Source organism: Leuresthes tenuis, unplaced genomic scaffold, assembly GCF_036924035.1.
Source record: "Leuresthes tenuis unplaced genomic scaffold, fLeuTen1.0.hap1 SCAF_48, whole genome shotgun sequence".
NCBI lineage: Eukaryota > Metazoa > Chordata > Actinopteri > Atheriniformes > Atherinopsidae > Leuresthes > Leuresthes tenuis.
The window spans coordinates 445,661-589,839 of record NW_027325402.1 but is presented as its reverse complement, the minus strand read 5'-3'; the positions used below and the strand labels follow the sequence as shown (position 1 = coordinate 589,839).

Genomic DNA, 144,179 nt, shown 5'->3' with positions numbered 1-144,179 from the left:
ATTTCTGACATGCAATCATGAGGCTTTCCATCTGTGGGGTAGGTAGCAGTGTGGATGGATTAAGTGTAGCACATCTCTCGACAACAAGGTGTGGCTGTGAAAGAAGAACTGTTATGTAGGAGAGATGTCTGGTAAAGATATTTTGTTAAGTAACCATATCACAGCCACTGCATGAGGTACCTTAAGTGTTAATGGGTGAAATAACACCATTATTGTTGATGCCTGCACTGCCAATGGCTTCTGGCCATTGATTCAAAAGTACGATCTCGTCCCTTTTTCCCCCTTTCAGTGGACACTGGCCCCTAATTACCGCAATTCAGCAGGGGGTCTTTCATTAGGAGTACTGGACTCCCCCGTGCACGGTTTCAGCTCCGACCCTGGACAGCGGAAAAAACGTTGAGATCTGGTTTGAGGACCCAATTGTTGAGAAAAGTCTCTCAATGAGACTCAGAGTTGCTGGAGTCAGTTAATGCAAAGGTTTAATCTTGCAGCAAGTTCAAGAATGTGTGTGTGTATGGGTGTATGTGTGCGAACGTGTGTGAGTTTGTGAGAGTTTAAAGAACCTGTTATCCACAGGCAGGTCTTAACTAGTATGGCACGGGTCCAGCCTGTCTCATCTTTTTTGGAAGGTCCAGCGCTCGGCCGTAACCCTTCTGTCTGTTTGGACTCTCACATACATTCGGTTAATCATAGAAAAACGAGAACAAAACTTTTTAGCCCCTTAAATTCATAAAACAGACATGGTGCAGTTATTTCCATTCTAGAAAATAAGAGTAATCACCACCATTTCTATAAATTCTGGATATTCTAACAATCTGAATCTTTTTTAAATGTTCGATGAAGCCCTTTGCTGTTCTGTTTAGAGACTCAGCTGATCATAAACCAAGTTTTGCTCTTGAACCAAGCTTCTAAACTCTTCACCTTTTTCATTTCTCAGTTAGTATTCACTTTAAAACTGATTAAAAGAAAAATTAAATGAATGCCTATCAACAAATGTGGGATCTAAACTCTAGTGCTTCCTCTAAAATAATTTCCTTTCTCAATTCAGAAATGTGTGTGTTTAAGTCACAACTCCCGTGACACCAAAACGGCTTTCTTTTCTCTCTTTTCTCTACACTCTGCACTGTGAGCACACACACCAAATCAGAAAGGCTTTTTTCTCTCTTTTCTACATTATGGACTGTGGGGACACAAAACCGCTCTCTCTCTTTTTTTTTTTGATTGTGTGCCAGGGCGTTGTCTCACGTATTAGATTATGCTTAAGATACGAATGGGTTTATCAGTCACATCAGAATCCATACATACTGATCCTCCCGTAATAAAATGGTCGGATCTTATCAAACACACTTTGTTTCTTGTGACAAGTCAGCGAAACAGCGTATACACGTCAAGACACTGAATCAAGTTTGCCACAAGAACTCATAAGTTTGGCAGTATTGCTCTGCCGTCAGCAATCATACACCCATTTTATTTTCATGAGACATGTGCAGGCACCTGTTCATCTACTGTTCTATCACTATGAATTAGTTTATCTATTATCAATAAGGATACTTCTACAACTACTATCAAAGATGTCCGGACTTCTTATGTTGTCAGTTGCTATATATGAATAAGTGGGTTGCTACTGAAAAGCATTAAGCATGTCACACAGCCCAAACATATAACATTTCAGGACACACCACACAGTTAACAACCACAGTGAAGCGTGTCAAAGCCCAAACATGTAACATTCAACAGGACACTTACACAACATATTCAAATCAAACAGTCAGACAACATACAAGAACATATACCCCAGCCGGCATTGCTCCCTGCCTATTTTCCTACAACTCACTATGTGTGCGCACACCTTTATTCACAAACTCTTCAACTTATACTCTTTTACCGAAGCTGCTACAGCTCGATTGGCCAAATACCCTTAGATCCTATTTCGGTGAATTTGACATCTGCCTTGCATTTAACAGATTAGCGGTTTAGCAGTTTTAATTTAGTTTGAGTGAAGGAATTCATTTTATAGCAAAATCCAAAATCGTGAAGAAGAGAGAAGAAAGTAAGCTTATTCTCGGATTCCTGAAACTTTAGATTTGCTCTTTCTTTTACTGCAAAGTACAACGTTGAGCAGCACTAATGAGTTGTTTCTATTTTTGGCAGGCTTTACCTTTGTGGATGAAGCCCTTTCTGTCTGTGCAAAAGAAATCTTGTTACTGTGCAGAGTGACTTCTCTGAGTAGAGTCGCCTTACTTGTTGCGACTGTGCCGATGTTCGAAGCTGGAGTGCAAAGTTGTTGCTTGAATGGTGCTCGCTGGAGCATGCGGTAGTGTAAAGTTATACCATTTAAAAGGGCTGAAGAGAGCTCAGTGCAGCGGGTGGGCGGAGGTGCAAAGTGACACTATGGCCATAAAAAGAACACTGCTACAAGTGCCCATTGTGCCAGGAAGGGCCCTCGGACGTGAACCAGTGGACAGTTATCGCTTCTCGGCCTTTTGGCTAAGATCAAGTGTAGTATCTGTTCTTATCAGTTTAATGTCTGATGTGTCCTCTATGCGAGGACTACATATTAAATGGATTTTTATCAATAGGAGTTGAAAAAGGAGCTTGCTCCGTTCACTCCAAGCATCGACCCGGTACTCCAGTACCGCTGGGAACGGTGCGCTCTCCTCTGCTCTTGTGTAAAAGCAAACAGTGGTGCAGGATGGAAGTTTCAGGGAGCCCAAGATGAAACTTTCTTTTAATCTGCTGAGAAAAGAGAGTGAATGCGAAGCAGACTTTAACACGGCTCTGGGAGCGAGCCGAGTGCGGGCTAACCGGGAGAATTGCTTGAAAGAAACGCGACACCGAATGAGCGGTCAGAACAAAGCCTCAATACGGTGTTCCCATGTTGTTTGTGGCTGCCTTGTCTTTTGCACAGAGTAAAAGACAAGGCAGCCATCGAATAGGGCCCGATTGTTCCTACTTGGTCAGCCGAGGAGCAAGGGGGGGGGGGGGGGGGGCAAGCGTCTCAACCAAGCAAAGCTCACCATGGGGAAGGTGGCTATGCCAACTAGCCTGATGCCCTGCTCCCGCAGTGATGGATAATCGTACTCTGGTTTCTCTTCATAATGTACAAGTCTTTAGCCTTTTACTAAAGACTTCCGTGGAGAGCAGCACTAATGAATTGTTTCTATTTTTGGCAGGCTTTACCTTTGCGGGTGAAGCCCTTTCTGTCTGTGCAAAAGAAATCTTGTTACTGTGCAGAGTGACTTCTCTGAGTAGAGTCGCCTTACTTGTTGCGACTGTGCCGATGTTCAAAGCTGGAGTGCAAAGTTGTTGCTTGAATGGTGCTCGCTGGAGCGTGCGGTAGTGTAAAGTTATACCATTTAAAAGGGTTGAAGAGTGCTCAGTGCAGCGGGTGGGTGGAGGTGCAAAGTGACACTATGGCCATAAAAAGAACACCGCTACAAGTGCGCATTGTGCCAGGAAGGGCCCTCGGACGTGAACCAGTGGACAGATATCACTTCTCGGCCTTTTGGCTAAGATCAAGTGTAGTATCTGTTTTTATCAGTTTAATATGTGATATGTCTATGCAAGGACTACATATTAAATGGATTTTTATCAATAGGATTTGAAAAAGGAGCTTGCTCCGTTCACTCCAAGCATCGACCCGGTACTGCAGTGCCGCAGGGAACGGTGCGCTCTCCTCTGCTCTTGTGAAAAAGCAAACAGCGGTGCAGGATGGAAGTTTCTTTTAGTCTGCTGAGAAAAGAGAGTGAATGCGAAGTAGACTTTAACACGGCTCTGGGAGCGAGCCGAGTGCGGGCTAACCAGGAGAAATGCTTGAAAGAAACGCGACACCGAATGAGCGGTCAGAACAAAGCCTCAATACGGTGTTCCTGTGGTGTTTTTATAAAATGCGGTGAAAATAAAGTGTGAATGCCCCATAGAAAACTAAAAGGTGGAGCGGAAGGAAGTGTTCGGCTGCAAGAAGGTGTGAATGTCCGACTATATTTGGTGAAAAGCAGGTGAAGCAAGGTCTGAATGCCCAACCTTACATCATCAAAAGCGAGATCAGAGGTTTTTGGCTGCAAGAAGGCCATAGTTTGCCAAAAGCGGGTAAGGTGCGAATGACCGACTAAATATCAACAAAAGTGGGGGCGGAGGTCTTCGGATGCAAGTGGGTGTGAATATCCCACCATACAAGTATGGTGGAGAGGAAGCTGTGAATGGCCGACCATAGTTTGCAAAAAGCGGGTGAGAAAAAGTGCGAATGTCCAACCATACATGATCGAAACAGGGTGTTTGGCTGCGACAAGGTGTGAATGTCCACCCATAATTAATGAAAAGCGGGCAACAAGTAGGTTCGAATGCCATACCATACATCATCAAAAGCAGGAGTGGATGTGTTCGGCTACAAGAAGGTTTGAATGTCCGAGCATAGTTTGTAAAAAGCGGGTAAGAAAAGGTTCGAATGCCCGAACATACACCATCAAAAGAGGGAGCGGAGGTGTTCCGCTGTAAAACGGTGTGAATGTCCGACCATAGTTGGTAAAAAGTGGGTATGAAAAGGTGCGAATGCCCAAATTCGGCTGCAAAAAACTGTGTTCGGCTGCAAAAAGGTGTGAATGTTCGACTAAAGTTTGTAAAAAGCGGGTAGGACAAGGTGCGAATGCCTGACAATGTATGATCAAAAGCGGAAGCGGAGGTGTTCAGCTGCAAGAAGGTCTAAATGTCCATAATTAATTGCTAGAAAACATGAAAGAAAATTTTCGAAAATCAATCCGCACATGATCATAAGTGGGAGAGGAGGTGTTCAGCTGCAAGAAGGTGTGAATATCCTACCATAATTGCTGAAAAATGTGTTAGAAACGGTAAGAATCCCGGACCATACCTCATCAAAAGCTAGAGAGGTGGTGTTCGGCTACAAGTAGGTGTGAATGTCTGACTAAAGTTCAAATATATTAACAAAAGCGGGAGGAGAGGTCTTCGGATGAGTGGTTGAGAATTTCCAACCATAATCTATAAAATGCGGTGAAAAAAAAGGTGTGATAGAAACCTAAAAGGTGGAGCGGAAGTGTTCGGCTGCAAGAAGGTGTGAATGTCCATCTATAGTTGGTGAAAAGCAGGAAAAGCAAGGTCTGAATGCCCAATCTTACATCATCAAAAGCGAGATCAGAGGTGTTTGGCGGCAAGAAAACGGGTAAGGTGTGAATGACCAACTAAATATCAACAAAAGTGGGGGCGGAGATCTTCGGATGCAAGTGGGTGTGAATATCCCACCATACAAGTATGGTGGAGAGGAAGCTGTGAATGGCCGACCATAGTTTGCAAAAAGCGGGTGAGAAAAGGTGCGAATGTCCAACCATACATGATCAAAACAGGGAGCGGAGGTGTTTGGCTGTGACAAGGTGTGAATGTCCACCCATAATTAATGAAAAGCGGGCAACAAGTAGGTTCGAATGCCCAACCATACATCAACAAAAGCAGGAGTGGATGTGTTTGGCTACAAGAAGGTTTGAATGTCCGAGCATAGTTTGTAAAAAGCGGGTAAGAAAAGGTGCGAATGCCCGACAAAGTATGATCAAAAGAGGGAGTGGAGGTTTTCGGCTACAAGAAGGTTTGAATGTTCGACCATAGTTTGTAAAAAGCGGGTAAGAAAAGGTGCGAATGCCCGACCATACACCATCAAAAGAGGGAGCGGAGGTGTTACACTTGAAAGACGGTGTGAATGTCCGACCATAGTTGGTAAAAAGTGGGTAAGAAAAGGTTCGAATGCCGGAATAAATACCATCAAAAGCGGAAGCGGAGGTGTTCGGCTGCAAGAAGGTGTGAACGTCCGACCAAAGTTTGTAAAAAGCAGTTAAGAAAAGGTTCGAATATCCAACCAAACATAATCAAAAGTGGGAGCAGAGCTGTTCGACTGCAAGTAGGTGTGAATATCCACCCATAATTCCTGAAAAATGGGTAAGAAAAGGTGCGCATGCCCAACCATACATCATCAAAAGAAGAAGTGGATGTGTTCTGCTACAAGAAGGTTTGAATGTCCAACCATAGTTTGTAAAAAGCGGGTAAGAAAAAGTTCGAATGCCCGAACATACACCATCAAAAGAGGGAGCGGAGGTGTTCCGCTGTAAGATGCTGCGAATGTCCGACCATAGTTGGTAAAAAGCGGGTAAGAAAAGGTTAAAAAACCGGACTGTACACAATCAATAGCGGGAGCGGAGTTGTTCGGCTACAAGAAGGTGTGAAAGTCCGACCATGGTTTGTAAAAAGCGGGTAAGACAAGGTGCGAATGCCCGACAATGTATGATCAAAAGAGGGAGCGGAGTTGTTCGGCTGCAAGGTCTGAATTTCCAACCATAATTTGTAAACACCGTTGAAGAAAAGGCTCGAAAGCCCGACTATACACCATCAAAAGCGGGAGCGGAGGTGTTCAGCTGCAAGAAGGTCTGAATGTCCACCAATAATTACTGAAAAATGGGTAAGAAAAGGTGTGAATGCCCAACTATACATCATCACAAGCAGAAGTGGATGTGTTCGGCCACAAGAAGGTTTAAATGTCCGACCATAGTTTGTAAAAGGCGGGTAAGAAAAGGTTCGAATGCCCGAACATACACCATCAAAAGAGGGAGCGGAGGTGTTACACTTGAAAGACGGTGTGAATGTCCGACCATAGTTGGTAAAAAGTGGGTAAGAAAAGGTTCGAATGCCGGAATATATACCATCAAAAGCGGAAGCGGAGGTGTTCGGCTGCAAGAAGGTGTGAACGTCCGACCAAAGTTTGTAAAAAGCAGTTAAGAAAAGGTTCGAATATCCAACCAAACATAATCAAAAGTGGGAGCAGAGCTGTTCGACTGCAAGTAGGTGTGAATATCCACCCATAATTCCTGAAAAATGGGTAAGAAAAGGTGCGCATGCCCAACCATACATCATCAAAAGAAGAAGTGGATGTGTTCTGCTACAAGAAGGTTTGAATGTCCAACCATAGTTTGTAAAAAGCGGGTAAGAAAAAGTTCGAATGCCCGAACATACACCATCAAAAGAGGGAGCGGAGGTGTTCCGCTGTAAGATGCTGCGAATGTCCGACCATAGTTGGTAAAAAGCGGGTAAGAAAAGGTTAAAAAACCGGACTGTACACAATCAATAGCGGGAGCGGAGTTGTTCGGCTACAAGAAGGTGTGAAAGTCCGACCATGGTTTGTAAAAAGCGGGTAAGACAAGGTGCGAATGCCCGACAATGTATGATCAAAAGAGGGAGCGGAGTTGTTCGGCTGCAAGGTCTGAATTTCCAACCATAATTTGTAAACACCGTTGAAGAAAAGGCTCGAAAGCCCGACTATACACCATCAAAAGCGGGAGCGGAGGTGTTCAGCTGCAAGAAGGTCTGAATGTCCATCAATAATTACTGAAAAATGGGTAAGAAAAGGTGTGAATGCCCAACTATACATCATCACAAGCAGAAGTGGATGTGTTCGGCCACAAGAAGGTTTAAATGTCCGACCATAGTTTGTAAAAGGCGGGTAAGAAAAGGTTCGAATGCCCGAACATACACAATCAAAAGAGGGAGCGGAGGTGTTTCACTGCAAGAAGGTGTGAATGTCCGAGCATAGTTTGTAAAAAGTGGGTAAGAAAAGGTTCGAATGCCAGAACATACACCATCAAAAGAGGGAGCGGAGGTGTTCCGCTGTAAGAAGGTGTGAATGTCCGACCATAGTTGGTAAAAAGCGGGTAAGAAAAGGCTAAAATACCCAACTCTACACAATCAATAGCGGGAGCGGAGTTGTTCGGCTAAAAGAAGGTATGAAAGTCCGACCATGGTTTGTAAAAAGCGGGTAAGAAAAGGTTCGAATGCCAAAATATACACCATCAAAAGCGGAAGCCGAGGTGTTCGGCTGCAAGTAGGTGTGAATGTCAGATCATAATTTGTAAAAAGCTGATGAGAAAGGTGTGAATGACCGACAATAATTGCTGAAAAATGTGTTAGAAAAGGTAAGAATGCCGGACCATTCATCATCAAAAGCCGGAGAAGAGGTGTTCGGCTGCAAGAAGCTGTGAATGTCCAGCCATAATAACTCAAAAACGGGTAAGAAAAGGTAGTATTGCCAGACCATAAATGATCAAAACAGGGAGCGGAGGTGTTCCGCTGTAAGAAGGTGTGAATGTCCCACCATAATTGGTAAAAAGCGGGTAAGAAAAGGTTAAAATACCCGACTGTACACAATCAATAGCGGGAGCGGAGTTGTTTGGCTACTAAAAGGTGTGAAAGTCCGACCATGGTTTGTAAAAAGCGGGTAAGAAAAGGTGCGAATGCCCTACAATGTATGATCAAAAGAGGGAACGGAGGTTTTCGGCTGCAAGAAGGTCTAAATGTCCAACCATAATTTGTAAAAACCGGGGAAGAAAAGGCTCGGAAGCCCGACTATACACCATCAAAAGCGGGAGCGGAGGTGTTCAGCTGCAAGAAGGTCTGAATGTCCATCAATAATTGCTAGAAAACATGAAAAAAAATGTTCGAATATCCAACCGCACATGATCATAAGTGGGAGCAGAGGGGTTCAGCTGCAAGAAGGTGTGAATGTCCACCCATAATTCCTCAAAAATGGGTAAAAAAAAAGGTGCGAATGCCCAACCATACATCATCAAAAGCAGGACTGGATGTGTTCGGCTACAAGAAGGTTTGAATGTCCGAGCATAGTTTGTAAAAAGCGGGTAAGAAAAGGTTCGAATGCCCGAACATACACCATCAAAAGAGGGAGCGGAGGTGTTCCGCCATAAGAAGGTGTGAATGTCCGACCGTAGTTGGTAAAAAGCGGGTAAGAAAAGGTTAAAATACCCGACTGTACACAATCAATAGCGGGAAGGGATGTGTTCGGCTACAAGAAAGTGTGAAAGTCCAACCATGTTTTGTAAAAAGTGGTTAAGAAAAGGTGCGAATGCCCGACAATGTATGATCAAAAGAGGGAGCGGAGGTTTTCGGCTGCAAGAAGGTCTGAATGTCCAACCATAATTTGTAAAAACCGGGGAAGAAAAGGCTCGAAAGCCCGACTATACACCATCAAAAGCGGGAGGAGAGGTGTTCAGCTGCAAGAAGGTCTCAATGTCCATCAATAATTGCTAGAAAACATGAAAGAAAATTTTTCGAATATCAAACCGCACATGATCATATGCGGGAGAGGAGGTGTTCAGCTGTAAGATGGTGTGAATGTCCACCCATAATTCCTGAAAAATGGGTAAAAAAAGGTGCGAATGCCCAACCATACAACATCAAAAGCAGGTGTGAATGTCATCATAATTTGCAAAAACCTGATGAGAAATGGTGAGAATGCCCGACTATACACCATCAAATGCGGGAGCGGAGGTGTTCGGCTGTGAGTAGGTGTGAATGTCCGACCATACTTGCTGAAATATATGACAAAGCAGTTTTCACTTGGTTTGAGTGAAGGAATTCATTTTATATCAAAATCCGAAATTGTGTAGAACTCGTGGAAATAAGTTTATTCTCGGATTCCTAAAGGTTTAGTGTTGTTCTTTGGTATACTGCAAAGTAATACTTTCTATTTTGTTGAAACCCATTCAGACATGGATAAATATGAAGGACAAAGCAGTTTTACCTTGGTTTGAGTGAAGGAATTCATTTTATATCAAAATCCGAAATTGTGTAGAACTGGTGATAAGAAGCTTATTCTCGGATTCCTAAAGGTTTAGTGTTGTTCTTTGGTATACTGTAAAGTAATACTTTCTTTTTTGTTGAAACCTATTCAGACATGGATAAATATTAAGGACAAAGCAGTTTTAACTTGGTTTGAGTGAAGGAATTAATTTTATATCAAAATCTGAAATTGTGTAGAACTGGTGATAAGAAGCTTATTCTCGGATTCCTAAAGGTTTAGTGTTGTTCTTTGGTATACTGCAAAGTAATACTTTCTTTTTTGTTGAAACCGATTCAGACATGGATAAATATGAAGGACAAAGCAGTTTTAACTTGGTTTGAGTGAAGGAATTCATTTTATATCAAAATCCGAAATTGTGTAGAACTGGCGATAAGAAGCTTATTCTCGGATTCCTAAAGGTTTAGTGTTGTTCTTTGGTATACTACAAAGTAATACTTTCTTTTTTGTTGAAACTTATTCAGACATGGATAAATATTAAGGACAAAGCAGTTTTAACTTGGTTTGAGTGAAGGAATTCATTTTATATCAAAATCCGAAATTGTGTAGAACTGGTGATAAGAAGCTTATTCTCGGATTCCTAAAGGTTTAGTGTTGTTCTTTGGTATACTGCAAATTAATACTTTCTTTTTTGTTGAAACCTATTCAGACATGGATAAATATGAAGGACAAAGCAGTTTTAACTTGGTTTGAGTGAAGGAATTCATTTTATATCAAAATCCGAAATTGTGTAGAACTGGTGATAAGAAGCTTATTCTCGGATTCCTGAAAAGGTTTAGAGTTGTTCTTTCCTATCCTGCAAAGTACAACGTTCTTTTTTGTTTAAAGCTATTATGACATGGATAAATATGAAGGACAAAGCAGTTTTAACTTAATCGGTTTCAACAAAATAGAAAGTATTACTTTGCAGTATACCAAAGAACAACACTAAACCTTTTCAGGAATCCGAGAATAAGCTTCTTATCACCAGTTCTACACAATTTCGGATTTTGATATAAAATGAATTCCTTCACTCAAACCAAGTTAAAACTGCTTTGTCCTTCATATTTATCCATGTCTGAATCGGTTTCAAGCCTTTTCTTCCCCGGTTTTTACAAATTATGGTTGGACATTCAGACCTTCTTTTAGCCGAAAACCTCCGCTCCCTCTTTTGATCATACATTGTCGGGCATTCGCACCTTTTCTTACCCGCTTTTTACAAAACATGGTCGGACTTTCACACCTTCTTGTAGCCGAACACATTCGCTCCCGCTATTGATTGTGTGCAGTCGGGTATTTTAACCTTTTCTTACCCACTTTTTACCAACTACGGTCGGACATTCACACCTTCTTATGGCGGAACACCTCCGCTCCCTCTTTTGATGGTGTATGTTTGGGCATTCGAACCTTTTCTTACCCGCTTTTTACAAACTATGGTCGGACATTCAAACCTTCTTGTAGCCGAACACATCCAGTTCTGCTTTTGAGGATGTATGGTTGGACTTTCACACCTTTTACTAGCCAAACAACTCCGCTCCCGCTATTGATTGTGTACAGTCGGGTATTTTAACCTTTTCTTACCCGCTTTTTACCAATTATGGTCGGACATTCACACCTTCTTACAGCGGAACACCTCCGCTCGCTGTTTTGATCATTTATGGTCTGGCAATACTACCTTTTCTTAAACGTTTTTGAGTAATTGTGGCTGGACATTCACAGCTTCTTGCATCCGAACACCTTTTCTCTGCTTTTGATGATGAATAGTCCGGCATTCTTACCTTTTCTAACACATTTTTCAGTAATTATTGTCGGTCATTCACACCTTTCTCATCAGCTTTTTGCAAATTATGATCTGACATTCACACCTACTTGCAGCCGAACACCTCGGCTTCCGTTTTTGATGGTGTATATTTTGGCATTCGAACCTTTTCTTACCCACTTTTTACAAACTATGCTCGGACATTCACACCTTCTTGCAGCGAAACCCCTCCGCTCCCTCTTTTGATTGTGTATGTTTGGGCATTCGAACCTTTTCTTACCCGCTTTTTACAAACTATGGTCGGACATTCAAACCTTCTTGTGGCCGAACACATCCACTTCTGCTTTTGATGATGTATAGTTGGGCATTCACATCTTTTCTTACCCATTTTTCAGTAATTATTGGTGGACATTCAGACCTTCTTGCTGCTGAACCCCTCTGCTCCCGCTTTTGATGGTGTATAGTCGGGCTTTCGAGGCTTTTCTTCAACGGTGTTTACAAATTATGGTTGGAAATTCAGACCTTGCAGCCGAACACCTCCGCTCCCTCTTTTGATCATACATTGTCGGGCATTCGCACCTTGTCTTACCCGCGTTTTACAAACCATGGTCGGACTTTCACACCTTCTTGTAGCCGAACAACTCCGCTCCCGCTATTGATTGTGTACAGTCGGGTATTTTAACCTTTTCTTACCCGCTTTTTACCAATTATGGTCGGACTTTCACACCGTCTTACAGCGGAACACCTCCGCTCCCTCTTTTGATGGTGTATGTTCGGGCATTCGAACTTTTTCTTACCCACTTTTTACAAACTATGGTCGGACATTCAAACCTTCTTGTAGCAGAACACATCCACTTCTTCTTTTGATGATGTATGGTTGGGCATTCGCACCTTTTCTTACCCATTTTTCAGGAATTATGGGTGGACATTCACACCTATTTGCAGTCGAACAGCTCTGCTCCCACTTTTGATTATGTTTGGTTGGATATTCGAACCTTTTCTTAACTGCTTTTTACAAACTTTTGTCGGACGTTCACACCTTCTTGCAGCCGAACACCTCCGTTTCCGCTTTTGATGGTATATATTCGGGCATTCGAACCTTTTCTTACCCGCTTTTTACCAACTATGGTCGGACATTCGCACCATCTTACAGCGGAACACCTCCGCTCCCTCTTTTGATGGTGTATTTTCGGGCATTCGCACCTTTTCTTACCCGCTTTTTACAAACTATGGTTGGACATTCAAACCTTCTTGTAGCCGAAAACCTCCACTCCCTCTTTTGATCATACATTGTCGGGCATTCGCACCTTTTCTTACCCGCTTTCTACAAACTATGCTCGGACATTCAAACCTTCTTGTAGCCAAACACATCCACTCCTGCTTTTGTTGATGTATGGTTGGGCATTCGAACCTACTTGTTGCCCGCTTTTCATTAATTATGGGTGGACATTCAGACCTACTTGCAGCCGAACACCTCGGCTTCCGCTTTTGATGGTGTATATTTTTGCATTCGAACCTTTTCTTACCCGCTTTTTACAAACCATGGTCGGACATTCACACCTTCTTTTAGCCGAACAACTCCGCTACCGCTATTGATTGTGTAGAGTCGGGTATTTTAACCTTTTCTTACCCGCTTTTTACCAACAATGGTTGGACATTCACACCTTCTTACAGGGGAACACTTCCGCTCCCTCTTTTGATGGTGTATGTTCGGGCATTCGAACCTTTTCTTACCCACTTTTTACAAACTATGCTCGGACATTCACACCTTCTTGCAGCGAAACACCTCCGCTCCCTCTTTTGATTGTGTATGTTCGGGCATTCAAACCTTTTCTTACCCGCCTTTTACAAACTATGGTCGGACATTCAAACCTTCTTGTGGCCGAACACATCCACTTCTGCTTTTGATGATGTATAGTTGGGCATTCACACCTTTTCTTACCCATTTTTCAGTAATTATTGGTGGACATTCAGACCTTCTTGCAGCTGAACACCTCTGCTCCCGCTTTTGATGGTGTATAGTCGGGCTTTCGAGGCTTTTCTTCAACGGTGTTTACAAATTATGGTTGGAAATTCAGACCTTGCAGCCGAACACCTCCGCTCCCTCTTTTGATCATACATTGTCGGACATTCGCACCTTGTCTTACCCGCGTTTTACAAACCATGGTCGGACATTCACAGCTTCCTCTCCACCATACTTGTATGGTGGGATATTCACACCCACTTGCATCCGAAGACCTCCGCCCCCACTTTTGTTGATATTTAGTCGGTCATTCACACCTTACCCGTTTTCTTGCAGCCAAACACCTCTGATCTCGCTTTTGATGATGTAAGATTGGGCATTCAGACCATGCTTTTCCTGCTTTTCACCAACTACAGACGGACATTCACACCTTCTTGCAGCCGAACACTTCCGCTCCACCTTTTAGGTTTCTATCACACCTTTTTTTTCACCGCATTTTATAGATTATGGTTGGAAATTCTCAACCACTAATCCGAAGACCTCTCCTCCCGCTTTTGTTAATATATTTGAACTTTAGTCAGACATTCACACCTACTTGCAGCCGAACACCACCTCTCTAGCTTTTGATGATGTATGGTCCGGCATTCCTACCGTTTCTAACACATTTTTCAGCAATTATGGTAGGACATTCACACCTTCTTGCAGCTGAACACCTCCTCTCCCACTTATGATCATATGCAGATTGATTTTCGAAAATTTTGTTTCATGTTTTCTAGCAATTAATGATGGACATTTAGACCTTCTTGCAGCTGAATACCTCCGCTCCCGCTTTTGATCATACATGGTCAGGCATTCGAACCTTGTCTTACAAACTTTAGTCAAACATTCACACCTTTTTGCAGCCCAACAGTTTTTTTCAGCCGATTTTGGGCATTCGAACCTTTTCTTACCCACTTTTTACCAACTATGGTCGGACATTCAAACCTTCTTGTAGCCGAACACATCCAGTCCTGCTTTTGATGATGTATGTTCAGGCATTCGAACCTTTTCTTACCCGCTTTTTACAAACTATGCTCGGACATTCAAATCTTCTTGTAGCCAAACACATCCACTCCTGCTTTTGATGATGTATGGTTGGGCATTCGAACCTACTTGTTGCCCGCTTTTCATTAATTATGGGTGGACATTCACACCTTGTCGCAGCCAAACACCTCCGCTCCCTGTTTTCATCATGTATGGTTGGACATTCGCACCTTTTCTCACCCGCTTTTTGCAAACTATGGTCGGCCATTCACAGCTTCCTCTCCACCATACTTCTATGGTGGGATATTCACACCCACTTGCATCCGAAGACCTCCGCCCCCACTTTTGTTGATATTTAGTCGGTCATTCGCACCTTACCCACTTTTGGCAAACTATGGCCTTCTTGCAGCCAAAAACCTCTGATCTCGCTTTTGATGATGTAAGGTTGGGCATTCAGACCTTGCTTCACCTGCTTTTCACCAAATATAGTCGGACATTCACACCTTCTTGCAGCCGAACACTTCCGCTCCACCTTTTAGTTTTCTATGGGGCATTCACACCTTTTTTTTCACCGCATTTTATAAAAACACCACAGGAACACCGTATTGAGGCTTTGTTCTGACCGCTCATTCGGTGTCGCGTTTCTTTCAAGCAATTCTCCTGGTTAGCCCGCACTCGGCTCGCTCCCAGAACCGTGTTAAAGTCTACTTCGCATTCACTCTCTTTTCTCAGCAGACTAAAAGAAAGTTTCATCTTGGGCTCCCTGAAACTTCCATCCTGCACCGCTGTTTGCTTTTTCACAAGAGCAGAGGAGAGCGCACCGTTCCCAGGGGCACTACAGTACCGGGTCGATGCTTGGAGTGAACGGAGCAAGCTCCTTTTTCAACTCCTATTGATACAAATCCATTTAATATGTAGTCCTCGCATAGAGGACACATCAGACATTAAACTAATAAGAACAGATACTACACTTGATCTTAGCCAAAAGGCCGAGAAGCGTTAACTGTCCACTGGTTCACGCCCGAGGGCCCTTCCTGGCACAATGCGCACTTGTAGCGGTGTTCTTTTTATGGCCATAGTGTCACTTTGCACCTCGGCCCACCCGCTGCACTGAGCACTCTTCAGCCCTTTTAAATGGTATAACTTTACACTACCGCACGCTCCAGCGAGCACCATTCAAGCAACAACTTTGCACTCCAGCTTCGAACATTGGCACAGTCGCAACAAGTAAGGCGACTCTACTCAGAGAAGTCACTCTGCACAGTAACAAGATTTCTTTTGCACAGACAGAAAGGGCTTCATCCGCAAAGATAAAGCCTGCCAAAAATAGAAACAACTCATTAGTGCTGCTCAACGTTGTACTTTGCAGTAAAACAAAGAGCAAATCTAAAGATTCAGGAATCCGAGAATAAGCTTACTTCCATGAGTTCTTCACGATTTCGGATTTTGCTATAAAATGAATTCCTTCACTCAAACTAAATTAAAACTGCTAAACCGCTAATCTGTTATATGTAAGGCAGATGTCAAATTCACCGAAATAGGATCTAAGGGTATTTGGCCAATCGAGCTGTAGCAGCTTCGGTAAAAGAGTATAAGTTGAAGAGTTTGTGAATAAAGGTGTGCGCACACATAGTGAGTTGTAGGAAAATAGGCAGGGAGCAATGCCGGCTGGGGTATAGGTTCTTGTATGTTGTCTGACTGTTTGATTTGAATGTGTTGTGTAAGTGTCCTGTTGAATGTTACATGTTTGGGCTTTGACACGCTTCACTGTGGTTGTTAACTGTGTGGTGTGTCCTGAAATGTTATATGTTTGGGCTGTGTGACATGCTTAATGCTTTTCAGTAGCAACCCACTTATTCATATATAGCAACTGACAACATAAGAAGTCCGGACATACTTTGATAGTAGTTGTAGAAGTATCCTTATTGATAATAGATAAACTAATTCATAGTGATAGAACAGTAGATGAACAGGTGCCTGCACATGTCTCATGAAAATAAAATGGGTGTATGATTGCTGACGGCAGAGCAATACTGCCAAACTTATGAGTTCTTGTGGCAAACTTGATTCAGTGTCTTGACGTGTATACGCTGTTTCGCTGACTTGTCACAAGAAACAAAGTGTGTTTGATAAGATCCGACCATTTTATTACGGGAGGATCAGTATGTATGGATTCTGATGTGACTGATAAACTCATTCGTATCTTAAGCATAATCTAATACGTGAGACAACGCCCTGGCACACAATCAAAAAAAAAAAAAGAGAGAGCGGTTTTGTGTCCCCACAGTCCATAATGTAGAAAAGAGAGAAAAAAGCCTTTCTGATTTGTTGTGTGTGCTCACAGTGCAGAGTGTAGAGAAAAGAGAGAAAAGAAAGCCGTTTTGGTGTCACGGGTGTTGTGACTTACACACACACATTTCTGAATTGAGAAAGGAAATTATTTTAGAGGAAGCACTAGAGTTTAGATCCCACATTTGTTGATAGGCATTCATTTAATTTTTCTTTTAATCAGTTTTAAAGTGAATACTAACTGAGAAATGAAAAAGGTGAAGAGTTTAGAAGCTTGGTTCAAGAGCAAAACTTGGTTTATGATCAGCTGAGTCTCTAAACAGAACAGCAAAGGGCTTCATCGAACATTTAAAAAAGATTCAGATTGTTAGAATATCCAGAATTTATAGGAATGGTGGTGATTACTCTTATTTTCTAGAATGGAAATAACTGCACCATGTCTGTTTTATGAATTTAAGGGGCTAAAAAGTTTTGTTCTCGTTTTTCTATGATTAACCGAATGTATGTGAGAGTCCAAACAGACAGAAGGGTTACGGCCGAGCGCTGGACCTTCCAAAAAAGATGAGACAGGCTGGACCCGTGCCATACTAGTTAAGGCCTGCCTGTGGATTACAGGTTATTTAAACTCTCACACACACAAACTCACACACGTTCGCACACATACACCCATACACACACACATTCTTGAACTTGCTGCAAGATTAAACATTTGCATTAACTGACTCCAGCAACTCTGAGTCTCATTGAGAGACTTTTCTCAACAATTGGGTCCTCAAACCAGATCTCAACGTTTTTTCCGCTGTCCAGGGTCGGAGCTGAAACCGTGCACGGGGGAGTCCAGTACTCCTAATGAAAGACCCCCTGCTGAATTGCGGTAATTAGGGGCCAGTGTCCACTGAAAGGGGAAAAAGGGACGAGATCGTACTTTTGAATCAATGGCCAGAAGCCATTGGCAGTGCAGGCATCAACAATAATGGTGTTATTTCACCCATTAACACTTAAGGTACCTCATGCAGTGGCTGTGATATGGTTACTTAACAAAATATCTTTACCAGACATCTCTCCTACATAACAGTTCTTCTTTCACAGCCACACCTTGTTGTCGAGAGATGTGCTACACTTAATCCATCCACACTGCTACCTACCCCACAGATGGAAAGCCTCATGATTGCATGTCAGAAATAACCATCAGTGTTTTACCCAGGCCAGACTTAACTGATATACGTTATGAAAATGCAGAAATAACTATATTTATTCAACAGGTCAAGCAAAAAAACCCTGATGGCACAAATGCTACAGGATTTGCAGTAGTAACAGAAACTGAAGTTTTCTTAAAACAACCACTACCAAAAAATTACTCGAATTGGTAGCTTTAACTGAAGCTTGTAAATTAAATAACAAAAAGGTTGTTAACGTTTACACTGACAGTCAGTATGCCTTCTCAACTGTACATGTGTTAACACAGCATTGGAAAAACAGGTATGTAGACATCCACAGCTAAATGTATAAACTACAAATATTTTAGCATTATTAGATGTTATTCAATTGCCATCTACAATAGACTCGTATGAATGACCGGAAGGAAAACCATACTGCCAAAGAATTTGTTTAAATATGCTGCAGTATTGAGCCACGGACCATGTCATGTCTCAACAGGAGGGATTGAAGCAATAATGAACAAGGTTTTTACAGCATATGGTTTTACTAATTATTGAATTTTTTTTTTTAGAATAAATAAATGAATAAAGTTTTGTCTAGCAGGTCAAATATGTGCAAAATACATTCCACAGGGCAATCTAAGACCAAAACGAAGATAATTCCCTAAGCCAGTGTATCTTTTTCAACATATTTGTTTGGATTTCATTATTTCATTATTGTGTAGATTTCATTGAACTAAATAAATGTTAAGTGAAACGATTCTGCTCAGTGACAACAGAGGTTTTTACCAAATGGTCTGAAATATTTCCATGTGCACAAGCAGATGCACTCTCTGTAGCAAAATCACGCGTAAAATAACTAATTTCTAGATTTGAAATTCCTGAAAAGATCTTCAGTGATAATTTGACACACTTTGTAAACAATGTCATCTCACTGATGGCAAAGAACTTAAAATAGACCTTAGAAACCACTGTGATATAGAAGGTTTCGCTAACACATTGGAATTGTTTTACTATTTACATATGCATGTGCAGTGAAGAATTGCTTGCTGCTGATAAATGCAAAGAAGAACAGCTTACACATAGATGCTCACATATAGGCTGCTGAATGCAATGAAGACCTGCTTATCCAGTAAAGTTCAATGTCAATGTGTAATATTCAATTAGGATTTGCAAAACAGTGAAGTTAAACAATGAATGGGTCCATAGTCGGTATGAGAAGACTACAGGAATATTTACCTGGGTGTACGTTCAAACAGAGTTGAGAAAATTGCGATAAATTATTGTTTGTTTGTTTGTTAGTATGTATATGAATGTTATGTGTATAAACTGTGTTGAGTTATAGTTACTCAGTAGTGTCTCAGTGAAACAACCGACGGGGGAAGCCTTGCGGTGACAACAAAAGCAGTGTTTTACTGATCAGTCAAGTTGCTCCAGTGTACTCCATACAAACTGGTTGGCTACTGAAGGGATAGAAAATGGGGAATACTTGTTTTAAAGCAAACAAGGAATTAGATGGGAAAAATACATGTTTTAACGGGACCCAGACAATATTATATAGATGTCGCCACTGAAGTAAAGAACATTTACATGGGATGGTGTGAGGGTCCTCGTTTGGCTGACGTTCGCCGATATGCTCGCCATGCTCAGAACCAAGTTGAGACGCGTAAGACAACCAAAAGGGACAAGTGTGAAAAGGAGCTGCATTTGGCAACCATGACCATGTATTACGCAGTTGGTGTAAACAGAGGACGAGGCCGAAGACGTGGACGTGTGGGAGAGGAGGTCGAAATGGGCCACGCCAGAGCTATGATCCGAATATTTGTTTTTACTGTGGCCAGACTGGACACTGGAAGAAGGACTGTCCACAGCTAAAAAGTGATGAAATTGGGCAAAAGGCTGACTGAGGGTGGGAGGCAGGTTCTGGACGTCACGCGGCAGCGGAGCCTCCACTAATGGGTGATAACACAAACACACTCACACATTTTTCCTGCTCTGTGTAGTGAAGCAACGCTTGCCGACTGTGATTCACGTAGTAAAGTTTTGCATGCTATTTCCGTCCTAGAGCAAAGATATTTCTCTCAGAATATAGGAACTTATGTTCATCAGTAGTGACGTCAGGGGAGTTTGATTGTCCTCCAAAGTTAAGTGGAAACCACGTTTACTGTATGTCTGCATCAGGCCAGGTTGTGAAGGAGAAAATGACAATGCCCATTGCGTGTTGTCACTCCCGATGAGCTCTCCTTCAAACACTAATTTTTGTTATCAGAGTTGTGTCCCATTAACCTGATGGGCTGTGATCTCATGTGTAAATTAGGCATTATTTTAACTTCTACACCAGAGGGTGTTAAGGTTATGTTACAGCCTGACAAAGTTTTCACAGCAGTGCAGTTTGATTCATCGGCACTTACATATGCTTATGAGTGGAAACTTCCCAGCTCTCCTTTTTCACAACAACTAGTGGAAGAAGCAAAAGCGTTAGTTTCACCCCTTTCTGATTTCATGCAACCTGCTGATTTGCACTGCACATCACACATTTCTTTGGGGCCTGACAATGACTATGAGAAGAAGTGAAAAAATATGTGCGCCTACTTTATTGGCTGTGTCGCTCACTCCAGAGCACTTCGATTTTTTTAATGTTTGTGGTACTCGCCCTCACATTTCCTTGGCCAAACGTGCACACTGGCAGTGACAAGGTGTGGGAGAGTTTGTTGCTACATGTCAGAAAGAAATGGAGTGGACTGTTTCACCTGCTGATCCAAATTTGATGTTTTCTGAACGATTGTCAGCATACAAAAAAATATTTTTGAGTACAATGCATTGTCAAAGAACTGTGGACTTAATTCCTACCACAGAATCACATTTTGAAGCATGTTTTTTATCTGAAACAGATTTGTCTTCGATACCCATGTTGGCTGAAGTGCCCAATGATCTTTGGGCTAAGAGCAAATATGATGTGGGGTTGATAAAAGGCTGTGAACCAGTAATTGTCACCCCTAAATCAGACTTTTGTCGATGTAAAAAACAATACCCTTTTAAGCCTGAAGCAATTAAAGGGATTAAACCTGTTTTTCAATCTTTTCAGAAAACAAGCGTTATTGTTCCTTTTGAAAATTCACCTGTGCTTACTCCATTGTTTCCTGTTAAAAAGATTAAAGATGCTGGCCAGCCAGATGAATGGCGTTTTGTACAGGACCTCCAAGCGGTGAATGCTGCAGTTCAGCCACATGCTCCTACTGTGCCCAACCCACACACTATTTTGTCTCAAATTACATCAGATGCACAGTTTTTCTCAGTGGTTGACTTGTCGCCAGTGCACCCTGATAGTCCATTTTGGTTTGCTTTTTAGTTTGAAGGGAGATCTTGGACTTTTACCCGGTTATGCCAGGGGTACTGTGAAAGTCCCACTATTTACAATGCTGCCCTCAAAGCTAGTCTGGATTAACTTCAATCAACCACAGGCTCTGCTCTTTTGCAGTATGTGGATGACATCCTTTTATGTAGTCCATCTAAACAACAGTGTGAAAAAGACCAAATTACTCAAATAACTTTCTTGCTTTCAATATTTTTCCTCTAGTGACGCTGACTTAGAGAGGGATGAAGATAATCATGTTTAATTGTTCATGTTTTGATTGTTTATCATTGGACCCTTTATTACTATGATGCCTGCATTTTAAACTCACGTTGTGTGCAAATGCAGGCTGATGTTTTACAGATAAAGTTATTATTTTCCTTGTTTCTTTTGGGTTGATTAATATAATGGTATTATTATAATCAAAAGGGAGGAATGTAATGGAAAATAATTCTTATATGCTTTGTATTGAGTGTTACTGTGTATAACCTGCAAATGACCGAGCTGCAAGGTACCACCCTGCCCTGTTTTCTTAAATTCCTCTTTACAATGGTGGGCTTGTTATAATGAGATAGGTGCACTTTAGGGGGGACAGGGTTAGGCTGGTATTTACGAGTGTGTCTGGGTAACCTCAACTGATGGTTGGGGAGGAAAGTTAGAAGAACAATCAATTATACCCAAAAACAGATGACGTGATGAGCGGGCAATATAACTGTGTGTTTTTGCTTCAGTGGTCAGAGCAACTCTGTATTCTGTACTGTGTTGTTCTCTCTTGCAAGATATTATTATTAAAGCCTCTTATCTCCTCACAAGAAAATAACTGACTCCCCAAATGCAAGTGTCAGGACAAATGATCAAACTTCTCCAAGCTTCAGTCTGCAGAGAAGTACAAGACAGGGTTGCTCACTTTCTCCCTCACTTTTTGCTATTTTCATCAAACCTTTAGCAGCTGCTATCAGACAAGATAGAAATATTAAAGACATCCAACCCCAAAATATTGAGCATAAAATAAGTCTTTATGCTGATGATGTATTACTTTTCCTTCAGAACTCACAAACGTCTCTCACTCACACGATCACACTCATAAATAAATTCTCAGCACTTTTTGACTACTCTATCAATTGGTCTAAGACCACAGTTCTGCCCATTAACTGTAGGGTCCAGAATATACCTGCGATCACTTTACAGTCAGGAAATATTAGATATTTAGGCATAAACATTTCCTCCAGGCTCTCAGAGCTAACAAAGCTAATTTATGTGCAATTATTAAAGACAGTAGAGGACAATCTCTCTCGTTGGAAGTCCTTACCTATATCACTTATGGGGAGTGTTACAACCATTAAAATGATGATACTACCAAAAGTTAACTGTTTTGTTCTCAATGATCCCCATAAAACCAACCTTCTACTTGGTTTAAGTCACTAGATTCATGCATCTCCAAATTTCTGTGGAAAAACAAACCACCACGTATTAGTTTAAAAACCCTACAGAAGACCAAGGACAGTGGTGGATTAGATTTACCTAATTTTCAGCACTATTCCTTAGCCAATAGGTTACGGTATATATCAAAATGGTTTAAACCTAGCCCAATAGATGAACATGGATAAATATAGAACAAGCATTGTGTGATAATCTGGAAATCTCTGACCTGCCACTTATTAGTCAAAACGTAAAAAATCACAAATGTTTCAAAAGCATTAACATCAGCACCTCTCTGACAGCCTGGTGGGAATTTCTTAAAATAACAAAGTCTTCACTTGTCCCGTGTAAGCTTACACCCATCTGGAACAATCCTGACATCCTGCAAAACCAAAAAATGCTAAACTTTACTCTATGGAAGATCAAAGGAATCAAACATCTGGAACATATAATCCAAAATGGACATTTTATTTCATTTGATGAGCTCATATCACAACATGAGATAGGCAGCAATAAATTCCTAGAATATCAACAACTTAAGTCTATAATAACAAAGAAATATATCCTCCACCAACCAGACTTACAACTCCCGATTAGGGTAGCAGAATTTCTAAGCATCTGCACCCCAAAACTACTATCAAAAATATATAAATTATTGTCTAAGATAGATGACACAATGTCTCTACCGTCCTCAAAATGGGAGGCAGATTTATCCATCAGTTCTAGTCATAGCTTCTGGCCACAAATATGTTTGAACACCTTCAGAATGACTCAAAATCCTAATTTACAGCTCATACAATACAAAATTCTTCATAGAACACACTATACAGGACAAAGGATGTTCAGGATGGGTCTAACACACTCAAACATCTGCTCACATTGCACAGATAACACACCTGATGATTATGCACATGCTTTGTGGTTTTGTGCGCCTGTCCAGAAGTTCTGGCTTGAAGTCTGTGCGGACCTGTCAACATGGCTAAAGTGTAGCATTCCTGCATGCCCCACACTGTGCATACTGGGTGACTTAGACAACATCAACGTGGAATTTAGCTTAGCACACATGATCCTCACAGTGTTATGTATAGCAAAGAAAACTATTCTCATGAACTGGAAAGCAAAGAACAATCTGTGTATTAACCAGTTTAGAAATCGCTCTGGGCGGTTGGGTGTGTGCTGGGGGGGGCTGTGTGGCTTCGGGCGTCTGGTGGTCTCTCGGGTCGTGGGGACCGGGTTGGTCATTGCTGGGGGGGACTGTGTGTCGGGCTTGGAGGGCAGTTTTGGGGGCTTGCGGTTGGGGCTGTCTTGCGGTGTGGGGCGGGGTCCCTTAGGGGCCTTGGGGTGGTGGCTGCTGGCTCTGTACCGGGTGACCGGGCCGCTCTGGCGTGGGTGGTGGAGCTGGGCCTGGACCTGGTGGCTTGCCGCTGCCTTGCGCCCGGGGCGGGGCCCTGCCTGTGCCTGGGGGGTCTGGGTTGCCCTGGACATGCCACAGTATGCGTGGGTTGGTGCAGGTCCTGGTGCCGGCCTTGTTGCTCTGGGAACTCCAAGGTGTCCGCAGGTGGTTGTTTTTTTTAGGGTGTTGGGGCGTGCGGTGAGGAGGAGGGGGTCTGTATGGGGGTGTGCTTTTCCCCAGTTGGGGGGGGGGGCTGGGGGGGCCTGGGTGATGGTGGGTCTCAGGCCCGGGCTGCTGCGACTGGTGTAACCGGGTGATTTGTTTGTTTGTTTGTTTGATTTTTGTTGTTGTTTGTTTGTTTTTGTAGAGGTCCTCCGGGGTGGGGTTGGGTTGAGTGGGGTGGGGCGGGATGGGTTCCTTCTGGGGGTACAGTAGCTCCCGGAATATGGTGACTGCAGGCCCCGAGCCTGGTGGACATCAGGCCCTCCGGCCCTGTGTTGGGTCCCAGGTAGCGGGGATGCCTATTGCAGCCAGTCTCTGGCTGCCCTCTCTGAGGTGGGAGGGACAAGGAGGATGAATTAATTATTCTGCTAGTATATATATTGTAAACATAAACAATAAACATTTATAAAACTTCCCTTGGCAAAGCAAATCTGTTTGGCATAAAGGTATTCAGACTACAATTCTAGTGCAGCAAGTTCAAGAATGTGTGTGTGTATGGGTGTATGTGTGCGAACGTGTGTGAGTTTGTGTGTGTGAGAGTTTAAAGAACCTGTTATCCACAGGCAGGTCTTAACTAGTATGGCACGGGTCCAGCCTGTCTCATCTTTTTTGGAAGGTTCAGCGCTCGGCCGTAACCCTTCTGTCTGTTTGGACTCTCACATACATTCGGTTAATCATAGAAAAACGAGAACAAAACTTTTTAGCCCCTTAAATTCATAAAACAGACATGGTGCAGTTATTTCCATTCTAGAAAATAAGAGTAATCACCACCATTCCTATAAATTCTGGATATTCTAACAATCTGAATCTTTTTTAAATGTTCGATGAAGCCCTTTGCTGTTCTGTTTAGAGACTCAGCTGATCATAAACCAAGTTTTGCTCTTGAACCAAGCTTCTAAACTCTTCACCTTTTTCATTTCTCAGTTAGTATTCACTTTAAAACTGATTAAAAGAAAAATTAAATGAATGCCTATCAACAAATGTGGGATCTAAACTCTAGTGCTTCCTCTAAAATAATTTCCTTTCTCAATTCAGAAATGTGTGTGTGTAAGTCACAACACCCGTGACACCAAAACGGCTTTCTTTTCTCTCTTTTCTCTACACTCTGCACTGTGAGCACACACAACAAATCAGAAAGGCTTTTTTCTCCCTTTTCTACATTATGGACTGTGGGGACACAAAACCGCTCTCTCTTTTTTTTTTTGGATTGTGTGCCAGGGCGTTGTCTCACGTATTAGATTATGCTTAAGATACGAATGGGTTTATCAGTCACATCAGAATCCATACATACTGATCCTCCCGTAATAAAATGGTCGGATCTTATCAAACACACTTTGTTTCTTGTGACAAGTCAGCCAAACAGCGTATACACGTCAAGACACTGAATCAAGTTTGCCACAAGAACTCATAAGTTTGGCAGTATTGCTCTGCCGTCAGCAATCATACACCCATTTTATTTTCATGAGACATGTGCAGGCACCTGTTCATCTACTGTTCTATCACTATGAATTAGTTTATCTATTATCAATAAGGATACTTCTACAACTACTATCAAAGTATGTCCGGACTTCTTATGTTGTCAGTTGCTATATATGAATAAGTGGGTTGCTACTGAAAAGCATTAAGCATGTCACACAGCCCAAACATATAACATTTCAGGACACACCACACAGTTAATAACCACAGTGAAGCATGTCAAAGCCCAAACATGTAACATTCAACAGGACACTTACACAACACATTCAAATCAAACAGTCAGACAACATACAAGAACCTATACCCCAGCCGGCATTGCTCCCTGCCTATTTTCCTACAACTCACTATGTGTGCGCACACCTTTATTCACAAACTCTTCAACTTATACTCTTTTACCGAAGCTGCTACAGCTCGATTGGCCAAATACCCTTAGATCCTATTTCGGTGAATTTGACATCTGCCTTGCATGTAACAGATTAGCGGTTTAGCAGTTTAAATTTAGTTTGAGTGAAGGAATTCATTTTATAGCAAAATCCAAAATCGTGAAGAACTCATGGAAGTAAGCTTATTCTCGGATTCTTGAAACTTTAGATTTGCTCTTTCTTTTACTGCAAAGTACAACGTTGAGCAGCACTAATGAGTTGTTTCTATTTTTGGCAGGCTTTACCTTTGCGGATGAAGCCCTTTCTGTCTGTGCAAAAGAAATCTTGTTACTGTGCAGAGTGACTTCTCTGAGTAGAGTCGCCTTACTTGTTGCGACTGTGCCGATGTTCGAAGCTGGAGTGCAAAGTTGTTGCTTGAATGGTGCTCGCTGAAGCGTGCGGTAGTGTAAAGTTATACCATTTAAAAGGGCTGAAGAGTGCTCAGTGCAGCGGGTGGGCGGAGGTGCAAAGTGACACTATGGCCATAAAAAGAACACCGCTACAAGTGCGCATTGTGCCAGGAAGGGCCCTCGAACGTGAACCAGTGGACAGTTATCGCTTCTCGGCCTTTTGGCTAAGATCAAGTGTAGTATCTGTACTTATCAGTTTAATGTCTGATGTGTCCTCTATGCAAGGACTACATATTAAATGGATTTGTATCAATAGGAGTTGAAAAAGGAGCTTGCTCCGTTCACTCCAAGCATCGACCCGGTACTGCAGTGCCGCTGGGAACGGTGCGCTCTCCTCTGCTCTTGTGAAAAAGCAAACAGCGGTGCAGGATGGAAGTTTCTTTTAATCTGCTGAGAAAAGAGAGTGAATGCGAAGCAGACTTTAACACGGCTCTGGGAGCGAGCCGTGTGCGGGCTAACCGGGAGAATTGCTTGAAAGAAATGCGACACCGAATGAGCGGTCAGAACAAAGCCTCAATACGGTGTTCCTGTGGTGTTTTTATAAAAAAAAAGGTGTGAATGCCCCATAGAAAACTAAAAGGTGGAGCGGAAGTGTTCGGCTGCAAGAAGGTGTGAATGTCCGACTATATTTGGTGAAAAGCAGGTGAAGCAAGGTCTGAATGCCCAACCTTACATCATCAAAAGCGAGATCAGAGGTTTTTGGCTGCAAGAAGGCCATAGTTTGCCAAAAGCGGGTAAGGTGCGAATGACCGACTAAATATCAACAAAAGTGGGGGCGGAGGTCTTCGGATGCAAGTGGGTGTGAATATCCCACCATACAAGTATGGTGGAGAGGAAGCTGTGAATGGCCGACCATAGTTTGCAAAAAGCGGGTGAGAAAAGGTGCGAATGTCCAACCATACATGATCAAAACAGGGAGCGGAGGTGTTTGGCTGCGACAAGGTGTGAATGTCCACCCATAATTAATGAAAAGCGGGCAACAAGTAGGTTCGAATGCCCAACCATACATCATCAAAAGCAGGAGTGGATGTGTTCGGCTACAAGAAGGTTTGAATGTCCGAGCATAGTTTGTAATAAGCGGGTAAGAAAAGGTTCGAATGCCCGAACATACACCATCAAAAGAGGGAGCGGAGGTGTTCCGCTGTAAGACGGTGTGAATGTCCGACCATATTTGGTAAAAAGTGGGTATGAAAAGGTTCGAATGCCCAAATTCGGCTGCAAAAAACTGTGTTCGGCTGCAAAAAGGTGTGAATGTTTGACTAAAGTTTGTAAAAAGCGGTTAAGACAAGGTGCGAATGCCTGACAATGTATGATCAAAAGCGGAAGAAGAGGTGTTCAGCTGCAAGAAGGTCTAAATGTCCATCATTAATTGCTAGAAAACATGAAAGAAAATTTTCGAAAATCAATCCGCACATGATCATAAGTGGGAGAGGAGGTGTTCAGCTGCAAGAAGGTGTGAATGTCCTACCATAATTGCTGAAAAATGTGTTAGAAACGGTAAGAATGCTGGACCATACATCATCAAAAGCTAGAGAGGTGGTGTTCGGTTGCAAGTAGGTGTGAGTGTCTGACTAAAGTTGAAATATATTAACAAAAGCGGGAGGAGAGGTCTTCGGATGAGTGGTTGAGAATTTTCAACTATAATCTATAAAATGCGGTGAAAAAAAAGGTGTGATAGAAACCTAAAAGGTGGAGCGGAAGTGTTCGGCTGCAAGAAGGTGTGAATGTCCGTCTATAGTTGGTGAAAAGCAGGAAAAGCAAGGTCTTATTGCCCAATCTTACATCATCAAAAGCGAGATCAGAGGTGTTTGGCTGCAAGAAAACGGGTAAGGTGTGAATGACCGACTAAATATCAACAAAAGTGGGGGCGGAAGTCTTCGGATGCAAGTGGGTGTGAGTATCCCACCATACAAGTATGGTGGAGAGGAAGCTGTGAATGGCCGACCATAGTTTGCAAAAAGCGGGTGAGAAAAGGTGCGAATGTCCAACCATACATGATCAAAACAGGGAGCGGAGGTGTTTGGCTGCGACAAGGTGTGAATGTCCACCCATAATTAATGAAAAGCGGGCAACAAGTAGGTTCGAATGCCCAACCATACATCATCAAAAGCAGGAGTGGATGTGTTCGGCTACAAGAAGGTTTGAATGTCCGAGCATAGTTTGTAAAAAGCGGGTAAGAAAAGGTTCGAATGCCCGAACATACACCATCAAAAGAGGGAGCGGAGGTGTTCCGCTGTAAGACGGTGTGAATGTCCGACCATATTTGGTAAAAAGTGGGTATGAAAAGGTTCGAATGCCCAAATTCGGCTGCAAAAAACTGTGTTCGGCTGCAAAAAGGTGTGAATGTTTGACTAAAGTTTGTAAAAAGCGGGTAAGACAAGGTGCGAATGCCTGACAATGTATGATCAAAAGCGGAAGAAGAGGTGTTCAGCTGCAAGAAGGTCTAAATGTCCATCATTAATTGCTAGAAAACATGAAAGAAAATTTTCGAAAATCAATCCGCACATGATCATAAGTGGGAGAGGAGGTGTTCAGCTGCAAGAAGGTGTGAATGTCCTACCATAATTGCTGAAAAATGTGTTAGAAACGGTAAGAATGCCGGACCATACATCATCAAAAGCTAGAGAGGTGGTGTTCGGTTGCAAGTAGGTGTGAGTGTCTGACTAAAGTTGAAATATATTAACAAAAGCGGGAGGAGAGGTCTTCGGATGAGTGGTTGAGAATTTTCAACTATAATCTATAAAATGCGGTGAAAAAAAAGGTGTGATAGAAACCTAAAAGGTGGAGCGGAAGTGTTCGGCTGCAAGAAGGTGTGAATGTCCGTCTATAGTTGGTGAAAAGCAGGAAAAGCAAGGTCTTATTGCCCAATCTTACATCATCAAAAGCGAGATCAGAGGTGTTTGGCTGCAAGAAAACGGGTAAGGTGTGAATGACCGACTAAATATCAACAAAAGTGGGGGCGGAGGTCTTCGGATGCAAGTGGGTGTGAATATCCCACCATACAAGTATGGTGGAGAGGAAGCTGTGAATGGCCGACCATAGTTTGCAAAAAGCGGGTGAGAAAAGGTGCGAATGTCCAACCATACATGATCAAAACAGGGAGCGGAGGTGTTTGGCTGCGACAAGGTGTGAATGTCCACCCATAATTAATGAAAAGCGGGCAACAAGTAGGTTCGAATGCCCAAACATACATCAACAAAAGCAGGAGTGGATGTGTTTGGCTACAAGAAGGTTTGAATGTCCGAGCATAGTTTGTAAAAAGCGGGTAAGAAAAGGTGCGAATGCCCGAACATACACCATCAAAAGAGGGAGCGGAGGTGTTTCGCTGTAAGATGGTGCGAATGTCCGACCATAGTTGGTAAAAAGCGGGTAAGAAAAGGTTCGAATGCCCGAACATACACCATCAAAAGAGGGAGCGGAGGTGTTCCGCTGTAAGACGGTGTGAATGTCCGACCATATTTGGTAAAAAGTGGGTATGAAAAGGTTCGAATGCCCAAATTCGGCTGCAAAAAACTGTGTTCGGCTGCAAAAAGGTGTGAATGTTTGACTAAAGTTTGTAAAAAGCGGGTAAGACAAGGTGCGAATGCCTGACAATGTATGATCAAAAGCGGAAGAAGAGGTGTTCAGCTGCAAGAAGGTCTAAATGTCCATCATTAATTGCTAGAAAACATGAAAGAAAATTTTCGAAAATCAATCCGCACATGATCATAGGTGGGAGAGGAGGTGTTCAGCTGCAAGAAGGTGTGAATGTCCTACCATAATTGCTGAAAAATGTGTTAGAAACGGTAAGAATGCCGGACCATACATCATCAAAAGCTAGAGAGGTGGTGTTCGGTTGCAAGTAGGTGTGAGTGTCTGACTAAAGTTGAAATATATTAACAAAAGCGGGAGGAGAGGTCTTCGGATGAGTGGTTGAGAATTTTCAACTATAATCTATAAAATGCGGTGAAAAAAAAGGTGTGATAGAAACCTAAAAGGTGGAGCGGAAGTGTTCGGCTGCAAGAAGGTGTGAATGTCCGTCTATAGTTGGTGAAAAGCAGGAAAAGCAAGGTCTTATTGCCCAATCTTACATCATCAAAAGCGAGATCAGAGGTGTTTGGCTGCAAGAAAACGGGTAAGGTGTGAATGACCGACTAAATATCAACAAAAGTGGGGGCGGAGGTCTTCGGATGCAAGTGGGTGTGAATATCCCACCATACAAGTATGGTGGAGAGGAAGCTGTGAATGGCCGACCATAGTTTGCAAAAAGCGGGTGAGAAAAGGTGCGAATGTCCAACCATACATGATCAAAACAGGGAGCGGAGGTGTTTGGCTGCGACAAGGTGTGAATGTCCACCCATAATTAATGAAAAGCGGGCAACAAGTAGGTTCGAATGCCCAAACATACATCAACAAAAGCAGGAGTGGATGTGTTTGGCTACAAGAAGGTTTGAATGTCCGAGCATAGTTTGTAAAAAGCGGGTAAGAAAAGGTGCGAATGCCCGAACATACACCATCAAAAGAGGGAGCGGAGGTGTTTCGCTGTAAGATGGTGCGAATGTCCGACCATAGTTGGTAAAAAGCGGGTAAGAAAAGGTTCGAATGCCCGAATATATACCATCAAAAGCGGAAGCGGAGGTGTTCGGCTGCAAGAAGGTGTGAACGTCCGACCACAGTTTGTAAAAAGCAGTTAAGAAAAGGTTCGAATATCCAACCAAACATAATCAAAAGTGGGAGGAGAGCTGTTCGACTGCAAGTAGGTGTGAATGTCCACCCATAATTCCTGAAAAATGGGTAAGAAAAGGTGCGAATATCCAACCATACATCATCAAAAGAAGAAATGGATGTGTTCTGCTACAAGAAGGTTTGAATGTCCGAACATAGTTTGTAAAAAGTGGGTAAGAAAAAGTTCGAATGCCCGAACATACACCATCAAAAGAGGGAGCGGAGGTGTTCCGCTGTAAGACGGTGTGAATGTCCGAGCATAATTGGTAAAAAGCGGGTAAGAAAAGGTTAAAATACCCGACTCTACACAATCAATAGCGGGAGCGGAGTTGTTCGGCTAAAAGAAGGTGTGAAAGTCCGACCATGGTTTGTAAAAAGCGGGTAAGAAAAGGTTCGAATGCCAAAATATACACCATCAAAAGCGGAATCCGAGGTGTTCGGCTGCAAGTAGGTGTGAATGTCAGATCATAATTTGCAAAAAGCTGATGAGAAAGGTGTGAATGACCGACAATAATTGCTGAAAAATGTGTTAGAAAAGGTAAGAATGCCGGACCATTCATCATCAAAAGCGGGAGAAGAGGTGTTCCGCTGTAAGATGGTGTGAATGTCCGACCATAGTTGGTAAAAAGCGGGTAAGAAAAGGTTCGAATGCCCGAATATATACCATCAAAAGCGGAAGCGGAGGTGTTCAGCTGCAAGAAGGTGTGAACGTCCGACCAAAGTTTGTAAAAAGCAGTTAAGAAAAGGTTCGAATATCCAACCAAACATAATCAAAAGTGGGAGCAGAGCTGTTCGACTGCAAGTAGGTTTGAATGTCCACCCATAATTCCTGAAAAATGGGTAAGAAAAGGTGCGAATGCCCAACCATACATCATCAAAAGAAGAAGTGGTGGTGTTCTGCTACAAGAAGGTTTGAATGTCCGACCATAGTTTGTAAAAAGTGGGTAAGAAAAAGTTTGAATGCCCGAACATACACCATCAAAAGAGGGAGCGGAGGTGTTCCGCTGTAAGACGGTGTGAATGTCCGACCATAATTGGTAAAAAGCGGGTAAGAAAAGGTTAAAATACCCGACTGTACACAATCAATAGCGGGAGCGGAGTTGTTCGGCTACAAGAAGGTGTGAAAGTCCGACCATGGTTTGTAAAACGCGGGTAAGACAAGGTGCGAATGCCCGACAATGTATGATCAAAAGAGGGAGCGGAGGTGTTCGGCTGCAAGGTCTGAATTTCCAACCATAATTTGTAAACACTGTTGAAGAAAAGCCTCGAAAGCCCGACTATACACCATCAAAAGCGGGAGCGGAGGTGTTCAGCTGCAAGAAGGTCTGAATGTCCATCAATAATTACTGAAAAATGGGTAAGAAAAGGTGTGAATGACCAACTATACATCATCAAAAGCAGAAGTGGATGTGTTCGGCCATAAGAAGGTTTGAATGTCCGACCATAGTTTGTAAAAGGCGGGTAAGAAAAGGTTCGAATGCCCGAACATACACAATCAAAAGAGGGAGTGGAGGTGTTTCGCTGCAAGAAGGTGTGAATGTCCGAGCATAGTTTGTAAAAAGTGGGTAAGAAAAAGTTCGAATGCCAGAACATACACCATCAAAAGAGGGAGCGGAGGTGTTCCGCTGTAAGAAGGTGTGAATGTCCGACCATAGTTTGTAAAAAGCGGGTAAGAAAAGGTTAAAATACCCGACTCTACACAATCAATAGCGAGAGCGGAGTTGTTCGGCTAAAAGAAGGTGTGAAAGTCCGACCATGGTTTGTAAAAAGCGGGTAAGAAAAGGTTCGAATGCCAAAATATACACCATCAAAAGCGGAAGCCGAGGTGTTCGGCTGCAAGTACGTGTGAATGTCAGATCATAATTTGCAAAAAGCTGATGAGAAAGGTGTGAATGACCGACAATAATTGCTGAAAAATGTGTTAGAAAAGGTAAGAATGCCGGACCATTCATCATCAAAAGCGGGAGAAGAGGTGTTCGGCTGCAAGAAGCTGTGAATGTCCAGCCATAATTACTGAAAAACGGGTAAGAAAAGGTAGTTTTGCCAGACCATAAATGATCAAAACAGGGAGCGGAGGTGTTCCGCTGAAAGAAGGTGTGAATGTCCGACCATAATTGGTAAAAAGCGGGTAAGAAAAGGTTAAAATACCCGACTGTACACAACCAATAGCGGTACCGGAGTTGTTTGGCTACTAAAAGGTGTGAAAGTCCGACCATGGTTTGTAAAAAGCGGGTAAGAAAAGGTGTGAATGCCGGACAATGTATGATCAAAAGAGGAAACAGAGGTTTTCGGCTGCAAGAAGGTCTAAATGTCCAACCGTAATTTGTAAAAACCGGGGAAGAAAAGGCTCGGAAGCCCGACTATACACCATCAAAAGCGGGTGCAGAGGGGTTCAGCTGCAAGAAGGTCTGAATGTCCATCAATAATTGCTAGAAAACATGAAAAAAATTTTTCGAATATCCAACCGCACATGATCATAAGTGGGAGAGGAGGTGTTCAGCTGCAACAAGGTGTGAATGTCCACCCATAATTCCTCAAAAATGGGTAAAAAAAAAAGGTGCGAATGCCCAACATACATCATCAAAAGCAGGACTGGATGTGTTCGGCTACAAGAAGGTTTGAATGTCCGAACATAGTTTGTAAAAAGCGGGTAAGAAAAGGTTCGAATGCCCGAACATACACCATCAAAAGAGGGAGCGGAGGTGTTCCGCCATAAGAAGGTGTGAATGTCCGACCATAGTTGGTAAAAAGCGGGTAAGAAAAGGTTAAAATACCCGACTGTACACAATCAATAGCGGGAGCGAATGTGTTCGGCTACAAGAAGGTGTGAAAGTCCGACCATGTTTTGTAAATAGCGGGTAAGAAAAGGTGCGAATGCCCGACAATGTATGATCAAAAGAGGGAGCGGAGGTTTTCGGCTAAAAGAAGTTCTGAATGTCCAACCATAATTTGTAAAAACCGGGGAAGAAAAGGCTCGAAAGCCCGACTATACACCATCAAAAGCGGGTGCAGAGGGGTTCAGCTGCAAGAAGGTCTGAATGTCCATCAATAATTGCTAGAAAACATGAAAGAAAATTTTCGAATATCAAACCGCACATGATCATAAGTGGGAACGGAGGTGTTCAGCTGCAAGAAGGTGTGAATGTCCACCAATAATTCCTCAAAAAATGGGTAAAAAAAATGGTGCGAATGCCCAACCATACATCATCAAAAGCAGGACTGGATGTGTTCGGCTACAAGAAGGTTTGAATGTCCGAGCATAGTTTGTAAAAAGCGGGTAAGAAAAGGTTCGAATGCCCAACCATACATCATCAAAAGCCGGTGTGAATGTCAGATCATAATTTGCAAAAACCTGATGAGAAATGGTGAGAATGCCTGACTATACACCATCAAATGCGGGAGCGGAGGTGTTCGGCTGTGAGTAGGTGTGAATGTCCAACCATACCTGCTGAAAAATATGACAAAGCAGTTTTCACTTGGTTCTAGTGAAGGAATTCATTTTATATCAAAATCCGAAATTGTGTAGAACTCGTGGAAATAAGTTTATTCTTTGATTCCTAAAGGTTTAATGTTATTCTTTGGTATACTGCAAAGTAATACTTTCTATTTTGTTGAAACCGATTCAGACATAGATGAATATGAAGGACAAAGCAGTTTTAACTTGGTTTGAGTGAAGGAATTCATTTTATATCAAAATCCGAAATTGTGTAGAACTCGTCAATCGACGCTTATTCTCGGATTCCTGAAAAGGTTTAGAGTTGTTCTTTCCTATCCTGCAAAGTACAACGTTCTTTTTTTGTTTAAAGCTATTTAGACATGGATAAATATGAAGGACAAAGCAGTTCCTTCTGTGGGTACAGTAGCTCCCGGAATATGGTGACTGCAGGCCCTGAGCCTGGTGGACATAAGGCCCTCCTGCCCTGTGTTGGGTCCCAGGTTGCGGGGATGCCTATTGCAGCCAGTCTCTGGCTGCCCTCTCCGGCGTGGGAGGGACCAGGCGGATGAATTAATTATTCTGCTAGTTTATATATTTTAAACATAAACAATAAACATTTATAAAACTTCCCTTGGCAAGGCAAATCTGTTTGGCATAAAAGGTATGCAGACTACAATTCTGCTGCCATAATGCACAACTCTGGATTTTGATATAAAATGAATTCCATCACTCAAACCAAGTTAAAACTGCTTTGTCCTTCATATTTATCCATGTCATAATAGCTTTAAAGAAAAAAAGAACGTTGTACTTTGCAGGATAGGAAATAACAACACTAAACCTTTAGGAATCCGAGAATAATCTTATTTTCACGAGTTCTACACAATTTCGGATTTTGATATAAAATGAATTCCTTCACTCAAACCAAGTTAAAACTGCTTTGTCCTTCATATTTATCCATGTCTAAATAGCTTTAAACAAAAAAAGAACGATGTGCTTTGCAGGATAGGAAAGAACAACTCTAAACCTTTTCAGGAATCCGAGAATATGCGTCGATTGACGAGTTCTACACAATTTCGGATTTTGATATAAAATGAATTCCTTCACTCAAACCAAGTTAAAACTGCTTTGTCCTTCATATTTATCCATGTCTGAATAGCTTTAAACAAAAAAGAACGTAGTACTTTGCAGGATAGGAAAGAACAACACTAATTTTTTTCATGAATCCGATAATAAGCTTCTTTTCACGAGTTCTACACAATTCCGGATTTTGATATAAAATGAATTCCTTCAATCAAACCAAGTTAAAACTGCTTTTGTCCTTAATATTTATCCATGTCTGAATAGGTTTCAACAAAAAAGAAAGTATTACTTTGCAGTATACCAAAGAACAACACTAAACCTTTAGTAATCCGAGAATAAGCTTCTTTTCACCAGTTCTACACAATTTAGGATTTTGATATAAAATGAATTCCTTCACTCAAACCAAGTTAAAACTGCTTTGTCCTTCATATTTATCCATGTCTGAATCGGTTTCAACAAAATAGAAAGTATTACTTTGCATTATACCAAAGAACAACACTAAACCTTTAGGAATCCGAGAATAAACTTATTTCCACGAGTTCTACACAATTTCGGATTTTGATATAAAATGAATTCCTTCACTCAAACCAAGTGAAAACTGCTTTGTCATATTTTTCAGCAAGTATGGTCGGACATTCACATCTACTCACAGCTGAACACCTCCGCTCCCGCATTTGATGGTGTATAGTCGGGCATTCTCACCATTTATCATCAGGTTTTTAAATTATGATCTGACATTCACACCTGCTTTTGATGTTGTATGGTTGGGCATTCGCACCTTTTTTTATCCATTTTTCAGGAATTATGGGTGGACATTCACACCTTCTTGTAGCTGAACACCTCCTCTCCCGCATATGATTGTGTGCGGTTTGATATTCAAAAAATTTTCTTTCATGTTTTCTAGAAATTATTGATGGACATTGAGACCTTCTTGCAGCTGAACACCTCTGCTCCCGCTTTTGATGGTGTATAGTCGGGCTTTCGAGCCTTTTCTTCCCCGGTTTTTACAAATTATGGTTGGACATTTAGACCTTCTTGCAGCCGAAAACCTCCGTTCCCTCTTTTGATCATACATTGTCCGGCATTCGCACCTTTTCTTACCCGCTTTTTACAAACCATGGTCGGACTTTCACACCTTTTAGTAGCCAAACAACTCCGCTCCCGCTATTGATTGTGTACAGTCGGGTATTTTAACGTTTTCTTACCCGCTTTTTACCAATTATGGTCGGACATTCACACCTTCTTACAGCGGAACACCTCCGCTCCCTGTTTTGATCATTTATGGTCTGGCAATACTACCTTTTCTTACCCATTTTTGAGTAATTATGGCTGGACATTCACAGCTTCTTGCAGCCGAACACCTCTTCTCCTGCTTTTGATGATGACTGGTCCGGCATTCTTACCTTTTCTAACACATTTTTCAGCAAGTATTGTCGGTCATTCACACCTTTCTCATCAGCTTTTTGCAAATTATGATCTGACATTCACACCTACTTGCAGCTGAACACCTCGGCTTCCGCTTTTGATGGTGTATATTTTGGCATTCGAACCTTTTCTTACCCGCTTTTTACAAACCATGGTCGGACTTTCACACCTTCTTTTAGCCGAACAACTCCGCTCCCGCTATTGATTGTGTAGAGTCGGGTATTTTAACCTTTTCTTACCCGCTTTTTACCAACTATGGTCGGACATTCACACCTTCTTGCAGCGAAACACCTCCGCTCCCTCTTTTGATTGTGTATGTTCGGTCATTCGAACCTTTTCTTACCCGCCTTTTACAAACTATGGTCGGACATTCAAACCTTCTTGTGGCCGAACACTTCCACTTCTGCTTTTGATGATGTATAGTTGGGCATTCACACCTTTTCTTACCCATTTTTCAGTAATTATTGGTGGACATTCAGACCTTCTTGCAGCTGAACACCTCCGCTCCCGCTTTTGATGGTGTATAGTCGGGCTTTCGAGGCATTTCTTCAACGGTGTTTACAAATTATGGTTGGAAATTCAGACCTTGCAGCCGAACAACTCCGCTCCCTCTTTTGATCATACATTGTCGGGTATTCGCACCTTGTCTTACCCGCGTTTTACAAACCATGGTCGGACTTTCACACCTTCTTGTAGCCGAACAACTCCGCTCCCGCTATTGATTGTGTACAGTCGGGTTTTTTAACCTTTTCTTACCCGCTTTTTACCAACTATGGTCGGACATTCGCAGCATCTTACAGCGGAACACCTCCGCTCCCTCTTTTGATGGTGTATGTTCGGGCATTCGAAGTTTTTCTTACCCACTTTTTACAAACTATGGTCGGACATTCAAACCTTCTTGTAGCAGAACACATCCACTTCTTCTTTTGATGATGTATGGTTGGGCATTCGCACCTTTTGTTACCCATTTTTCAGGAATTATTGGTGGACATTCACACCTACTTGCAGTCGAACAGCTCTGCTCCCACTTTTGATTATGTTTGGTTGGATATTCGAACCTTTTCTTAACTGCTTTTTACAAACTTTGGTCGGATGTTCACACCTTCTTGCAGCCGAACACCTCCGCTTCCTCTTTTGATGGTATATATTCGGGCATTCGCACCTTTTCTTACCCGCTTTTTACAAACTATGGTCGGACATTCAAACCTTGTAGCCGAAAACCTCCACTCCCTCTTTTGATCATACTTTGTCGGGCATTCGCACCTTTTCTTACCCGCTTTTTACAAACTATGCTCGGACATTCAAACCTTCTTGTAGCCAAACACATCCACTCCTGCTTTTGTTGATGTATGGTTGGGCATTCGAACCTACTTGTTGCCCGCTTTTCATTAATTATGGGTGGACATTCACACCTTGTCGCAGCCAAACACCTCCGCTCCCTGTTTTGATCATGTATGGTTGGACATTCGCACCTTTTCTCACCCTATTTTTGCAAACTATGGTCGGTCATTCACAGCTTCCTCTCCACCATACTTGTATGGTGGGATATTCACACCCACTTGCATCCGAAGATCTCCGCCCCCACTTTTGTTGATATTTAGTCGGTCATTCACACCTTACCCGTTTTCTTGCCGCCAAACACCTCTGATCTCACTTTTGATGATGTAAGATTGGGCATTCAGACCTTGCTTTTCCTGCTTTTCACCAACTATAGATGGACATTCACACCTTCTTGCAGCCGAACACTTCCGCTCCACCTTTTAGGTTTCTATCACACCTTTTTTTTCACCGCATTTTATAGATTATGGTCGGAAATTCTCAACCACTCATCCGAAGACCTCTCCTCCCGCTTTTGTTAATATATTTGAACTTTAGTCAGACATTCACACCTACTTGCAGCCGAACACCACCTCTCTAGCTTTTGATGATGTATGGTCCGGCATTCTTACCGTTTCTAACACATTTTTCAGCAATTATGGTAGGACATTCACACCTTCTTGCAGCTGAACACCTCCTCTCCCACTTATGATCATGTGCGGATTGATTTTCGAAAATTTTCTTTCATGTTTTCTAGCAATTAATGATGGACATTTAGACCTTCTTGCAGCTGAACACCTCCGCTCCCGCTTTTGATCATACATTGTCAGGCATTCGCACCTTGTCTTACCCGCTTTTTACAAACTTTAGTCAAACATTCACACCTTTTTGCAGCCGAACACAGTTTTTTGCAGCCGAATTTGGGCATTCAAACCTTTTCATACCCACTTTTTACCAAATATGGTCGGACATTCACACAGTCTTACAGCGGAACACCTCCGCTCCCTCTTTTGATGGTGTTTGTTCGGGCATTCGAACCTTTTCTTACCCGCTTTTTACAAACTATGCTCAGACATACAAACCTTCTTGTAGCCGAACACATCCACTCCTGCTTTTGATGATGTATGGTTGGGCATTCGAACCTACTTGTTGCCCGCTTTTCATTAATTATGGGTGGACATTCACACCTTGTCGCAGCCAAACACCTCCGCTCCCTGTTTTGATCATGTATGGTTGGACATTCGCACCTTTTCTCACCCGCTTTTTGCAAACTATGGTCGGCCATTCACAGCTTCCTCTCCACCATACTTGTATGGTGGGATATTCACACCCACTTGCATCCGAAGACCTCCGCCCTCACTTTTGTTGATATTTAGTCGGTCATTCGCACCTTACCCGCTTTTGGCAAACTATCGCCTTCTTGCAGCCAAAAACCTCTGATCTCGCTTTTGATGATGTAAGGTTGGGCATTCAGACCTTGCTTCACCTGCTTTTCACCAAATATAGTCGGACATTCACACCTTCTTGCAGCCGAACACTTCCGCTCCACCTTTTAGTTTTCTATGGGGCATTCACACCTTTTTTTTTATAAAAACACCACAGGAACACCGTATTGAGGCTTTGTTCTGACCGCTCATTCGGTTCGCGTTTCTTTCAAGCAATTCTCCTGGTTAGCCCGCACTCGGCTCGCTCCCAGAGCCGTGTTAAAGTCTACTTCGCATTCACTCTCTTTTCTCAGCAGACTAAAAGAAACTTCCATCCTGCTCCGCTGTTTGCTTTTTCACAAGAGCAGAGGAGAGCGCACCGTTCCCAGCGGCACTGCAGTACCGGGTCGATGCTTGGAGTGAACGGAGCAAGTTCCTTTTTCAAATCCTATTTATAAAAATCCATTTAATATGTAGTCCTTGCATAGACATATCACATATTAAACTGATAAAAACAGATACTACACTTGATCTTAGCCAAAAGGCCGAGAAGCGATATCTGTCCACTGGTTCACGTCCGAGGGCCCTTCCTGGCACAATGCGCACTTGTAGCGGTGTTCTTTTTATGGCCATAGTGTCACTTTGCACCTCCACCCACCCGCTGCACTGAGCACTCTTCAACCCTTTTAAATGGTATAACTTTACACTACCGCATGCTCCAGCGAGCACCATTCAAGCAACAACTTTGCACTCCAGCTTTGAACATCGGCACAGTCGCAACAAGTAAGACGACTCTACTCAGAGAAGTCACTCTGCACAGTAACAAGATTTCTTTTGCACAGACAGAAAGGGCTTCATCCACAAAGGTAAAGCCTGCCAAAAATAGAAACAACTCATTAGTGCTGCTCAACGTTGTACTTTGCAGTAAAAGAAAGAGCAAATCTAAAGTTTCAGGAATCCGAGAATAAGCTTACTTTCTTCTTTCTTCTTTACGATTTTGGATTTTGCTATAAAATGAATTCCTTCACTCAAACTAAATTAAAACTGCTAAACCGCTAATCTGTTAAATGCAAGGCAGATGTCAAATTCACCGAAATAGGATCTAAGGGTATTTGGCCAATCGAGCTGTAGCAGCTTCGGTAAAAGAGTATAAGTTGAAGAGTTTGTGAATAAAGGTGTGCGCACACATAGTGAGTTGTAGGAAAATAGGCAGGGAGCAATGCCGGCTGGGGTATATGTTCTTGTATGTTGTCTGACTGTTTGATTTGAATATGTTGTGTAAGTGTCCTGTTGAATGTTACATGTTTGGGCTTTGACACGCTTCACTGTGGTTGTTAACTGTGTGGTGTGTCCTGAAATGTTATATGTTTGGGCTGTGTGACATGCCTAATGCTTTTCAGTAGCAACCCACTTATTCATATATAGCAACTGACAACATAAGAAGTCCGGACATCTTTGATAGTAGTTGTAGAAGTATCCTTATTGATAATAGATAAACTAATTCATAGTGATAGAACAGTAGATGAACAGGTGCCTGCACATGTCTCATGAAAATAAAATGGGTGTATGATTGCTGACGGCAGAGCAATACTGCCAAACTTATGAGTTCTTGTGGCAAACTTGATTCAGTGTCTTGACGTGTATACGCTGTTTCGCTGACTTGTCACAAGAAACAAAGTGTGTTTGATAAGATCCGACCATTTTATTACGGGAGGATCAGTATGTATGGATTCTGATGTGACTGATAAACCCATTCGTATCTTAAGCATAATCTAATACGTGAGACAACGCCCTGGCACACAATCAAAAAAAAAAAAAGAGAGAGCGGTTTTGTGTCCCCACAGTCCATAATGTAGAAAAGAGAGAAAAAAGCCTTTCTGATTTGGTGTGTGTGCTCACAGTGCAGAGTGTAGAGAAAAGAGAGAAAAGAAAGCCGTTTTGGTGTCACGGGAGTTGTGACTTAAACACACACATTTCTGAATTGAGAAAGGAAATTATTTTAGAGGAAGCACTAGAGTTTAGATCCCACATTTGTTGATAGGCATTCATTTAATTTTTCTTTTAATCAGTTTTAAAGTGAATACTAACTGAGAAATGAAAAAGGTGAAGAGTTTAGAAGCTTGGTTCAAGAGCAAAACTTGGTTTATGATCAGCTGAGTCTCTAAACAGAACAGCAAAGGGCTTCATCGAACATTTAAAAAAGATTCAGATTGTTAGAATATCCAGAATTTATAGAAATGGTGGTGATTACTCTTATTTTCTAGAATGGAAATAACTGCACCATGTCTGTTTTATGAATTTAAGGGGCTAAAAAGTTTTGTTCTCGTTTTTCTATGATTAACTATGTGAGAGTCCAAACAGACAGAAGGGTTACGGCCGAGCGCTGGACCTTCCAAAAAAGATGAGACAGGCTGGACCCGTGCCATACTAGTTAAGACCTGCCTGTGGATAACAGGTTCTTTAAACTCTCACAAACTCACACACGTTCGCACACATACACCCATACACACACACATTCTTGAACTTGCTGCAAGATTAAACCTTTGCATTAACTGACTCCAGCAACTCTGAGTCTCATTGAGAGACTTTTCTCAACAATTGGGTCCTCAAACCAGATCTCAACGTTTTTTTCGCTGTCCAGGGTCGGAGCTGAAACCGTGCACGGGGGAGTCCAGTACTCCTAATGAAAGACCCCCTGCTGAATTGCGGTAATTAGGGGCCAGTGTCCACTGAAAGGGGGAAAAAGGGACGAGATCGTACTTTTGAATCAATGGCCAGAAGCCATTGGCAGTGCAGGCATCAACAATAATGGTGTTATTTCACCCATTAACACTTAAGGTACCTCATGCAGTGGCTGTGATATGGTTACTTAACAAAATATCTTTACCAGACATCTCTCCTACATAACAGTTCTTCTTTCACAGCCACACCTTGTTGTCGAGAGATGTGCTACACTTAATCCATCCACACTGCTACCTACCCCACAGATGGAAAGCCTCATGATTGCATGTCAGAAATAACCATCAGTGTTTTACCCAGGCCAGACTTAACTGATATACGTTATGAAAATGCAGAAATAACTATATTTATTCAACAGGTCAAGCAAAAAACCCTGATGGCACAAATGCTACAGGATTTACAGTAGTAACAAAAACTGAAGTTTTCTTAAATTAACCACTACCAAAAAATTACTCTGTTCAAGCGGTCGAATTGGTAGCTTTAACTGAAGCTTGTAAATTAAATAACAAAAAGGTTGTTAACGTTTACACTGACAGTCAGTATGCTAAGTGTGACCAAATTTCATCTGCAGAGGCAAAAGTTTGCAAAGCATGGAGATCTGTGAGGGAGTCTTCTGCCTGCAAAGAGAGGGAAGCGAAAACAGGAAAAGATTTAGCTGCTTGCTTAGCTGCAGCATCAGCTCTGGCATTGCCACAAGCAACAGGATCGTCTGAGTTAGTGTGAGCCGCACACTTACAGACCGAGATTGCTGTAGGCAAAAGGATCGCATCAAGAAGATCAGAAACCTGCTTGGAGTTCAGAATAGTTTTACCATCTGATTTAAGGAAATGCCTGTGTTTCCACAGCGCACCAAAGTCATGAACAACACCAAAAGCATATCTGGAATCTGTGTAAATAGTGACTTACCAGCTGCCAACTTACAAGCTTCAGTAAGTGCAATAAGCTCAGTAGTTTGAGCAGAGAAATGTTTAGGAAGAGAACCAGACAACAAAGTGTCATGTGAAGAACATACTGCAAACCAAACACAGTTAGTACCTGTGGCTGGATCACGCAAAGCTGATCCATCTACAAAAAGAATCATGTCAGAGTTTGGAAGAGGAGTCTCTAAAAGATCAGGTCGGGGTGTACAAACTTGTTCCAAAACAGCTTCACAGTCATGAGGCTCCCCATCCTCAGGAGTTGGAAGCAAAGTAGCAGGATTCAGAACAGTACAACGTTTAACAGTGACATTTGGCATATCACAGAGGTGTATCTGAGCCAACGAGCAGTTGAAAGATGTGAAGTTTTCTGCTCGAGAAGAATAATGGCAACAGCATGAGGAACCAAAACAGTCAAATTAGCGTAGCCCACAATATCTTGGGAGGCCAGGACAGCTTTCTCTGCAGCTGCAACAGCACGAAGACAACCAGGCAGGCCTGCAGCCACAGAGTCCAGTTTTGCTGAGAAATGAGCCACTGGCCTTTGCCTGCCCCATGTTCCTGCATAAGAACAGATGTCATACAACCATGCTTCTCATCAACTGCCTGTATGAAAGGTTTATGAGGATCTGGAATGCCAAGTGTTGGTGCTGTTTGAAGAGCCAGCTTAAGCTGACTAAAGGCTGATTCAGCCTCAGGAGTCCATGGAACACGATCAGCTGACTGGAGGCCTTTACCATGGATAAGAGCACCTAAGAGAGCTTCGAGAAAAGAGTAGTTAGGAATAAAGTTCCTGCAGTAAGATGTTATACCTAAGAATGACAAAAGCTGTTTTTTAGTAACCGGTTTAGGAATGATCTGAACTGCAGCAACACGTTTAGGAGAAAGTGAGCGCCCATCCTTAGAAATCACATGACCCAAAAAGGTGACTTCGTCCTGTACAAACTGTAAATTAGAAAGGCTGGCTTTATGGCCATAAGAAGGAAGATGTTTCAACAGATTCACTGTCTTTTTCACACTGTTGTTTAGATGGACTACATAAAAGGATGTCATCCACATACTGCAAAAGAGCAGAGCCTGTGGTTGATTGAAGTTAATCCAGACTAGCTTTGAGGGCAGCATTGTAAATAGTGGGACTTTCACAGTACCCCTGGCATAACCGGGTAAAAGTCCAAGATCTCCCTTCAAACTAAAAAGCAAACCAAAATGGGCTATCAGGGTGCACTGGCGACAAGTCAACCACTGAGAAAAACTGTGCATCTGATGTAATTTGAGACAAAATAGTGTGTGGGTTGGGCACAGTAGGAGCATGTGGCTGAACTGCAGCATTCACCGCTTGGAGGTCCTGTACAAAACGCCATTCATCTGGCTGGCCAGCATCTTTAATCTTTTTAACAGGAAACAATGGAGTAAGCACAGGTGAATTTTCAAAAGGAACAATAACGCCTGTTTTCTGAAAAGATTGAAAAACAGGTTTAATCCCTTTAATTGCTTCAGGCTTAAAAGGGTATTGTTTTTTACATGGACAAAAGTCTGATTTAGGGGTGACAATTACTGGTTCACAGCCTTTTATCAACCCCACATCATATTTGCTCTTAGCCCAAAGATCATTGGGCACTTCAGCCAACATGGGTATCGAAGACAAATCTGTTTCAGATAAAAAACATGCTTCAAAATGTGATTCTGTGGTAGGAATTAAGTCCACAGTTCTTTGACAATGCATTGTACTCAAAAATGTTTTTTTGTACGCTGACAATCGTTCAGAAAACATCAAATTTGGATCAGCAGGTGAAACGGTCCACTCCATTTCTCTCTGACATGTAGCAACAAACTCTCCCACACCTTGTCACTGCCAGTGTGTACGTTTGGCCAAGGAAATGTGAGGGCGAGTACCACAAACATTAAAAAAATCGAAGTGCTCTGGAGTGAGCGACACAGCCAATAAAGTAGGCGCACATATTTTTTCACTTCTTCTCATAGTCATTGTCAGGCCCCAAAGAAATGTGTGATGTGCAGTGCAAATCAGTAGGTTGCATGAAATCAGAAAGGGGTGAAACTAACGCTTTTGCTTCTTCCACTAGTTGTTGTGAAAAAGGAGAGCTGGGAAGTTTCCACTCATAAGCATATGTAAGTGCCGATGAATCAAACTGCACTGCTGTGAAAACTTTGTCAGACTGTAACATAACCTTAACACCCTCTGGTGTAGAAGTTAAAATAATGCCTAATTTACACATGAGATCACAGCCCATCAGGTTAATGGGACACAACTCTGATAACAAAAATGAGTGTTTAAAGGAGAGCTCATCGGGAGTGACAACACGCAATGGGCATTGTCATTTTCTCCTTCACAACCTGGCCTGATGCAGACATAGAGTAAACGTGGTTTCCACTTAACTTTGGAGGACAATCAAACTCCCCTGACGTCACTACTGATGAACATAATTTCCTATATTCTGAGAGAAATATCTTTGCTCTAGGACGGAAATAGCATGCAAAACTTTACTACGTGAATCACAGTCGGCAAGCGTTTCTTCACTACACAGAGCAGGAAAAATGTGTGAGTGTGTTTATGCTATCACCCATTAGTGGAGGCTCCGCTGCCGCGTGACGTCTAGAAATATTTAAACAAAAAAACAACGTTGTACTTTGCAGTAAAAGAAAGAGCAAATCTAAAGTTTCAGGAATCCAAGAATAAGCTTACTTTCATGAGTTCTGCACGATTTCGGATTTTGCTATAAAATGAATTGCTTTGCTCAAACCAAGTTAAAACTGCTTTGTCCTTCCATATTCATCAATGTCTAGATCGACTTCAACAAAGAAAAACATTGGACTTTGCAGTAGAAGAAGTTGAAATCCATCTACACATTGATAAATATGAAGGACAAAGCAGTTCCCACTTGCCCATAAGGAAATAAGCTTATTCTCGGATTCCTGATCCTTCAGTTTTGCTCTTTCTTCTACTGCAAAATACAATGTTGTTCTTTGTTGAAGTCGATCTAGACATTGATAAATATGAAGGAAAAAGCAGTTTTAACTTGGTTTGAGTGAATGAATTCATTTTATACATAAAATCCGAAATCGTGCAGAACTCATGAAAATAAGCTTATTCTCGGATTCCTAAAACTTTTGATTTGCTCTTTCTTTTATTGCAAAGTACAACGTTGTTTTTTTGTTTAAATCTATCGAGACATTGATATATATGAAGGTAAAAGCCGTTTTAACATAGTTTGAGTGAAGGAATTAATTTTATAGATAAAATCCCAAATCATGCAGAACTCCTCAAAAGGGAGGTATGGCTTAATCACAAGTGTGGCTCATTCTCATTCAGGGTAATATGAGGAAGTTTATGCTTGAAATATATGTAGAAATGGGTACATATGAAGGACAAAGCAGTGTTAACTTAGTTTGCGTGAAGAAATTCATTTTATACATAAAATCCGAAATCGTGCAGAACTCATGAAAATAAGCTTATTCTCGGATTCCTAAAACTTTTGATTTGCACTTTCTTTTACTGCAAAGTACAACGATGTTTTTTGTTGAAATCTATCTAGACATTGATAAATACCAGCCGAAACTCTGCTGCCGCTTTTGATAATTTATGGTTGGGCATTCTTACCTTTTCTTACCCGCTTTTTACAAATTATGATCTTACATTCACACCTACTTGCAGTCGAACAACTTCTCATCCACTTATGATCATGTGCGGTTGGGCTTTCGCACCTTTTCTTACCCATTTTTCAGTAATTATGGGTGGACATTCAGACCTTCTTGCAGCCGAAAACCTCCGCTCCTCTTTTGATCATACATTGTCGGGCATTGACACCTTGTCTTACCCGCTTTTTACAAACTTTAGTCGGACATTCAAACCTTCTTGCAGCTGAACCGCCTCCGCTCCCTGTTTTGATCATATATGGTCTGGTAATAGTACCTTTTCTTACCCGTTTGTGAGTAATTATGGCTGGACATTCACACCTTCTTGCAGCCGAACACAACCTCTCCCGCTTTTGATGATATATGGTCCGGCATTCTAGTCTTTTCTATCACATTTTTCAGCAATTATGATCTGATATTCACACCTACTTGCAGTCGAACAGCTCTGCTCCCGGTTTTGATTATGTTCGGTTGGATATTCAAACCTTTTCTTAACTGCTTTTTACAAACTTTGGTCGGACGTTCACACCTTCTTGCAGCCGAACACCCCCACTTCCGCTTTTGATGGTATATATTCGGGTATTCGAACCTTCTCTTACCCGCTTTTTACAAACCATGGTTGGACTTTCATACCTTCTTGTAGCTGAACAACTCCACTCCTGCTTTTGATGATTTATAGTTGGACATTCGCATCTTTTCCTATCCATTTTTCAGTAATTATGGGTGGATATTCACATCTTCTTGCAGCTGAACACCTCCTCTCCCGCTAATCATCATGTAAGGTTTGATATTCGAAAATTTTCTTTTATGTTTTAAAGCAATTATTAATGGATATTCAAACCTACTTGCAGCCGAACACCACCTCTCCCGCTTTTGATGATGTATGGACCGGCATTCTTACCTTTTCTAACACATTTTTCAGCAATTATGGTTGGAGAATCACACTTACTCACAGCCGAACAACTCCGCTACGGCATTTGATGGTGTATAGTCGGGCATTCTCACCCTTTCTCATCAGCTTTTTGCAAATTATGATCTGACATTCACACCTACTTGCAGTCGAACAGCTCTGCTCCCGCTTTTGATTATCTTTGGTTAGATATTCGAACCTTTTCTTAACTGCTTTTTTACAAACTTTGGTCGGACGTTCACACCTTCTTGCAGCCGAACACCTACGCTTCCGGTTTTGATAGTGTATATTCGGGCATACGAACCTTTTCTTACCCGCTTTTTACAAACCATGGTCGGACTTTCACACCTTCTCTTAGCTGAACAACTCCGCTCCCTCTTTTGATTGTGTACAGTCGGGTAATTTAACCTTTTCTTACCAGCTTTTTACCAACTATGATCGGACATTCACACCGTCTTACAGCGGAACACCTTCGCTCCCACTTTTGATGGTGTATGTTCAGGCATTCGAACCTTTTCTTACCCGCTTTTTACAAACCAGGGACGGACTTTCACACCTTTTAGTAGCCGAACAACTCCGCTCCCGCTATTTATTGTGTACAGTCGGGTATTTTAACCTTTTCTTACCCGCTTTTTACCAACTATGGTTGGACATTCACACCGTCTTACAGCGGAACACCTCTGCTCCCGCTTTTGATGGTGTATAGTCGGGCATTCGAACCTTTTCTTACCCGCTTTTTACAAACTATGGTGGGACATTCAAACCTTCTTGTATCCGAAAACCTCCGCTCTCTCTTTTGATCATACATTGTCGGACATTCGCACCTTTTCTTACCCGCTTTTTACAAACCAAGGTCGGACTTTCACACCTTCTTGTAGCCGAACACATCCGCTCCCGCTATTGATTGTGTACAGTCGGGTATTTTAACCTTTTCTTACCCGCTTTTTACCAAGTATGGTTGGACATTCACACCTTCGTACAGCGGAACACCTCCGCTCCCTCTTTTGATGGTGTATGTTCGGGTATTCAAACCTTTTCTTACCTGCTTTTTCTAAACTATGGTCGGCTATTCACAGCTTCCTCTCCACCATACTTGTATGGTTGGATATTCACACCCACTTGCATCCGAAGACCTCCGCCCCAAATTTTGTTGATATTTAGTCGGACATTCGCACCTTACCCGCTTTTGGCAAACTATGGCCTTCTTGCAGCCAAACACCTTGATCTCGCTTTTGATGATGTAAGGTTGGGCATTCAGACCTTGCTTCACCTGCTTTTCACCAAATATAGTCGGACATTCACACCTTCTTGCAGCCGAACACTTCCGCTCCACCTTTTAGTGTTCTATCACACCTTTTTTTCACCGCATTTTATACATTATGGTCAGAAATTTTCAACCACTCTCATCCGAAGACCTCTCCTCCCGCTTTCTTTAATATATTTGAACTTTAGTCGGACATTCAAACCTTCTTGCAGCTGAACCACCTCCGCTCCCTGTTTTGATCATATATGGTCTGGCAATACTACCTTTTCTTACCCGTTTGTGAGTAATTATGGCTGGACATTCACACCTACTTGCAGCCGAACACAACCTCTCTCGCTTTTGATGATGTATGGACCGGCATTTTTACCTTTTCTAACACATTTTTCAGCAATTATGGTCGGAGATTCACACCTACTCACAGCCGAACAACTCCGCTCCCGCATTTGATGATGTATAGTCGGGCATTCTCACCCTTTCTCATCAGCTTTTTGCAAATTATGATCTGACATTCACACCTACTTGCAGTCGAACAGCTCTGCTCCCGCTTTTTATTATGTATGGTTGGATATTCGAACCTTTTCTTAACTGCTTTTTACAAACTTTGGTTGTACGTTCACACCTTCTTGTAGCCGAACACATGCACTCCTGCTTTTGATGATGTATGGTTGGGCATTCGTACCTTTTTTTTACCCATTTTTCAGGTATTATGGGTGGACATTCACACCTTCTTGCAGCTGAACACCTCCTCTCCCACTTATGACCATGTGTGGTTTGATTTTCGAAAATTTTCTTTCATGTTTTCCAGCAATTATTGATGGACATTTAGACCTTCTTTCAGCTGAACACCACCTCTCCCGATTTTGATTATGTATGGACCGGCATTTTTACCTTTTCTAACACATTTTTCAGCAATTATGGTTGGAGATTCACACCTACTCACAGCCGAACAACTCCGCTACCGCATTTGATGGTGTATAGTCGGGCATTCTCACCCTTTCTCATCAGCTTTTTGCTAATTATGATCTGACATTCACACCTACTTTCAGTCGAACAGCTCTGCTCCCGCTTTTGATTATGTTTGTTTAGATATTCGAACCTTTTCTTAACTGCTTTTTACAAACTTTGGTTGGACGTTCACAATATCTTGCAGCCGAACACCTCCGCTTCCGCTTTTGATGGTGTATATTCGGGCATACGAACCTTTTCTTACCCGCTTTTTACAAACCAAGGTCGGACTTTCACACCTTCTCTTAGCTGAACAACTCCGCTCCCTCTTTTGATTGTGTACAGTCGGGTAATTTAACCTTTTCTTACCCGCTTTTTACCATCTATGGTCGGACATTCACACCGTCTTACAGCGGAACACCTCCGCTCCCTCTTTTGATGATGTATGGTTAGGCATTCGCACCTTTTCTTATCCATTTTTCAGTAATTATGGGTAGACATTCACACCTTCTTGCAGCTGAACACCTCCTCTCCCGCTTATGATCATGTGCAGTTTGATATTTGAAAATTTTCTTTCATGTTTTCTAGCAATTATTGATGGACATTCAGACCGTCTTGCAGCTGAACACCTCCGCTCCCACTTTTGATGGTGTATAGTCGGGCTTTCGAGCCTTTTCTTCCCCGGTTTTTACAAATTATGGTTGGACATTCAGACCTTCTTGCAGCCGAAAACTTCCACTCCCTCTTTTGATCATACATTGTCGGGCATTCGCACCTTTTCTTACCCGGTTTTTACAAACCATGGTCGGACTTTCACACCTTTTAGTAGCCGAACAACTCCGCTCCCGCTATTGATTGTGTACAGTCGGGTATTTTAACCTTTTCTTACCCGCTTTTTACCAACTATGGTTGGACATTCACACCTTCTTACAGCAGAACACCTCCGCTCCCTGTTTTGATTATGTATGGTTTGACATTCGCACCTTCTCTCACCCGCCTTTTACTATGGTCGGCCATTCACAGCTTCCTCTCCACCATACTTGTATGGTGGGATATTCACACCCACTTGCATCCGAAGACCTCCGCCCCCACTTTTGTTGATATTTAGTCGGTCATTCGCACCTTACCCGCTTTTGGCAAACTATGGCCTTCTTGCAGCCAAACACCTCTGATCTCGCTTTTGATGATGTAAGGTTGGGCATTCAGACCTTGCTTCACCTGCTTTTCACCAAATATAGTCGGACATTCACACCCACTTGCATCCGAAGACCTCCGCCCCAAATTTTGTTGATATTTAGTCGGACATTCGCACCTTACCCGCTTTTGGCAAACTATGGCCTTCTTGCAGCCAAACACCTCTGATCTCGCTTTTGATGATGTAAGGTTGGGCATTCAGACCTTGCTTCACCTGCTTTTCACCAAATATAGTCGGACATTCACACCTTCTTGCAGCCGAACACTTCCGCTCCACCTTTTAGTGTTCTATCACACCTTTTTTTCACCGCATTTTATACATTATGGTTGGAAATTTTCAACCACTCTCATCCGAAGACCTCTCCTCCCGCTTTTGTTAATATATTTGAACTTTAGTCAGACATTCAAACCTTCTTGCAGCTGAACCACCTCCGCTCCCTGTTTTGATCATATATGGTCTGGCAATACTACCTTTTCTTACCCGTTTGTGAGTAATTATGGCTGGACATTCACACCTACTTGCAGCCGAACACAACCTCTCTCGCTTTTGATGATGTATGGACCGGCATTCTTACCTTTTCTAACACATTTTTCAGCAATTATGGTCGGAGATTCACACCTACTCACAGCCGAACAACTCCGCTCCCGCATTTGATGGTGTATAGTCGGGCATTCTCACCCTTTCTCATCAGCTTTTTGCAAATTATGATCTGACATTCACACCTACTTGCAGTCGAACAGCTCTGCTCCCGCTTTTGATTATGTATGGTTGGATATTCGAACCTTTTCTTAACTGCTTTTTACAAACTTTGGTTGGACGTTCACACCTTCTTGTAGCCGAACACATGCACTCCTGCTTTTGATGATGTATGGTTGGGCATTCGCACCTTTTTTTTACCCATTTTTCAGGTATTATGGGTGGACATTCACACCTTCTTGCAGCTGAACACCTCCTCTCCCACTTATGATCATGTGTGGTTTGATTTTCGAAAATTTTCTTTCATGTTTTCTAGCAATTATTGATGGACATTTAGACCTTCTTGCAGCTGAACACCACCTCTCCAGATTTTGATGATGTATGGACCGGCATTTTTACCTTTTCTAACACATTTTTCAGCAATTATGGTTGGAGATTCACACCTACTTGCAGCCGAACAACTCCGCTACCGCATTTGATGGTGTATAGTCGGGCATTCTCACCCTTTCTCATCAGCTTTTTACAAATTATGATCTGACATTCACACCTACTTCCAGTCGAACAGCTCTGCTCCCGCTTTTGATTATGTTTGGTTAGATATTCGAACCTTTTCTTAACTGCTTTTTACAAACTTTGATCGGACGTTCACAATATCTTGTAGCCGAACACCTCCGCTTCCGCTTTTGATGGTGTATATTCGGGCATACGAACCTTTTCTTACCCGCTTTTTACAAACCAAGGTTGGACTTTCACACCTTCTCTTAGCTGAACAACTCCGCTCCCTCTTTTGATTGTGTACAGTCGGGTAATTTAACCTTTTCTTACCCGCTTTTTACCATCTATGGTCGGACATTCACACCGTCTTACAGCGGAACACCTCCGCTCCCTCTTTTGATGATGTATGGTTAGGCATTCGCACCTTCTCTCACCCGCCTTTTACTATGGTTGGCCATTCACAGCTTCCTCTCCACCATACTTGTATGGTGGGATATTCACACCCACCTGCATCCGAAGACCTCCGCCCCCACTTTTGTTTATATTTAGTCGGTCATTCGCACCTTACCCGCTTTTGGCAAACTATGGCCTTCTTGCAGCCAAACACCTCTGATCTCGCTTTTGATGATGTAAGGTTGGGCATTCAGACCTTGCTTCACCTGCTTTTCACCAAATATAGTCGGACATTCACACCCACTTGCATCCGAAGACCTCCGCCCCAAATTTTGTTGATATTTAGTCGGACATTCGCACCTTACCCGCTTTTGGCAAACTATGGCCTTCTTGCAGCCAAACACCTCTGATCTCGCTTTTGATGATGTAAGGTTTGGCATTCAGACCTTGCTTCACCTGCTTTTCACCAAATATAGTCGGACAGTCACACCTTCTTGCAGCCGAACACTTCCGCTCCACCTTTTAGTGTTCTATCACACCTTTTTTTCACCGCATTTTATACATTATGGTTGGAAATTTTCAACCACTCTCATCCGAAGACCTCTCCTCCCGCTTTTGTTAATATATTTGAACTTTAGTCGGACATTCAAACCTTCTTGCAGCTGAACCACCTCCGCTCCCTGTTTTGATCATATATGGTCTGGCAATACTACCTTTTCTTACCCGTTTGTGAGTAATTATGGCTGGACATTCACACCTACTTGCAGCCGAACACAACCTCTCTCGCTTTTGATGATGTATGGACCGGCATTCTTACCTTTTCTAACACATTTTCCAGCAATTATGGTCGGAGATTCACACCTACTCACAGCCGAACAACTCCGCTACCGCATTTGATGGTGTATAGTCGGGCATTCTCACCCTTTCTCATAAGCTTTTGGCAAATTATGATCTGACATTCACACCTACTTGCAGTCGAACAGCTCTGCTCCCGCTTTTGATTATGTATGGTTGGATATTCGAACCTTTTCTTAACTGCTTTTTACAAACTTTGGTTGGACGTTCACACCTTCTTGTAGCCGAACACATGCACTCCTGCTTTTGATGATGTATGGTTGGGCATTCGCACCTTTTTTTTACCCATTTTTCAGGTATTATGGGTGGACATTCACACCTTCTTGCAGCTGAACACCTCCTCTCCCACTTATGATCATGTGTGGTTTGATTTTCGAAAATTTTCTTTCATGTTTTCTAGCAATTATTGATGGACATTTAGACCTTCTTGCAGCTGAACACCACCTCTCCCGATTTTGATGATGTATGGACCGGCATTTTTACCTTTTCTAACACATTTTTCAGCAATTATGGTTGGAGATTCACACCTACTCACAGCCGAACAACTCCGCTACCGCATTTGATGGTGTATAGTCGGGCATTCTCACCCTTTCTCATCAGCTTTTTGCAAATTATGATCTGACATTCACACCTACTTCCAGTTGAACAGCTCTGCTCCCGCTTTTGATTATGTTTGGTTAGATATTCGAACCTTTTCTTAACTGCTTTTTACAAACTTTGGTCGGACGTTCACAATATCTTGCAGCCGAACACCTCTGCTTCCGCTTTTGATGGTGTATATTCGGGCATACGAACCTTTTCTTACCCGCTTTTTACAAACCAAGGTCGGACTTTCACACCTTCTCTTAGCTGAACAACTCCGCTCCCTCTTTTGATTGTGTACAGTCGGGTAATTTAACCTTTTCTTACCCGCTTTTTACCAACTATGGTTGGACATTCACACCTTCTTACAGCAGAACACCTCTGCTCCCTGTTTTGATTATGTATGGTTTGACATTCGCACCTTCTCTCACCCGCCTTTTACTATGGTCGGCCATTCACAGCTTCCTCTCCACCATACTTGTATGGTGGGATATTCACACCCACTTGCATCCGAAGACCTCCGCCCCCACTTTTGTTGATATTTAGTCGGTCATTCGCACCTTACCCGCTTTTGGCAAACTTTGGCCTTCTTGCAGCCAAACACCTCTGATCTCGCTTTTGATGATGTAAGGTTGGGCATTCAGACCTTGCTTCACCTGCTTTTCACCAAATATAGTCGGACATTCACACCCACTTGCATCCGAAGACCTCCGCCCCAAATTTTGTTGATATTTAGTCGGACATTCGCACCTTACCCGCTTTTGGCAAACTATGGCCTTCTTGCAGCCAAACACCTCTGATCTCGCTTTTGATGATGTAAGGTTGGGCATTCAGACCTTGCTTCACCTGCTTTTCACCAAATATAGTCGGACATTCACACCTTCTTGCAGCCGAACACTTCCGCTTTTAGTGTTCTATGAGGCATTCACATATTTTCTTTCACCGTATTTTATAGATTATGGTTGGAAATTCTCACCCACTCTCATCCGAAGACCTCTCCTCCCGCTTTTGTTAATATATAGTCGGGCATTCGAACCTTTTCTTACCCGCTTTTTACAAATTATGGTCGAACATTCACACCTACTTGCAGCTGAATACTTCCGCTCCACCTTTTAGGTATGTATGGTTGGCATTTGCACTTCTTTTTATACTGATTGCTGAAGATTAAGTTGTTCTTTCTCAAACTACAATTTTTTTTTAATCGTTGAAACTTGATTAGACATGAATAAATATGAAGGACAAAGCAGTCTTAACTTGGTTTGAGTTAATGAATTCGTTTTATAGGAGAATCCGAATTCGTGCATAACTCATAAAATAGAGCTTATTTTCGGATTCCTGAAGAATGAGTCTGGTTCTTTCTCATAATACAAAGTTTGTTGTTTATTGTTGAAACTTCATCAGAAGTGAAGAAATAAATGAATGCCTATCAACAAATGTGGGATCTAAACTCTACTGCTTCCTCTAAAATAATTTCCTTTCTCAATTTAGAAATGTGTGTGTGTAAGTCACAACACCCGTGACACCAAAACGGCTTTCTTTTCTCTACACTCTGCACTATGAGCACACACACCAAATCAGAAAGGCTTTTTTCTCTCTTTTCTACATTATGGACTGTGGGGACACAAAACCGCTCTCTCTTTTTTTTTTTTTGATTGTGTGCCAGGGCGTTGTCTCACGTATTAGATTATGCTTAAGATACGAATGGGTTTATCAGTCACATCAGAATCCATACATACTGATCCTCCCGTAATAAAATGGTCGGATCTTATCAAACACACTTTGTTTCTTGTGACAATCAAGTCAGCGAAACAGCGTATACACGTCAAGACACTGAATCAAGTTTGCCACAAGAACTCATAAGTTTGGCAGTATTGCTCTGCCGTCAGCAATCATACACCCATTTTATTTTCGTGAGACATGTGCAAGCACCTGTTCATCTACTGTTCTATCACTATGAATTAGTGATCTATTATCAATAAGGATACTTCTACAACTACTATCAAAGTATGTCCGGACTTCTTATGTTGTCAGTTGCTATATATGAATAAGTGGGTAGCTACTGACAAGCATTAAGCATGTCACACAGCCCAAACATATAACATTTCAGGACACACCACACAGTTAACAACCACAGTGAAGCGTGTCAAAGCCCAAACATGTAACATTCAACAGGACACTTACACAACACATTCAAATCAAACAGTCAGACAACATACAAGAACATATACCCCAGCCGGCATTGCTCCCTGCCTATTTTCGTACAGCACACTATGTGTGCGCACACCTTTATTCACAAACTCTTCAACTTATACTCTTTTACCGAAGCTGCTACAGCTCGATTGGCCGAATACCCTTTGATCCTATTTCGGTGAATTTGACATCTGCCTTACATATAACAGATTAGCGGTTTAGCAGTTTTAATTTAGTTTGAGTGAAGGAATTCATTTTATAGCAAAATCCGAAATCGTGAAGAACTCATGAAAGTAAGCTTATTCTCGGATTCCTGAAACTTTAGATTTGCTCTTTCTTTTACTGCAAAGTACAACGTTGTTTTTTTTGTTTAAATCTTTCTAGACATGGTAAATATTAAGGACAAAGCAGTTTTCACATAGTTTGAGTGAAGGAATTCATTTTATAGATAAAATCCCAAGAGTCTGCTGAGAAAAGAGAGTGAATGCGAAGTAGACTTTAACACGGCTATGGGAGCGAGCCGAGTGTGGGCTAACCAGGAGAATTGCTTGAAAGAAACGCGACCCCGAATGAGCGGTCAGAACAAAGCCTCAATACGGGATTCTCGTGGTGTTTTTGTTGCTGCCTTGTCTTTTGCACAGAGTAAAAGACAAGGCAGCCATCGAATAGGGCCCGATTGTTCCTACTTGGTCAGCCGAGGAGCAAGGGGGGGGAGCAAGCGTCTCAACCAAGCAAAGCTCACCATGGGGAAGGTGGCTATGCCAACAAGCCTGATGCCCTGCTCCCGCAGTGACGGATAATCGTACTCTGGTTTCTCTTCATAACGTACAAGTCTTTCGCCTTTTACTAAAGATTTCTGTGGAGAGCAGCACTAATGAGTTGTTTCTATTTTTGGCAGGCTTTACCTTTGCGGGTGAAGCCCTTTCTGTCTGTGCAAAAGAAATCTTCTTACTGTGCAGAGTGACTTCTCTGAGTAGAGTCGCCTTACTATTTGCGACTGTGCCGATGTTCGAAGCTGGAGTGCAAAGTTGTTGCTTGAATGGTGCTTGCTGGAGCGTGCGGGAGTGCAAAGTTATACCATTTAAAAGGGCTGAAGAGTGCTCAGTGCAGCGGGTGGGCGACACTCTGGCCACCTTGAAAACCGAGGTTACATCCACTACCAGGGTCAGCCCAAGTTCTGCCGCAAGTGTGGTGAGCATGGGCACCTGGTTGAGGCTTGTACCAAGGTGTTATGTGGGAAGAGCAGAGAAATTGGGCAAACTTTTGGAGAGTGTCCAAATGGCAGGAAATGTAATCTCTGTGGAGAATTAAATCACCTCTTCAGAGATTGCCCTAAATCTTTTGCCAACAAATTAAAGACGGTAAAGCCACAGTCAAGCCAACAAAGAGAAGGACCAAAGGTGACAGTTGGTGAACAAAGTGAAGAGGTTGACCCAATAAATTCAAACTTCCCGCCAAAAGCTTGGATTGGAAGTGAGGAGCAAAAAGGGGAGGGGCCTGTAGAGGCCTCACCACTCAGTGTTGAAGTCTGTGAGAATTCACAGGCAGAGGGTGGAGCTACGCTAAATGAGGAGGAAGAGCAGACTGGTGAGTCTAGTGAAGATACTCACCTCCCCGAAGGTCAACAGAAGGTCAATTTGTTGATAGGCATTCATTTATTTCTTCACTTCTGATGAAGTTTCAACAATAAACAACAAACTTTGTATTATGAGAAAGAACCAGAATCATTCTACAGGAATCCGAAAATAAGCTCTATTTTATGAGTTATGCACGAATTCGGATTCTCCTATAAAACGAATTCCTTAACTCAAACCAAGTTAAGACTGCTTTGTCCTTCATATTTATTCATGTCTAATCAAGTTTCAACGATAAACAACGTTGTACTTTGTAGAATGAGAAAGAACTTCTTCAGCAATAAGCATCTCTCGACATATGACGAAGTACAGATTTTGCTATAAAATTAATTCCTTCTATCAGCCTGACTTAAAACTGTTTGTCCTCCTTATTTATCCACTTCAAATCAAGTTTCAACAATTAAAAAAAATTTGTAGTTTGAGAAAGAACAACTTAATCTTCAGCAATCAGTATAAAAAGAGGTGCAAATGCCAACCATACATACCTAAAAGGTGGAGCGGAAGTATTCAGCTGCAAGTAGGTGTGAATGTTCGACCATAATTTGTAAAAAGCGGGTAAGAAAAGGTTCGAATGCCCGACTATATATTAACAAAAGCGGGAGGAGAGGTCTTCGGATGAGAGTGGGTGAGAATTATTCTATAAAATACGGTGAAAAAAAATATGTGAATGCCTCATAGAACACTAAAAGCGGAAGTGTTCGGCTGCAAGAAGGTGTGAATGTCCGACTATATTTGGTGAAAAGCAGGTGAAGCAAGGTCTGAATGCCCAACCTTACATCATCAAAAGCGAGATCAGAGGTGTTTGGCTGCAAGAAGGCCATAGTTTGCCAAAAGCAGGTAAGGTGCGAATGTCCGACTAAATATCAACAAAATTTGGGGCGGAGGTCTTCGGATGCAAGTGGGTGTGAATGTCCGACTATATTTGGTGAAAAGCAGGTGAAGCAAGGTCTGAATGCCCAACCTTACATCATCAAAAGCGAGATCAGAGGTGTTGGGCTGCAAGAAGGCCATAGTTTGCCAAAAGCGGGTAAGGTGCGAATGACCGACTAAATATCAACAAAAGTGGGGGCGGAGGTCTTCGGATGCAGGTGGGTGTGAATATCCCACCATACAAGTATGGTGGAGAGGAAGCTGTGAATGGCCGACCATAGTAAAAGGCGGGTGAGAGAAGGTGCGAAAGTCAAACCATACATAATCAAAACAGGGAGCGGAGGTGTTCTGCTGTAAGAAGGTGTGAATGTCCAACCATAGTTGGTAAAAAGCGGGTAAGAAAAGGTTAAAATACCCGACTGTACACAATCAATAGCGGGAGCGGAGTTGTTCGGCTACTAAAAGGTGTGAAAGTCCGACCATGGTTTGTAAAAGCGGGTAAGAAAAGGTGCGAATGCCCGACAATGTATGATCAAAAGAGGGAGTGGAGGTTTTCGGCTGCAAGAAGGTCTGAATGTCCAACCATAATTTGTAAAAACCGGGGAAGAAAAGGCTCGAAAGCCCGACTATACACCATCAAAAGTGGGAGCGGAGGTGTTCAGCTGCAAGACGGTCTGAATGTCCATCAATAATTGCTAGAAAACATGAAAGAAAATTTTCGAATATCAAACTGCACATGATCATAAGCGGGAGAGGAGGTGTTCAGCTGCAAGAAGGTGTGAATGTCTACCCATAATTACTGAAAAATGGGTAAGAAAAGGTGCGAATGCCTAACAATACATCATCAAAAGAGAGAGCGGAGGTGTTCCGCTGTAAGACGGTGTGAATGTCCGAACATAGATGGTAAAAAGCGGGTAAGAAAAGGTTAAATTACACGACTGTACACAATCAAAAGAGGGAGCGGAGTTGTTCAGCTAAGAGAAGGTGTGAAAGTCCGACCTTGGTTTGTAAAAAGCGGGTAAGAAAAGGTTCGTATGCCCGAATATACACCATCAAAAGCGGAAGCGGAGGTGTTCGGCTGCAAGATATTGTGAACGTCCGACCAAAGTTTGTAAAAAGCAGTTAAGAAAAGGTTCGAATATCTAACTAAACATAATCAAAAGCGGGAGCAGAGCTGTTCGACTTGAAGTAGGTGTGAATGTCAGATCATAATTTGCAAAAAGCTGATGAGAAAGGGTGAGAATGCCCGACTATACACCATCAAATGCGGTAGCGGAGTTGTTCGGCTGTGAGTAGGTGTGAATCTCCAACCATAATTGCTGAAAAATGTGTTAGAAAAGGTAAAAATGCCGGTCCATACATAATCAAAATCGGGAGAGGTGGTGTGCAGCTGCAAGAAGGTCTAAATTTCCATCAATAATTGCTAGAAAACATGAAAGAAAATTTTCGAAAATCAAACCACACATGATCATAAGTGGGAGAGGAGGTGTTCAGCTGCAAGAAGGTGTGAATGTCCACCCATAATACCTGAAAAATGGGTAAAAAAAAGGTGCGAATGCCCAACCATACATCATCAAAAGCAGGAGTGCATGTGTGCGGCTACAAGAAGGTGTGAATGTCCGACCAAAGTTTGTAAAAAGCAGTTAAGAAAAGGTTCGAATATCCAACCATACATAATCAAAAGCGGGAGCAGAGCTGTTCGACTGCAAGTAGGTGTGAATGTCAGATCATAATTTGCAAAAAGCTGATGAGAAAGGGTGAGAATGCCCGACTATACACCATCAAATGCGGAAGCGGAGTTGTTCGGCTGTTAGTAGGTGTGAATCTACAACCATAATTGCTGAAAAATGTGTTAGAAAAGGTAAAAATGCCGGTCCATACATAATCAAAATCGGGAGAGGTGGTGTTCAGCTGCAAGAAGGTCTAAATGTCCATCAATAATTGCTAGAAAACATGAAAGAAAATTTTCGAAATTCAAACCACACAAGATCATAAGTGGGAGAGGAGGTGTTCAGCTGCAAGAAGGTGTGAATGTCCACCCATAATACCTGAAAAATGGGTAAAAAAAAGGTGCGAATGCCCAACCATACATCATCAAAAGCAGGAGTGCATGTGTTCGGCTACAAGAAGGTGTGAACGTCCAACCAAAGTTTGTAAAAAGCAGTTAAGAAAAGGTTCGAATATCCAACCATACATAATCAAAAGCGGGAGCAGAGCTGTTCGACTGCAAGTAGGTGTGAATGTCAGATCATAATTTGCAAAAAGCTGATGAGAAAGGGTGAGAATGCCCGACTATACACCATCAAATGCGGGAGCGGAGTTGTTCGGCTGTGAGTAGGTGTGAATCTCCGACCATAATTGCTGGAAAATGTGTTAGAAAAGGTAAGAATGCCGGTCCATACATCATCAAAAGCGAGAGAGGTTGTGTTCGGCTGCAAGTAGGTGTGAATGTCCAGCCATAATTACTCACAAACGGGTAAGAAAAGGTAGTATTGCCAGACCATATATGATCAAAACAGGGAGCGGAGGTGGTTCAGCTGCAAGAAGGTTTGAATGTCCGACTAAAGTTCAAATATATTAACAAAAGCGGGAGGAGAGGTCTTCGGATGAGAGTGGTTGAAAATTTCCAACCATAATGTATAAAATGCGGTGAAAAAAAGGTGTGATAGAACACTAAAAGGTGGAGCGGAAGTGTTCGGCTGCAAGAAGGTGTGAATGTCCGACTATATTTGGTGAAAAGCAGGTGAAGCAAGGTCTGAATGCCCAACCTTACATCATCAAAAGCGAGATCAGAGGTGTTTGGCTGCAAGAAGGCCATAGTTTGCCAAAAGCGGGTAAGGTGCGAATGTCCGACTAAATATCAACAAAATTTGGGGCGGAGGTCTTCGGATGCAAGTGGGTGTGAATGTCCGACTATATTTGGTGAAAAGCAGGTGAAGCAAGGTCTGAATGCCCAACCTTACATCATCAAAAGCGAGATCAGAGGTGTTGGGCTGCAAGAAGGCCATAGTTTGCCAAAAGCGGGTAAGGTGCGAATGACCGACTAAATATCAACAAAAGTGGGGGCGGAGGTCTTCGGATGCAGGTGGGTGTGAATATCCCACCATACAAGTATGGTGGAGAGGAAATTGTGAATGGCCGACCATAGTAAAAGGCGGGTGAGAGAAGGTGCGAATGTCAAACCATACATAATCAAAACAGGGAGCGGAGGTGTTCTGCTGTAAGAAGGTGTGAATTTCCAACCATAGTTGGTAAAAAGCGGGTAAGAAAAGGTTAAAATACCCGACTGTACACAATCAATAGCGGGAGCGGAGTTGTTCGGCTACTAAAAGGTGTGAAAGTCCGACCATGGTTTGTAAAAAGCGGGTAAGAAAAGGTGCGAATGCCCGACAATGTATGATCAAAAGAGGGAGTGGAGGTTTTCGGCTGCAAGAAGGTCTGAATGTCCAACCATAATTTGTAAAAACCGGGGAAGAAAAGGCTCGAAAGCCCGACTATACACCATCAAAAGTGGGAGCGGAGGTGTTCAGCTGCAAGACGGTCTGAATGTCCATCAATAATTGCTAGAAAACATGAAAGAAAATTTTCGAATATCAAACTGCACATGATCATAAGCGGGAGAGGAGGTGTTCAGCTGCAAGAAGGTGTGAATGTCTACCCATAATTACTGAAAAATGGGTAAGAAAAGGTGCGAATGCCTAACCATACATCATCAAAAGAGGGAGCGGAGGTGTTCCGCTGTAAGACGGTGTGAATGTCCGAACATAGATGGTAAAAAGCGGGTAAGAAAAGGTTAAATTACACGACTGTACACAATCAAAAGAGGGAGAGGAGTTGTTCAGCTAAGAGAAGGTGTGAAAGTCCAACCTTGGTTTGTAAAAAGCGGGTAAGAAAAGGTTCGTATGCCCGAATATACACCATCAAAAGCGGAAGCGGAGGTGTTCGGCTGCAAGATATTGTGAACGTCCGACCAAAGTTTGTAAAAAGCAGTTAAGAAAAGGTTCGAATATCTAACTAAACATAATCAAAAGCGGGAGCAGAGCTGTTCGACTGCAAGTAGGCGTGAATGTCAGATCATAATTTGCAAAAAGCTGATGAGAAAGGGTGAGAATGCCTGACTATACACCATCAAATGCGGTAGCGGAGTTGTTCGGCTGTTAGTAGGTGTGAATCTCCAACCATAATTGCTGAAAAATGTGTTAGAAAAGGTAAAAATGCCGGTCCATACATAATCAAAATTGGGAGAGGTGGTGTTCAGCTGCAAGAAGGTCTAAATGTCCATCAATAATTGCTAGAAAACATGAAAGAAAATTTTCGAAAATCAAACCACACATGATCATAAGTGGGAGAAGAGGTGTTCAGCTGCAAGAAGGTGTGAATGTCCACCCATAATACCTGAAAAATGGGTAAAAAAAAAGGTGCGAATGCCCAACCATACATCATCAAAAGCAGGAGTGCATGTGTTCGGCTACAAGAAGGTGTGAACGTCCAACCAAAGTTTGTAAAAAGCAGTTAAGAAAAGGTTCGAATATCCAACCATACATAATCAAAAGCGGGAGCAGAGCTGTTCAACTGCAAGTAGGTGTGAATGTCAGATCATAATTTGCAAAAAGCTGATGAGAAAGGGTGAGAATGCCCGACTATACACCATCAAATGCGGGAGCGGAGTTGTTCGGCTGTGAGTAGGTGTGAATCTCCAACCATAATTGCTGAAAAATGTGTTAGAAAAGGTAAAAATGCCGGTCCATACATAATCAAAATCGGGAGAGGTGGTGTTCAGCTGCAAGAAGGTCTAAATGTCCATCAATAATTGCTAGAAAACATGAAAGAAACTTTTCGAAAATCAAACCGCACATGATCATAAGTGGGATAGGAGGTGTTCAGCTGCAAGGTGTGAATGTCCACCCAAAATTCCTGAAAAATGGGCAAAAAAAAGGTGTGAATGCCCAACCATACATCATCAAAAGCAGGAGTGGAAGTGTTCGGCTACAAGAAGGTGTGAACGTCCAACCAAAATATGTAAAAAGCAGTTAAGAAAAGGTTCGAATATCCAACCAAACATAATCAAAAGCGGGAGCAGAGCTTTTCGACTGCAAGTAGGTGTGAATGTCAGATCATAATTTGCAAAAAGCTGATGAGAAAGGGTGAGAATGCCCGACTATACATCATCAAATGCGGGAGCGGAGTTGTTCGGCTGTGAGTAGGTGTGAATCTCCGACCATAATTGCTGAAAAATGTGTTAGAAAAGGTAAAAATGCCGGTCCATACATCATCAAAAGCGAGAGAGGTTGTGTTCGGCTGCAAGTAGGTGTGAATGTCCAGCCATAATTACTCACAAACGGGTAAGAAAAGGTAGTATTGCCAGACCATATATGATCAAAACAGGGAGCGGAGGTGGTTCAGCTGCAAGAAGGTTTGAATGTCCGACTAAAGTTCAAATATATTAAAGAAAGCGGGAGGAGAGGTCTTCGGATGAGAGTGGTTGAAAATTTCCGACCATAATGTATAAAATGCGGTGAAAAAAAGGTGTGATAGAACACTAAAAGGTGGAGCGGAAGTGTTCGGCTGAAAGAAGGTGTGAATGTCCGACTATATTTGGTGAAAAGCAGGTGAAGCAAGGTCTGAATGCCCAACCTTACATCATCAAAAGCGAGACCAGAGGTGTTTCGCTGCAAGAAGGCCATAGTTTGCCAAAGGCGGGTAAGGTGCGAATGTCCGACTAAATATCAACAAAATTTGGGGCAGAGGTCTTCGGATGCAAGTGGGTGTGAATATCCAACCATACAAGTATGGTGGAGAGGAAGCTGTGAATAGCCGACCATAGTTTGGAAAAAGCGGGTAAGAAAAGGTTTGAATACCCGAACATACACCATCAAAAGAGGGAGCGGAGGTGTTCCGCTGTACGAAGGTGTGAATGTCCGACCATAGTTGGTAAAAAGCGGGTAAGAAAAGGTTCAAATACCCGACTGTACACAATCAATAGCGGGAGCGGATGTGTTCGGTTACAAGAAGGTGTGAAAGTCCGACCATGGTTTGTAAAAAGCGGGTAAGAAAAGGTGCGAATGTCCGACAATGTATGATCAAAAGAGAGAGCGGAGGTTTTCGGATACAAGAAGGTTTGAATGTCCCACCATAGTTTGTATAAAGCGGGTAAGAAAAGGTTCGAATGCCCGACTATACACCATCAAAAGTGGGAGCAGAGGTGTTCCGCTGTAAGACGGTGTGAATGTCCGACCATAGTTGGTAAAAAGCGGGTAAGAAAAGGTTAAAATACCCGACTGTACACAATCAATAGCGGGAGCGGAGTTGTTCGGCTACAAGAAGGTGTGAAAGTCCGATCATGGTTTGTAAAAACAGGGAAGAAAAGGCTCGAAAGCCCGACTATACACCATCAAAAAGAAGGTTTGAATGTCCATCAATAATTGCTTTAAAACAAGAAAGTAAATTTTCGAATATCAAACCGTATATGATCATAAGCGGGAGAGGAGGTGTTCCGCTGTAAGACGGTGTGAATGTCTGACCATAGTTGGTAAAAAGCGGGTAAGAAAAGGTAAAATACCCGACTGTACACAATCAATAGCGGGAGCGGAGTTGTTCGGCTACTAAAAGGTGTGAAAGTCCGACCCTGGTTTGTAAAAAGCGGGTAAGAAAAGGTTCGAATGCCCGAACATACACCATCAAAAGAGGGAGCGGAGGTGTTCCGCTGTAAGACGGTGTGAATGTCCGATCATAGTTGGTAAAAAGCGGGTAAGAAAAGGTTAAAATACCCGACTGTACACAATCAAAAGAGGGAGCGGAGTTGTTAAGCTAAGAGAAATTGTGAAAGTCCGACCATGGTTTGTAAAAAGCGGGTAAGAAAAGGTTCGTATGCCCGAATATACACTATCAAAACCGGAAGCGTAGGTGTTCGGCTGCAAGAAGGTGTGAACGTCCGACCAAAGTTTGTAAAAAAGCAGATAAGAAAAGGTTCGATTATCTAACCAAACATAATCAAAAGCGGGAGCAGAGCTGTTCAACTGCAAGTAGGTGTGAATGTTAGAGAATAATTTGCAAAAAGCTGATGAGAAAGGGTGAGAAATCCCGACTATACACCATCAAATGCGGTAGCGGAGTTGTTCGGCTGTGAGTAGGTGTGATTCTCCAACCATAATTGCTGAAAAATGTGTTAGAAAAGGTAAGAATGCCGGTCCATACATCATCAAAATCGGGAGAGGTGGTGTTCGGCTGCAAGAAGGTGTGAACGTCCGACCAAAGTTTGTAAAAAGCAGTTAAGAAAAGGTTTGAATATCCAACCGAACATAATCAAAAGCGGGAGCAGAGCTGTTCGACTGCAAGTAGGTGTGAATGTCAGATCATAATTGCTGAAAAATGTGATAGAAAAGACTAGAATGCCGGACAATACATCATCAAAAGCGGGAGAGGTGGTTTTTCGGCTGCAAGTAGATGTGAATGTCCAGCCATAATTACTTACAAACGGGGGAAGAAAAGGTAGTATTTCCAGACCACACATGATCAAAACAGGGAATGGAGGTGGTTCAGCTGCAAGGTGTGAATGTCTGACTAAAGTTTGTAAAAACCGTGTAAGACAAGGGGCGAATGCCCGACAATGTATGATCAAAAGAGGGAGCGGAGGTTTTCGGCTGCAAGGTCTGAATGTCCAACCATAATTTGTAAAAATCGGGGAAGAAAAGGCTCGAAAGCCCGACTATACACCATCAAAAGCGGGAGCAGAGGTGTTCAGGTGCAAGAAGGTCTGAACGTCCGACCAATAATTACTGAAAAATGGGTAAGAAAAGGTGCGAATGCCAAATCATACATCATCAAAAGCAGGAGCGGATGTGTTCGGCTACAAGAAGGTTTGAATGTCCAACCATAGTAAGTAATAGGTGGTTAAGAAAAGGCTCGAATGCCCGACTATACACCATCAAAAGCGGAAGCGGAGGTGTTCGGCTGCAAGACGGTGTGAACGTCCGACCAAAGTTTGTAAAAAGCATTAAGAAAATGTTCGAATATCCAACCAAACATAATCAAAAGCGGGAGCAGAGCTGTTCGACTGCAAGTAGGTGTGAATATCAGATCATAATTTGCAAAAAGCTGATGAGAAAGGGTGAGAATGCCCGACTATACACTATCAAATGTGGGAGCGGAGGTGTTCGTCTGTGAGTAGGTGTGAATGTCCGACCATAATTGCTGAAAAATGTGTTAGAAAAGGTAAGAATGCCGGACCATATATCATCAAAAGCGGGAGAGGTTGTGTTCGGCTGCAAGAAGGTGTGAATGTCCAGCCATAATTACTCACAAACGGGTAAGAAAAGGTACTATTGCCAGACCATATATGATCAAAACAGGGAGCGGAGGTGGTTCAGCTGCAAGAAGGTTTGAATGTCCGACTAAAATTTGTAAAAAGCGGGTAAGACAAGGTGTGAATTCCCGACAATGTATGATCAAAAGAGGAGCGGAGGTTTTCGGCTGCAAGAAGGTCTGAATGTCCACCCATAATTACTGAAAAATGGGTAAGAAAAGGTGCGAAAGCCCAACCGCACATGATCATAAGTGGATGAGAAGGTGTTCGACTGCAAGTAGGTGTGAATGTAAGATCATAATTTGTAAAAAGCGGGTAAGAAAAGGTAAGAATGCCCAACCATAAATTATCATAAGCGGCAGCAGAGTTTCGGCTGGTATTTATCAATGTCTAGATAGATTTCAACAAAAAACAACGTTGTACTTTGCAGTAAAAGAAAGTGCAAGTCAAAAGTTTTAGGAATCCGAGAATAAGCTTATTTTCATGAGTTCTGCACGATTTCGGATTTTATGTATAAAATGAATTTCTTCACGCAAACTAAGTTAACATGGCTTTGTCCTTCATATGTACCCATTTCTACATATATTTCAAGCATAAACTTCCTCATATTACCCTGAATGAGAAAGAGCCACACTTGTGATTAAGCCATACCTCCCTTTTGAGGAGTTCTGCATGATTTGGGATTTTATCTATAAAATTAATTCCTTCACTCAAACTATGTTAAAACGGCTTTTACCTTCATATTTATCAATGTCTCGATAGATTTAAACAAAAAACAACGTTGTACTTTGCAATAAAAGAAAGAGCAAATCAAAAGTTTTAGGAATCCGAGAATAAGCTTATTTTCATGAGTTCTGCACGATTTCGGATTTTATGTATAAAATGAATTCATTCACTCAAACCAAGTTAAAACTGCTTTTTCCTTCATATTTATCAATGTCTAGATCGACTTCAACAAAGAACAACATTGTATTTTGCAGTAGAAGAAAGAGCAAAACTGAAGGATCAGGAATCCGAGAATAAGCTTCTTTTCATACGTTCTGCATGATTTGGGATTTTATGTATAAAATGAATTTCTTCACTCAAACTAAGTTAACACTGCTTTGTCCTTCATATGTACCCATTTCTACATATATTTCAAGCATAAACTTCCTCATACTACCCTGAATGAGAAAGAACCACACTTGTGATTAAGCCATATGCCCCTTTTGAGGAGTTCTGCATGATTTGGGATTTTATCTATAAAATCAATTCTTTCACTCAAACTATGTTAAAACGGCTTTTACCTTCATATTTATCAATGTCTCGATAGATTTAAACAAAAAAACAACGTTGTACTTTGCAGTAAAAGAAAGAGCCAATCAAAAGTTTTAGGAATCCGAGAATAAGCTTATTTTCATGAGTTCTGCACGATTTCGGATTTTATGTATAAAATGAATTCATTCACTCAAACCAAGTTAAAACTGCTTTTTCCTTCATATTTATCAATGTCTAGATCGACTTCAACAAAGAACAACATTGTATTTTGCAGTAGAAGAAAGAGCAACACTGAAGGATCAGGAATCCGAGAATAAGCTTATTTTCTTATGGGCAAGTGGGAACTGCTTTGTCCTTCATAATTATCAATGTGTAGATGGATTTCAACTTCTTCTACTGCAAAGTCCAATGTTTTTCTTTGTTGAAGTCGATCTAGACATTGATGAATATGGAAGGACAAAGCAGTTTTAACTTGGTTTGAGCAAAGCAATTCATTTTATAGCAAAATCCGAAATCGTGCAGAACTCATGAAAGTAAGCTTATTCTCGGATTCCTGAAACTTTAGATTTGCTCTTTCTTTTACTGCAAAGTACAACGTTGTTTTTTTGTTTAAATATTTCTAGACATGGTAAATATGAAGGACAAATCAGTTTTAACATAGTTTGAGTGAAGTAATGCATTTTATAAGCAAAATCCCAAATCATGCAGAACTCACGAAATGCTTTTTCTCGCTTTTCACTGCTTTTTACAAACTTTGGTCGGACGTTCACACCTTCTTGCATCCGAACACCTCCGCTTCCGCTTTTGATGATGTATATTCGGGCATTCGAACCTTTTTTTACCCGCTTTTTACAAACCATTGTCAGACTTTCACACCTTCTTGCAGCCGAACACCACCTCTCCCAATTTTGATGATGTATGGTCCAGTATTCTTACCTTTTCTAACACATTTTTCAGCAATTATGGTCGGACATTCACACCTACTCACAGCTGGACACCTCTGCTCCCGCTTTTGATCATACAATGTCGGGACATCGCTCCTTGTCTTACCAGCTTTTTACAAATTTTAGTCGAACATTCACACCTTCTTGCAGCTGAAGACCTCCGCTCCCGCTTTTGATGATGTATAGTCGGGCTTTCGAGCCTTTTCTTACCCGGTTTTTACAAATTATGGTTGGACATTCAGACCTTGCAGCCGAACACCTCCGCTCTCTCTTTTGATCATACATTGTTGGGCATTCGCACCTTGTCTTACCCGCTTTTTACAAACTATAGTCAGACATTCACACCTTGCAGCTGAACCTCCGCTCCCTGTTTTGATCATGTATGGTCTGGCAATACTACCTTTTCTTCCCCCGTTTGTGAGTAATTATGGCTGGACATTCACACCTACTTGCAGTCGAACAGCTCTGCTCCCGCTTTTGATTATGTTTGGTTGGATATTCGAACCTTTTCTTAACTGCTTTTTACAAACCATGGTCGGACTTTCACACCTTCTTGTAGCCGAACAACTCCGCTCCCCGCTATTGATTGTGTACAGTCGGGTATTTTAACCTTTTCTTACCCGCTTTTTACCAAGTATGATCGGACATTCACACCTTCGTACAGCGGAACACCTCCGCTCCCTCTTTTGATGGTGTATAGTCGGGCATTCAAACCTTTTCTTACCCGCTATTTACAAACTATGGTAGGACTTTCAAACCTTCGTGTATCCGAAAACCTCCGCTCTCTCTTTTGATCATACATTGTCGGACATTCGCACCTTTTCTTACCCGCTTTTTACAAACCATGGTCAGACTGTCACACCTTCTTGTAGTCGAACACATCCGCTCCCGCTATTGATTGTGTACAGTCAGGTATTTTAACCTTTTCTTACCCGCTTTTTACCAAGTATGGTCGGACATTCACACCTTCGTACAGCGGAACACCTCCGCTCCCTCTTTTGATGGTGTATGTTCGGGCATTCAAACCTTTTCTTACCCGCTTTTTCCAAACTATGGTCGGCTATTCACAGCTTCCTCTCCACCATACTTGTATGGTGGGATATTCACACCCACTTGCATCCGAAAACCTCCGCCCCAAATTTTGTTGATATTTGGTCGGACATTCGCACCTTACCCGCTTTTGGCAAACTATGGCCTTCTTGCAGCCAAACAACTCTGATCTTGCTTTTGATGATGTAAGGTTGGGCATTCAGACCTTGCTTCACCTGCTTTTCACCAAATATAGTCGGACATTCACACCTTCTTGCAGCCGAACACTTCCGCTCCACCTTTTAGTGTTCTATCACACCTTTTTTTTCACCGCATTTTATACATTATGGTTGGAAATTTTCAACCACTTTCATCCGAAGACCTCTCCTCCCGCTTTTGTTAATATATTTTAACTTTAGTTTGACATTCAAACCTTCTTGCAGCTGAACCACCTCCGCTCCCTGTTTTGATCATATATGGTCTGGCAATACTACCTTTTCTTACCCGTTTGTGAGTAATTATGGCTGGACATTCACACCTACTTGCAGCCGAACACAACCTCTCTCGCTTTTGATGATGTATGGACCGGCATTTTTACCTTTTCTAACACATTTTTCAGCAATTATGGTCGGAGATTCACACCTACTCACAGCCGAACAACTCCGCTCCCGCATTTGATGATGTATAGTCGGGCATTCTCACCCTTTCTCATCAGCTTTTTGCAAATTATGATCTGACATTCACACCTACTTGCAGTCGAACAGCTCTGCTCCCGCTTTTGATTATGTTTGGTTGGATATTCGAAACTTTTCTTAACTTCTTTTTACATATTTTGGTTGGACGTTCACACCTTCTTGTAGCTGAACACTTCCACTCCTGCTTTTGATGATGTATGGTTGGGCATTCACACCTTTTTTTTGCCCATTTTTCAGGAATTATGGGTGGACATTCACACCTTGCAGCTGAACACCTCCTATCCCACTTATGATCATGTGCGGTATGATTTTCGAAAAGTTTCTTTCATGTTTTCTAGCAATTATTGATGGACATGTAGACCTTCTTGCAGCTGAACACCTCCGCTCCCGCTTTTGATCATACATTGTCAGGCATTAGCAACCTTGTCTTACCCACTTTTTACAAACTTTAGTCGAACAGTCACACCTTTTTGAAGCCGAACACCACCTCTACCGCTTTTGATAATGTATGGTCCAGCATTCTTACCTTTTCTAACACATTCTTCAGCAATTATGGTCGGACATTCACACCTACTCAGAGCCGAACACCTCCGCTCCCGCATTTGATGGTCTATAGTCGGGCATTCTACAGCGGAAAAGACTCATTCTTATGTTTGGTTAGATATTCGAACCTTTTCTTAACTGCTTTTTACAAACTTTGGTCGGACGTTCACAATATCTTGCAGCCGAACACCTCCGCTTCCGCTTTTGATGGTGTATATTCGGGCATACGAACCTTTTCTTACCCGCTTTTTACAAACCAAGGTCGGACTTTCACACCTTCTCTTAGCTGAACAACTCCGCTCCCTCTTTTCATTGTGTACAGTCGGGTAATTTAACCTTTTCTTACCCGCTTTTTACCATCTATGGTCGGACATTCACACCGTCTTACAGCGGAACACCTCCGCTCCCTCTTTTGATGATGTATGGTTAGGCATTCGCACCTTTTCTTACCCATTTTTCAGTAATTATGGGTAGACATTCACACCTTCTTGCAGCTGAACACCTCCTCTCCCGCTTATGATGATGTGTGGTTTGATATTCGAAAATTTTCTTTCATGTTTTCTAGCAATTATTGATGGACATTCAGACCGTCTTGAAGCTGAACACCTCCGCTCCCACTTTTGATGGTGTATAGTCGGGCTTTCGAGCCTTTTCTTCCCCGGTTTTTACAAATTATGGTTGGACATTCAGACCTTCTTGCAGCCGAAAACCTCCACTCCCTCTTTTGATCATACATTGTCGGGCATTCGCACCTTTTCTTACCCGCTTTTTACAAACCATGGTCGGACTTTCACACCTTCTTGTAGCCGAACAACTCCGCTCCCGCTATTGATTGTGTACAGTCGGGTATTTTAACCTTTTCTTACCCGCTTTTTACCAACTATTGTTGGACATTCACACCGTCTTACAGCGGAACACCTCCGCTCCCTCTTCTGATGGTGTATATTCGGGCACTCGAACCTTTTCTTACCCGCTTTTTACAAACTATGGTCGGACATTAAAACCTTCTTGTAGCCGAACACATCCACTCCTGCTTTTGATGATGTATGGTTGGGCATTCGTACCTTTTCTTAACCATTTTGCAGTAATTATGGGTGGACATTCACACCTTTTTGCATTTTAACACCTCCTCTCCCGCTTATGATCATGTGCGGTTTGATATTCGAAAATTCTCTTCCATGTTTTCTAGCACTTATTGATGGACATTCAGACCTTCTTGCAGCTGAACACCTCCGCTCCAGCTGTTGATGGTGTATAGTCGGGCTTTCGAGCCTTTTCTTCCCCGATTTTTACAAATTATGGATGGACATTCAGACCTTCTTTCAGCCGAAAACCTCCGCTCCCTCTTTTGATCATACATTGTCGGGCATTCGCACCTTTTCTTACCTGCTTTTTACAATTCATGGTCGGACTTTCACACCTTTTAGTAGCGGAACAACTCTGCTCCCGCTATTGATTGTGTACAATAGGGTATTTTAACCTTTTCTTACCTGCTTTTTGCCAATTATGGTTGGACATTCACACCTTCTTACAGCGGAACACCTCCGCTCCCTCCTTTGATGGTGTATGTTCGGGCATTCGAACCTTTTCTTACCCGCTTTTTACAAACTATGGTCAGACATTCAAACCTTCTTGAAGCCGAACACATCCACTCCTGCTTTTGATGATGGGTATTCAAACCTACTTGTTGCCCGCTTTTCATTAATTATGGGTGGACATACACACCTTGTCGCAGCCAAGCACCTCCGCTCCCTGTTAGGATCATGTATGGTTGGGCATTCGTACCTTTTCTTACCCATTTTGCAGTAATTATGGGTGGACATTCACACCTTCTTGCATTTGAACACCTCCTCTCCCGCTTATGATCATGTGCGGTTTGATATTCGAAAATTCTCTTCCATGTTTTCTAGCAATTATTGATGGACATTCAGACCTTCTTGCAGCTGAACACCTCCGCTCCAGCTGTTGATGGTGTATAGTCGGGCTTTCGAGCCTTTTCTTCCCAGATTTTTACAAAATATGGATGGACATTCAGACCTTGTTTCAGACGAAAAACTCTGCACCCTCTTTTGATCATACATTGTCGGGCATTCGCACCTTTTCTTACCCGCTTTTTACAAACCATGGTCGGACTTTCACACCTTTTAGTAGCGGAACAACTCTGCTCCCGCTATTGATTGTGTACAATCGGGTATTTTAACCTTTTCTTACCTGCTTTTTGCCAACTATGGTCGGACATTCACACCTTCTTACAGCGGAACACCTCCGCTCCCTCCTTTGATGGTGTATGTTCGGGCATTTGAACCTTTTCTTTCCCGCTTTTTACAAACTATGGTCAGACATTCACACCTTCTTGCAGCCGAACACTTCCGCTCTACCTTTTAGTGTTCTATGGGGTATTCACACCTTTTTTTTCACCGCATTTTATAGATTATGGTTGTAAATTCTCACCCACTCTTATCCGAAGACCTCTCCTCCTGCTTTGGTTAATATATAGTCGGGCATTCGAACCTTTTCTTACCCGCTTTTTACAAATTATGGTCGAACATTCACACCTACTTGCAGCCGAACACCTCCGTTCCCGCTTTTGATGGTGTATAGTCGGGCTTTCGAGCCTTTTCTTCCCCGGTTTTTACAAATTATGGTTGGACATTCAGACCTTGCAGCCGAAAACCTCCGCTCCCTCTTTTGATCATACATTGTCAGGCATTCGCACCTACTTGCAGCCGAATACTTCCGCTCCACCTTTTAGTGATGTATGGTTGGCATTTGCACCTTTTCTTACCCTTTCTTACCCTACTGATTGCTTAAGATTAAGTTGTTTTTTCTCAAACTACAACATTTTTTTAATTGTTGAAACTTGATTTGAAGTGGATAAATAAGGAGGACAAACAGTTTTAAGTCAGGCTGATAGAAGGAATTAATTTTATAGCAAAATCTGTATTTCGTCATATGTCGAGAGATGCTTATTGCTGAAGAAGTACAAAGTACAACGTTGTTTATCGTTGAAACTTGATTAGACATGAATAAATATGAAGGACAAAGCAGTCTTAACTTGGTTAGAGTTAAGGAATTCGTTTTATAGGAGAATCCGAATTCGTGCATAACTCGTAAAATAGAGCTTATTTTCGGATTCCTGAAGAATGAGTCTGGTTCTTTCTCATAATACAAAGTTTGTTGTTTATTGTTGAAACTTCATCAGAAGTGAAGAAATAAATGAATGCCTATCAACAAATGTGGGATCTAAACTCTAGTGCTTCCTCTAAAATAATTTCCTTTCTCAATTCAGAAATGTGTGTGTGTAAGTCACAACACCCGTGACACCAAAACGGCTTTCTTTTCTCTCTTTTCTCTACACTCTGCACTGTGAGCACACACACCAAATCAGAAAGGCTTTTTTCTCTCTGTTCTACATTATGGACTGTGGGGACACAAAACCGCTCTCTCTTTTTTTTTTTGATTGTGTGCCAGGGCGTTGTCTCACGTATTAGATTATGCTTACGATACGAATGGGTTTATCAGTCACATCAGAATCCATACATACTGATCCTCCCGTAATAAAATGGTCGGATCTTATCAAACACACTTTGTTTCTTGTGACAATCAAGTCAGCGAAACAGCGTATACACGTCAAGACACTGAATCAAGTTTGCCACAAGAACTCATAAGTTTGGCAGTATTGCTCTGCCGTCAGCAATCATACACCCATTTTATTTTCGTGAGACATGTGCAGGCACCTGTTCATCTACTGTTCTATCACTATGAATTAGTTTATCTATTATCAATAAGGATACTTCTACAACTACTATCAAAGTATGTCCAGACTTCTTATGTTGTCAGTTGCTATATATGAATAAGTGGGTAGCTACTGACAAGCATTAAGCATGTCACACAGCCCAAACATATAACATTTCAGGACACACCACACAGTTAACAACCACAGTGAAGTGTCAAAGCCCAAACATGTAACATTCAACAGGACACTTACACAACACATTCAAATCAAACAGTCAGACAACATACAAGAACATATACCCCAGCCGGCATTGCTCCCTGCCTATTTTCCTACAGCTCACTATGTGTGCGCACACCTTTATTCACAAACTCTTCAACTTATACTCTTTTACCAAAGCTGCTACAGCTCGATTGGCCGAATACCCTTAGATCCTATTTCGGTGAATTTGACATCTGCCTTACATGTAACAGATTAGCGGTTTAGCAGTTTTAATTTAGTTTGAGTGAAGGAATTCATTTTATAGCAAAATCCGAAATCGTGAAGAACTCATGAAAGTAAGCTTATTCTCGGATTCCTGAAACTTTAGATTTGCTCTTTCTTTTACTGCAAAGTACAACGTTGTTTTTTTTTTGTTTAAATCTTTCTAGACATGGTAAATATGAAGGACAAAGCAGTTTTAACATAGTTTGAGTGAAGGAATTCATTTTATAGATAAAATCCCAAGAGTCTGCTGAGAAAAGAGAGTGAATGCGAAGTAGACTTTAACACGGCTCTGGGAGCGAGCCGAGTGTGGGCTAACCGGGAGAATTGCTTGAAAGAAACGCGACACCAAATGAGCGGTCAGAACAAAGCCTCAATACGGTGTTCCCGTGGTGTTTTTGTTGCTGCCTTGTCGATTGCACAGGGGCAAGCGTTTCAACCAAGCAACGCTCACCATGGGGAAGGTGGCTATGGCAACTAGCCTGATGCCCTGCTCCCGCAGTGACGGATAATCGTACTCTGGTTTCTCTTCATAACATACAAGTCTTTCGCCTTTTACTAAAGACTTTCGTGGAGAGCAGCACTAATGAGTTGTTTCTATTTTTGGCAGGCTTTACCTTTGCGGGTGAAGCCCTTTCTGTCTGTGCAAAAGAAATCTTGTTACTGTGCAGAGTGACTTCTCTGAGTAGAGTCGCCTTACTTGTTGCGATTGTGCCGATGTTCGAAGCTGGAGTGCAAAGTTGTTGCTTGAATGGTGCTTGCTGGAGCATGCGGGAGTGCAAAGTTATACCATTTAAAAGGGCTGAAGAGTGCTCAGTGCAGCGGGTGGGCGGAGGTGCAACGTGACACTCTGGCCACCTATGGCCATAAAAAGAACACTGCTACAAGTGCGCATTGTGCCAGCAAGGGCCCTCGGACCTGAAACAGTGGACAGTTATCGCTTCTCGGCCTTTTGGCTAAGATCAAGTGTAGTATCTGTTCTTATCAGTTTAATATGTCCTCTATACGAGGACTACATATTAAATGGATTTTTAAGAATAGGAGTTGAAAAAGAACCTTGCTCCGTTCACTCCAAGCATCGACCCAGTACTGCAGTGCCGCTGGGAACGGTGCGCTCTTCTCTGCTCTTGTGAAAAAGCAAACAGCGGTGCAGGATGGAAGTTTCAGGGAGCCCAAGATGAAACTTTCTTTTAGTCTGCTGAGAAAAGAGAGTGAATGCGAAGTAGACTTTAACACAGCTCTGGGAGCGAGCCGAGTGTGAGCTAACCGGGAGAATTGCTTGAAAGAAACGCCATACCAAATGAGCGGTCAGAACAAAGCCTCAATACGGTGTTCCCGTTGTGTTTTTGTTGCTGCCGCTGTTTGCTTTTTCACAAGAGCGCACCTGTTGAGGGGGGGCCTGGGGGGGCCTGGGTGATGGTGGGTCTCAGGCCCGGGCTGCTGCGACTGGTGTGACCGGGTGGTTTGTTTGTTTGTTTTTTGTTGTTGTTTGTTTGTTTTTTGTAGAGGTCCTCCGGAGTGGGGTTGGGTTTAGTGGGGTGGGGCAGGATGGGTACCTTCTGGGGGTACAGTAGCTCCCAGAATATGGTCGCTGCAGGCCCCGAGCCTGGTGGACATCAGGCCCTCCTGTCCTGTGTTGGCTCCCTTTTAAAAAGTACAGAACTTAGAACAGGTCTAGTCCCTGGCTTTCGGCAGAACTGTCTTCTTTACTTTTTTTTTTTTTCCCCTTATCGTGTTCAGCATTATGGCAGCAGAATTGTAGTCTGAATACCTTTGATGCCAAACAGATTTGCTTTGCCAAGGGAAGTTTTATAAATGTAAAGCTCCCCTTGATGCCCATTTATTTATTTCTGTTTACAATATATGACATGTAATAGAACTGAACCGGACCGGGGGACAAGGAAAGAAGAAGAGGAAAGAAGAGAAAAACAGAACATACATCGCATACAACACAGCTGTGGATATAGATGACCTGAGACGACATGATAATACATCAACTGCTTAGCGACCATGCTACTGGACTAATGAATGTGGTTGTGTGTGTGTGAGAACATGCAACACCCATGGCACAGGACCTACATGATAACCGTGCTTAGTTATGAGTGTATAAGCATACAGGGCCACAATCCACAGCCCCCCCAAGCAATCAGAAGCAGGCAGAGAGGGCCACAAGACCCGGGCCACCAGCAGCCCCCACAGAGCACAGAACCCAGGAAGCCCACCGCAGGGGCAACCACGCATCCACCCAGAAGACTGAAGAGGAAGCCCCCGGAAAGAGCCCCCATAAGCATAGGGCAGAGGCCCTCCGGGAGCCAGGGGCAACAGCCCACCGACGTCGCCAGGCCCCAGCCGCCCAGACATGGGCCGTGCACTGGATCCGGGCCCCAGGAGCCCGAGCGCCCCCAAACCCCCCGGCAGAGGCCCCACCCAATACCCAGGAGGGCCAAGCGCCCCAGACAGCCACACAGTGGGTCAGCGCCTGCCCCAGCACCCCTGGCCAAGTGCCCTGGGAGTCAAGACGTGCCCACAGGTGGGTGAAGTCGCGAGCAGCGGAGAGAGGCCACGCCGCCCCCCCCATCGGGAGAAGCACAGGCAGGCCAGGCGACAGCAAGTCCAAGATCCAGGCCCAATCATTACCACACACACTTTCATGTCCCATACATCCACACGTCCTCCCTCCCTCGACTCCGCTGGGGTGTAGTGCAGCGGGCACACCAGGGGGCCAGCAGCCCCCCAGCCACCACAGACCCCAAACCAGCAGAACAATTAATTAATCCTCCTGGCCCCTCCCACCCCGAGCAGCAACCAGGAAGCAGGGGTGTGCGAAGAAGACCCCTCCCCTCACCCTTCTGGCTCTTCAATATTTTCTAATAGTGAGCAATTAAAATTGAGGGGCAGCCAAACTTGTAGAACTGGGAGCGTGGCCCTCTGGGAAGCCTACATACCCAAAGAGCCCCGCCCACCAGATGCCACTCAGTGTAACCACCCCCCAAGACCTAATGTGTGTGTGTGAGTGTGTTTGATAAGTAGTAATGTCTAAGGTGTAATTAAAACAGGGGTGGGAACTGCAGAGTGCAACTACTGCAGAGTCCACTACACCCCACCGAACACACACGCCCCCAAAACCCTTCATGTGTGAGTGTGTGCTGTGTACAGGAGCCAGAAGGGAGAGGGGTATGGGGATATACACTGGGGGCAGCCAGGGACTGGCTGCAATAGGCATCCCCGCTACCAGGGAGCCAACACAGGACAGGAGGGCCTGATGTCCACCAGGCTCGGGGCCTGCAGCGACCATATTCTGGGAGCTACTGTACCCCCAGAAGGTACCCATCCCGCCCCACCCCACTCAACCCAACCCCACTCCGGAGGACCTCTACAAAAAACAAACAAACAACAACAAAAAACAAACAAACAAACCACCCGGTCACACCAGTCGCAGCAGCCCAGGCCTGAGACCCACCATCACCCAGGCCCCCCCAGAACCCCCCTCAACAGGTGCGCTCTTGTGAAAAAGCAAACAGCGGCAGCAACAAAAACACAACGGGAACACTGTATTGAGGCTTTGTTCTGACCGCTCATTTGGTATGGCTTTTCTTTCAAGCAATTCTCCCGGTTAGCCCGCACTCGGCTCGCTCCCAGAGCCGTGTTAAAGTCTACTTCGCATTCACTCTCTTTTCTCAGCAGACTAAAAGAAAGTTTCATCTTGGGCTCCCTGAAACTTGCATCCTGCACCGCTGTTTGCTTTTTCACAAGAGTAGAGAAGAGCGCACCGTTCCCAGCGGCACTGCAGTACGGGGTCAATGCTTGGAGTGAACGGAGCAAGCTAATTTTTCAACTCCTATTGCTAAAAATCCATTTAATATGTAGAACTCGGCTCGCTCCCAGAGCCGTGTTAAAGTCTACTTCGCATTCACTCTCTTTTCTCAGCAGACTCTTGGGATTTTATCTATAAAATGAATTCCTTCACTCAAACTATGTTAAAACTGCTTTGTCCTTCATATTTACCATGTCTAGAAAGATTTAAACAAAAAAAAAACAACGTTGTACTTTGCAGTAAAAGAAAGAGCAAATCTAAAGTTTCAGGAATCCGAGAATAAGCTTACTTTCATGAGTTCTTCACGATTTCGGATTTTGCTATAAAATGAATTCCTTCACTCAAACTAAATTAAAACTGCTAAACCGCTAATCTGTTACATGTAAGGCAGATGTCAAATTCACCGAAATAGGATCTAAGGGTATTCGGCCAATCGAGCTGTAGCAGCTTTGGTAAAAGAGTATAAGTTGAAGAGTTTGTGAATAAAGGTGTGCACACACATAGTGAGCTGTAGGAAAATAGGCAGGGAGCAATGCCGGCTGGGGTATAGGTTCTTGTATGTTGTCTGACTGTTTGATTTGAATGTGTTGTGTAAGTGTCCTGTTGAATGTTACATGTTTGGGCTTTGACACTTCACTGTGGTTGTTAACTGTGTGGTGTGTCCTGAAATGTTATATGTTTGGGCTGTGTGACATGCTTAATGCTTGTCAGTAGCTACCCACTTATTCATATATAGCAACTGACAACATAAGAAGTCTGGACATACTTTGATAGTAGTTGTAGAAGTATCCTTATTGATAATAGATAAACTAATTCATAGTGATAGAACAGTAGATGAACAGGTGCCTGCACATGTCTCACGAAAATAAAATGGGTGTATGATTGCTGACGGCAGAGCAATACTGCCAAACTTATGAGTTCTTGTGGCAAACTTGATTCAGTGTCTTGACGTGTATACGCTGTTTCGCTGACTTGATTGTCACAAGAAACAAAGTGTGTTTGATAAGATCCGACCATTTTATTAGGGGAGGATCAGTATGTATGGATTCTGATGTGACTGATAAACCCATTCGTATCGTAAGCATAATCTAATACGTGAGACAACGCCCTGGCACACAATCAAAAAAAAAAAGAGAGAGCGGTTTTGTGTCCACACAGTCCATAATGTAGAAAAGAGAGAAAAAAGCCTTTCTGATTTGGTGTGTGTGCTCACAGTGCAGAGTGTAGAGAAAAGAGAGAAAAGAAAGCCGTTTTGGTGTCACGGGTGTTGTGACTTACACACACACATTTCTGAATTGAGAAAGGAAATTATTTTAGAGGAAGCACTAGAGTTTAGATCCCACATTTGTTGATAGGCATTCATTTATTTCTTCACTTCTGATGAAGTTTCAACAATAAACAACAAACTTTGTATTATGAGAAAGAACCAGACTCATTCTTCAGGAATCCGAAAATAAGCTCTATTTTACGAGTTATGCACGAATTCGGATTCTCCTATAAAACGAATTCCTTAACTCTAACCAAGTTAAGACTGCTTTGTACTTCATATTTATTCATGTCTAATCAAGTTTCAACGATAAACAACGTTGTACTTTCTAGAATGAGAAAGAACTTCTTCAGCAATAAGCATCTCTTGACATATGACGAAATACAGATTTTGCTATAAAATTAATTCCTTCTATCAGCCTGACTTAAAACTGTTTGTCCTCCTTATTTATCCACTTCAAATCAAGTTTCAACAATTAAAAAAATGTTGTAGTTTGAGAAAAAACAACTTCATCTTAAGCAATCAGTAGGGTAAGAAAGGGTAAGAAAAGGTGCAAATGCCAACCATACATCACTAAAAGGTGGAGCGGAAGTATTTGGCTGCAAGTAGGTGCGAATGCCTGACAATGTATGATCAAAAGAGGGAGCGGAGGTTTTCGGCTGCAAGGTCTGAATGTCCAACCATAATTTGTAAAAACCGGGGAAGAAAAGGCTCGAAAGCCCGACTATACACCATCAAAAGCGGGAGCGGAGGTGTTCGGCTGCAAGTAGGTGTGAATGTTCGACCATAATTTGTAAAAAGCGGGTAAGAAAAGGTTCGAATGCCCGACTATATATTAACCAAAGCAGGAGGAGAGGTCTTTGGATAAGAGTGGGTGAGAATTTACAACCATAATCTATAAAATGCGGTGAAAAAAAAGGTGTGAATACCCCATAGAACACTAAAAGGTAGAGCGGAAGTGTTCGGCTGCAAGAAGGTGTGAATGTCTGACCATAGTTTGTAAAAAGCGGGTAAGAAAAGGTTCGAATGCCCGAACATACACCATCAAAGGAGGGAGCGGAGGTGTTCAGCTGTAAGAAGGTGTGAATGTCCGACCATAGTTGGCAAAAAGCAGGTAAGAAAAGGTTAAAATACCCGATTGTACACAATCAATAGCGGGAGCAGAGTTGTTCCGCTACTAAAAGGTGTGAAAGTCCGACCATGGTTTGTAAAAAGCGGGTAAGAAAAGGTGTGAATGCCCGACAATGTATGATCAAAAGAGGGAGAGGAGGTTTTCGGCTGAAACAAGGTCTGAATGTCCATCCATATTTTGTAAAAATCTGGGAAGAAAAGGCTCGAAAGCCCGACTATACACCATCAACAGCTGGAGCGGAGGTGTTCAGCTGCAAGAAGGTCTGAATGTCCATCAATAATTGCTAGAAAACATGGAAGAGAATTTTCGAATATCAAACCGCACATGATCATAAGCGGGAGAGGAGGTGTTCAAATGCAAGAAGGTGTGAATGTCCACCCATAATTACTGCAAAATGGGTAAGAAAAGGTACGAATGCCCAACCATACATGATCCTAACAGGGAGCGGAGGTGTTTGGCTGCGACAAGGTGTGTATGTCCACCCATAATTAATGAAAAGCGGGCAACAAGTAGGTTTGAATACCCATCATCAAAAGCAGGAGTGGATGTGTTCGGCTACAAGAAGGTGTGAACGTCCGACCAAAGTTTGTAAAAAGCAGTGAAGAAAAGTTTCGAATATCCAACCAAACATAATCAAAAGCGGGAGCAGAGCTGGTGTGAATGTCAGATCATAATTTGCAAAAAGCTGATGAGAAAGGGTGAGAATGCCCGGCTATACACCATCAAATGCGGGAGCGGAAGTGTTCGGCTGTGAGTAGGTGTGAATGTCAAACCATAATTGCTGAAAAATGTGTTAGAAAAGACTAGAATGCCGGACCATACATCATCAAAAGCGGGAAAAGTGGTGTTCGGCTGCAAGTAGGTGTGAATATACAGCCATAATTACTCACAAACCGGTAAGAAAAGGTAGTATTGCCAGACCATACATTATCAAAACAGGGAGCGGAGGTGGTTCAGCTGCAAGGTGTGAATGTCTGACTAAAGTTTATAAAAAGCGGGTAAGACAAGGTGCGAATGCCTGACAATGTATGATCAAATGAGGGAGCGGAGGTTTTCGGCTGCAAGGTCTGAATGTACAACCATAATTTGTAAAAACCGGGGAAGAAAAGGCTCGAAAGCCCGACTATACACCATCAAAAGCGGGAGCGGAGGTGTTCGGCTGCAAGTAGGTGTGAATGTTCGACCATAATTTGTAAAAAGCGGGTAAGAAAAGGTTTGAATGCTCGACTATATATTAACAAAAGCAGGAGGAGAGGTCTTCGGATAAGAGTGGGTGAGAATTTCCAACCATAATCAATAAAATGCGGTGAAAAAAAAGGTGCGAATACCCCATAGAACACTAAAAGGTGGAGCAGAAGTGTTCGGCTGCAAGAAGGTGTGACTGTTCGACTATATTTGGTGAAAAGCAGGTGAAGCAAGGTCTGAATGCCCAACCTTACATCATCAAAAACGAGATCAGAGGTGTTTGGCTGCAAGAAGGCCATAGTTTGCCAAAAGCGGGTAAGCTGCGAATGACCGACTAAATATCAACAAAAGTGGGGGCGGAGGTCTTCGGATGCAAGTGGGTGTGAATATTCCACCATACAAGTATGGTGGAGAGGAAGCTGTGAATGGCCGACCATAGTAAAAAGCGGGTGAGAAAAGGTGCGAATGTCCAATCATACATGATCAAAACAGGGAGCGGAGGTGTTTGGCTGCGACAAGGTGTGTATGTCCACCCATAATTAATGAAAAGCGGGCAACAAGTAGGTTTGAATACCCATCATCAAAAGCAGGAGTGGATGTGTTCGGCTACAAGAAGGTTATAATGTCTGACCATAGTTTGTAAAAAGCGGGTAAGAAAAGGTTCGAGTGCCCGAACATACACCATCAAAAGAGGGAGCGGAGGTGTTCCGCTGTAAGACGGTGTGAATGTCCAACAATAGTTGGTAAAAAGCGGGTAAGAAAAGGTTAAAATACCCGACTGTACACAATCAATAGCGGGAGCGGAGTTGTTCCGCTACAAGAAGGTGTGAAAGTCCGACCATGGTTTGTAAAAAGCGGGTAAGAAAAGGTTAAAAAACCGGACTGTACACAATCAATAGCGGGAGCGGAGTTGTTCCGCTACAAGAAGGTGTGAAAGTCCGACCATGGTTTGTAAAAAGCGGGTAAGAAAAGGTGCGAATGCCCGACAATGTATGATCAAAAGAGGGAGTGGAGGTTTTCGGCTGCAAGAAGGTCTGAATGTCCAACCATAATTTGTAAAAACCGGGGAAGAAAAGGCTCGAAAGCCCGACTATACACCATCAAAAGTGGGAGCGGAGGTGTTCAACTTCAAGACGGTCTGAATGTCCATCAATAATTGCTAGAAAACATGAAAGAAAATTTTCAAATATCAAACTGCACATGATCATAAGCAGGAGAGGAGGTGTTCAGCTGCAAGAAGGTGTGAATGTCTACCCATAATTACTGAAAAATGGGTAAGAAAAGGTGCGAATGCCTAACCATACATCATCAAAAGAGGGAGCGGAGGTGTTCCGCTGTAAGACGGTGTGAATGTCCGACCATAGATGGTAAAAAGCGGGTAAGAAAAGGTTAAATTACCCGACTGTACACCATCAAAAGAGGGAGCGGAGTTGTTCAGCTAAGAGAAGGTGTGAAAGTCCGACCTTGGTTTGTAAAAAGCGGGTAAGAAAAGGTTCGTATGCCCGAATATACACCATCAAAAGCGGAAGCGGAGGTGTTCGGCTGCAAGATATTGTGAACGTCCGACCAAAGTTTGTAAAAAGCAGTTAAGAAAAGGTTCGAATATCTAACCAAACATAAGAATGAGTCTTTTCCGCTGTAGAATGCCCGACTATAGACCATCAAATGCGGGAGCGGAGGTGTTCGGCTCTGAGTAGGTGTGAATGTCCGACCATAATTGCTGAAGAATGTGTTAGAAAAGGTAAGAATGCTGGACCATACATCATCAAAAGCGGTAGAGGTGGTGTTCGGCTGCAAAAAGGTGTGACTGTTCGACTAAAGTTTGTAAAAAGTGGGTAAGACAAGGTGCGAATGCCTGACAATGTATGATCAAAAGCGGGAGCGTAGGTGTTCAGCTGCAAGAAGGTCTACATGTCCATCAATAATTGCTAGAAAACATGAAAGAAACTTTTCGAAAATCAAACCGCACATGATCATAAGTGGGATAGGAGGTGTTCAGCTGCAAGGTGTGAATGTCCACCCATAATTCCTGAAAAATGGGCAAAAAAAAGGTGTGAATGCCCAACCATACATCATCAAAAGCAGGAGTGGAAGTGTTCGGCAACAAGAAGGTGTGAACGTCCAACCAAAATATGTAAAAAGAAGTTAAGAAAAGGTTCGAATATCCAACCAAACATAATCAAAAGCGGGAGCAGAGCTGTTCGACTGCAAGTAGGTGTGAATGTCAGATCATAATTTGCAAAAAGCTGATGAGAAAGGGTGAGAATGCCCGACTATACACCATCAAATGCGGGAGCGGAGTTGTTCGGCTGTGAGTAGGTGTGAATCTCCGACCATAATTGCTGAAAAATGTGTTAGAAAAGGTAAAAATGCCGGTCCATACATCATCAAAAGCGAGAGAGGTTGTGTTCGGCTGCAAGTAGGTGTGAATGTCCAGCCATAATTACTCACAAACGGGTAAGAAAAGGTAGTATTGCCAGACCATATATGATCAAAACAGGGAGCGGAGGTGGTTCAGCTGCAAGAAGGTTTGAATGTCAAAGTAAAGTTCAAATATATTAACAAAAGCGGGAGGAGAGGTCTTCGGATGAAAGTGGTTGAAAATTTCCAACCATAATGTATAAAATGCGGTGAAAAAAAAGGTGTGATAGAACACTAAAAGGTGGAGCGGAAGTGTTCGGCTGCAAGAAGGTGTGAATGTCCGACTATATTTGGTGAAAAGCAGGTGAAGCAAGGTCTGAATGCCCAACCTTACATCATCAAAAGCGAGATCAGAGTTGTTTGGCTGCAAGAAGGCCATAGTTTGCCAAAAGCGGGTAAGGTGCGAATGTCCGACTAAATATCAACAAAATTTGGGGCGGAGGTTTTCGGATGCAAGTGGGTGTGAATATCCCACCATACAAGTATGGTGGAGAGGAAGCTGTGAATAGCCGACCATAGTTTGGAAAAAGCGGGTAAGAAAAGGTTTGAATGCCCGAACATACACCATCAAAAGAGGGAGCGGAGGTGTTCCGCTGTACGAAAGTGTGAATGTCCAACCATACTTGGTAAAAAGCGGGTAAGAAAAGGTTAAAATACCCGACTGTACACAATCAATAGCGGGAGCGGATGTGTTCGGCTACAAGAAGGTGTGACAGTCCGACCATGGTTTGTAAAAAGCGGGTAAGAAAAGGTGCGAATGTCCGACAATGTATGATCAAAAGAGAGAGCGGAGGTTTTCGGATACACGAAGGTTTGTATGTCCTACCATAGTTTGTAAATAGCGGGTAAGAAAAGGTTCGAATGCCCGACTATACACCATAAAAAGCGGGAGCGGAGGTGTTCCGCTGTAAGACGGTGTGAATGTCCGACCATAGTTGGTAAAAAGCGGGTAAGAAAAGGTTAAAATACCCGACTGTACACAATCAATAGCGGGAGCGGAGTTGTTCGGCTACAAGAAGGTGTGAAAGTCCGACCATGGTTTGTAAAAAGCAGTTAAGAAAAGGTTCGAATATCCAACCAAACATAATCAAAAGCGGGAGCAGAGCTGTTCGACTGCAAGTAGGTGTGAATGTCCAGCCATAATTACTCACAAACGGGGGAAGAAAAGGTAGTATTGCCAGACCATACATGATCAAAACAGGGAGCGGAGGTTCAGCTGCAAGGTGTGAATGTCTGACTATAGTTTGTAAAAAGCGTGTAAGACAAGGTGCGAATGCCCAACAATGTATGATCAAAAGAGAGAGCGGAGGTGTTCGGCTGCAAGGTCTGAATGTCCAACCATAATTTGTAAAAACCGGGTAAGAAAAGGCTCGAAAGCCCGACTATACATCATCAAAAGCGGGAGCGGAGGTGTTCAGCTGCAAGAAGGTGTGAATGTTCGACTAAAGTTTGTAAAAAGCTGGTAAGACAAGGAGCGATGTCCCTTCATTGTATAATCAAAAGCGAGAGCGGAGGTGTCCAGCTGTGAGTAGGTGTGAATGTCCGACCATAATTGCTGAAAAATGTGTTAGAAAAGGTAAGAATACTGGACCATACATCATTAAAAGCGGGAGAGGTGGTGTTCGGCTGCAAGAAGGTGTGAAAGTCCGACAATGGTTTGTAAAAAGCGGGTAAAAAAAGGTTCGAATGCCCGAATATACATCATCAAAAGCGGAAGCGGAGGTGTTCGGATGCAAGAAGGTGTGAACGTCCGACCAAAGTTTGTAAAAAGCAGTGAAAAGTGAGAAAAAGCATTTCGTGAGTTCTGCATGATTTGGGATTTTGCTTATAAAATGCATTACTTCACTCAAACTATGTTAAAACTGATTTGTCCTTCATATTTACCATGTCTAGAAATATTTAAACAACGTTGTTTTTTTTTTTAAATCTATCGAGACATTGATAAATATGAAGGTAAAAGCCGTTTTAACATAGTTTGAGTGAAGGAATTGATTTTATAGATAAAATCCCAAATCATGCAGAACTCCTCAAAAGGGGCGTATGGCTTAATCACAAGTGTGGTTCTTTCTCATTCAGGGTAGTATGAGGAAGTTTATGCTTGAAATATATGTAGAAATGGGTACATATGAAGGACAAAGCAGTGTTAACTTAGTTTGAGTGAAGGAATTCATTTTATACATAAAATCCCAAATCATGCAGAACGTATGAAAAGAAGCTTATTCTCGGATTCCTGATCCTTCAGTTTTGCTCTTTCTTCTACTGCAAAATACAATGTTGTTCTTTGTTGAAGTCGATCTAGACATTGATAAATATGAAGGAAAAAGCAGTTTTAACTTGGTTTAAGTGAATGAATTCATTTTATACATAAAATCCGAAATCGTGCAGAACTCATGAAAATAAGCTTATTCTCGGATTCCTAAAACTTTTGATTGGCTCTTTCTTTTATTGCAAAGTACAACGTGGGTTTTTTGTTTAAATCTATCGAGACATTGATAAATATGAAGGTAAAAGCCGTTTTAACATAGTTTGAGTGAAGGAATTAATTTTATAGATAAAATCCCAAATCATGCAGAACTCCTCAAAAGGGAGGTATGGCTTAATCACAAGTGTGGCTCTTTCTCATTCAGGGTAATATGAGGAAGTTTATGCTTGAAATATATGTAGAAATGGGTACATATGAAGGACAAAGCAGTGTTAACTTAGTTTGCGTGAAGAAATTCATTTTATACATAAAATCCGAAATCGTGCAGAACTCATGAAAATAAGCTTATTCTCGGATTCCTAAAACTTTTGATTTGCACTTTCTTTTACTGCAAAGTACAACGTTGTTTTTTGTTGAAATCTATCTAGACATTGATAAATACCAGCCGAAACTCTGCTGCCACTTTTGATAATTTATGGTTGGGCATTCTTACCTTTTCTTACCCGCTTTTTACAAATTATGATCTTACATTCACACCTACTTGCAGTCGAACACCTTCTCATCCACTTATGATCATGTGCGGTTGGGCTTTCGCACCTTTTCTTACCCATTTTTCAGTAATTATGGGTGGATGTTCAGACCTTCTTGCAGCTGAAAACCTCCGCACCTCTTTTGATCATACATTGTCGGGCATTCACACCTTGTCTTACCCGCTTTTTACAAACTTTAGTCGGACATTCAAACCTTCTTGCAGCTGAACCACCTCCGCTCCCTGTTTTGATCATATATGGTCTGGCAATAGTACCTTTTCTTACCCGTTTGTGAGTAATTATGGCTGGACATTCACACCTTCTTGCAGCCGAACACAACCTCTCCCGCTTTTGATGATATATGGTCCGGCATTCTTACCTTTTCTAACACATTTTTCAGTATTCGAACCTTCTCTTACCCGCTTTTTACAAACCATGGTTGGACTTTCATACCTTCTTGTAGCTGAACAACTCCACTCCTGCTTTTGATGATTTATGGTTGGACATTCGCATCTTTTCCTACCCATTTTTCAGTAATTATGGGTGGATATTCACATCTTCTTGCAGCTGAACACCTCCTCTCCCGCTAATGATCATGTAAGGTTTGATATTCGAAAATTTTCTTTCATGTTTTAAAGCAAGTATTAATGGACATTCACACCTACTTGCAGCCGAACACCACCTCTCCCGCTTTTGATGATGTATGGACCGGCATTCTTACCTTTTCTAACACATTTTTCAGCAATTATGGTTGGAGAATCACACCTACTCACAGTCGAACAACTCCGCTACCGCATTTGATGGTGTATAGTCGGGATTTCTCACCCTTTCTCATCAGCTTTTTGCAAATTATTCTCTGACAGTCACACCTACTTGCAGTCGAACAGCTCTGCTCCCGCTTTTGATTATGTTTGGTTAGATATTCGAACCTTTTCTTAACTGCTTTTTTACAAACTTTGGTCGGACGTTCACACCTTCTTGCAGCCGAACACCTACGCTTCCGGTTTTGATAGTGTATATTCGGGCATACGAACCTTTTCTTACCCGCTTTTTACAAACCATGGTTGGACTTTCACACCTTCTCTTAGCTGAACAACTCCGCTCCCTCTTTTGATTGTGTACAGTCGGGTATTTTAACCTTTTCTTACCCGCTTTTTACCAACTATGATCGGACATTCACACCGTCTTACAGCGGAACACCTCCGCTCCCTCTTTTGATGGTGTATGTTCGGGCATTCGAACCTTTTCTTACCCGCTTTTACAAACCAGGGTCGGACTTTCACACCTTTTAGTAGCCGAACAACTCCGCTCCCGCTATTGATTGTGTACAGTCGGGTATTTTAACCTTTTCTTACCCGCTTTTTACCAACTATGGTCGGACATTCACACCGTCTTACAGCGGAACACCTCCTCTCCCGCTTATGATCATGTACGGTTTGATATTCGAAAATTTACTTTCTTGTTTTAAAGCAATTATTGATGGACATTCAAACCTTCTTTTTGATTGTGTATAGTCGGGCATTCGAGCCTTTTCTTCCCGGTTTTTACAAATCATGGTGTGACTTTCACACCTTCTTGTAGCCAAACAACTCCGCTCCCGCTATTGATTGTGTACAGTCGGGTATTTTAACCTTTTCTTACCCGCTTTTTACCAACTATGGTCGGACATTCACACCGTCTTACAGCGGAACACCTCTGCTCCCGCTTTTGATGGTGTATAGTCGGGCTTTCGAACCTTTTCTTACCCGCTTTTTACAAACTATGGTGGGACATTCAAACCTTCTTGTATCCGAAAACCTCCGCTCTTTCTTTTGATCATACATTGTCGGACATTCGCACCTTTTCGTACCCGCTTTTTACAAACCATGGTCGGACTTTCACACCTTTTAGTAGCCGAACAACTCCGCTCCCGCTATTGATTGTGTACAGTCGGGTATTTTAACCTTTTCTTACCCGCTTTTTACCAACTATGGTTGGACATTCACACCTTCTTACAGCAGAACACCTCCGCTCCCTGTTTTGATTATGTATGGTTTGACATTCGCACCTTCTCTCACCCGCCTTTTACTATGGTCGGCCATTCACAGCTTCCTCTCCAACATACTTGTATCCGAAGACCTCTGCTCCAAATTTTGTTGATATTTAGTCGGACATTCGTACCTTACCTGCTTTTGGCAAACTATGGCCTTCTTGCAGCCAAACACCTCTGATCTCGCTTTTGATGATGTAAGGTTGGGCATTCAGACCTTGCTTCACCTGCTTTTCACCAAATATAGTCGGACATTCACACCTTCTTGAAGCCGAACACTTCCGCTCCACCTTTTAGTGTTCTATCACACCTTTTTTTCACCGCATTTTATACATTATGGTTGGAAATTTTCAACCACTCTCATCCGAAGACCTCTCCTCCCGCTTTTGTTAATATATTTGAACTTTAGTCGGACATTCAAACCTTCTTGCAGCTGAACCACCTCCGCTCCCTGTTTTGATCATATATGGTCTGGCAATACTACCTTTTCTTACCCGTTTGTGAGTAATTATGGCTGGACATTCACACCTACTCACAGCCGAACAACTCCGCTCCCGCATTTGATGGTGTATAGTCGGGCATTCTCACCGTTTCTCATCAGCTTTTTGCAAATTATGATCTGACATTCACACCTACTTGCAGTCGAACAGCTCTGCTCCCGCTTTTGATTATGTATGGTTGGATATTCGAACCTTTTCTTAACTGCTTTTTACAAACTTTGGTTGGACGTTCACACCTTCTTGTAGCCGAACACATGCACTCCTGCTTTTGATGATGTATGGTTGGGCATTCGCACCTTTTTTTTACCCATTTTTCAGGTATTATGGGTGGACATTCACACCTTCTTGCAGCTGAACACCTCCTCTCCCACTTATGATCATGTGTGGTTTGATTTTCGAAAATTTTCTTTCATGTTTTCTAGCAATTATTGATGGACATTTAGACCTTCTTGCAGCTGAACACCACCTCTCCCAATTTTGATTATGTATGGACCGGCATTTTTACCTTTTCTAACACATTTTTCAGCAATTATGGTTGGAGATTCACACCTACTCACAGCCGAACAACTCCACTACCGCATTTGATGGTGTATAGTCGGGCATTCTCACCCTTTCTCATCAGCTTTTTGCAAATTATGATCTGACATTCACACCTACTTGCAGTCGAACAGCTCTGCTCCCGCTTTTGATTATGTATGGTTGGATATTTGAACCTTTTCTTAACTGCTTTTTACAAACTTTGGTTGCACGTTCACACCTTCTTGTAGCCGAACACATGCACTCCTGCTTTTGATGATGTATGGTTGGGCATTCGCACCTTTTTTTTACCCATTTTTCAGGTATTATGGGTGGACATTCACACCTTCTTGCAGTTGAACACCTCCTCTCCCACTTATGATCATGTGCGGTTTGATTTTTGAAAATTTTCTTTCATGTTTTCTAGCAATTATTGATGGACATTTAGACCTTCTTGCAGCTGAACACCACCTCTCCCGATTTTGATGATGTATGGACCAGCATTTTTACCTTTTCTAACACATTTTTCAGCAATTATGGTTGGAGATTCACACCTACTCACAGCCGAACAACTCCGCTACCGCATTTGATGGTGTATAGTCGGGCATTCTCACCCTTTCTCATCAGCTTTTTGCAAATTATGATCTGACATTCACACCTACTTGCAGTCGAACAGCTCTGCTCCCGCTTTTGATTATGTATGGTTGGATATTCGAACCTTTTCTTAACTGCTTTTTACAAACTTTGGTCGCACGTTCACACCTTCTTGTAGCCGAACACATGCACTCCTGCTTTTGATGATGTATGGTTGGGCATTCGCACCTTTTTTTTACCCATTTTTCAGGTATTATGGGTGGACATTCACACCTTCTTGCAGTTGAACACCTCCTCTCCCACTTATGATCATGTGCGGTTTGATTTTCGAAAATTTTCTTTCATGTTTTCTAGCAATTATTGATGGACATTTAGACCTTCTTGCAGCTGAACACCACCTCTCCCGATTTTGATGATGTATGGACCGGCATTTTTACCTTTTCTAACACATTTTTCAGCAATTATGGTTGGAGATTCACACCTACTCACAGCCGAACAACTCCGCTACCGCATTTGATGGTGTATAGTCGGGCATTCTCACCCTTTCTCATCAGCTTTTTGCAAATTATGATCTGACATTCACACCTACTTCCAGTCGAACAGCTCTGCTCCCGCTTTTGATTATGTTTGGTTAGATATTCGAACCTTTTCTTAACTGCTTTTTACAAACTTTGGTCGGACGTTCACAATATCTTGCAGCCGAACACCTCCGCTTCCGCATTTGATGGTGTATATTCGGGCATACGAACCTTTTCTTACCCGCTTTTTACAAACCAAGGTCGGACTTTCACACCTTCTCTTAGCTGAACAACTCCGCTCCCTCTTTTGATTGTGTACAGTCGGGTAATTTAACCTTTTCTTACCCGCTTTTTACCATCTATGGTCGGACATTCACACCGTCTTACAGCGGAACACCTCCGCTCCCTCTTTTGATGATGTATGGTTAGGCATTCGCACCTTTTCTTACCCATTTTTCAGTAATTATGGGTAGACATTCACACCTTCTTGCAGCTGAACACCTCCTCTCCCGCTTATGATCATGTGCAGTTTGATATTCGAAAATTTTCTTTCATGTTTTCTAGCAATTATTGATGGACATTCAGACCGTCTTGCAGCTGAACACCTCCGCTCCCACTTTTGATGGTGTATAGTCGGGCTTTCGAGCCTTTTCTTCCCCGGTTTTTACAAATTATGGTTGGACATTCAGACCTTCTTGCAGCCGAAAACCTCCACTCCCTCTTTTGATCATACATTGTCGGGCATTCGCACCTTTTCTTACCCGCTTTTTACAAACCATGGTCGGACTTTCACACCTTTTAGTAGCCGAACAACTCCGCTCCCGCTATTGATTGTGTACAGTCGGGTATTTTAACCTTTTCTTACCCGCTTTTTACCAACTATGGTTGGACATTCACACCTTCTCTCACCCGCCTTTTACTATGGTCGGCCATTCACAGCTTCCTCTCCACCATACTTGTATGGTGGGATATTCACACCCACTTGCATCCGAAGACCTCCGCCCCCACTTTTGTTGATATTTAGTCGGTCATTCGCACCTTACCCGCTTTTGGCAAACTATAGCCTTCTTGCAGCCAAACACCTCTGATCTCGCTTTTGATGATGTAAGGTTGGGCATTCAGACCTTGCTTCACCTGCTTTTCACCAAATATAGTCGGACATTCACACCTTCTTGCAGCCGAACACTTCCGCTTTTAGTGTTCTATGAGGCATTCACATATTTTTTTTCACCGTATTTTATAGATTATGGTTGGAAATTCTCACCCACTCTCATCCGAAGACCTCTCCTCCCGCTTTTGTTAATATATAGTCGGGCATTCGAACCTTTTCTTACCCGCTTTTTACAAATTATGGTCGAACATTCACACCTACTTGCAGCTGAATACTTCCGCTCCACCTTTTAGGTATGTATGGTTGGCATTTGCACCTCTTTTTATACTGATTGCTGAAGATTAAGTTGTTCTTTCTCAAACTACAAATTTTTTTTAATTGTTGAAACTTGATTTGAAGTGGATAAATAAGGAGGAAAAACAGTTTTAAGTCAGGCTGATAGAAGGAATTAATTTTATAGCAAAATCTGTATTTCGTCATATGTCGAGAGATGCTTATTGCTGAAGAAGTTCTTTCTCATTCTACAAAGTACAACATTGTTTATCGTTGAAACTTGATTAGACATGAATAAATATGAAGGACAAAGCAGTCTTAACTTGGTTTGAGTTAATGAATTCGTTTTATAGGAGAATCCGAATTCGTGCATAACTCATAAAATAGAGCTTATTTTCGGATTCCTGAAGAATGAGTCTGGTTCTATCTCATAATACAAAGTTTGTTGTTTATTGTTGAAACTTCATCAGAAGTGAAGAAATAAATGAATGCCTATCAACAAATGTGGGATCTAAACTCTAGTGCTTCCTCTAAAATAATTTCCTTTCTCAATTTAGAAATGTGTGTGTGTAAGTCACAACACCCGTGACACCAAAACGGCTTTCTTTTCTCTACACTCTGCACTATGAGCACACACACCAAATCAGAAAGGCTTTTTTCTCTCTTTTCTACATTATGGACTGTGGGGACACAAAACCGCTCTCTCTCTTTTTTTTTTTTAATCGTGTGCCAGGGCGTTGTCTCACGTATTAGATTATGCTTAAGAAACGAATGGGTTTATCAGTCACATCAGAATCCATACATACTGATCCTCCCGTAATAAAATGGTCGGATCTTATCAAACACACTTTGTTTCTTGTGACAATCAAGTCAGCGAAACAGCGTATACACGTCAAGACACTGAATCAAGTTTGCCACAAGAACTCATAAGTTTGGCAGTATTGCTCTGCCGTCAGCAATCATACACCCATTTTATTTTCGTGAGACATGTGCAAGCACCTGTTCATCTACTGTTCTATCACTATGAATTAGTGATCTATTATCAATAAGGATACTTCTACAACTACTATCAAAGTATGTCCGGACTTCTTATGTTGTCAGTTGCTATATATGAATAAGTGGGCAGCTACTGACAAGCATTAAGCATGTCACACAGCCCAAACATATAACATTTCAGGACACACCACACAGTTAACAACCACAGTGAAGCGTGTCAAAGCCCAAACATGTAACATTCAACAGGACACTTACACAACACATTCAAATCAAACAGTCAGACAACATACAAGAACCTATACCCCAGCCGGCATTGCTCCCTGCCTATTTTCCTACAACTCACTATGTGTGCGCACACCTTTATTCACAAACTCTTCAACTTATACTCTTTTACCGAAGCTGCTACAGCTCGATTGGCCAAATACCCTTAGATCCTATTTCGGTGAATTTGACATCTGCCTTGCATGTAACAGATTAGCGGTTTAGCAGTTTTAATTTAGTTTGAGTGAAGGAATTCATTTTATAGCAAAATCCGAAATCGTGAAGAACTCATGAAAGTAAGCTTATTCTCGGATTCCTGAAACTTTAGATTTGCTCTTTCTTTTACTGCAAAGTACAACGTTGTTTTTTTTGTTTAAATCTTTCTAGACATGGTAAATATTAAGGACAAAGCAGTTTTCACATAGTTTGAGTGAAGGAATTCATTTTATAGATAAAATCCCAAGAGTCTGCTGAGAAAAGAGAGTGAATGCGAAGTAGACTTTAACACGGCTATGGGAGCGAGCCGAGTGTGGGCTAACCGGGAGAATTGCTTGAAAGAAACGCGACACCGAATGAGCGATCAGAACAAAGCCTCAATACGGGATTCTCGTGGTATTTTTGTTGCTGCCTTGTCTTTTGCACAGAGTAAAAGACAAGGCAGCCATCGAATAGGGCCCGATTAATCCTACTTGGTCAGCCGAGGAGCAAGGGGGGGGGGAGCAAGCGTCTCAACCAAGCAAAGCTCACCATGGGGAAGGTGGCTATGCCAACTAGCCTGATGCCCTGCTCCCGCAGTGACGGATAATCGTACTCTGGTTTCTCTTCATAACGTACAAGTCTTTCGCCTTTTACTAAAGATTTCTGTGGAGAGCAGCACTAATGAGTTGTTTCTATTTTTGGCAGGCTTTACCTTTGCGGGTGAAGCCCTTTCTGTCTGTGCAAAAGAAATCTTCTTACTGTGCAGAGTGACTTCTCTGAGTAGAGTCGCCTTACTTGTTGCGACTGTGCCGATGTTCGAAGCTGGAGTGCAAAGTTGTTGCTTGAATGGTGCTTGCTGGAGCGTGCGGGAGTGCAAAGTTATACCATTTAAAAGGGCTGAAGAGTGCTCAGTGCAGCGGGTGGGCGACACTCTGGCCACCTTGAAAACCGAGGTTACATCCACTACCAGGGGCAGCCCAAGTTCTGCCGCAAGTGTGGTGAGCATGGGCACCTGGTTGAGGCTTGTACCAAGGTGTTATGTGGGAAGAGCAGAGAAATTGGGCAAACTTTTGGAGAGTGTCCAAATGGCAGGAAATGTAATCTCTGTGGAGAATTAAATCACCTCTTCAGAGATTGCCCTAAATCTTTTGCCAACAAATTAAAGACGGTAAAGCCACAGTCAAGCCAACAAAGAGAAGGACCAAAGGTGGCAGTTGGTGAACAAAGTGAAGAGGTTGACCCAATAAATTCAAACTTCCCGCCAAAAGCTTGGATTGGAAGTGAGGAGCAAAAAGGGGAGGGGCCTGTAGAGGCCTCACCACTCAGTGTTGAAGTCTGTGAGAATTCACAGGCAGAGGGTGGAGCTACGCTAAATGAGGAGGAAGAGCAGACAGGTGAGTCTAGTGAAGATACTCACCTCCCCGAAGGTCAACAGCCGAAGAGGACGGCATCTGAGCCTCTGATTCCCCAGTGGTATCAGAGAAGAGGGGAAGGGTTAGGTCCCTTTCAGACAGTTCTTCAGTGGAAGAACCTAGAGTCTTCCCCTCCGACTCACCAAATGAGGTCTCCTTTTTAACTTCAGCTCTGCAATCGACCCCCAGGGACTCAAAGTTAAATGCAACATTGCGTCAGAGGCCAACATCGAGAGTCCGAAAAGGAAATATAGATCACCCTACTCACTTTTCACCTAAAGAAATGGTTAATGGTTCTCACCTTCTCAACACTAAATGTGAGAAGTGTGAAATCAAAGACAAGAGCCCAGAGTATTTTATCCTTCTTAGACTCCATAAAATCAGATGTGTTTTTAATACAAGAATGTGGACTACCTTTTTTAAAAAACCATAGACAATGGGAGGAAATGTGGCCCCATTTATCGATATGGAGTGGCTCAAATCAAAATAAAAATGATGGTGTGGCCATTCTAATTAAAAATCCGCATGTTCTGGTGAAAGGTAGCACAGTGGTGAGAGACGGACGGGCACTTTTAGCACACTTGAATTTTATGGGGCAAGACTTTAACCTCTTAAATATTTATGGTTTCAATGGAAAAAATGAAAGGTATGACCTTTTAGAAGATATACAGCTTTACATGCTAGGGCAAGTACCTTTAGTTGTAGGAGGGGATTTTAACTGTATCTTGAGCAGGAAAGATAGAAAAAGAGCAGGGGTAGATTTTAAAGTGGATAAGACTTCGATTTTACTTCAGGGCATATGCAGGGATTTTAAGCTTACTGACTGTTTTAAAACCATGCATCCCAGAGAGGAGGGCTTCACCTGGTTTAGTCATGATGGCACCAGAGCCTCTCGCGTTGATTATTTCTTTACTAGAGATTGCCCACCCACTGATGTTAGATTAACCCCTGTTTTCTTTTCAGACCACCTTATGCTCTCCTGCACCCTTTCACCCCCTTCTGGTGTGACGGTAGGAAGTGGTCTGTGGAAACTCAACTGTTCCCTGTTGGAGGATGAAATCATAGTCAGTCAGTACAGGGAATGTTATAAAGAGTGGCAGACCCTTCAAGACCTCTACGAAACACATGCACAATGGTGGGAAATGGTGAAGGAAACGACCCAGACTTTTTTTAAACAGCAAGGTAAACGTAAAAAAAGGAAAGAGAATAGATGTATGATGGGACTACATAAACGCTTACAGCGCTTCTTTAAACTAAATCAGTGTGGCATAGACTTTAAAGAAGAAATCAAAGATGTCAAAAAGGAAATGTCAGTTTTAGCAGAAATAAAGAGTAAAGGAATTTTTGTAAGAAGCAGGGAGCAGGAAATTGAGGAAGGTGAAAAAGAAAGAAAGTTATAAATAAAAAGGAGTGTAATCAAAATCTAAAAAGAGAAGATGGGTTTTTAACAAAATCCACACAAGAGATGATTGAAACTGTACATACCTTTTATAGTAACATGTACAAAGAGAAACCAGTGCACTTGGAAACATCGGCAGAAATCTTAAAATTCGTTGACAAAACCGTAAAAGAGAATGCACACTTGACACAGAATTTTACTGCTTTAGAGTTAAAAAAATGCCTAACAGGTTTTAAGAGAAGTCGAGCTCCGGGTTTAGACGGGCTTCCTGCAGAATTCTATCTGACCTATTGGGACCTTTTATCATCAGACATTTTAGATGTTTTTAAAGATTTTGAAAAACTCGACCGACTGCCTGACAGTTTTAGAGTGGGAATAGTGACTCTACTTTATAAAAAAAATTATAAGACTGACCTAAAGAATTGGAGGCCCATCACACTTTTAAACTTTGACTGTAAACTTTTTTACAGGTAATTCACCCAGACCAAGCTTGTGCCATCTCAGGGAGACAACTCACCGACAGCCTCGTACTGATTCGAGACATCATTGATTACGCTAGAGACAGAAACACCCGGCTTGTCATCTTAAATTTAGACTTTGAAAAAGCATTTGATCGGGTCTCGCATCAATATCTCTTTCAGGTGTTGCAGCCATCGAAAAGGGCCCGATTGTTCCTACTTGGTGAGCTTTGCTTGGTTGAGACGCTTGCCCCCCCCCCCTGCTCCTCGGCTGACCAAGTAGAAACAATCTATTCGATGGCTGCCTTGTCTTTTACTCTGTGCAAAAGACAAGGCAGCCACAAACACCACGGGAACACCGTATTGAGGCTTTGTTCTGACCACTCATTCGGTGTCGCGTTTCTTTCAAGCAATTCTCCCGGTTAGCCCGCACTCGGCTCGCTCCCAGAGCCGTGTTAAAGTCCACTTCGCATTCACTCTCTTTTCTCAGCAGATTAAAAGAAAGTTTCATCTTGGGCTCCCTGAAACTTCCATCCTGCACCGCTGTTTGCTTTTTCACAAGAGCAGAGGAGAGCGCACCGTTCCCAGCGGCACTGCAGTACCGGGTCGAGGCTTGGAGTTAACGGAGCAAGCTTCTTTTTCAACTCCTATTCTTAAAAATCCATTTAATATGTTGTCCTCGTATAGAGGACATATTAAACTGATAAGAACAGATACTACACTTGATCTTAGCCAAAAGGCCGAGAAGCGATAACTGTCCACTGTTTCAGGTCCGAGGGCCCTTGCTGGCACAATGCGCACTTGTAGCAGTGTTCTTTTTATGGCCATAGGTGGCCAGAGTGTCACGTTGCACCTCCGCCCACCCGCTGCACTGAGCACTCTTCAGCCCTTTTAAATGGTATAACTTTGCACTCCCGCATGCTCCAGCAAGCACCATTCAAGCAACAACTTTGCACTCCAGCTTCGAACATCGGCACAGTCGCAACAAGTAAGGCGACTCTACTCAGAGAAGTCACTCTGCAAAGTAGCAAGATTTCTTTTGCACAGACAGAAAGGGCTTCACCCGCAAAGGTAAAGCCTGCCAATAATAGAAACAACTCATTAGTGCTGCTCTCCACGGAAGTCTTTAGTAAAAGGCGAAAGACTTGTATGTTATGAAGAGAAACCAGAGTACGATTATCCGTCACTGCGGGAGCAGGGCATCAGGCTAGTTGGTTTAGCCACCTTCCCCATGGTGAGCTTTGCTTGGCCGAACACATCCACTTCTGCTTTTGATGATGTATAGTTGGGCATTCATACCTTTTCTTACCCATTTTTCAGTAATTATTGGTGGACATTCAGACCTTCTTGCAGCTGAATACCTCCGCTCCCGCTTTTGATGGTGTATAGTCGGGCTTTGGAGGCTTTTCTTCAACGGTGTTTACAAATTATGGTTGGAAATTCAGACCTTGCAGCCTAAAATCTCCGCTCCCTCTTTTGATCATACATTGTGGGGCATTCGCACCTTGTCTTACCCGCGTTTTACAAACCATGGTCGGACTTTCACACCTTCTTGTAGCCGAACAACTCCGCTCCCGCTATTGATTGTGTACAGTCGGGTTTTTTAACCTTTTCTTACCCACTTTTTACCAACTACGGTCGGACATTCACACCTTCTTATGGCGGAACACCTCCGCTGCCTCTTTTGATGGTGTATGTTCGGGCATTTCAACCTTTTCTTACCCGCTTTTTACAAACTATGGTCGGACATTCAAACCTTCTTGCAGCTGAACACCTCCTCTCCCACTTATGATCATGTGCGGTTGGATATTCGAAAAATTTTTTTCATGTTTTCTCGCAATTATTGATGGACATTCAGACCTTCTTGCAGCTGAACACCTCCGCTCCCTATTTTGATGGTGTATATTTTGGCATTCGAACCTTTTCTTACCCGCTTTTTACAAACCATGGTCGGACTTTCACACCTTTTAGTAGCCAAACAACTCCGCTCCCGCTATTGATTGTGTACAGTCGGGTATTTTAACCTTTTCTTACCCGCTTTTTACCAATTATGGTCGGACATTCACACCTTCTTTCAGCGGAACACCTCCGCTCCCTGTTTTGATCATTTATGGTCTGGCAATACTACCTTTTCTTCCCCTTTTTTAGGTAATTATGGCTTGACATTCACAGCTTCTTGCAGCCGAACACCTCTTCTCCCGCTTTTGATGATGAATGGTCCGGCATTCTTACCTTTTCTAACACATTTTTCAGCAATTATTGTCGGTCATTCACACCTTTCTCATCAGCTTTTTGCAAATTATGATCTGACATTCACACCTACTTGCAGCCGAACACCTCGGCTTCCGCTTTTGATGGTGTATATTTTGGCAATCGAACCTTTTTTTACCCGCTTTTTACAAACCATGGTCGGACTTTCACACCTTCTTTTAGCCGAATAACTCCGCTCCCGCTATTGATTGTGTAGAGTCGGGTATTTTAACCTTTTCTTACCCGCTTTTTACCAACTATGGTCGGACATTCACACCTTCTTACAGCGGAACACCTCCGCTCCCTCTTTTAATGGTGTATGTTCTGGCATTCGAACCTTTTCTTACCGACTTTTTACAAACTATGCTCGGACATTCACACCTTCTTGCAGCGAAACACCTCCGCTCCCTCTTTTGATTGTGTATGTTCGGGCATTCAAACCTTTTCTTACCCGCCTTTTACAAACTATGGTCGGACATTCAAACCTTCTTGTGGCCGACACATCCACTTCTGCTTTTTATGATGTATAGTTGGGCATTCACACCTTTTCTTACCCATTTTTCAGTAATTATTGGTGGACAGTCAGACCTTCTTGCAGCTGAACACCTCTGCTCCCGCTTTTGATGGTGTATAGTCGGGCTTTCGAGGCTTTTCTTCAACGGTGTTTACAAATTATTGTTGGAAATTCAGACCTTGCAGCCGAACACCTCCGCTCCCTCTTTTGATCATACATTGTCGGGCATTCGCACCTTGTCTTACCCGCGTTTTACAAACCATGGTCGGACTTTCACACCTTCTTGTAGCCGAACAACTCCGCTCCCGCTATTGATTGTGTACAGTCGGTTATTTTAACCTTTTCTTACCCGCTTTTTACCAATTATGGTCGGACATTCACACCGTCTTACAGCGGAACACCTCCGCTCCCTCTTTTGATGGTGTATGTTCGGGCATTCGAACTTTTTCTTACCCACTTTTTACAAACTATGGTCGGACATTCAAACCTTCTTGTAGCAGAACACATCCACTTCTTCTTTTGATGATGTATGGTTGGGCATTCGCACCTTTTCTTACCCATTTTTCAGGAATTATGGGTGGACATTCACACCTACTTGCAGTCGAACAGCTCTGCTCCCACTTTTGATTGTTTGGTTGGATATTCAAACCTTTTCTTAACTGCTTTTTACAAACTTTGGTCGGACATTCACACCTTCTTGCAGCCGAACACCTCCGCTTCCGCTTTTGATGGTATATATTCGGGCATTCGAACCTTTTCTTACCCGCTTTTTACCAACTATGGTCGGACATTCGCACCATCTTACAGCGGAACACCTCCGCTCCCTCTTTTGATGGTGTATGTTCGGGCATTCGCACCTTTTCTTACCTGCTTTTTACAAACTTTGGTCGGACGTTCACACCTTCTTGCAGCCGAACACCTCCGCTTCCGCTTTTGATGGTATATATTCGGGCATTCGAACCTTTTTTTACCCGCTTTTTACCAACTATGGTCCGACATTCGCACCATCTTACAGCGGAACACCTCTACTCCCGCTTTTGATGATGAATGGTCTGGCATTCTTACCTTTTCTAACACATTTTTCAGCAATTATTGTCGGTCATTCACACCGTCATTGGAGACGTCCTTTGAGTGAAGGAATATATTTCCCCATTCCAAGTCTGAGAATGGGAAACAGTAGTGAAAAAATATGTGCGCCTACTTTATTGGCTGTGTCGCTCACTCCAGAGTAATTCGATTTTTTTAATGTTTGTGGTGCTCGCCCTCACATTTCCTTGGCCAAACCTACACACTGGCATTGACAAGGTGTGGGAGAGTTTGTTGCTACATGTCAGAAAGAAACAGATTGGACCGTTTCACCTGCTGATCCAAATTTGATGTTTTCTGAACGATTGTCAGCATACAAAAAAACATTTTTGAGTACAATGCATTGTCAAAGAACTGTGGAATTAATTCCTACCACAGAATCACATTTTTCAGCAACTTTTGTTGGTCATTCACACCTTTCTCATCAGCTTTTTGCATATTATGATCTGACATTCACACCTACTTTCAGCCGAACACCTCGGCTTCCGCTTTTGATGGTGTATATTTTGGCATTCGAACCTTTTCTTACCCGCTTTTTACAAACCATGGTCGGACTTTCACACCTTCTTTTAGCCGAACAACTCCGCTCCCGCTATTGATTGTGTAGAGTCGGGTATTTTAACCTTTTCTTACCCGCTTTTTACCAACTATGGTCGGACATTCACACCTTCAACATGCCCTTCAATGTCCACAATTTTTGCGTCACGAACAGGATCCCTCGACTGGTGTCTCTGGACCGGACCGCAGTGCATGGCCAGCCTGGACTGAAGTAGCTGTTCCAGCCTCATACCTCCAAGGCCTTTTCTGAGAGAGAGGACTGGCAGGTCCTTTTCCTGAATACCAGCGCTGGGATCATTTTTTAAATATGATAGTCTGAGACGATAGGACTGCTTTTTAGTTTTTATTTGAATAAAAGAGGGTTTCCCGGTTGTGTCATTAGTGAGACAGAGATTTCATGGGTAAGTGAAACTTTTGAAGCAGTCCGAAGAAGTGTGAAGTACTCCGAAGAAGTGTGAGTACAGATTAAAGGTCCTCATTGGAGACGTCCTTTGAGTGAAGGAATATATTTCCCCATTCCAAGTCTGAGAATGGGAAACAGTAGGTCTCAGACTTTTGACCCTACCGGGGGACCTAAGCATGTTGAAATGAAAAAGAAATATGGTCCAGAGGTTTTCCACCTGAAGGTTCTTTTAGTATGTTAGAAATAAGAAAATTAGAAGAAAAGTTTTGCAAATATGAGAAAGAGATGAAGCAAAAAAAAGAAAATTAAGTTTAAATAAGAAGTAAGAAAGGTATAGAATGTTGGAAAAAATAAAGTGTATTAAGAGAAAGAAAGGAAAATGTTAAACAAATGTCATGACGGAATGATGATAATAATTTAGTATGTGGACGAAAACATAATTCAGCTCTGATTAAGACTGAATCTTCTTTTAAACCACCACCATATTCCACTGATAACACTTTTTCTCCTTCTGCACCTCTTTACCCCACCCTGAGCGCTCTCGCTGTGCCGGATCCAGACCTGGACTCCTGCCCTCCACGACGCCTGCAACAACAACAGCCAGCCCTGCCACAAGCCTCTGGCTCTCGGGAAGAAGGGACTTCTTCCATCCTCCCTCGGGAAGAAATTCCATCATTCTCACAACATCAGTTACATAGGTCTGATGATGAGGAAAAGGAAGACGTTTGGTTCTCCAGCGTACCTGCCCAAGAACTTTTAACGCAAGTGACAAAAATCCTTTACCCACAATCTGGACTTCAGAGATCTAAACGTGAGAAAAAACAAAACCAGATTCAAACCATGCCTATGGTTAAAGTTGCAGTTCCCACTGGACCATTACTGGTTTATCGACCCTGGACTGAGACTGACATCATGGAAGCATAACAATGCTTACCAGATCCAGAGATTTCTGGACCCCATTTTGCTGACGAGTTGCGAGATTTCTGCGCACAATTCTGCCCGACCGGGGTTGAATTGCGTCGCATATTGGCAAAAAAGTTCAAACTGACCGACCTCTGCAAAATAGAGGCCAGTATGCTACAACTGGATTTGCGACCTACCAACAGTGAACGAGGACATAATGATAACGCTCAATATGAAGCAGCCATCCAAAGACTGTGTCAAGCCATCACCACTCAATTTCCAAACAAAATCAATATGTCCCACAATTACACCTGCAAACAGAAACCCGGTGAAGGGACTGATGATTTTGTACACCGCATCCTTGAGGAAGTCAGCAAGCACAGCGGTCATCAGAGACCAAGGGATTTGGGTAATGAATCAGGACCATGGGAGAGTATTGCATGCAATGCAATAATTAAAGGCCTCATGCCAGATGTCGCCACTGAAGTAAAGAACATTTACGTGGGATGGTGTGAGGGTCCTCTTTTGGCTGACGTTCGCCGATATGCTCGCCATGCTCATAACCAAGTTGAGACGCGTAAGACAACCAAAAGGGACAAGTGTGAAAAGGAGCTGCATTTGGCAGCCAGTTGGTGTAAACAGAGGACGAGGCCGAAGTTGAAGACGTGGACGTGTGGGAGAGGAGGTCGAAATGGGCCACGCCAGAGCTATGATCCGAATATTTGTTTTTACTGTGGCTGTGTCCACAGCTGAAAAGTGATGAAATTGGGCAAAAGGCTGACTGAGGGTGGGAGGCAGGTTCTGGACGTCACGCGGCAGCGGAGCCTCCACTAATGGGTGATAGCACAAACACACTCACACATTTTTCCTGCTCTGTGTAGTGAAGAAACGCTTGCCGACTGTGATTCACGTAGTAAAGTTTTGCATGCTAGTTCCGTCCTAGAGCAAAGATATTTCTCTCAGAATATAGGAACTTATGTTCATCAGTAGTGACGTCAGGGGAGGTTGATTGTCCTCCAAAGTTAAGTGGAAACCACGTTTACTCTATGTCTGCATCAGGCCAGGTTGTGAAGGAGAAAATGACATCGCCCATTGCGTGTGTCACTCCCGATGGGCTCTCCTTCAAACACTCATTTTTGTTATCAGAGTTGTGTCCCATTAACCTGATGGGCTGTGATCTCATGTGTAAATTAGGCATTATTTTAACTTCTACACCAGAGGGTGTTAACGTTATGTTACAGCCTGACAAAGTTTTTACAGCAGTGCAGTTTGATTCATCTGCACTTACATATGCTTATGAGTGGAAACTTCCCAGCTCTCCTTTTTCACAACAACTAGTGGAAGAAGCAAAAGCGTTAGTTTCACCCCTTTCTGATTTCATGCAACCTGCTGATTTGCACTGAACATCACACATTTCTTTGGGGCCTGACAATGACTATGAGAAGAAGTGAAAAAATATGTGCGCCTACTTTATTGGCTGTGTCGCTCACTCCAGAGCAATTCGATTTTTTTAATGTTTGTGGTACTCGCCCTCACATTTCCTTGGCCAAACCTACACACTGGCATTGACAAGGTGTGGGAGAGTTTGTTGCTACATGTCAGAAAGAAACGGATTGGACCGTTTCACCTGCTGATCCAAATTTGATGTTTTCTGAACGATTGTCAGCATACAAAAAAACATTTTTGAGTACAATGCATTGTCAAAGAACTGTGGAATTAATTCCTACCACAGAATCACATTTTTCAGCAACTTTTGTTGGTCATTCACACCTTTCTCATCAGCTTTTTGCATATTATGATCTGACATTCACACCTACTTTCAGCCGAACACCTCGGCTTCCGCTTTTGATGGTGTATATTTTGGCATTCGAACCTTTTCTTACCCGCTTTTTACAAACCATGGTCGGACTTTCACACCTTCTTTTAGCCGAACAACTCCGCTCCCGCTATTGATTGTGTAGAGTCGGGTATTTTAACCTTTTCTTACCCGCTTTTTACCAACTATGGTCGGACATTCACACCTTCAACATGCCCTTCAATGTCCACAATTTTGGCGTCACGAACAGGATCCCTCGACTGGTGTCTCTGGACCGGACCGCAGTGCATGGCCAGCCTGGACTGAAGTAGCTGTTCCAGCCTCATACCTCCAAGGCCTTTTCTGAGAGAGAGGACTGGCAGGTCCTTTTCCTGAATACCAGCGCTGGGATCATTTTTTAAATATGATAGTCTGAGACGATAGGACTGCTTTTTAGTTTTTATTTGAATAAAAGAGGGTTTCCCGGTTGTGTCATTAGTGAGACAGAGATTTCATGGGTAAGTGAAACTTTTGAAGCAGTCCGAAGAAGTGTGAAGTACTCCGAAGAAGTGTGAGTACAGATTAAAGGTCCTCATTGGAGACGTCCTTTGAGTGAAGGAATATATTTCCCCATTCCAAGTCTGAGAATGGGAAACAGTAGGTCTCAGACTTTTGACCCTACCGGGGGACCTAAGCATGTTGAAATGAAAAAGAAATATGGTCCAGAGGTTTTCCACCTGAAGGTTCTTTTAGTATGTTAGAAATAAGAAAATTAGAAGAAAAGTTTTGCAAATATGAGAAAGAGATGAAGCAAAAAAAAGAAAATTAAGTTTAAATAAGAAGTAAGAAAGGTATAGAATGTTGGAAAAAATAAAGTGTATTAAGAGAAAGAAAGGAAAATGTTAAACAAATGTCATGACGGAATGATGATAATAATTTAGTATGTGGACGAAAACATAATTCAGCTCTGATTAAGACTGAATCTTCTTTTAAACCACCACCATATTCCACTGATAACACTTTTTCTCCTTCTGCACCTCTTTACCCCACCCTGAGCGCTCTCGCTGTGCCGGATCCAGACCTGGACTCCTGCCCTCCACGACGCCTGCAACAACAACAGCCAGCCCTGCCACAAGCCTCTGGCTCTCGGGAAGAAGGGACTTCTTCCATCCTCCCTCGGGAAGAAATTCCATCATTCTCACAACATCAGTTACATAGGTCTGATGATGAGGAAAAGGAAGACGTTTGGTTCTCCAGCGTACCTGCCCAAGAACTTTTAACGCAAGTGACAAAAATCCTTTACCCACAATCTGGACTTCAGAGATCTAAACGTGAGAAAAAACAAAACCAGATTCAAACCATGCCTATGGTTAAAGTTGCAGTTCCCACTGGACCATTACTGGTTTATCGACCCTGGACTGAGACTGACATCATGGAAGCATAACAATGCTTACCAGATCCAGAGATTTCTGGACCCCATTTTGCTGACGAGTTGCGAGATTTCTGCGCACAATTCTGCCCGACCGGGGTTGAATTGCGTCGCATATTGGCAAAAAAGTTCAAACTGACCGACCTCTGCAAAATAGAGGCCAGTATGCTACAACTGGATTTGCGACCTACCAACAGTGAACGAGGACATAATGATAACGCTCAATATGAAGCAGCCATCCAAAGACTGTGTCAAGCCATCACCACTCAATTTCCAAACAAAATCAATATGTCCCACAATTACACCTGCAAACAGAAACCCGGTGAAGGGACTGATGATTTTGTACACCGCATCCTTGAGGAAGTCAGCAAGCACAGCGGTCATCAGAGACCAAGGGATTTGGGTAATGAATCAGGACCATGGGAGAGTATTGCATGCAATGCAATAATTAAAGGCCTCATGCCAGATGTCGCCACTGAAGTAAAGAACATTTACGTGGGATGGTGTGAGGGTCCTCTTTTGGCTGACGTTCGCCGATATGCTCGCCATGCTCATAACCAAGTTGAGACGCGTAAGACAACCAAAAGGGACAAGTGTGAAAAGGAGCTGCATTTGGCAGCCAGTTGGTGTAAACAGAGGACGAGGCCGAAGTTGAAGACGTGGACGTGTGGGAGAGGAGGTCGAAATGGGCCACGCCAGAGCTATGATCCGAATATTTGTTTTTACTGTGGCTGTGTCCACAGCTGAAAAGTGATGAAATTGGGCAAAAGGCTGACTGAGGGTGGGAGGCAGGTTCTGGACGTCACGCGGCAGCGGAGCCTCCACTAATGGGTGATAGCACAAACACACTCACACATTTTTCCTGCTCTGTGTAGTGAAGAAACGCTTGCCGACTGTGATTCACGTAGTAAAGTTTTGCATGCTAGTTCCGTCCTAGAGCAAAGATATTTCTCTCAGAATATAGGAACTTATGTTCATCAGTAGTGACGTCAGGGGAGGTTGATTGTCCTCCAAAGTTAAGTGGAAACCACGTTTACTCTATGTCTGCATCAGGCCAGGTTGTGAAGGAGAAAATGACATCGCCCATTGCGTGTGTCACTCCCGATGGGCTCTCCTTCAAACACTCATTTTTGTTATCAGAGTTGTGTCCCATTAACCTGATGGGCTGTGATCTCATGTGTAAATTAGTCATTATTTTAACTTCTACACCAGAGGGTGTTAACGTTATGTTACAGCCTGACAAAGTTTTTACAGCAGTGCAGTTTGATTCATCTGCACTTACATATGCTTATGAGTGGAAACTTCCCAGCTCTCCTTTTTCACAACAACTAGTGGAAGAAGCAAAAGCGTTAGTTTCACCCCTTTCTGATTTCATGCAACCTGCTGATTTGCACTGAACATCACACATTTCTTTGGGGCCTGACAATGACTATGAGAAGAAGTGAAAAAATATGTGCGCCTACTTTATTGGCTGTGTCGCTCACTCCAGAGCAATTCGATTTTTTTAATGTTTGTGGTACTCGCCCTCACATTTCCTTGGCCAAACCTACACACTGGCATTGACAAGGTGTGGGAGAGTTTGTTGCTACATGTCAGAAAGAAACGGATTGGACCGTTTCACCTGCTGATCCAAATTTGATGTTTTCTGAACGATTGTCAGCATACAAAAAAACATTTTTGAGTACAATGCATTGTCAAAGAACTGTGGAATTAATTCCTACCACAGAATCACATTTTGAAGCATGTTTTTAATCTGAAAAAGATTTGTCTTCGATACCCATGTTGGCTGAAGTGCCCAATGATCTTTGGGCGAAGAGCAAATATGATGTGGGGTTGTTTATTGTTGAAACTAGATTAGAAATAGATAAATATGAAGGACAAAGCAGTTTGAACTTGGTTTGAGAGAAGGAATTAATTTTATTGCAAAATCCGAATTCATGCATAACTCGTCAAATAGATAGTGAAGTGTCGTTCGTGAGCGATTCGTTCGATATGAACAAATTTTTTATATGACTCGGGAGTAACGAGTTGTCTCAGTGAGTGATTCGTTCATTTTCATGCAGTACCCTTCCTCACCACATGGCAGGCGGCAGCTTCATAAGCTCAGTCAGCAGCACAGGAAACAGTATTGATTAGTTTACGACTCAACTCCTTGGGTCTTCGTTCATTTGTCACGTTTTAAATTCTACGTTTCATTTGAAAGGCTGAAGAGCAGTAGGCACAACAGTTCGTTCACAAACCGCATCGTTAATCTCATAGACTATTCTACCATCAACAACTTGGAAACCACAATCGACTCTCTAGATGCAGAAAAAGCATTTAATGGAGGGAACTGGAAATTTTTATTCGCAGCATAAAACAAATTTGGGTTTGGGTCACACTTCATCAACTGGATAAGGATATTATATAGCTCCCCAAATGCAAGTGTCAGGACAAATGATCAAACTTCTCCAAGCTTCAGTCTGCAGAGAGGTACAAGACAGGGTTGCTCACTTTCTCCCTCACTTTTTGCTATTTTCATCAAACCTTTAGCAGCTGCTATCAGACAAGATAGAAATATTAAAGGCATCCAACCCCAAAATATTGAGCATAAAATAAGTCTTTATGCTGATGATGTATTATTTTTCCTTCAGAACTCAGAGACGTCTCTCACTCACACGATCACACTCATAAATAAATTCTCGGCACTTTCTGACTACTCTATCAAATGGTCTAAGACCACAGTTCTGCCCATTAACTGTAGGGTCCAGAATATACCTGCGATCACTTTACAGTCAGGAAATATTAGATATTTAGGCATAAACATTTCCTCCAGGCTCTCAGAGCTAACAAAGCTAAATTATGTGCAATTATTAAAGAGAGTAGAGGACGATCTCTCTCGTTGGAAGTCCTTACCTATATCACTTATGGGGAGAGTTACAACCATTAAAATGATGATACTACCAAAAGTTAACTATTTGTTCTCAATGATCCCCATAAAACCATTTGCTACTTGGTTTAAGTCACTAGATTCATGCATCTCCAAATTTCTGTGGAAAAACAAACCACCACGTATTAGTTTAAAAACCCTACAGAAGACCAAGGACAGTGGTGGATTAGATTTACCTAATTTTCAGCACTATTCCTTAGCCAATAGGTTACAATATATATCAAAATGGTTTAAACCTTGTTGTTGTCACAGTTCCCAGAGACGTTGTAATCGTTGAGGATTCTATATTCACCCCCTCATTAGAGGCACGTGTTGCAGATTGATGACACTGAATCTTCTTCTCTGTTCATTGCTGGCATCATTCCCAGCATCGTAAGTGTTCGTGGCATTGTTAGCCTCTTCTTCTGGATCTTGATATTGAGCATCCTTTTGTATTTCTGGTTTGTAAGTCCTCTCTCTTCGTTCACCGGAGTCTTCGTCTCTTTGTCCTTGAGTTTGGTGATTTTTTCTTCTTTTGATGCCTTGACACAGTGTGACAGGTGATACCACGTGGGAGATCCTTTAACTTGGACTGCTGTCCCTGTGCTGCGAAATGGCTGTGCTGCTCAAATGGTCTCTCCTTCATCATATACACAGTTATTTATACATCACCTTCCACCATGAAGCGTTGTCCCTTTTTGTTTCTCTCTTTGTTCTTAAAATGCTGTTATGCATGTCTAAACCAATCCATTAAACCAGATCATTTTGGCAGTAAAGCGATCTACAATGTGCTTGGTCGCAAAGCTGCTCATCTGTGGTAAACAGCTCTTCAAAAAGGCATTCTTCAATTGATTTCACTAATTTTATGTAATAATTTTGTGATTTCCTACAAAACTACACTTCTTCTCCCATCTGTCTGAGTATTTAATATTGTCTGGGTCCCGTTAAAACATGTATTTTTCCCATCTAATTCCTTGTTTGCTTTAAAACAAGTATTCCCCATTTTCTATCCCTTCAGTAGCCAACCAGTTTGTATGGAGTACACTGGAGCAACTTGACTGATCAGTAAAACACTGCTTTTGTTGTCACCGCAAGGCTTCCCCCGTCGGTTGTTTCACTGAGACACTACTGAGTAACTACAACTCAACACAGTTTATACACATAACATTCATATACATACTAACAAACAAACAAACAATAATTTATCGCAATTTTCTCATCTCTGTTTGAACGTACACCCAGGTAAATATTCCTGTAGTCTTCTCATACCGACTATGGACCCATTCATTGTTTAACTTCACTGTTTTGCAAATCCTAATTGAATATTACACATTGACATTGAACTTTACTGGATAAGCAGGTCTTCATTGCATTCAGCAGCCTATATGTGAGCATCTATGTGTAAGCTGTTCTTCTTTGCATTTATCAGCAGCAAGCAATTCTTCACTGCACATGCATATGTAAATAGTAAAACAATTCCAATGTGTTAGCGAAACCTTCTATATCACAGTGGTTTCTAAAATCTATTTTAAGTTCTTTGCCATCAGTGAGATGACATAGTTTACAAAGTGTGTCAAATTATCACTGAAGATCTTTTCAGGAATTTCAAATCTAGAAATGAGTTATTTTACGCGTGATTTTGCTACTGAGAGTGCATCTGCTTGTGCACATGGAAATATTTCAGACCATTTGGTAAAAACCTCTGTTGTCACTGAGCAGAATCGTTTCCCTTAACATTAATTTAGTTCAATGAAATCTACACAATAATGAAATAATGAAATACAAACAAATATGTTGAAAAAGATACACTGGCTTAGGGAATTATCTTCGTTTTGGTCTTAGATTGCCCTGTGGAATGTATTTTGCACATATTTGACCTGCTAGACAAAACTTTATTCATTTATTTATTCTAAAAAAAAAAATTCAATAATTAGTAAAACCATATGCTGTAAAAACCTTGTTCATTATTGCTTCCATCCCTCCTGTTGAGACATGACATGGTCCGTGGCTCAATACTGCAGCATATTTAAACAAATTCTTTGGCAGTATGGTTTTCCTTCCGGTCATTCATACGAGTCTATTGTAGATGGCAATTGAATAACATCTAATAATGCTAAAATATTTGTAGTTTATACATTTAGCTGTGGATGTCAACATACCTGTTTTTCCAATGCTGTGTTAACACATGTACAGTTGAGAAGGCATACTGACTGTCAGTGTAAACGTTAACAACCTTTTTGTTATTTAATTTACAAGCTTCAGTTAAAGCTACCAATTCGACTGCTTGAACAGAGTAATTTTTTGGTAGTGGTTGTTTTAAGAAAACTTCAGTTTCTGTTACTACTGCAAATCCTGTAGCATTTGTGCCATCAGGGTTTTTTGCTTGACCTGTTGAATAAATATAGTTATTTCTGCATTTTCATAACGTATATCAGTTAAGTCTGGCCTGGGTAAAACACTGATGGTTATTTCTGACATGCAATCATGAGGCTTTCCATCTGTGGGGTAGGTAGCAGTGTGGATGGATTAAGTGTAGCACATCTCTCGACAACAAGGTTTGGCTGTGAAAGAAGAACTGTTATGTAGGAGAGATGTCTGCTAAAGATATTTTGTTAAGTAACCATATCACAGCCACTGCATGAGGTACCTTAAGTGTTAATGGGTGAAATAACACCATTATTGTTGATGCCTGCACTGCCAATGGCTTCTGGCCATTGATTCAAAAGTACGATCTCGTCCCTTTTTCCCCCTTTCAGTGGACACTGGCCCCTAATTACCGCAATTCAGCAGGGGGTCTTTCATTAGGAGTACTGGACTCCCCCGTGCACGGTTTCAGCTCCGACCCTGGAAAGCGGAAAAAACGTTGAGATCTGGTTTGAGGACCCAATTGTTGTGAAAAGTCTCTCAATGAGACTCAGAGTTGCTGGAGTCAGTTAATGCAAATGTTTAATCTTGCAGCAAGTTCAAGAATGTGTGTGTGTATGGGTGTATGTGTGCGAACGTGTGTGAGTTTATGTGTGTGAGAGTTTAAAGAACCTGTTATCCACAGGCAGGTCTTAACTAGTATGGCACAGGTCCAGCCTGTCTCATCTTTTTTGGAAGGTCCAGCGCTCGGCCGTAACCCTTCTGTCTGTTTGGACTCTCACATACATTCGGTTAATCATAGAAAAACGAGAACAAAACTTTTTAGCCCCTTAAATTCATAAAACAGACATGGTGCAGTTATTTCCATTCTAGAAAATAAGAGTAATCACCACCATTCCTATAAATTCTGGATATTCTAACAATCTGAATCTTTTTTAAATGTTCGATGAAGCCCTTTGCTGTTCTGTTTAGAGACTCAGCTGATCATAAACCAAGTTTTGCTCTTGAACCAAGCTTCTAAACTCTTCACCTTTTTCATTTCTCAGTTAGTATTCACTTTAAAACTGATTAAAAGAAAAATTAAATGAATGCCTATCAACAAATGTGGGATCTAAACTCTAGTGCTTTCTCTAAAATAATTTCCTTTCTCAATTCAGAAATGTGTGTGTGTAAGTCACAACACCCGTGACACCAAAACGGCTTTCTTTTCTCTCTTTTCTCTACACTCTGCACTGTGAGCACACACACCAAATCAGAAAGGCTTTTTTCTCTCTTTTCTACATTATGGACTGTGGGGACACAAAACCGCTCTCTCTCTTTTTTTTTTTGATTGTGTGCCAGGGCGTTGTCTCATGTATTAGATTATGCTTAAGATACGAATGGGTTTATCAGTCACATCAGAATCCATACATACTGATCCTCCCGTAATAAAATGGTCGGATCTTATCAAACACACTTTGTTTCTTGTGACAAGTCAGCGAAACAGCGTATACACGTCAAGACACTGAATCAAGTTTGCCACAAGAACTCATAAGTTTGGCAGTATTGCTCTGCCGTCAGCAATCATACACCCATTTTATTTTCATGAGACATGTGCAGGCACCTGTTCATCTACTGTTCTATCACTATGAATTAGTTTATCTATTATCAATAAGGATACTTCTACAACTACTATCAAAGTATGTCCGGACTTCTTATGTTGTCAGTTGCTATATATGAATAAGTGGGTTGCTACTGAAAAGCATTAAGCATGTCACACAGCCCAAACATATAACATTTCAGGACACACCACACAGTTAACAACCACAGTGAAGCGTGTCAAAGCCCAAACATGTAACATTCAACAGGACACTTACACAACACATTCAAATCAAACAGTCAGACAACATACAAGAACATATACCCCAGCCTGGTAGGAAGGTCCAGCGCTCGGCCGTAACCCTTCTGTCTGTTTGGACTCTCACATACATTCGGTTAATCATAGAAAAACGAGAACAAAACTTTTTAGCCCCTTAAATTCATAAAACAGACATGATAGTCTGAGACGATAGGACTGCTTTTTAGTTTTTATTTGAATAAAAGAGGGTTTCCCGGTTGTGTCATTAGTGAGACAGAGATTTCATGGGTAAGTGAAACTTTTGAAGCAGTCCGAAGAAGTGTGAAGTACTCCGAAGAAGTGTGAGTACAGATTAAGGTCCTCGTTGGAGACGTCCTTTGAGTGAAGGAATATATTTCCCCATTCCAAGTCTGAGAATGGGAAACAGTAGGTCTCAGACTTTTGACCCTACCGGGGGACCTAAGCATGATGAAATGAAAAAGACATATGGTCCAGAGGTTTTCCACCAGAAGGTTGTTTTAGTATGTTAGAAATAAGAAAATTATAAGAAAAGTTTTGCAAATATGAGAAAGAGATGAAGCAAAAAAAAAGAAAATTAAGTTTAAATAAGAAGTAAGAAAGGTATAGAATTTTGGAAAAAATAAAGTGTATTAAGAGAAAGAAAGGAAAATGTTAAACAAATGCCATGACGGAATGATGATAATAATTTAGTATTAGCTGTGCCGGATCCAGACCTGGACTCCTGCCCTCCACAACGCCTGCAACAACAACAGCCAGCCCTGCCACAAGCCTCTGGCTCTCGGGAAGAAGGGACTTCTTCCATCCTCCCTCGGGAAGAAATTCCATCATTCTCACAACATCAGCTACATAGGTCTGATGATGAGGAAAAGGAAGACGTTTGGTTCTCCAGCGTACCTGCCCAAGAACTTTTAACGCAAGTGACAAAAATCCTTTACCCACAATCTGGACTTCAGAGATCTAAACGTGAGAAAAAACAAAACCAGATTCAAACCATGCCTATGGTTAAAGTTGCAGTTCCCACTGGACCATTACTGGTTTATCGACCCTGGACTGAGACTGACATCATGGAAGCATAACAATGCTTACCAGATCCAGAGATTTCTGGACCCCATTTTGCTGACGAGTTGCGAGATTTCTGCGCACAATTCTGCCCGACTGGGGTTGAATTGCGTCGCATATTGGCAAAAAAGTTCAAACCGTCCGACCTCTGCAAAATAGAGGCCAGTATGCTACAACTGGATTTGCGACCTACCAACAGTGAACGAGGACATAATGATAACGCTCAATATGAAGCAGCCAACCAAAGACTGTGTCAAGCCATCACTACTCAATTTCCAACCAAAATCAATATGTCCCACATTTACACCTGCAAATAGAAACCCGGTGAAGGGACTGATGATTTTGTACACCGCATCCTTGAGGAAGTCAGCAAGCACAGCGGTCATCAGAGACCAAGGGATTTGGGTAATGAATCAGGACCATGGGAGAGTATTGCATGCAATGCAATAATTAAAGGCCTCATGCCAGATGTCGCCACTGAAGTAAAGAACATTTACGTGGGATGGTGTGAGGGTCCTCGTTTGGCTGACGTTCGCCGATATGCTCGCCATGCTCATAACCAAGTTGAGACGCGTAAGACAACCAAAAGGGACAAGTGTGAAAAGGAGCTGCATTTGGCAGCCATGACCATGTATTACGCAGTTGGTGTAAACAGAGGACGAGCCTCCACTAATGGGTGATAGCACAAACACACTCACACATTTTTCCTGCTCTGTGTAGTGAAGAAACGCTTGCCGACTGTGATTCACGTAGTAAAGTTTTGCATGCTATTTCCGTCCTAGAGCAAAGATATTTCTCTCAGATTATGGGAACTTATGTTCATCAGTAGTGACGTCAGGGGAGTTTTATTGTCCTCCAAAGTTAAGTGGAAACCACGTTTACTCTATGTCTGCCTCAGGCCAGGTTGTGAAGGAGAAAATGACAATGCCCATTGCGTGTTGTCACTCCCGATGAGCTCTCCTTCAAACACTCATTTTTGTTATCAGAGTTGTGTCCCATTAACCTGATGGGCTGTGATCTCATGTGTAAATTAGGCATTATTTTAACTTCTACACCAGAGGGTGTTAAGGTTATGTTACAGCCTGACAAAGTTTTCACAGCAGTGCAGTTTGATTCATCGGCACTTACATATGCTTATGAGTGGAAACTTCCCAGCTCTCCTTTTTCACAACAACTAGTGGAAGAAGCAAAAGTGTTAGTTTCACCCCTTTCTGATTTCATGCAACCTACTGATTTGCACTGCACATCACACATTTCTTTGGGGCTTGACAATGACTATGAGAAGAAGTGAAAAAATATGTGCGCCTACTTTATTGGCTGTGTCGCTCACTCCAGAGCACTTCGATTTTTTTAATGTTTGTGGTACTCGCCCTCACATTTCCTTGGCCAAACGTACACACTGGCAGTGACAAGGTGTGGGAGAGTTTGTTGCTACATGTCAGAAAGAAATGGAGTGGACCGTTTCACCTGCTGATCCAAATTTGATGTTTTCTGAACGATTGTCAGCATACAAAAAAACATTTTTGAGTACAATGCATTGTCAAAGAACTGTGGACTTAATTCCTACCACAGAATCACATTTTGAAGCATGTTTTTTATCTGAAACAGATTTGTCTTCGATACCCATGTTGGCTGAAGTGCCCAATGATCTTTGGGCTAAGAGCAAATATGATGTGGGGTTGATAAAAGGCTGTGAACCAGTAATTGTCACCCCTAAATCAGACTTTTGTCCATGTAAAAAACAATACCCTTTTAAGCCTGAAGCAATTAAAGGGATTAAACCTGTTTTTCAATCTTTTCAGAAAACAGGCGTTATTGTTCCTTTTGAAAATTCACCTGTGCTTACTCCATTGTTTCCTGTTAAAAAGATTAAAGATGCTGGCCAGCCAGATGAATGGCGTTTTGTACAGGACCTCCAAGCGGTGAATGCTGCAGTTCAGCCACATGCTCCTACTGTGCCCAACCCACACACTATTTTGTCTCAAATTACATCAGATGCACAGTTTTTCTCAGTGGTTGACTTGTCGCCAGTGCACCCTGATAGCCCATTTTGGTTTGCTTTTTAGTTTGAAGGGAGATCTTGGACTTTTACCCGGTTATGCCAGGGGTACTGTGAAAGTCCCACTATTTACAATGCTGCCCTCAAAGCTAGTCTGGATTAACTTCAATCAACCACAGGCTCTGCTCTTTTGCAGTATGTGGATGACATCCTTTTATGTGGTCCATCTAAACAACAGTGTGAAAAAGACAGTGAATCTGTTGAAACATCTTCCTTCTTATGGCCATAAAGCCAGCCTTTCTAAGTTACAGTTTGTACAGGACGAAGTCACCTTTTTGGGTCATGTGATTTCTAAGGATGGGCGCTCACTTTCTCCTAAACGTGTTGCTGCAGTTCAGATCATTCCTAAACCGGTTACTAAAAAACAGCTTATGTCATTCTTAGGTATAACATCTTACTGCAGGAACTTTATTCCTAACTACTCTTTTCTCGAAGCTCTCTTAGGTGCTCTTATCCATGGTAAAGGCAGCTGCAGTTCTGACATGCAGCTCCAGTCAGCTGATCGTGTTCCATGGACTCCTGAGGCTGAATCAGCCTTTAGTCAGCTTAAGCTGGCTCTTCAAACAGCACCAACACTTGGCATTCCAGATCCTCATAAACCTTTCATACAGGCAGTTGATGAGAAGCATGGTTGTATGACATCTGTTCTTATGCAGGAACATGGGGCAGGCAAAGGCCAGTGGCTCATTTCTCAGCAAAACTGGACTCTGTGGCTGCAGGCCTGCCTGGTTGTCTTCGTGCTGTTGCAGCTGCAAAGAAAGCTGTCCTGGCCTCCCAAGATATTGTGGGCTACGCTAATTTGACTGTTTTGGTTCCTCATACTGTTGCCATTATTCTTCTCGAGCAGAAAACTTCACATCTTTCAACTGCTTGTTGGCTCAGATACACCTCTGTGCTCCGTGATATGCCAAATGTCACTGTTAAACGTTGTACTGTTCTGAATCCTGCTACTTTGCTTCCGACTCCTGAGGATGGGGAGCCTCATGACTGTGAAGCTGTTTTGGAACAAGTTTGTACACCCCGACCTGATCTTTTAGAGACTCCTCTTCCAAACTCTGACATGATTCTTTTTGTAGATGGATCAGCTTTGCGTGATCCAGCCACAGGTACTAACTGTGTTTGGTTTGCAGTATGTTCTTCACATGACACTTTGTTGTCTGGTTCTCTTCCTAAACATTTCTCCGCTCAAACTACTGAGCTTATTGCACTTACTGAAGCTTGTAAGTTGGCAGCTGGTAAGTCTGTCACTATTTACACAGATTCCAGATATGCTTTTGGTGTTGTTCATGACTTTGGTGCGCTGTGGAAACACAGGCATTTCCTTAAATCAGATGGTAAAACTATTCTGAACTCCAAGCAGGTTTCTGATCTTCTTGATGCGATCCTTTTGCCTACAGCAATCTCGGTCTGTAAGTGTGCGGCTCACACTAACTCAGACGATCCTGTTGCTTGTGGCAATGCCAGAGCTGATGCTGCAGCTAAGCAAGCAGCTAATTTTTTTCCTGTTTTCGCTTCCCTCTCTTTGCAGGCAGAAGACTCCCTCACAGATCTCCATGCTTTGCAAACTTTTGCCTCTGCAGATGAAATTTGGTCCTCTGGACGCATTTGGTCCTCTGTGGGTGCAACTCATACGGATGGTGTTTGGATGGGACCTGAGGGTAAACCCTGTCTACCTAAACATTTTTTTCCTCATTTTTCAAAATTGACACATGGGTTGAACCATGTGTCAAAAGGAGGGATGCTGAATGCACTCACTGCTCAGTGGTTCACAAAAGGGTTCAGTTCATATGCGCAAAAATACTGTCAGTCATGTATGGTTTGTGCCACACATAATGTAGGAAAGGCATTACACACATCGCAAGTTGCACACCCTCCACCAGAGAAACCTTTTGAACATTTGATGATGGATTTTGTTGAACTCACACCAGCTGAAGGAAAGAAATATGCACTAGTAATAGTGGACGTGTTTAGTAAATGGGTTGAAGTTTTCCCTGCAAAACATGCAAACAGTAATGCAGTGACTAAAGCACTGCTAAACAGAAATCATTCCTAGATGGGGCATTCCAGAGAAGATCAGCAGTGATAATGGCACACATTTTGTAAACACTGCATTGACTGAGGTTGGTAAATTCCTGGGAATAAGCTTGCGCACACATTGTGCTTATCATCCACAGAGTGGAGGTGCTGTGGAAAGAGAAAATGGTACATTAAAGTCCAAGTTAGCCAAATGTTGTGAAGAAACAGGTCTGCCATGGACAAAAGCATTACCTATTGTGCTTACCTACATGAGAATGAGAATCAGAGCTCAAGTGAATCTCAGCCCATTTGAAATTTTATTTGGCAGACCTCCTAACCTGGGATTGGGACCTGTAACCAGACCCCTCCCTTCCACAACTGTTTGTGATGATGCTATGTTTTCTTACTGTCGAAACATTTCCACTGTTCTATCTCAAGTTTCACAGGCAGTAAAAGCAGCCCTTCCAGCCACAGAAAACACACCACTCCAACCAGATGACAGGTGGTGAAGGAACTTCACATTGGAAGCACAAACGTTGGCAAGGCCCGTTCCAGGTGCTACTGGTCACTCACACAGCTGTTAAAGTTGCAGAGAGAGCAACCTGGATTCATGCCAGTCACTGTAAGAAGGTACCAGAACCAGTAGATGACTTCCACCCTGACATACATCAGCCTAACCAACACGCCCGGAAGGACAAAGATAAGAGTCAGCAGTAAAAGCTGTACTCCACCGGTGTGTTAAGTGCTAGTAACCTCTGACACCGAAGATTGAAACATCCTTACTGAGACCAGCGATGAAGATGATCATACACATGCTGTGAACCATGGAAGAAACTGTTTGTTGTTTGTATTTTCTTATTTGTAACCAGCATGTGCACATTGTATCTTGATTTCACAGGAAGCAATAATACAGGGCTGCTGTATTTCCCCACGACCCGAGAGACCACCGAAGCCACACAGCCCCCCCCAGCACACACCCAACCGCCCAGAGCGACGGGACAGCAACCCACCACCACCACTATGTGATCAAGCTAATCAGAAGGGACCAGAGAGAATTAAATTCAGCCAATTGATGTTTTGAGGAAGCAGACATTGTTTCCATGCTAATATAATCTAAAAGAAAATTTCTAAACTGGTTAATACACAGATTGTTCTTCGCTTTCCAGTTCATGAGAATAGTTTTCTTTGCTATACATAACACTGTGAGGATCATGTGTGCTAAGCTAAATTCCACATTGATGTTGTCTAAGTCACCCAGTATGCACAGTGTGGGGCATGCAGGAATGGTACACTTTAGTCATGTTGATAGGTCCGCACAGACTTCAAGCCAGAACTTCTGGACAGGCGCACAAAACCACAAAGCGTGTGCATAATCATCAGGTGTGTTATCTGTGCAATGTGAGCAGATGTTTGAGTGTGTTAAACCCATCCTGAACATCCTTTGTCCTGTATAGTGTGTTCTATGAAGAATTTTGTATTGTATGAGCTGTAAATTAGGATTTCGAGTCATTCTGAAGGTGTTCAAACATATATGTGGCCAGAAGCTATGACTAGAACTGATGGATAAATCTGCCTCCCATTTTGAGGACGGTAGAGACATTGTGTCATCTATCTTAGACAATAATTTATATATTTTTGATAGTAGTTTTGGGGTGCAGATGCTTAGAAATTCTACTACCCTAATCGGGAGTTGTAAGTCTGGTTGGTGGAGGATATATTTCTTTTTTATTATAGACTTAAGTTGTTGATATTCTAGGAATTTATTGCTGCCTATCTCATGTTGTGATATGAGCTCATAAAATAAAATAAAATGTCCATTTTGGATTATATGTTCCAGATGTTTGATTCCTTTGATCTTCCAGAGAGTAAAGTTTAGCATTTTTTTGTTTTGCAGGATGTCAGGATTGTTCCAGATGGGTGTAAGCTTACACGGGACAAGTGAAGACTATATTATTTTAAGAAATTCCCACCAGGCTGTCAGAGAGGTGCTGATGTTAAATGCTTTTGAAACATTTGTGATTTTTTACGTTTTGACTAATAAGTGGCAGGTCAGAGATTTCCAGATTATCACACAATGCTTGTTCTATATTTATCCATGGTTCATCTATTGGGCTAGGTTTAAACCATTTTGATATATACTGTAACATATTGGCTAAGGAATAGTGCTGAAAATTAGGTAAATCTAATCCACCCTGTCCTTGGTCTTCTGTAGGGTTTTTAAACTAATACGTGGTGGTTTGTTTTTCCACAGAAATTTGGAGATGCATGAACCTAGTGACTTAAACCAAGTAGCAGATGGTTTTATGGGGATCATTGAGAACAAATAGTTAACTTTTGGTAGTATCATCATTTTAATGGTTGTAACTCTCCCCATAAGTGATATAGGTAAGGACTTCAAACGAGAGAGATCGTCCTCTACTGTCTTTAATAATTGCACATAATTTAGCTTTGTTAGCCCTGAGAGCCTGGAGGAAATGTTTATTCCTAAATATCTAATATTTCCTGACTGTAAAGTGATCGCAGGTATATTCTGGTCCCTATAGTTAATGGGCAGAACTGTGGTCTTAGACCAATTGATAGAGTAGTCAGAAAGTGCTGAGAATTTATTTATGAGTGTGATCGTGTGAGTGAGAGACGTTTGTGAGTTCTGAAGGAAAAGTAATACATCATCAGCATAAAGACTTATTTTATGCTCAATATTTTGGGGTTGGATGCCTTTAATATTTCTATCTTGTCTGATAGCAGCTGCTAAAGGTTCGATGAAAATAGCAAAAAGTGAGGGCGAAAGTGGGCAACCCTGTCTTGTACCTCTCTGCAGACTGAAGCTTGGAGAAGTTTGATCATTTGTCCTGACACTTGCACTTGGGGAGTCAGTTATTTTCTTTTGAGGAGATAAGAGGCTTTAATAATAATATCTTGCAAGAGAGAACAACACAGTACAGAATACAGAGTTGCTCTGACCACTGAAGCAAAAACACACAGTTATATTGCCCACTCATCACGTCATCTGTTTTTGGGTATAGTTGATTGTTCTTCTAACTTTCCTCCCCAACCATTAGTTGAGGTTACCCAGACACACTCGTAAATACCAGCCTAACCCTGTCCCCCCTAAAGTGTAGCTATCTCATAATAACAAGCCCACCATTGTAAAGAGGAATTTAAGAAAACAGGGCAGGGTGGTACCTTGCAGCTCAGTGTTTTGCAGGTTATACACAGTAACACTCAATGCAATGCATATAAGAATTATTTTCCATTACATTCCTCCCTTTTGATTATAATAATACCATTATATTAATCAACCCAAAAGAAACAAGGAAAATAATAACTTTATCTGTAAAACATCAGCCTGCATTTGCACACAACGTGAGTTTAAAATGCAGGCATCATAGTGATAAAGGGTCCAATGATAAACAATCAAAACATGAACAATTAAATATGATTATCTTCCGCCCTCTCTAAGTCAGCGTCACTAGAGGAAAAATTTTGAAAGCAAAAAAGTTCTTTGAGTCATTTGAATCATTTGGTGAGATACATACAATGAGGCCTTTCACACAGGGAAAAATACAGCAGCCCTGTATTATTGCTTCCTGTGAAATCAAGATACAATCATCAAAAGCAGGAGTGGATGTGTTCGGCTACAAGAAGGTTTGAATGTCCGAGCATAGTTTGTAAAAAGCGGGTAAGAAAAGGTTCGAATGCCTGAACATACATCATCAAAAGCAGGACTGGATGTGTTCGGCTATAAGAAGGTTTGAATGTCCGACCATAGTTGGTAAAAAGTGGGTATGAAAAGGTTCGAATGCCCAAAATCGGCTGAAAAAAACTGTGTTCGGCTGCAAAAAGGTGTGAATGTTTGACTAAAGTTTGTAAGACAAGGTTCGAATGCCTGACAATGTATGATCAAAAGCGGGAGCGGAGGTATTCAGCTGCAAGAAGGTCTAAATGTCCATCATTAATTGCTAGAAAACATGAAAGAAAATTTTCGAAAATCAATCTGCATATGATCATAAGTGGGAGAGGAGGTGTTCAGCTGCAAGAAGGTGTGAATGTCCTACCATAATTGCTGAAAAATGTGTTAGAAACGGTAGGAATGCCGGACCATACATCATCAAAAGCTAGAGAGGTGGTGTTCGGCTGCAAGTAGGTGTGAATGTCTGACTAAAGTTCAAATATATTAACAAAAGCGGGAGGAGAGCTCTTCGGATGAGTGGTTGAGAATTTCCAACCGTAATCTATAAAATGCGGTGAAAAAAAAGGTGTGATAGAAACCTAAAAGGTGGAGCGGAAGTGTTCGGCTGCAAGAAGGTGTGAATGTCCGTCTATAGTTGGTGAAAAGCAGGAAAAGCAAGGTCTGAATGCCCAATCTTACATCATCAAAAGCGAGATCAGAGGTGTTTGGCTGCAAGAAAACGGGTTAGGTGTGAATGACCGACTAAATATCAACAAAAGTGGGGGCGGAGGTCTTCGGATGCAAGTGGGTGTGAATATCCCACCATACAAGTATGGTGGAGAGGAAGCTGTGAATGTCCGACCATGGTTTGTAAAACGCGGGTAAGACAAGGTGCGAATGTCCGACAATGTATGATCAAAAGAGGGAGCGGAGGTGTTCGGCTGCAAGGTCTGAATTTCCAACCATAATTTGTAAACACCGTTGAAGAAAAGCCTCGAAAGCCCGACTATACACCATCAAAAGCGGGACCAGAGGTGTTCAGCTGCAAGAAGGTCTGAATGTCCACCAATAATTACTGAAAAATGGGTAAGAAAAGGTGTGAATGCCCAACTATACATCATCAAAAGCAGAAGTGGATGTGTTCGGCCACAAGAAGGTTTGAATGTCCGACCATAGGTTGTAAAAGGCGGGTAAGAAAAGGTTTGAATGCCCGAACATACACAATCAAAAGAGGGAGCGGAGGTGTTTCGCTGCAAGAAGGTGTGAATGTCCGAGCATAGTTTGTAAAAAGTGGGTAAGAAAAGGTTCGAATGCCCGAACATACACCATCAAAAGAGGGAGCGGAGGTGTTCCGCTGCAAGAAGGTGTGAATGTCCGAGCATAGTTTGTAAAAAGCGGGTAAGAAAAGGTTCGAATGCCCGAACATACACCATCAAAAGAGGGAGCGGAGGTGTTCCGCTGTAAGAAGGTGTGAATGTCCAACCATAGTTGGTAAAAAGCGGGTAAGAAAAGGTTAAAATAACCGACTCTACACAATCAATAGCGGGAGCGGAGTTGTTCGGCTAAAAGAAGGTGTGAAAGTCCGACCATGGTTTGTAAAAAGCGGGTAAGAAAAGGTTCGAATGCAAAAATATACACCATCAAAAGCGGAAGCCGAGGTGTTCGGCTGCAAGTAGGTCTGAATGTCCACCCATAATTAATGAAAAGCGGGCAACAAGTAGGTTCGAATGCCCAACCATACATCAACAAAAGCAGGAGTGGATGTGTTTGGCTACAAGAAGGTTTGAATGTCCGAGCATAGTTTGCAAAAAGCGGGTAAGAAAAGGTGCGAATGCCCGACAATGTATGATCAAAAGAGGGAGTGGAGGTTTTCGGCTACAAGAAGGTTTGAATGTCCAACCATAGTTTGTAAAAAGCGGGTAAGAAAAGGTGCGAATTCCCGAACATACACCATCAAAAGAGGGAGCGGAGGTGTTCCGCTGTAAGATGGTGCGAATGTCCGACCATAGTTGGTAAAAAGCGGGTAAGAAAAGGTTCGAATGCCCGAATATATACCATCATAAGCGGAAGCGGAGGTGTTCGGCTGCAAGAAGGTGTGAACGTCCGACCAAAGTTTGTAAAAAGCAGTTAAGAAAAGGTTCGAATATCCAACCAAACATAATCAAAAGTGGGAGCAGAGCTGTTCGACTGCAAGTAGGTGTGAATTTCCACCCATAATTCCTGAAAAATGGGTAAGAAAAGGTGCGAATGCCCAACCATACATCATCAAAAGAAGAAGTGGATGTGTTCTGCTACAAGAAGGTTTGAATGTCCGACCATAGCTTGTAAAAAGTGGGTAAGAAAAAGTTCGAATGCTCGAACATACACCATCAAAATTGGAAGCGGAGGTGTTCCGCTGTAAGACGGTGTGAATGTCCGACCATAATTGGTAAAAAGCGGGTAAGAAAAGGTTAAAATACCCGACTGTACACAATCAATAGCGGGAGCGGAGTTGTTCGGCTACAAGAAGGTGTGAAAGTCCGACCATGGTTTGTAAAACGCGGGTAAGACAAGGTGCGAATGCCCGACAATGTATGATCAAAAGAGGGAGCGGAGGTGTTCGGCTGCAAGGTCTGAATTTCCAACCATAATTTGTAAACACCGTTGAAGAAAAGCCTCGAAAGCCCGACTATACACCATCAAAAGCGGGAGCAGAGGTGTTCAGCTGCAAGAAGGTCTGAATGTCCACCAATAATTACTGAGAAATGGATAAGAAAAGGTGTGAATGCCCAACTATACATCATCACAAGCAGAGGTGGATGTGTTCGGCCACAAGAAGGTTTGAATGTCCGACCATAGTTTGTAAAAGGCGGGTAAGAAAAGGTTTGAATGCCCGAACATACACAATCAAAAGAGGGAGCGGAGGTGTTTCGCTGCAAGAAGGTGTGAATGTCCGACCATAGTTTGTAAAAAGTGGGTAAGAAAAGGTTCGAATGCCAGAACATACACCATCAAAAGAGGGAGCGGAGGTTTTCCGCTGTAAGAAGGTGTGAATGTCCGACCATAGTTGGTAAAAAGCGGGTAAGAAAAGGTTAAAATACCCGACTCTACACAATCAATAGCGGGAGCGGAGTTGTTCGGCTAAAAGAAGGTGTGAAAGTCCGACCATGGTTTGTAAAAAGCGGGTAAGAAAAGGTTCGAATGCAAAAATACACACCATCAAAAGCGGAAGCCGAGGTGTTCGGCTGCAAGTAGGTGTGAATGTCCACCCATAATTAATGAAAAGCGGGCAAGAAGTAGGTTCGAATGCCCAACCATACATCAACAAAAGCAGGAGTGGATGTGTTTGGCTACAAGAAGGTTTGAATGTCCGAGCATAGTTTGTAAAAAGCGGGTAAGAAAAGGTGCGAATGCCCGACAATGTATGATCAAAAGAGGGAGTGGAGATTTTCAGCTACAAGAAGGTTTGAATGTCCAACCATAGTTTGTAAAAAGCGGGTAAGAAAAGGTGCGAATGCCCGAAAATACACCATCAAAAGAGGGAGTGGAGGTGTTCCGCTGTAAGATGGTGCGAATGTCCGACCATAGTTGGTAAAAAGCGGGTAAGAAAAGGTTCGAATGCCCGAATATATACCATCAAAAGCGGAAGCGGAGGTGTTCGGCTGCAAGAAGGTGTGAACGTCCGACCAAAGTTTGTAAAAAGCAGGTAAGAAAAGGTTCGAATATCCAACCAAACGCAATCAAAAGTGGGAGCAGAGCTGTTCGACTGCAAGTAGGTGTGAATGTCCACCCATAATTCCTGAAAAATGGGTAAGAAAAGGTGCGAATGCCCAACCATACATCATCAAAAGAAGAAGTGGATGTGTTCTGCTACAAGAAGGTTTGAATGTCCGACCATAGTTTGTAAAAAGTGGGTAAGAAAAAGTTTGAATGCCCGAACATACACCATCAAAAGAGGGAGAGGAGGTGTTCCGCTGTAAGACGGTGTGAAAGTCCGACCATAATTGGTAAAAAGCGGGTAAGAAAAGGTTAAAATACCCGACTCTACACAATCAATAGCGGGAGCGGAGTTGTTCGGCTACAAGAAGGTGTGAAAGTCCGACCATGGTTTGTAAAACACAGGTAAGACAAGGTGCGAATGCCCGACAATGTATGATCAAAAGAGGGAGCGGAGGTGTTCGGCTGCAAGGTCTGAATTTCCAACCAATAATTACTGAAAAATGGGTAAGAAAAGGTGTGAATGCCCAACTATACATCATAAAAAGCAGAAGTGGATGTGTTCGGCTGCAAGAAGGTGTGAATGTCCGAGCATAGTTTGTAAAAAGTGGGTAAGAAAAGGTTCGAATGCCAAAATATACACCATCAAAAACGGAAGCCGAGGTGTTCGGCTGCAAGTAGGTGTGAATGTCAGATCATAATTTGCAAAAAGCTGATGAGAAAGGTGTGAATGACCGACAATAATTACTGAAAAATGTGTTAGAAAAGGTAAGAATGCCGGACTATTCATCATCAAAAGCAGAGAAGAGGTGTTCGGATGCAAGAAGCTGTGAATGTCCAGCCATAATTACTCAAAAACGGGTAAGAAAAGGTAGTATTGCCAGACCATAAATGATCAAAACAGGGAGCGGAGGTGTTCCGCTGTAAGAAGGTGTGAATGTCCGACCATAATTGGTAAAAAGCGGGTAAGAAAAGGTTAAAATACCCGACTGTACACAATCAATAGCGGGAGCGGAGTGGTTTGGCTACTAAAAGGTGTGAAAGTCCGACCATACATCCTCAAAAGCAGAACTGGATGTGTTCGGCTACAAGAAGGTTTGAATGTCTGACCATAGTTTGTAAAAAGCGGGTAAGAAAAGGTTCGAATGCCCAAACATACACCATCAAAAGAGGGAGCGGAGGTGTTCCGCCATAAGAAGGTGTGAATGTCCGACCGTAGTTGGTAAAAAGCGGGTAAGAAAAAGTTCGAATGGCTAACCATACATCATCAAAAGCAGGACTGGATGTGTTCGGCTACAAGGTTTGAATGTCCGAGCATAGTTTGTTAAAAGCGGGTAAGAAAAGGTTCGAATGCCCGAACATACACCATCAAAAGAGGGAGCGGAGGTGTTCCGCCATAAGAAGGTGTGAATGTCCGACCGTAGTTGGTAAAAAGCGGGTAAGAAAAGGTTAAAATGGCCGTCTGTACACAATCAATAGCGGGAAGGGATGTGTTCGGCTACAAGAAGGTGTGAAAGTCCGACCATGTTTTGTAAAAAGCGGTTAAGAAAAGGTGTGAATGCCCGACAATGTATGATCAAAAGAGGGAGCGGAGGTTTTCGGCTGCAAGAAGGTCTGAATGTCCAACCATAATTTGTAAAAACCGGGGAGGAAAAGGCTCGGAAGCCCGACTATACACCATCAAAAGCGGGAGCAGAGGTGTTCAGCTGCAAGAAGGTCTCAATGTCCATCAATAATTGCTAAAAAACATGAAAGAAAATTTTCGAATATCAAACCGCACATGATCATATGCGGGAGAGGAGGTGTTCAGCTGCAAGAAGGTGTGAATGTCCACCCATAATTCCTGAAAAATGGGTAAAAAAAGGTGCGAATGCCCAACCATACATCATCAAAAGCAGGTGTGAATGTCAGATCATAATTTGCAAAAACCTGATGAGAAATGGTGAGAATGCCCGACTATACACCATCAAATGCGGGAGCGGAGGTGTTCGGCTGTGAGTAGGTGTGAATGTCCGACCATACTTGCTGAAAAATATGACAAAGCAGTTTTCACTTGGTTTGAGTGAAGGATTTCCTAAAGGTTTAGTGTTGTTCTTTGGTATACTGCAAAGTAATACTTTCTATTTTGTTGAAACCGATTAAGTTAAAACTGCTTTGTCCTTCATATTTATCCATGTCATAATAGCTTTAAACAAAAAAGAATGTTGTACTTTGCAGGATAGGAAAGAACAACTCTAAACCTTTTCAGGAATCCGAGAATAAGCGTCGATTGACGAGTTCTACACAATTTCGGATTTTGATATAAAATGAATTCGTTCACTCAAACCAAGTTAAAACTGCTTTTGTCCTTCATATTTATCCATGTCTGAATAGGTTTCAACAAAAAAGAAAGTATTACTTTGCAGTATACCAAAGAACAACACTAAACCTTTAGGAATCCGAGAATAAGCTTCTTTTCACCAGTTCTACACAATTTTGGATTTTGATATAAAATGAATTCCTTCACTCAAACCAAGTTAAAACTGCTTTGTCCTTCATATTTATCCATGTCTGAATGGGTTTCAACAAAATAGAAAGTATTACTTTGCAGTATACCAAAGAACAACACTAAACCTTTAGGAATCCGAGAATAAGCTTCTTTTCACCAGTTCTACACAATTTTGGATTTTGATATAAAATGAATTCCTTCACTCAAACCAAGTTAAAACTGCTTTGTCCTTCATATTTATCCATGTCTGAATCGGTTTCAACAAAATAGAAAGTATTACTTTGCAGTATACCAAAGAACAACACTAAACCTTTAGGAATCCGAGAATAAACTTATTTCCACGAGTTCTACACAATTTCGGATTTTGATATAAAATGAATTCCTTCACTCAAACCAAGTGAAAACTGCTTTGTCATATTTTTCAGCAAGTATGGTCGGACATTCACACCTACTCACAGCCGAACACCTCCGCTCCCGCATTTGATGGTGTATAGTCGGGCATTCTCACCATTTCTCATCAGGTTTTTGCAAATTATGATCTGACATTCACACCTGCTTTTGATGTTGTATGGTTGGGCATTCGCACCTTTTTTTACCCATTTTTCAGGAATTATGGGTGGACATTCACACCATCTTGCAGCTGAACACCTCCTCTCCCGCATATGATCATGTGCGGTTTGATATTCGAAAATTTTCTTTCATGTTTTCTAGCAATTATTGATGGACATTGAGACCTTCTTGCAGCTGAACACCTCTGCTCCCGCTTTTGATGGTGTATAGTCGGGCTTTCGAGCCTTTTCTTCCCCGGTTTTTACAAATTATGGTTGGACATTCAGACCTTCTTGCAGCCGAAAACCTCCGCTCCCTCTTTTGATCATACATTGTCGGGCATTCGCACCTTTTCTTAACCACTTTTTACAAAACATGGTTGGACTTTCACACTTTCTTGTAGCCGAACACATCCCTTCCCGCTATTGATTGTGTACAGTCGGGTATTTTAACCTTTTCTTACCCGCTTTTTACCAACTACGGTCGGACATTCACACCTTCTTATGGCGGAACACCTCCGCTCCCTCTTTTGATGGTGTAGGTTCGGGCATTCGAACCTTTTCTTACCCGCTTTTTACAAACTATGCTCGGACATTCAAACCTTCTTGTAGCCGAACACATCCAGTCCTGCTTTTGATGATGTATGGTTGGGCATTCGCACCTTTTTTTTTACCCATTTTTGAGGAATTATGGGTGGACATTCACACCTTCTTGCAGCTGAACACCTCCTCTCCCACTTATGATCATGTGCGGTTGGATATTCGAACATTTTTTTTCATGTTTTCTAGCAATTATTGATGGACATTCAGACCTTCTTGCAGCTGAACACCTCCGCTCCCGCTTTTGATGGTGTATAGTGGGGCTTCCGAGCCTTTTCTTCCCCGGTTTTTACAAATTATGGTTGGACATTTAGACCTTCTTGCAGCCGAAAACCTCCGTTCCCTCTTTTGATCATACATTGTCCGGCATTCGCACCTTTTCTTACCCGCTTTTTACAAACCATGGTCGGACTTTCACACCTTTTAGTAGCCAAACAACTCCGCTCCCGCTATTGATTGTGTACAGTCGGGTATTTTAACCTTTTCTTACCCGCTTTTTACCAATTATGGTGGGACATTCACACCTTCTTACAGCGGAACACCTCCACTCCCTGTTTTGATCATTTATGGTCTGGCAATACTACCTTTTCTTACCCGTTTTTGAGTTATTATGGCTGGACATTCACAGCTTCTTGCAGCCGAACACCTCTTCTCCCGCTTTTGATGATGACTGGTCCGGCATTCTTACCTTTTCTAACACATTTTTCAGCAATTATTGTTGGTCATTCACACCTTTCTCATCAGCTTTTTACAAATTATGATCTGACATTCACACCTACTTGCAGCCGAACACCTCGGCTTCCGCTTTTGATGGTGTATATTTTGGCATTCGAACCTTTTCTTACCCGCTTTTTACAAACCATGGTCGGACTTTCATACCTTCTTTTAGCCGAACAACTCCGCTCCCGCTATTGATTGTGTAGAGTTGGGTATTTTAGCCTTTTCTTACCCGCTTTTTACAAACTATGGTCGGACATTCACACCTTCTTACAGCGGAACACCTCCGCTCCCTCTTTTGATGGTGTATGTTCTGGCATTCGAACCTTTTCTTACCCACTTTTTACCAACTATGCTCGGACATTCACACCTTCTTGCAGTGAAACACCTCCGCTCCCTCTTTTGATTGTGTATGTTCGGGCATTCGAACCTTTTCTTACCCGCCTTTTACAAACTATGGTCGGACATTCAAACCTTCTTGTGGCCGAACACATCCACTTCTGCTTGTGATGATGTATAGTTGGGCATTCACACCTTTTCTTACCCATTTTTCAGTAATTATTGGTGGACATTCAGACCTTCTTGCAGCTGAACACCTCCGCTCCCGCTTTTGATGGTGTATAGTCGGGCTTTCGAGCCTTTTCTTCAACGGTGTTTACAAATTATGGTTGGAAATTCAGACCTTGCAGCCGAAACACTCCGCTCCCTCTTTTGATCATACATTGTCGGGCATTCGCACCTTGTCTTACCCGCTTTTTACAAACCATGGTCGGACTTTCACACCTTCTTGTAGCCGAACAACTCCGCTCCCGCTATTGATTGTGTACAGTCCGGTTTTTTAACCTTTTCTTACCCGCTTTTTACCAACTATGGTCGGACATTCGCAGCATCTTACAGCGGAACACCTCCGCTCCCTCTTTTGATGGTGTATGTTCGGGCATTCGAACTTTTTCTTACCCGCTTTTTACAAACTATGGTCGGACATTCAAACCTTCTTGTAGCAGAACACATCCACTTCTTCTTTTGATGATGTATGGTTGGGCATTCGCACCTTTTCTTACCCATTTTTCAGGAATTATGGGTGGATATTCACACCTACTTGCAGTCGAACAGCTCTGCTCCCACTTTTGATTATGTTTGGTTGGATATTCGAACCTTTTCTTAACTGCTTTTTACAAACTTTGGTCGGACGTTCACACCTTCTTGCAGCCGAACATCTCCGCTTCCGCTTTTGATGGTATATATTCGGGCATTCGAACCTTTTCTTACCCACTTTTTACCAACTATGGTCGGACATTCACACCGTCTTTCAAGTGTAACACCTCCGCTCCCTCTTTTGATGGTGTATGTTCGGGCATTCGCACCTTTTCTTACCCGCTTTTTACAAACTATGGTCGTACATTCAAACCTTGTAGCCGAAAACCTCCACTCCCTCTTTTGATCATACTTTGTCGGGCATTCGCACCTTTTCTTACTCGCTTTTTACAAACTATGCTCGGACATTCAAACCTTCTTGTAGCCAAACACATCCACTCCTGCTTTTGTTGATGTATGGTTGGGCATTCGAACCTACTTGTTGCCCGCTTTTCATTAATTATGGGTGGACATTCACACCTTGTCACAGCCAAACACCTCCGCTCCCTGTTTTGATCATGTATGGTTGGACATTCGCACCTTTTCTCACCCGCTTTTTGCAAACTATGGTCGGCCATTCACAGCTTCCTCTCCACCATACTTGTATGGTGGGATATTCACACCCACTTGCATCCGAAGATCTCCGCCCCCACTTTTGTTGATATTTAGTCGGTCATTCACACCTTACCCGTTTTCTTGCCGCCAAACACCTCTGATCTCGCTTTTGATGATGTAAGATTGGGCATTCAGACCTTGCTTTTCCTGCTTTTCACCAACTATAGATGGACATTCACACCTTCTTGCAGCCGAACACTTCCGCTCCACCTTTTAGGTTTCTATCACACCTTTTTTTTCACCGCATTTTATAGATTATGGTTGGAAATTCTCAACCACTCATCCGAAGACCTCTCCTCCCGCTTTTGTTAATATATTTGAACTTTAGTCAGACATTCACACCTACTTGTAGCCAAACACCACCTCTCTAGCTTTTGATGAGGTATGGTCCGGGATTCTTACCGTTTCTAACACATTTTTCAGCAATTATGGTAGGATATTCACACCTTCTTGCAGCTGAACACCTCCTCTCCCACTTATGATCATGTGCGGATTGATTTTCGAAAATTTTCTTTCATGTTTTCTAGCAATTAATTATGGACATTTAGACCTTCTTGCAGCTGAACACCTCCGCTCCCGCTTTTGATCATACATTGTCAGGCATTCGCACCTTGTCTTACCCGCTTTTTACAAACTTTAGTCGAACATTCACACCTTTTTGCAGCCGAACACAGTTTTTTGCAGCCGAATTTGGGCATTCGCACCTTTTCATACCCACTTTTTACCAACTATGGTCGGACATTCACACCGTCTTACAGCGGAACACCTCCGCTCCCTCTTTTGATGGTGTATGTTCGGGCATTCGAACCTTTTCTTACCCGCTTTTTACAAACTATGCTCGGACATTCAAACATTCTTGTAGCCAAACACATCCACTCCTGCTTTTGATGATGTATGGTATGGCATTCGAACCTACTTGTTGCCCGCTTTTCATTAATTATGGGTGGACATTCACACCTTGTCGCAGCCAAACACCCTGTTTCGATCATGTATGGTTGGACATTCGCACCTTTTCTCACCCGCTTTTTGCAAACTATGGTCGGCCATTCACAGCTTCCTCTCCACCATACTTGTATGGTGGGATATTCACACCCACTTGCATCCGAAGACCTCCGCCCCCACTTTTGTTGATATTTAGTCGGTCATTCGCACCTTACCCGCTTTTGGCAAACTATGGCCTTCTTGCAGCCAAAAACCTCTGATCTCGCTTTTGATGATGTAAGGTTGGGCATTCAGACCTTGCTTCACCTGCTTTTCACCAAATATAGTCGGACATTCACACCTTCTTGCAGCCGAACACTTCCGCTCCACCTTTTAGTTTTCTATGGGGCATTCACACCTTTATTTTCACCGCATTTTATAAAAACACCACAGGAACACCGTATTGAGGCTTTGTTCTGACCGCTCATTCGGTGTCGCGTTTCTTTCAAGCATTTCTCCTGGTTAGCCCGCACTCGGCTCGCTCCCAGAGCCGTGTTAAAGTCTACTTCGCATTCACTCTCTTTTCTCAGCAGACTAAAAGAAACTTCCATCCTGCACCGCTGTTAGCTTTTTCACAAGAGCAGAGGAGAGCGCACCGTTCCCAGCGGCACTGCAGTACCGGGTCGATGCTTGGAGTGAACGGAGCAAGCTCCTTTTTCAACTCCTATTGATAAAAATCCATTTAATATGTAGTCCTTGCATAGACATATCACATATTAAACTGATAAGTACAGATGGATTATGTGCAATTAGTAAAGAGAGTAGAGGACGATCTCTCTCGTTGGAAGTCCTTACCTATATCACTTATGGGGAGAGTTACAACCATTAAAATGATGATACTACCAAAAGTTAACTATTTGTTCTCAATGATCCCCATAAAACCATCTGCTACTTGGTTTAAGTCACTAGATTCATGCATCTCCAAATTTCTGTGGAAAAACAAACCACCACGTATTAGTTTAAAAACCCTACAGTAGACCAAGGACAGTGGTGGATTAGATTTACCTCATTTTCAGCACTATTCCTTAGCCAATAGGTTACAATATATATCAAAATGGTTTAAACCTTGTTGTTGTCACAGTTCCCAGAGACGTTGTAATCGTTGAGGATTCTATATTCACCCCCTCATTAGAGGCACGTGTTGCAGATTGATGACACTGAATCTTCTTCTCTGTTCATTGCTGGCATCATTCCCAGCATCGTAAGTGTTCGTGGCATTGTTAGCCTCTTCTTCTGGATCTTGATATCGAGCATCCTTTTGTATTTCTGGTTTGTAAGTCCTCTCTCTTCGTTCACCGGAGTCTTCGTCTCTTTGTCCTTGAGTTTGGTGATTTTTTCTTCTTTTGATGCCTTGACACAGTGTGACAGGTGATACCACATGGGAGATCCTTTAACTTGGACTGCTGTCCCTGTGCTGCGAAATGGCTGTGCTGCTCAAATGGTCTCTCCTTCATCATATACACAGTTATTTATACATCACCTTCCACCATGAAGCGTTGTCCCTTTTTGTTTCTCTCTTTGTTCTTAAAATGCTGTTATAAATGTCTAAACCAATCCATTAAACTAGATCATTTTGGCAGTAAAGCGATCTACAATGTGCTTGGTCGCAAAGCTGCTCATCTGTGGTAAACAGCTCTTCAGAAAGGCATTCTTCAATTGATTTCACTCATTTTATGTAATAATTTTGTGATTTCCTACAAAACTACACTTCTTCTCCCATCTGTCTGAGTATTTAATATTGTCTGGGTCCCGTTAAAACATGTATTTTTCCCATCTAATTCCTTGTTTGCTTTAAAACAAGTATTCCCCATTTTCTATCCCTTCAGTAGCCAACCAGTTTGTATGGAGTACACTGGAGCAACTTGACTGATCAGTAAAACACTGCTTTTGTTGTCACCGCAAGGCTTCCCCCGTCGGTTGTTTCACTGAGACACTACTGAGTAACTACAACTCAACACAGTTTATACACATAACATTCATATACATACTAACAAACAAACAAACAATAATTTATCGCAATTTTCTCATCTCTGTTTGAACGTACACCCAGGTAAATATTCCTGTAGTCTTCTCATACCGACTATGGACCCATTCATTGTTTAACTTCACTGTTTTGCAAATCCTAATTGAATATTACACATTGACATTGAACTTTACTGGATAAGCAGGTCTTCATTGCATTCAGCAGCCTATATGTGAGCATTTATGTGTAAGCTGTTCTTCTTTGCATTTATCAGCAGCAAGCAATTCTTCACTGCACATGCATATGTAAATAGTAAAACAATTCCAATGTGTTAGCGAAACCTTCTATATCACAGTGGTTTCTAAGGTCTATTTTAAGTTCTTTGCCATCAGTGAGATGACATTGTTTACAAAGTGTGTCAAATTATCACTGAAGATCTTTTCAGGAATTTCAAATCTAGAAATGAGTTATTTTACGCGTGATTTTGCTACTGAGAGTGCATCTGCTTGTGCACATGGAAATATTTCAGACCATTTGGTAAAAACCTCTGTTGTCACTGAGCAGAATCGTTTCCCTTAACATTAATTTAGTTCAATGAAATCTACAAAATAATGAAATAATGAAATCCAAACAAATATGTTGAAAAAGATACACTGGCTTAGGGAATTATCTTCGTTTTGGTCTTAGATTGCCCTGTGGAATGTATTTTGCACATATTTGACCTGCTAGACAAAACTTTATTCATTTATTTATTCTAAAAAAATGTTTTTAATAATTAGTAAAACCATATGCTGTAAAAACCTTGTTCATTATTGCTTCCATCCCTCCTGTTGAGACATGACATGGTCCGTGGCTCAATACTGCAGCATATTTAAACAAATTCTTTGGCAGTATGGTTTTCCTTCCGGTCATTCATACGAGTCTATTGTAGATGGCAATTGAATAACATCTAATAATGCTAAAATATTTGTAGTTTATACATTTAGCTGTGGATGTCAACATACCTGTTTTTCCAATGCTGTGTTAACACATGTACAGTTGAGAAGGCATACTGACTGTCAGTGTAAACGTTAACAACCTTTTTGTTATTTAATTTACAAGCTTCAGTTAAAGCTACCAATTCGACTGCTTGAACAGAGTAATTTTTTGGTAGTGGTTGTTTTAAGAAAACTTCAGTTTCTGTTACTACTGCAAATCCTGTAGCATTTGTGCCATCAGGGTTTTTTGCTTGACCTGTTGAATAAATATAGTTATTTCTGCATTTTCATAACGTATATCAGTTAAGTCTGGCCTGGGTAAAACACTGATGGTTATTTCTGACATGCAATCATGAGGCTTTCCATCTGTGGGGTAGGTAGCAGTGTGGATGGATTAAGTGTAGCACATCTCTCGACAACAAGGTGTGGCTGTGAAAGAAGAACTGTTATGTAGGAGAGATGTCTGGTAAAGATATTTTGTTAAGTAACCATATCACAGCCACTGCATGAGGTACCTTAAGTGTTAATGGGTGAAATAACACCATTATTGTTGATGCCTGCACTGCCAATGGCTTCTGGCCATTGATTCAAAAGTACGATCTTGTCCCTGTTTCCCCCTTTCAGTGGACACTTGCCCCTAATTACCGCAATTCAGCAGGGGGTCTTTCATTAGGAGTACTGGACTCCCCCGTGCACGGTTTCAGCTCCGACCCTGGAAAGCGGAAAAAACGTTGAGATCTGGTTTGAGGACCCAATTGTTGAGAAAAGTCTCTCAATGAGACTCAGAGTTGCTGGAGTCAGTTAATGCAAATGTTTAATCTTGCAGCAAGTTCAAGAATGTGTGTGTGAATGGGTGTATGTGTGCGAACGTGTGTGAGTTTGTGTATGTGAGAGTTTAATGAACCTGTTATCCACAGGCAGGTCTTAACTAGTATGGCACAGTTCCAGCCTGTCTCATCTTTTTTGGAAGGTCCAGCGCTCGGCCGTAACCCTTCTGTCTGTTTGGACTCTCACATACATTCGGTTAATCATAGAAAAACGAGAACAAAACTTTTTAGCCCCTTAAATTCATAAAACAGACATGGTGCAGTTATTTCCATTCTAGAAAATAAGAGTAATCACCACCATTCCTATAAATTCTGGATATTCTAACAATCTGAATCTTTTTTAAATGTTCGATGAAGCCCTTTGCTGTTCTGTTTAGAGACTCAGCTGATCATAAACCAAGTTTTGCTCTTGAACCAAGCTTCTAAACTCTTCACCTTTTTCATTTCTCAGTTAGTATTCACTTTAAAACTGATTAAAAGAAAAATTAAATGAATGCCTATCAACAAATGTGGGATCTAAACTCTAGTGCTTTCTCTAAAATAATTTCCTTTCTCAATTCAGAAATGTGTGTGTGTAAGTCACAACACCTGTGACACCAAAACGGCTTTCTTTTCTCTCTTTTCTCTACACTCTGCACTGTGAGCACACACACCAAATCAGAAAGGCTTTTTTCTCTCTTTTCTACATTATGGACTGTGGGGACACAAAACCGCTCTCTCTCTTTTTTTTTTTGATTGTGTGCCAGGGCGTTGTCTCACGTATTAGATTATGCTTAAGATACGAATGGGTTTATCAGTCACATCAGAATCCGTACATACTGATCCTCCCGTAATAAAATGGTCGGATCTTATCAAACACACTTTGTTTCTTGTGACAAGTCAGCGAAACAGCGTATACACGTCAAGACACTGAATCAAGTTTGCCACAAGAACTCATAAGTTTGGCAGTATTGCTCTGCCGTCAGCAATCATACACCCATTTTATTTTCATGAGACATGTGCAGGCACCTGTTCATCTACTGTTCTATCACTATGAATTAGTTTATCTATTATCAATAAGGATACTTCTACAACTACTATCAAAGTATGTCTTATGTTGTCAGTTGCTATATATGAATAAGTGGGTTGCTACTGAAAAGCATTAAGCATGTCACACAGCCCAAACATATAACATTTCAGGACACACCACACAGTTAACAACCACAGTGAAGCGTGTCAAAGCCCAAACATGTAACATTCAACAGGACACTTACACAACACATTCAAATCAAACAGTCAGACAACATACAAGAACATATACCCCAGCCGGGTAGGAAGGTCCAGCGCTCGGCCGTAACCCTTCTGTCTGTTTGGACTCTCACATACATTCGGTTAATCATAGAAAAACGAGAACAAAACTTTTTAGCCCCTTAAATTCATAAAACAGACATGATAGTCTGAGACGATAGGACTGCTTTTTAGTTTTTATTTGAATAAAAGAGGGTTTCCCGGTTGTGTCATTAGTGAGACAGAGATTTCACGGGTAAGTGAAACTTTTGAAGCAGTCCGAAGAAGTGTGAAGTACTCCGAAGAAGTGTGAGTACAGATTAAGGTCCTCATTGGAGACGTCCTTTGAGTGAAGGAATATATTTCCCCATTCCAAGTCTGAGAATGTGAAACAGTAGGTCTCAGACTTTTGACCCTACCGGGGGACCTAAGCATGATGAAATGAAAAAGACATATGGTCCAGAGGTTTTCCACCAGAAGGTTCTTTTAGTATGTTAGAAATAAGAAAATTAGAAGAAAAGTTTTGCAAATATGAGAAAGAGATGAAGCAAAAAAAAAGAAAATTAAGTTTAAATAAGAAGTAAGAAAGGTATAGAATTTTGGAAAAAATAAAGTGTATTAAGAGAAAGAAAGGAAAATGTTAAACAAATGCCATGACGGAATGATGATAATAATTTAGTATTAGCTGTGCCGGATCCAGACCTGGACTCCTGCCCTCCACAACGCCTGCAACAACAACAGCCAGCCCTGCCACAAGCCTCTGGCTCTCGGGAAGAAGGGACTTCTTCCATCCTCCCTCGGGAAGAAATTCCATCATTCTCACAACATCAGCTACATAGGTCTGATGATGAGGAAAAGGAAGACGTTTGGTTCTCCAGCGTACCTGCCCAAGAACTTTTAACGCAAGTGACAAAAATCCTTTACCCACAATCTGGACTTCAGAGATCTAAACGTGAGAAAAAACAAAACCAGATTCAAACCATGCCTATGGTTAAAGTTGCAGTTCCCACTGGACCATTACTGGTTTATCGACCCTGGACTGAGACTGACATCATGGAAGCATAACAATGCTTACCAGATCCAGAGATTTCTGGACCCCATTTTGCTGACGAGTTGCGAGATTTCTGCGCACAATTCTGCCCGACTGGGGTTGAATTGCGTCGCATATTGGCAAAAAAGTTCAAACCGTCCGACCTCTGCAAAATAGAGGCCAGTATGCTACAACTGGATTTGCGACCTACCAACAGTGAACGAGGACATAATGATAACGCTCAATATGAAGCAGCCAACCAAAGACTGTGTCAAGCCATCACCACTCAATTTCCAACCAAAATCAATATGTCCCACATTTACACCTGCAAACAGAAACCTGGTGAAGGGACTGATGATTTTGTACACCGCATCCTTGAGGAAGTCAGCAAGCACAGCGGTCATCAGAGACCAAGGGATTTGGGTAATGAATCAGGACCATGGGAGAGTATTGCATGCAATGCAATAATTAAAGGCCTCATGCCAGATGTCGCCACTGAAGTAAAGAACATTTACGTGGGATGGTGTGAGGGTCCTCGTTTGGCTGACGTTCGCCGATATGCTCGCCATGCTCATAACCAAATTGAGACGCGTAAGACAACCAAAAGGGACAAGTGTGAAAAGGAGCTGCATTTGGCAGCCATGACCATGTATTACGCAGTTGGTGTAAACAGAGGACGAGGCCGAAGTCGAAGACGTGGACGTGTGGGATCAGAGCTATGATCCGAATATTTGTTTTTGCTGTGGCCAGACTGGACACTGGAAGAAGGACTGTCCACAGCTGAAAAGTGATGAAATTGGGCAAAAGGCTGACTGAGGGTGGGAGGCAGGTTCTGGACGTCACGCAGCAGCGGAGCCTCCACTAATGGGTGATAGCACAAACACACTCACACATTTTTCCTGCTCTGTGTAGTGAAGAAACGCTTGCCGACTGTGATTCACGTAGTAAAGTTTTGCATGCTATTTCCGTCCTAGAGCAAAGATATTTCTCTCAGAATATGGGAACTTATGTTCATCAGTAGTGACGTCAGGGGAGTTTTATTGTCCTCCAAAGTTAAGTGGAAACCACGTTTACTCTATGTCTGCCTCAGGCCAGGTTGTGAAGGAGAAAATGACAATGCCCATTGCGTGTTGTCACTCCCGATGAGCTCTCCTTCAAACACTAATTTTTGTTATCAGAGTTGTGTCCCATTAACCTGATGGGCTGTGATCTCATGTGTAAATTAGGCATTATTTTAACTTCTACACCAGAGGGTGTTAAGGTTATGTTACAGCCTGACAAAGTTTTCACAGCAGTGCAGTTTGATTCATCGGCACTTACATATGCTTATGAGTGGAAACTTCCCAGCTCTCCTTTTTCACAACAACTAGTGGAAGAAGCAAAAGTGTTAGTTTCACCCCTTTCTGATTTCATGCAACCTACTGATTTGCACTGCACATCACACATTTCTTTGGGGCCTGACAATGACTATGAGAAGAAGTGAAAAAATATGTGCGCCTACTTTATTGGCTGTGTCGCTCACTCCAGAGCACTTCGATTTTTTTAATGTTTATGGTACTCGCCCTCACATTTCCTTGGCCCAACGTACACACTGGCAGTGACAAGGTGTGGGAGAGTTTGTTGCTACATGTCAGAAATAAATGGAGTGGACTGTTTCACCTGCTGATCCAAATTTGATGTTTTCTGAACGATTGTCAGCATACAAAAAAACATTTTTGAGTACAATGCATTGTCAAAGAACTGTGGACTTAATTCCTACCACAGAATCACATTTTGAAGCATGTTTTTTATCTGAAACAGATTTGTCTTCGATACCCATGTTGGCTGAAGTGCCCAATGATCTTTGGGCAAAGAGCAAATATGATGTGGGGTTGATAAAAGGCTGTGAACCAATAATTGTCACCCCTAAATCAGACTTTTGTCCATGTAAAAAACAGTACCCTTTTAAGCCTGAAGCAATTAAAGGGATTAAACCTGTTTTTCAATCTTTTCAGAAAACAGGCGTTATTGTTCCTTTTGAAAATTCACCTGTGCTTACTCCATTGTTTCCTGTTAAAAAGATTAAAGATGCTGGCCAGCCAGATGAATGGCGTTTTGTACAGGACCTCCAAGCGGTGAATGCTGCAGTTCAGCCACATGCTCCTACTGTGCCCAACCCACACACTATTTTGTCTCAAATTACATCAGATGCACAGTTTTTCTCAGTGGTTGACTTGTCGCCAGTGCACCCTGATAGCCCATTTTGGTTTGCTTTTTAGTTTGAAGGGAGATCTTGGACTTTTACCCGGTTATGCCAGGGGTACTTTGAAAGTCCCACTATTTACAATGCTGCCCTCAAAGCTAGTCTGGATTAACTTCAATCAACCACAGGCTCTGCTCTTTTGCAGTATGTGGATGACATCCTTTTATGTGGTCCATCTAAACAACAGTGTGAAAAAGACAGTGAATCTGTTGAAACATCTTCCTTCTTATGGCCATAAAGCCAGCCTTTCTAAATTACAGTTTGTACAGGACGAAGTCACCTTTTTGGGTCATGTGATTTCTAAGGATGGGCGCTCACTTTCTCCTAAACGTGTTGCTGCAGTTCAGATCATTCCTAAACCGGTTACTAAAAAACAGCTTATGTCATTCTTAGGTATAACATCTTACTGCAGGAACTTTATTCCTAACTACTCTTTTCTCGAAGCTCTCTTAGGTGCTCTTATCCATGGTAAAGGCAGCTGCAGTTCTGACATGCAGCTCCAGTCAGCTGATCGTGTTCCATGGACTCCTGAGGCTGAATCAGCCTTTAGTGAGCTTAAGCTGGCTCTTCAAACAGCACCAACACTTGGCATTCCAGATCCTCATAAACCTTTCATACAGGCAGTTGATGAGAAGCATGGTTGTATGACATCTGTTCTTATGCAGGAACATGGGGCAGGCAAAGGCCAGTGGCTCATTTCTCAGCAAAACTGGACTCTGTGGCTGCAGGCCTGCCTGGTTGTCTTCGTGCTGTTGCAGCTGCAGAGAAAGCTGTCCTGGCCTCCCAAGATATTGTGGGCTACGCTAATTTGACTGTTTTGGTTCCTCATACTGTTGCCATTATTCTTCTCGAGCAGAAAACTTCACATCTTTCAACTGCTTGTTGGCTCAGATACACCTCTGTGCTCCGTGATATGCCAAATGTCACTGTTAAACGTTGTACTGTTCTGAATCCTGCTACTTTGCTTCCGACTCC

The 144,179-nt window shown here is 42.3% G+C and overlaps 12 non-coding genes and 1 pseudogene across 12 annotated transcripts; 8 read left to right on the top strand and 5 right to left on the bottom strand.

Moving 5' to 3' along the window:
* Positions 1–2,467: 2,467 nt before the first annotated feature.
* LOC140285588 (U2 spliceosomal RNA) lies at positions 2,468–2,658 on the top strand. Its single transcript, XR_011910600.1, has one exon. It is a non-coding gene; the product is annotated as a U2 spliceosomal RNA (small nuclear RNA).
* Positions 2,659–3,077: 419 nt separating this feature from the next.
* On the top strand, positions 3,078–3,191 carry LOC140285597 (U5 spliceosomal RNA). Its single transcript, XR_011910608.1, has one exon. It is a non-coding gene; the product is annotated as a U5 spliceosomal RNA (small nuclear RNA).
* A 298-nt stretch (positions 3,192–3,489) lies between these two features.
* LOC140285619 (U2 spliceosomal RNA) lies at positions 3,490–3,677 on the top strand. Its single transcript, XR_011910628.1, has one exon. It is a non-coding gene; the product is annotated as a U2 spliceosomal RNA (small nuclear RNA).
* Positions 3,678–15,174: 11,497 nt separating this feature from the next.
* Positions 15,175–15,365, bottom strand: LOC140285616 (U2 spliceosomal RNA). Its single transcript, XR_011910625.1, has one exon. It is a non-coding gene; the product is annotated as a U2 spliceosomal RNA (small nuclear RNA).
* Positions 15,366–26,648: 11,283 nt separating this feature from the next.
* Positions 26,649–26,839, top strand: LOC140285615 (U2 spliceosomal RNA). Its single transcript, XR_011910624.1, has one exon. It is a non-coding gene; the product is annotated as a U2 spliceosomal RNA (small nuclear RNA).
* A 13,420-nt stretch (positions 26,840–40,259) lies between these two features.
* Positions 40,260–40,447, bottom strand: LOC140285620 (U2 spliceosomal RNA). The gene has a single exon (XR_011910629.1). It is a non-coding gene; the product is annotated as a U2 spliceosomal RNA (small nuclear RNA).
* A 17,077-nt stretch (positions 40,448–57,524) lies between these two features.
* Positions 57,525–57,638, top strand: LOC140285592 (U5 spliceosomal RNA). The gene has a single exon (XR_011910603.1). It is a non-coding gene; the product is annotated as a U5 spliceosomal RNA (small nuclear RNA).
* Positions 57,639–76,726: 19,088 nt separating this feature from the next.
* On the top strand, positions 76,727–76,840 carry LOC140285596 (U5 spliceosomal RNA). Its single transcript, XR_011910607.1, has one exon. It is a non-coding gene; the product is annotated as a U5 spliceosomal RNA (small nuclear RNA).
* A 308-nt stretch (positions 76,841–77,148) lies between these two features.
* On the top strand, positions 77,149–77,332 carry LOC140285621 (U2 spliceosomal RNA). The gene has a single exon (XR_011910630.1). It is a non-coding gene; the product is annotated as a U2 spliceosomal RNA (small nuclear RNA).
* Positions 77,333–96,588: 19,256 nt separating this feature from the next.
* LOC140285590 (U5 spliceosomal RNA) lies at positions 96,589–96,702 on the top strand. Its single transcript, XR_011910602.1, has one exon. It is a non-coding gene; the product is annotated as a U5 spliceosomal RNA (small nuclear RNA).
* A 3,114-nt stretch (positions 96,703–99,816) lies between these two features.
* LOC140285618 (U2 spliceosomal RNA) lies at positions 99,817–100,000 on the bottom strand. Its single transcript, XR_011910627.1, has one exon. It is a non-coding gene; the product is annotated as a U2 spliceosomal RNA (small nuclear RNA).
* Positions 100,001–100,308: 308 nt separating this feature from the next.
* Positions 100,309–100,422, bottom strand: LOC140285654 (U5 spliceosomal RNA). Its single transcript, XR_011910640.1, has one exon. It is a non-coding gene; the product is annotated as a U5 spliceosomal RNA (small nuclear RNA).
* A 35,062-nt stretch (positions 100,423–135,484) lies between these two features.
* Positions 135,485–135,661, bottom strand: LOC140285643 (U2 spliceosomal RNA; annotated as a pseudogene).
* Between the last annotated feature and the right edge of the window lie 8,518 nt (positions 135,662–144,179).